At 42.6% G+C, this 125,178-nt stretch overlaps 1 protein-coding gene across 5 annotated transcripts; it reads right to left on the reverse strand.

Annotated features, from left to right (window-relative positions):
- Positions 1-14,871: 14,871 nt before the first annotated feature.
- TGFB2 (transforming growth factor beta 2) lies at positions 14,872-110,261 on the reverse strand. Of its 5 annotated transcripts, none has more exons than XM_006076181.4 (8): positions 108,441-109,425; positions 92,187-92,270; positions 52,896-53,059; positions 27,778-27,910; positions 27,543-27,653; positions 25,739-25,916; positions 23,938-24,091; positions 14,872-19,488 (listed from the first exon to the last, which is right to left on the reverse strand). In XM_006076181.4, exons 1-8 carry the CDS (start codon positions 108,784-108,786, stop codon positions 19,330-19,332), a joined length of 1,329 nt encoding a protein of 442 aa, XP_006076243.1. In that variant the 5' UTR covers positions 108,787-109,425; the 3' UTR covers positions 14,872-19,329. The 5 variants fall into 5 exon arrangements, with proteins under 5 accessions (XP_006076243.1, XP_006076244.1, XP_006076245.1 ...); XM_006076183.4 differs by having other exon boundaries at positions 19,325-19,488; positions 25,739-25,801; positions 108,441-109,440; XM_044943180.2 differs by lacking the exon at positions 14,872-19,488 and adding an exon at positions 21,233-21,504 and having other exon boundaries at positions 108,441-109,454.
- Positions 110,262-125,178: the final 14,917 nt, after the last annotated feature.

Raw genomic sequence — 125,178 nt, forward strand, 5'->3', positions numbered from 1 at the left:
AAAGGAAAGATATATCCATCTGAATGCAGAGTTCCAAAGAATAGCAAGGAGAGAAAAGAAAGCCTTCCTCAGTGATCAATGCAAAGAAATAGAGGAAAACAATAGAAAGGGAAAGACTAAAGATCTCTTCAAGAAAATTAGAGATACCAAGGGAACGTTTCATGCAAAGATGGACATAATAAAGGACAGAAATGGTATGGACCTAACAGAAGCACAAGATATTAAAATAAGGTGGCAAGAATAAACAGAAGAACTGTACGAAAAAGATCTTAATGACCCAGATAACCATGATGGGGTGATCACTCACCTGGAGCCAGACATCTTGGAGTTAGAAGTCAAATTGGCCTCAGGAAGCATCACTATGAACAAAGCTAGTGGAGCTGATGGAAATACAGTTGAGCTATTTCAAATCCTAAAAGATGATGCTGTGAAAGTGCTGCACTCAACATGCCAGCAAATTTGAAAACCTCAGCAGTAGCCACAGGACTGGAAAAGGTCAGTTTTCATTCCACTCCCAAAGAAAGGCAATGGAAAAGACTGTTCAAACTACCGCACAATTGCACTCATCTCACACACTAACAAAGTAATGCTTAAAATTCTCCAAGCTAGGCTTCAACAATATGTGAACTGAGAACTTCCAGATGTTCAAGCTGGATTTAGAAAAGGCAGAGGAACCAGAGATCAAATTGCCAACATCCACTGGATCATAGAAAAAGCAAGAGAATTCCAGAAAAACATCTACTTCTGCTTCATTGACTACACTAAAACCTTTGACTGTGTAGACCACAACAAATTGTGGAAAATTCTTCAAGAGATGGAAATACCAGCCCACCTTACCTGCCTCCTGAGAAATCTGTATGCAGGTCAAGAAGCAACAGTTAGAACCAGACATGGAACAACAAACTGGTTCCAAATTGGGAAAGGATTACATCAAGGCTGTATGTTGTCACTCTGCTTATTTAACTTCTATGCAGAGTACAACATGCGAAATGCCAGACTGGATGAAACACAAGCTAGAATCAAGATTTCCGGGAGAAATATCAATAACCTCAGATATGCAGAGAACACCACACAGAAAAGAAGAAGAAATGAAGAGACACTTGATGAAAGTGAAAGAAGAGAGTGGAAAAATGGGCTTAAAACTCAACATTCAAAAAACTAAGATCTTTGCATCCAGTCCCATCACGTCATGGAAAACAGATGGGGAAACAATGGAAACAGTGACAAACTTTGTTTTCTTAGGCTCCAAAATCACTGCAGATGGTGACTGCAGCCATGAAATTAAGAGATGCTAGCTCCTTGGACGAAAAGCTATGACAAACCTAGACAGCATATTAAAAAGCAGAAACATTATTTTACTGACAAATGTCCATATAGTCAGAGCTATGGTTTTTCCAGTAGTCACACATGAATATGCTAGTTGGACCATTAAAGAAAGCTGAGTGCTGAAGAATTGACGCTTTTGAACTGTGGTGTTGGAGAAGACTCTTGAGAGTCCCTTGGACAACAAGGAGATCATACCAGTCAATCTGAAAAGAAATCAGTCTTGAATATTCATTGGAAGGACTGATGCTGAAGTTCCAATACTCTGGCCACCTGATGCAAAGAACTGTCTCATTGGAAAAGACCCTGATGCAAAAGATTGAAGGTGGGAGGAGAAGGGGACGACAGAGGATGAGATGATTGGATGGCATCACTGAATCAATGCATGTGAGTTTGAGCATGCTCTAGGAGTTGATGATGAACAGGGAAGCCTGGTGTGCTGCATTCCATGGGGTCGCAAAGCGTCAGACACAACTGAGTGACTGAACTAAGGGAACAGATGGAGACAGCTGACTGCTTTTATATTAGCTCTTCCACTTGAGACCTGTGTGACTCCTTTTGTTTTTATTGAAGTTTAGTTGTTATACAATATTATATAATTACTGGTATAAAATATAGTGATTCACAATTTTTAAAGGTTATACTCTATTTATAGTTATAAAATATTGACTATATTCCCCTTGTTGTAAAATATATCCTTGTAGCTTATTTTGTACATAAAAATTTGTACCTATTAATCCCTACCCCTATATTGTCCCACCCCCTTGCATCTCCCCACTGGTAACCAGTAGCCTGTTTTCTGTATCTGTAAGTCTGCCTTATTGGTTATATTCACTAGTTTTTGTATTCTTTAAGATCCCACATACAAGTGATATTGAACAGTGTTTGTCTTTCTCTGTCTGACTTAGTTCACTTGGAATAATTCTTTCCAAGCTCATCCATGTTGCTGCAAATGGCAAAATTTTGTTCATTTTTACGGCTGAGTAGTATTCCATTATCCCTGGAGAAGGGCATGGCAATCCACTCCAGTACTCTTGCCTGGAGAACCCCATGGACAGAGGAGCCTGGCGGGCTATACAGTCCATAGGATCACAAAGAGTCGGACACAACTGAAGCCACTCAGCACAAGTATTCCACTGTATATACATACCACACCTTCTTTATCCATTTATCTGTGGATGGACACTAAGCTTGCTTCCATATATTGGCAATTACAAATAACACTGCTGTGAACATTGGGATGCGTGTATCTTGAAATAGCGTTTTTGTTTTTTTTCAAATATATACCCAGGTTTGGAATTGCTGGGTCATATAGCAACCTATGTGACTTTGGCCGGTCTATTCAACCTCACATCAACCAACTCTCTTTATCTGAAAAATGGGGACTATAATAAAACTGATCTCCAAGATCCTTTTACAAACTAATCTCCAGGAAGGATGTGCCACAGCCAAAAGAAAGATAACAGAGAGGAGCTCCGCAGTAAAGACCAGAGGAGCAGAAGGAGCGGGGAAATTCTACCTGCCATTTAAGCTAAGGAAACTCCTATGCTCGATTATAAAATTTAGCTCTGAGTTCAGTGGCAGCCGAAATAAAAATAAATAATTGATGCACTGTATTTTCTCACAATCTCATTAAAGAAAGTTTCATGTTACACCAAGAAAGACATATTCTAGTAACAGCTGACTCCAAGAGGAACTATTGTATGGTCTTTCCTATATGGGACCATAAAGAACATATTAGGGGCTGGATTTTAAATATTTACCCAAAACACAGGTATTCCTCAGGTAACTGTCGCTCATCTTCTCTGGAGGCTCTCCATGTACATAATCATTTGCTTTTAAAACTCGATAATATTTGAAAAAACAAACATAAGTTACCCCACATATAACAGATTGCTCTTGATTTGGTAGCTTCTATTTGCTTTATCTTAACTCTGTGCGGTTTAATGTGGCATTTCATTTTACAGCTATGGATAATTCCTACTTATACTCTTTTTTGATACAGATGTGAAAGAACAAAATTCAGTCGAGTAAATGTCAAAAATCTTAATTGGCCTTAGTCAGTGATTCATAAATCAGGCATCAGCCAGTTGGGCAACAGATAGAAGCTGCGAAGAGTAATACAATTTGAGAGGGTTTTATAACCAAAGTGAGCAGGAACAAGGAAGTTATTCTGGGAAAAAGCACATTGGCTATTGCAAGGTTCCTTTCCTCTTACTGAGTAAAGGGAAATCTTGGTGCCTTGTCAGGTAAGTGCTAAGCAAGCAAACAATGATAACTTACACTTCCCTTTACTGGGTAAGCTGAGTATAGAAGCTTAGTTAATTTTTGGTTTGCTGCAGGAAAGATTCCATTTTGAGCCCAACATAGAAAATACATGAATTCATTCCCCTTGAGAAGAAAATATGAATTAAAAATTAGTGCCAATATATGCTAATTGGGCTTTCCTGGTGGCTCAGGGGTAAAGAATCCACCTGTAATACAGGAGATGTGGGTTCGATCCCAGGAAGATCCCCTGGAGAAGGACATGGCAACCCACTCCAGTATTCTTGCCTGGAGAATCGCTGTGGACAAAGGAATCTGGCAGGCTACAGTCCATGAGGTTGCAAAGAGTCAGATGCGACTGAGCGACTAAGCGCACAGCACACATTTTCTATGAATTAATACATTCCTATAATTAAAGACAAAGGATAAAAACAAGTCAGTGATCAGAACCAGTCCCCTAGAGCTGTGAATACCTCCAAACACATCCATGGAACAGGCTTCCTTTTTGAATGGTTAGTTTATTTTGCATAAGATCACAGAAACCTCAAGATAACATTTTCTTCATGTGAAAGAAAGAGTTAAGTAAGTGTTGACAAGATTCATATTTGGGAAATGACATCACAACTTTACCAAGAGTGACATTGGTTTGCTTCATCATTTGTGTACATTCCAGTTTTTCTGATGCTGATCAGTGGTCCTGGAGCAGGGAGCAGGGAGATTCTTTTTACACCACCTGCAGCGTACTTCTGTGGGGGTGAGGGCCACATTCAGGATGACTGATGAAATTGAAAGTGACAAAGTTTTAAATGACTCTACTCTTCTGAAACAGTCACCGAGCTTTGTGTGTCTCAGATGGGAAATGTCCAAGTATCACCTACCACGTTAGCATCCCACACACCTAACCTTGGGGATATTTAGGCAGGAGAAATGGTGAAATAGAAGAAAAGTCCAGAATACAAATTGAGGAAGAAATTTCTGCTCTGAGGCTCCATGGTTGACTCCAATTGGTTCCCTTTATTGGTAAAGTTTTTCTTTGTGGGTTTTCTTTCTGGTCTACTGAGGGCTTGACCAATAGCCCGTGGAATGTGTCAGCTCTAATTGCCTGTGTGGATTGGCACAAGTCATGCCTCAAAATTGGAATGTTGTCACATATAACATAGTCCTCCAAAGGGATAAATGTGGCCTGGAAAATGTTTTATCCAAACATTCCTTAAAAGCAATTGTGTTCTGCTATGGCGAGGGGGCGGATGACTTTCAGAGAACCAGCTGAGCCAATTCCCAGGATGCTGAAGTGGTTCAACACGTGTCAGGACGTCGCTACCTCCCCTGGCCCCTAAAATCAGATTTTGTCTTCCTGCCAAGGACACAGACAATGGCCGACTGCACTCTGGAGGTAACCTAGCACTGGTATCAGGGCAGGTTTCCAAGAGAAATGGGTAACTGGAGAGCTGTGAAGACAGATGAGGGATCTACAGACCTGGGCTCACTTTGCAAGTGAATCTCCGAACCGATGAGCTCTTTGCACAAGTCTTGCCTGTTGTGGTAACAGCTATCAAGCCAGCCTCGCTACAACAGGTTTGAGGAAAGCAAGGACACTGTCTTCACAGGGGAGGTTTGCTATGAAGAAAGATGCCATGAGTTAAGGACATACACAATTACAGAGACAAAGAAAGGACACTGAAATTTTGAGCACCTCTATGTGCCAGGTCCTGTGAGTTGGCATTTTTATCATTTTTATCACGGGACTCTAAAGATCAATCAAGCACTCACATCCTTCCTGAAGGGTCCGTTTTCTTTAGAAATAAAGATTTCTGCGGCAACCTGATTCCTGTGAGCCAGTTAAGTAGTAAGTGTTGGGCCACCCAGACAAATCAGCTCTTTGCTCATTCACTCCATTTTCCTCTGCACCTGAGAGGCAGGTGCTAGGGGCGGAAAACTGAAGCTTGAACCAAATACTATAATATAGCTGGGAAAACACTCATTGCATGTGCCACAAGTCCAGATAATGTTCCTCTTGCCTCAGATAACAATCCAGTCCAGACACAATCCTCCTTGAAGCCACATAGGCAGGGAGTTCCCTGATGGAAAAATGGATAAGAATCTGCCTGCCAGTGTGACAGACACAGGTTCAACCCCTAGTCAGGGAAGATTCCACATGTCACTGAACACCCTTGTGCCACATCCACTGAGCCTGTGTGCTGCCACTGCTGAACCCCCCATGCTTAGAGCCTGTGCTCTGCAACAAGAGAAGCCCATGCTGCACAATAAAGAGTAGCCCCCATTCCACACAACTAGAGAAAGCCCGCACAAAGCAGTGAAGATCCAGCACAGCCAAAAATAACATAAAGGCACGTAGGCAGACACCAAACCACTGACACCAAACCCCTGTTGGAAAACTAAACAAAAAAACTAGTTACATTCGGTACATATGATGAATCAATTAGTAGACTGATTTGAATTTTGGAACAATGAATAAATTTTGAATTGCTCTTTTTATCATGAGAGATTGAGTTGATTGTAGACCAACAGCAAAACTGAATTCGGCATCATCTGGGGACATGCAATCAAGGCCTGCCATCAGAGAAGGACTCTCTACCAGAGAAACTCTCAAGAAAGTTCCCATAGAAAAACTCGGGCCCACAGGAAATGTCTAGTTGAGATGATGGATCACAGACCACCCCATTTGCCAAGCTTCCATTTCAAGCTCCGGCAGCCACCATCACGTGAAGAAACAATTCTCCTTTTTGTCCTGGGATACATCTTTTTTGGGAAATGACAAACCAGTCTTCTAAACATTTCATGTTTGATATTTGACATTTTCCCATGAGACCCAACCTCACCACGCAATGGACTGGAGATAAAGATGCTTCTTTTTTTTAGAGACAGGCAATACTGCTTTTGGAGAGCAAGACACGACCACAAGCATGACTTAGCAGAGAACACAGCTGTGGCAATCAGATCCCTGGAGACGTGAGTGGGAGTCTATGAGCACACAACATTATCGATACTCATCTTCTGACTGACAGCTTTTCAAATATTTACAGTGTCTGGAAACTCTCTCATTGAAATGGTCCCATTTTTATGAACATTTTCTCATAAGTTTATATGCATTTGTTTAGGCAATACAGTGGACCAGTGAACCATGCAGGAGTTAGGGGTGTCAATACTCCCCAAACCGAAAATCCACATATAATATAAACAGTTGATATGTATTAATAAAATAAATAACCAACAAGGACCTCCTGTGTAGCACAGGGACCTATATTTAGTATTTTTTAATAGCATATAAAGGAAAAGAATCTGAAAAAGAATATATATATTTGTATACATGTGTATGTATATGTCGGATAAGGCAATGGCACCCCACTCCAGTAATTTTGCCTGGAAAATCCCGTGGATGGAGGAGCCTGGTAGGGTGCAGCCCATGGGGTTGCGAAGAGTCAGACACGACTGAGTAACTTCACTTTCACTTTTCACTTTCATGCATTGGAGAAGGAAATGGCAACCCACTCCAGTGTTCTTGCCTGGAGAATCCCAAGGACGGGGGAGCCTGGTGGGCTGCCATCTCTGGGGTCGCACAGAGTCGGACATGACTGAAGCGACTTAGCAGCAGCAGCAGCAGTATGTATATGTATATCTGAATCACTTTGCTATACACTTGAAACTAACGCAATATTTTAAATCAACTATACCTCAATAAAACAAACAAACAAGACTTTACATTCAACCCTCTCACACCCAAGAATTCAGCCAACTGCAGACTGAATAATACAACAGTATTTATTAGTGAAAAAAATCCATGTATAAATCCTGTTATTCAACGCTCAACTGTGATTAAATGCTAGCATGGGACCGCATAAGATTTCCTTGAAAGATTTTCTTTTTTTTAACTGTACAATTCCCTCTCTATCTCAAAAATAACCTGATTTAGTAGGCTGGGATGTTCAGAGGAATCTCTGGTTTTTAAATTCCTCCATGTGACTGTTTTGTACTCTGGTGTAGGACCATTGAGCATAGACAGAGCACCCATCCTAAGGAATCATGAACTTTTTTCCACTCCACTACTTTTCAAAGTGTCTTATGAAGGAAACGGGGTAACAGAGTTTGGTCTAATTGGCCCAAATTGTTCTCTATTATTGGCACAAATATCTAGCCATTAGCAGATATGTGTATTTGTGTGTGTGTGTGTATGCACGCGCACTCAGTCCCTTCAGTCATGTCCTACCTATTCTTTGTGACCCCATGGACTGTAGCCCACCAGGCTCTTCTGTCCGTGAGATTTCCAAGGCAAGAATACTGGAGTGAGTTGCCATTTCCTACTCCTGGGATCTTCCCAACTCAGGGATCAAGGCCTCATCTCTTAAGTCTCCTGCATTGGCAGGCAGGTTCTTTACTGCTAGCGCTACATGGTACCTACAATAAACCAATTTCCTATGGTCTGATCTAATAATTTTACTAGACTTGTTTTCTGTTGTTTGTTACTCAGAACCTTAATACATTTCTAATGCATTTCACAATGTATTATTATATCCCACTAGTATCATTTCCATGTGTCTGTCATCTCAAAACTGCTGTATTCCCAGTGCCCACAGAGTGCATACCACATCACAGGTGCTCAGTAAATATTGGATAAATTAACTGCTTTTGACTTCCATATTGTACTTTATATATTAATATTTATATACCTAGTTCTTTCAGAAGACTAAAAACTTCGTGGCCAGAGATTGTGGACTTTTTTTATCTCTGAATCTCCAGCAATTTATACAAATCCTGCTAATATTAAAAGTTTCTGGGACTTCCCTGGTAGTCGAGAGGCCAAGACCCCATACTCCCAATGAGGGAAGCCAAGTTTAATCCCTGGTCACTGAAATAGATCCCACACAGCACAACTAAGAATTCATGTGCTGCAACTTAAGATCTGGAATGCCATGACAAAGATTGAAGTTCACGTGTGCCACAACTAAGACCCTGTGCAGCCAAATAAATACATATTTTTTAAAAGTTGCTGAGAGACTAAATTCAAAAAGTTATTTTTTGAGAGAAAAGAGTCCATGCAGATCATCTAATTAAAGTTCCTATTTTACACAGGCTCTTAGTTTAAGGGATAAAAGTCAGGCATCTAACTTCTTAATTACAAAAGCAAAAAAATAGTCACTGTTTCAGTTACCATCACTGTATAACCAATCACCCCAAATTGATGGCTTAAAATGGCAACAATCATTTTGATTATTGCCTTTTGTCAACAACTTCGTACACCCTCCAATAGAATTTTCTATTGTCACCGAATTCGAGTTTGGCTGCTATTCACTTGAAAGTGTTAATTGGAAAGGAAAGGATGCTTTATTCAGGAGGCTGGCAACTTGGGGAGAAGGCAGACTCATGTCCAAAATCGAACTCTGAAGATTATGCACAGCCATGAAAGTTTTTAAAGGGTGAATCATTTGGGGAGGGGGTCAGAGTCTTTGTTTTCTTCCACTGTGTGCAGACTTCTTCCCGATTGGGTGGTAACGAAGCAACAGGGCGGTGCTCCAGGAATTGTGTGCTCAGCCCAAAGCTCCCATCCTCCCCCCAGGTAGGGGCCTTTGTTCCTGCAGAAGAACTAGGTTCCTGTTACATATATCCTCGGAGGAGAAAGCCGGATCCTGCTTTATTGATGCATTACTGTTTCTTAACTGTTCCTCCTTAGTTTCTACATTCCTTCCTTTCCCTGATTAGCAACTCCTCGAATCTGCCTTTTGGAGCTCAGGGAAGGTCAAGGAAGCTTATTTCCTACAAACAAGTGGGGGACACAGAAAGGATTGGTAACCAGGAGGGTCCCAGAGGGTCCTACTCCACTTCACTATTAATAAAGATGTTTCCTGATGCTTGCTTTTTCCGGAGACTTAAGACTTCTGAACACACTGGGGTTGAAATGACATTCCAATACATGCAGTCGTAACTGGAGCTCTGTAATAGACACAGATTAATGAGTAACTTGCTTTAAGAGACTCTTGGGTTGAGGTGAAAGCTTTCAGAGATACTCTCATTTCTGTTGCTGTGTAACTAGTGATTTCGGAAACTCGTTATAGTTATTCACATTGCTGCTGCTACTGCTAAGTCGCTTCAGTCGTGTCCGACTCTGTGCGACTCCATAGATGGCAGCCCACCAGGCTCCCCCGTCCCTGGGATTCTCCAGGCAAGAACACTGGAGTGGGTTGCCATTTCCTTCTCCAATGCATGAAATTGAAAATTAAAAGTGAAGTCGCTCAGTCGTGTCCGACTCGTCGCGACCCCATGGACTGCAGCCTACCAGGCTCCTCCGCCCATGGGATTTTCCAAGCAAGAGTACTGGAGTGGGGTGCCATTGCCTTCTCCAGTTACTCACACTACATTTCTGCAAATATGTTCATCAACATTTACTGTCTTGTGAAATACTTGATAACTACCAAATGTTGCCGAAGTTTTGATCTAGATCAGAGTTTTTCAGTCTCTGCAGTACTGACATTTTTTTGGCTAGAAAATTCTTTATCGAAGGAGACTGTCCTGTGCACTGTGGGATGCTTAGCTGCATGCCTGGCCTCTACCTCCTCTATGCCAATAGCACTTTCTGAGTTCTGACAAACAGAAATGTCTCCAGACTTTGTCAGATGTCCCATGGGGGAAAGGGGAGGAGGGAAAACAGCTCCCAGTTCAGAATAATTGGTTTAGATGGAACAAGTTAGCCATGGGAGATAAATCAAGATACACACACTTAGTAAGTTGCAGTGATGATTTTGTTGATGATGATATTGTTGGCAACAGAATCAATGGTAAGTATAATTGGGCTCATTGTTTCTATCACTCTAAACTGTGAGCTCCTGGGGTGCAGAACTAATTACTGTTCACTGTGGTGGAATAAGCATCTGAAGCCCTCTTTGCTGAGTCTCCACTTGTAGCAGCAACATGCTTCCAGTCTTCCTTCCTCATGAAGAGCGGTTTATCAATTCCTTCATGCTGGGTTATAGCCCAGTCACAACTTGGATCAGCAAACGAGAGGCTTGGCTCTACTGGAGAAAGTATTGGGGAAGAAGGGCTTCTTCCTTCTCCATTTCCTCTAACATCAGCCAAAGAAGTGGCTGCCGATTCTGCTTCCACCAGAGATGGTCAACCAAGCCTCAGCGCCTGCAGCAAGGAACATACAGCAGGAGGGCAGATTACAGCACTCTCTTTAGAGTTTCACTGAAGTGAAATTCACCTCCCTCTACCCAGAGCATCACCTACTGAAGGCTGGGCCTGTTTTCTTCACTTGTGTGAACCTAGAACCTAAAACCTAGAAAAAAATCTAGTATATATGATATGCTCAGTAATTATTTGTTGAATGAATTGTAGTGAAGAGTTGTTTCATGCTCACTGGTGCAATCATAGAAAAACACACAGAGCATCCTACCAAACAGGAGGGGGAGAAAAGGAATTTACAAAGGACTTTGTAGATCATCTAATCCAACCCCTTTTTTTTGAAAAAAGACACTGAAAGTGATATCTCTGCATCCCAGATAGTATGTCGATGGTTGGGTGGGGGGTATAATCCCATCTCATGGTTTTCTTTGATTTATGCCATAAGCTAAGTTGTATAGTGGGCTTCCTTGGTGGGTCAGTTGGTAAAGAATCTGCCTGCATTGCAAGAGATACAGTTTCAATCCCTGGATCAGGAAGATCCCCTGTAAAGAAAATGGCAAACCACATCAGTATTCTTGCCCGGAGAATCCCATGGAAAGAGGAGCCTGGTGGGCTACAGTCCATGGAATCGCAAAAGCTTCGGACATGACTTAGCAATTAAGCCACAGCCACAAGTTGTATAGTAGATGCTGAGGATTAAGATAAATGAGGATGAGTCCAGAATAGGAAATTTAGGATTGGCATGGCTCAGGGTTCTGAGGGAGACTCCTGGGCATGAGATGGGACCATTCCTAACACCTGGCACAGCTGGGCAGAGACTAAGCAAAAAGAATTACTCGTTCCAGTCACATCATATATGCAACTAGCTTCTTTACTTCTCAAGACACCTATTAAAAAACAATGGCACATTAGAACTCCCCCTTTGAATCTTTTGCTTGAGCTTAAGCCCAGAGCTTAAGACTAACTTGTTCTGTATTCCTCACCACATTTGTTTAGCTACTTTGGTGTTATATACAGACACCAATCTCTTGACTCAATGTGCGATGCATGTCAAGTCTGGTGATCATGTAACCCACTCCCTTTCCTGTCCCCTTCCTTGTCTCCCCTCACTCCTCCCCCTTCCATTGTGCCCTGAGTGTTCACTGGTGTCACTATTCCAGATCCCAGATCAAGTGGAAATAAATCAGAATCGATCCTAGTATTCCCAGTGAATTAAAGGTTCTCGCTTAGTCGCAAAAGAATTCGGAAATGAAGTTATAGGTAAGAAGCGGATTTATTTAAGGAGAAACACACGCCACAGACAGAATATGGGCCATCTCAGAAGAAGGGAGAGAGTGAGAGAGTTTAGAAATATGACATGGCTAGTTTTTATGGGCTGGGTAATTTCATAGACTAATGAGTGGGAAGATTATTCCAATTATTTGGGGGAGGAGGCAGAGATTTCTAGGAATTTGGACATCACTCAGTCTTTTAAGGTTAGCCTCGGAACTGTTATGGCCTAATGGGTGCATCATTTAGCATGCTAATGTATTACAATGAGCATATACCCAGGCTCAAGATCTAGTGGAATTTGACTCATTCACCATCTTGACCTATTTTTACGTTGACCTAGTTCACGTTGTGTCTTTGGGCTTTGTCATTCTTTCAAAGAGTGTGCCCTGCCTGCCTCCCTCCTGTTTCACTAGCACCTTTGGTTGGAATTATTTCCTGCACTACACCCCTAAGGATACCAAAATTAATGTTAAAAAAAATCTACCTACCTACCTACCTACCTAGCTAATCTCTTTGAGGAAAATTCTATAGGAATAATTCCTCATGGCTGACTGTAAGAGCCAGCTGTCAAGGGTTTGCCAGACCTCCCTGGGCCTTCTCCAGATCTGCTATGCCACCTTCTCTCCGTGTTTTTCCTTTGTAGGACTCTTAATGTAGCCAGTGGCTTTGGAGGACAACCAAGGTGTGAGCCAGTGGAAGATGTACATGCTTGATGCAAAATGTATTACTTCATGAAATGGACAACCACCGCTTGATTGAAAGCGCTTCTCCATTTTCTGTACTGTTTCACTTAATTTTGCTTCAAATGAAGAAATTAGTGTTACACCCATGCTTGAGGACAAGCCAAACTACATGACTTCACATCAACTTCAGAGCTGGATGGGATTATGTAATATCTTAACTTGTTTGCTCTCAACATCCTGAGAGTCATTATTTTCTATATGAATCAGAATGGAGATTTGGGCCTGAGGAGAGGGTTTCCATCTCTAGGGCTGGCTAGCCCTTTACAATGTCACCTGAGTCGCCCATCTGTGTTCTTCTAGTTGGGTTGGAATCTATAGGAGAGAAAAATCCCACCTTGGGGGAAAAGCCTCAGAAATGGTATTGGGCTTTTTTCTTGCCCACTAATGTCTTGCTTTGCTGTTTAATTATGTCTGTTCTCTTGGGCTGAATGATTTTCCTAGTTTTGATCATACAGTCTCCCTCAGTACATTCTGTTCCTTTTACTAGGTCTCTGCCCAATTACAGGAACACACTCATCTCTTCTCCAAACAGCCATTACTTGCTGAAATAGAGAAACCAACTACAAAGTGTTTCAGAGAAATAAGGACACAAGTACAATCATCCCAATGGGGGAGGGGAGGGGATCAGAGCAATTCTTTCCTTTCAAACAAAGTTAATTGAAATTTGCAATTTCAGGAGAAGTTATTCGTATCCACGATACAACTACCTGATATTTATATGAACTGTATTTCCAATCTCATGAGATTGGAGGTATAAAAATAACATCACTTCTATTCCTCTGATCCAGAATGTTAGAAAAACCACAGTCTTCTCCTGTGTTCAGCACACAAGATGTGATTTAACAGATGATTGAAAAAGAGATGGGATCTAGTTTTTGCTAGAATTACAAGGTGACCATCTGATAGGGACAAAGGCATGTGCTAGCTCGAAGCCCCAAGGCCAGTTTCAGTGAAGCTCTTATAGCTCAAAATGTTCTAGCTTCTCACTTTTATGGGCCTTTTCGAAGGCTCTGACTCTAATTTTGTATTTGTAATTTTTATTTTTTGTAAAACAAAATCCTCCCTTATATAAGCTTCCGGAACACAAAGTCTGGATCCACCCTTCCAAGACCTATTAGTAAAGGTGGTACAGCTTATTCATGGATAGGAAAGCAATGCCTTCTCAGTGACTTGAAGAAGCACAGTATTTGGCTTTCCCAGCCCACTTCAACACAGTAGAAAATGTCATTACAGGTACATTAATGAAGATTTCTATGAACTGAAAATATTTGCTACAATAGTCTATCTACCCTAGAAATAGGTTGTACTGTCTCAGTGGTGCTTTGCTGATATGTAACCATTAATTTTATCTAAAGCTTTGCCAGTAGAACTATTTGTATTTTCATTAATACATCTGTCAATCAGTTCCAACTATTAGGTTGAACCCTAAAGAACTGGCGACATTCAACAAATCACAACCTACAAAAACAGTCTCATAGTGTTTGACTCAGTATTGTTTAATCATAGGTTAATTACAAAAACAAGAACTGGTCATACAGTTTATGGGAATAGCTTAGTCTTTGAACAGAGCTGTTATCCAACTCTACATCATTCTATTCTCTATTCTAATAGAGAGCTGTCTAACAGAGGTAGAAAGAATTTCTGGTTCCACGTGTAAGGAGCTTAGGAATCACCACTCTGTCCTAACAACTAATAAAAAAGCTGAACAGACTGAAAAAAATCAGCAAATCTTCTTGGATACAAAAGAGAGAAGAGGAAACCAGGCAACCCCCCTCCCTCCAAGGATGGAGAGATAGATGGTACCAGATATGGCAGGGGTGTTGGAATTACCAGATTTGTAATTTAAGACAATTATGATTAATATGCCAGGGAAGGCTGGCGTGCTGCAGTCCATGAGGGTGAAAAGAGTCAGACAAAACTTAGAGATTGACAAACAACACTATTCAAAGGGCGCTAATGGATAAAGTAGATGGCATGCAAGAAGAGATGGGCAGAGTAAGCAGAGAGATGGGGACATTCTAAGAATCAAAAAGAAATTCTAGAGAGATAGAACATAGGGTATGAATACAAGTCCCATATGTAAGTTTAAATTTTATAGTAATTGTATTAAAAAAGTAAAAACAAACAGGTGAAATAATTTCAATAATATACTTTATTTAATCCCATATATTCAAAATAGTATTATTTAGACATGTAATCAATATAAAAAAGTAATGAGACATTTTACATTCTTTCTTTTTTGTACTAAGTCTTCAAAGAATGGTTTGTATATTATACCTTGGAATATCTCAGTTCAGATTCACCACATTTCAATAGCTTGAAAGTCACACATGGCTAGTAGCTAGTGTATTGAACAATGAAGTTCTCGACCATCCTCTTGCAAACTGGGTGACCTTGGACATGTCATTTAACCATTCTGAGTCTGCTTACTTCTCTATAAAATGGAATTCTACCAAAAAAACCCTACATCCTAGGGTGATATGTGAGATTAAGTAAGATAATAGAGAACATAGCTGGTGGGTGCTCAACAAACTGAAGTTCTCACAACCATCATCTTAGAAAACTAACCACCTTGACTCTGTTATTTTGAATTCAGTTGGTGGACTGGAAGCAAAGTCTCACTTGAACATTTCCCCACCATCTGAAATAATTTCTGGTCAGTCATGTAGCCAAACAGTTAAGAAACAGAGCGACAGAACATTCTCTGAAATAACTGATGGCCTGATTCATTCATGAGATTAGGGTCTAGAGGTTACACGTTTAGTAACAAAAGGAAGAAATATGGCCCCAGCTTAAAGTCTGAACAGACGTTAAAAAGTTCATTACAACAGGATTGCTGAGCCCAAACCAGCTCGGTTTGAGAAATGTTGTTAAGACTATGATTTACTGACCATCAACTACAGGCCAAACACCAAAGTACTTTTTGTACGTCCATTTACTTAACAATAGTAAGGGCACAGAAACACACATGCAAAGCCCTGTAGAGCAGGTCATCTCATCCTCATTTTAAAGATAAGGAAACAGAGGCTCAGAGTGGCTGACAAATTTGTCCAAGTTGATATAGCTCTTAGGTGACTGTTTTCAGAACCCTATGATACCCTCTTATTCTCACGTGTCAGATAAAGGTGATGTGGGGTGGTACTGGCCTGGTACTGGCCCCCTGCAGAGAAGCACACACATTATTTCAAAGTGAATCACTTCCTCTATGAGTTGACTATAAAAGATGAAACACAAATGGCAGAAAAGGAACCATTTTCTGTTCTACCTATTCGTCTGAATGGATGGTTTGTTTCTAGGTGATGTTTTTAGACAACAGGCACAAACTAGTTCTCTCATGAGTTAAAGCGGGCAATCAGATGGAGCCACAGTGGCTTTTTTTTTTAATTAGTTCTATTTATTAAGAGACTGGCAACTCGCTTGCAAAGTCTGGTCTTGTAGGGAGCAGCCAAGGAAACTTGCGGGAATAAGGGGTTTTTGGTACAGCGGTAGGGGAGAAATAGAGAGGAGTAGCTGCTCTCAACGATCAATCCCGAAGAGCACATGGCTCTTGTTATATCTGGCTGGCTCAGCAACTATCCAAGTTATGGGGCTGCAGGGGATACTGTCTAGACCAGTTCTTTTGGCCCTGGGGTTGGCAGAACATAGGATCAGAAAGCCAAGGCATGGTCCAAACATCTCTCTGCATTTTTTTCTGGTAGACAGTCAAGCTGGATGGAAACTAAATCTTCAACAATTACCAAATAGCAATAAACAAGGGAATAAAAAGACTGCACAGGGCTTTCTTCAGGCTTTGATAGATACATCCTGGCTCTTGAACTATAAAGTATGACATCTCTGGACTGAATCTCTTTGAGGAAAAAAAAAGCATGATCTTAAAGCTGGTATGACTTTTCTAGCTTGAGCTTACGCTCTCTGCTTTAGAAGCGTTTTCTAATCTCCACAATGGACAGGAAAAACACATCGACATATCATTGAAATAATTTATTTACCACTAGAGCACCACAAAAACAGACATACATTGTGTTAAAATACAGCGTAATCAGTCATCAAAATACAAAACAGCTATTCTTATGTTCCATTTAAAAAAAAAATCATGCCAACCATAAAACTGCATTGCTGTTTAACACAGAAAAACTGTAGCCCCATCCCACCCACATACTAACATTTTCCCCATTCCCTCCCACCTCCCTCCCGTCTCATGGCAATATTTACTTATGGGAAATAAAGGCCTTATAGAACCCCCCAAACTAAAAAAAAAAAAAAGATTCAAGATATCTTAAAATAGAGCATTTAAAATATTATCAGTGCATTCATGAGGAAAGACAAAATAATACAAAACAAAAATGTCATTCTATCTGAGAAGAAAATACCTGCAGAAATAAAAGTGATTTACATAGAATGAATAGAAAAGTGGAAAAGGAAAAAAAAAAAAAAAAATCAACACACTCCAATCTGGGATTGGGTTTCACCCAATCCAAAGGTTGTTTGGTATTGTGGCATCCTATCTCTTGCTTTTCCAGTTTTCAGACAAATCCAATTTGTCATTTTAATAATGGCCAGGAAATTCCAAGAAAAGGAAGTATACTATATCAAACAACTTCACTCTGGATTCACACCTCACTGTGCTGCTCTTTAGGTAAAACTGCAAATATTCCATTGTCTTACTATTAATGATTATTCTAAAGCTAAATAAGAGACAACTGACAAGCTGACATATCCTACAAACCCTGACATAAGGTTACCTCCTCTGCAAAAATGTAGCCAATCATGTATTTTGGCAAGGTAAATTCTAGCCTCTGATTTGGTAAGTCTCATTCAGAGGAAAGAAAGGACTTTTCGACCATGGGAGAATTTGCCTTGTGCCTTTGCAACCTTCAAAGAACATCTATAAAAGCTTCATTTCAGTAAAATACACTAAATGACTTGTGCTGACATGGGTTTATTTTTTCTTCCTTAAAAAAACCAACTGAAATGTTAATCTTTCCATTTTTCCCCCAACACTAAAAACTCGATTGAAGAAAAAGCTGTTTCCTGTGATCTGTCTGCTCTTTTTTTTTAATAGCAGAATTCTGTGAAAATACTGATTAAACCAAGTCAGAGACACCTTTCTTAAACCAGTCACTAAGACTCTGAGTTCCAGTCAGATCCTTAAGCCCTTGCTAAATCTAAACATTTCACCTCAATTATCTATGTATCTATAATCCCGAATTTTCCTAAAATAGAAGCTTGTTAATGTCTGAATTGATTAGTAATGATGCTTAGAAAATGAAGAAAAACTATGTCTTTTTATAAAAGAAAAAAAAGGACAAGTGGACTCAGGTAGTTTATGTCATAATAATGGACAATGAAAAAGCACGAGTGGAACAAATACTATCAAACATGTATTTGTAGTGCAAGTCGAAATACAGGGGCTTTATTCAAAAGTTCTGGCCAGCTAAAGGAAACACACAATTCCCAGCGATCATTAGAAAGAGCCCAAATTTAAGTCCAATCTACATCAGAGTTGGCATTACTATAGAACATTAAAAAATATGGTAAAAATTTACACATTACACATAAAGTAGTTAATGTTTTGATTTCATCATTTGCAAAAGAGATCTGCAGTTGTATTTCCAATTATACTGGCTTCTATACCCATCTATTGTAATAATATAGGTATGGTTACATACACCGAAATGAAAGAAAAATCTAGAGCGTAGCTACACAGCAATACTTTAAGGTCTGAAGTTTGACCAGTACGTATCTAAACATCTCAACATCTCACTGGTTGACTAAACTGACAAAGAACCATTTACAATTAAAGAGAACAAAAAAATCTTACAGACTTAATCTGACTGAAAGTTTCCTTTATTAACAGGCTTTTCAGTTTTGAACCTTACAAGAAGCTTCCTTGGGCAGTTGGTACAGAGCATGTATTTGCAGGGTCTTTCTCTTTATGCAGACTCAACTCGGTCATACAATAGATCTCACTCGCATTTTTCATCTTGTTAATATGACCTCTTTTGCTGGCCCGTTTGAGTTCAAGTTCCTTAAGCCATCCATGGGTTTCTGGCAAAGTATTTGGTCTCCACTTTTTTTACACCTGTTTTATTTTCCAAGGGCAATGAAATGTTCATTATATAGTAACACACAATAAATAACTCACTGTTAACTCTAAGAGTAAGAATGGGAAAGATACCTATTGCATAGCAATACAGAAAAATCAAGTGAGGCATGGGATAAGAACATATGTACAGCAACTCCACTGAACGGGATTTTCCTGTTTGTTTTTTTTTCTTTCACATAATTAACACTAACAAATACTTCCAGTGTTTATTTTTTTCTTAAGAAAAAAAAGGTTTTGCTTCTTGTCTCTCTCACTTACAGAGTAGGTAAAATATAAAGCCTTCAACTTTTTTTTTCGTTTCAGATGCCAGTTTTAACAAACAGAACACAAACTTCCGAAGTGTTTGAACTAGTACCGCTTTTTCAAATTTTTTTTAACACTGATGAAGCAAGGCTCTCTTGTGTTTTCTTGTTCCAAACATTGCCTTTGTCACCATCATCACCATCATCATCGTGCGATTATCATCTTGTCACTTTTCCGAGAATCTTAGCTGCATTTGCAAGACTTGACAATCATATTAGAAAGCTGTTCGATCTTGGGTGTTTTGCCAATGTAGTAGAGAATGGTGAGCGGCTCTAAATCTTGGGACACGCAGCAAGGGGAAGCAGACGCTTCTGGATTTATGGTATTATATAAGCTGAGAACCTGAAAGAACGCAGGAGAAGAAAGAAAACATAGGAAAAGCCCAAACAAAATTAAGGGCAATTATTTTTTTAATTTATTTATTTAATTGGAGGATAATTACTTTACATTATTGTGATGGTTTTTGCCATATGATATGAATATGAATTATCAATATGCATTGGCCACAGGTAAACATGTGTCCCCTCCATCCTGACCACTATGGAGAACAGTGTGGAGAGTCCTTAAAAAACTAGGGCGGTTATTTTTAAATAGAACCATCCCACAATGTTATCAGTTCCAGTACCGAGTAGGCAGTTTAAATGATTTGGGGCTTATACTTTACTTATCCTCCAATTATAGTCAAATGGGGAGGTGTCGCCAAGAATCCCTGAGTTTATCATTTTCCTACAGAGTCCTTTTCTCATTCATTGGACAAAATTGCTCATTCAACAGATTTTCCAGTTGTTCCAATGAGTCTTAACTTTGATCATAGATTTGCTGTCTGCACTTCCCAGGCCCTCAGAAAACTAGGTCCAAATACCAAACTTGGCATTTGGTCTTGTAAATCTGCCTGCAATGCAGTTTGATTCCTGGATTGGGAAGATGCCCTGGAGAAGGGATAGGCTACCCACTCCAGTATTCTTGGGCTTCCCTGGTGGCTCAGATGGTAAAAAGTGAAGTGAAGTGAAAGTAGCTCAGTCATGTCTGACTCTTTGCAACTCTATACAGTTCATGGAATTCTCCAGGCCAGAATCTGAGTGGGTAGCCTTTCCCTTCTCCAGTGGATCTTCCCAGTAATCAAACTGGGGCCTCCTGCATTGCAGATGGATTCTTTACCAACTGAGCTATAGAATCCATGCAATGCTGGGAGACTTGGGTTCAATCCCTGGATTGGGAAGATCCCATGGAGGAGAGAATGGCAACCCACTCCAGTATTCTTGCCTGAAGAATCCCCATGGACAAAGGAGCCTAGCATGCTACAGTCCATGGGGTCACAAAGAGACGGACACAACTGAGTGACTAACACAAGCACAGCACTACACTTCTTCATAACCGAAGTTGTTTCATGAGTAGATATTTTCAATTCCCACCCAGACCAAGAGTTCCCTTGAGGTCAGGGACTCTATACACTTCATTTTTCTTTTTTTTAAAACCTTATAGCCCTAGTAAGACTTCTCTGGACAAAATGAGACTCATGTGCTAGGTGAAGAAATGAATACACAAATAAGTAAGAGAATAACTTTTTCTTTATTAAAATTCTTAGCAGAATGTTAATCTATCCTTAGGTAGAGCAAAAGACACCTGTCTGCAGTGTGAAATATTTCTGTGCTAAGCGTCTTCTCAGGCCAATTTAATGTCATCTAAAATTTTCATTTAAAAGAAAAAAAAGCTCAAATTCTTTTCATTTGTCATTGCTTCATAAATACAATCATGTGAAAAAATAAGCAATCTATGTTCTTAATTATCCAGTTGGTCACATTTTGCTTATAACAATGATAATAATAAAAATATAATAATAATAATCAACCCTCCATTTAACTTTTCATGTGGTAAATAGTAGTGGCTAAGTATGGCACCCCACTCCAGTACTCTTGCCTGGAAAATCCCATGGATGGAGGAGCCTGGTAGGCTGCAGGCCATGGGATCGCTAGGAGTTGGACACGACTGAGCGACTTCACATTCACTTTTCACTTTCGTGCATTGGAGAAGGAAATGGCAACCCACTCCAGTGTTCTTGCCTGGAGAATCCCAGGGACGAGGGAGCCTGGTGGGCTGCCATCTATGGGGTCACACAGAGTCGGACACGACTGAAGCGACTTAGCAGCAGCAGCAGCAGCAAGTACAGAATGAAAAGGAAGTTCTACAGTTTGCGCTATACCTTTAACCCTGTCCTTTATCAAAGGAGCATGTGACTTCTACCAGCAGAAGTGTGGCACATCCCCAGTGATGATAAAGAGACCTTTCCAAGGATGCCATTAATGTGTTAGTCAAACAGCAAGTGACCTTTTCCTCGAGATCCACGGCAACATTTTCAGCCTAAGACAGAAAATCTGTTCAGCACACCAACACTGACTACTTTATTAAGCTACCTCTGGCTTTTTGGGTAACTGTCCAAACCACATATTTGTGATCATGACAGTGATTCTTCCTCTCTCCTTGAAAAACAAGCATGGTCTCAGCCTTCACACACTCCCTCTGTGTATCAAGAAGGAGAATTATGTTTCTACTTGGCAACTGGGCCTTCCCACATTACGGCTACTGTTGCCACAGCCCTGCTGAAGCAGCCTGGCCTGAGAGCTCAGACAAAGGGACAGGCAGGAGCAAGCTTCCCTCACATGGCCAAGCACGTGGTCAGTCCTGAGAGCCAAAAATCTCCAAGGGAGTCGGCAAAACAGCTGAAGGAAGGGGGGCCATGTTTGTCAACTGAAAGTTTTGTGGACGTAAGCATTTATCAATAACTAGACTTTATCCTCCACCAACACGTGATTCTTCCACTGAACACAAGAGGCATTTTCTAAGACAGATTGTCCAAAATAATGGATATCCCCCAAACTCTCGAATTCAGCTGAACACATTATGCGATCTTTTTTTGGCAGCGGATTCATTTTCCTACCCTGCAGTGAAAGGCAATTTTTCTAATGCTCCTTTAATAAGAAGATTTACAGAGGCATAACCCCAATGTGTAGCCAAGACAGAGCAAATGAAGGCTGGTTATAAGACCGGGAGTCTTGAGTCCTAAGCTTTGGTTTGTCACCAACTATTTGATCCTGGGTAAGTCATCTACATGATATAGACTCTAATTTTTCTAGAAAAATGAAGGATTTGGACAATATAACCCATTTTTTGTATTATATATTATGATTATTTTGGTTTTTATTGAATATAGTTGATTTAAAATGCTGTGTTAGTTTCAGATATACAGAAAAGTGATTCAATACATATATATGTATTGAGCTGGCCAAAAAAATCACTGGAGTTAAGATGTTATGGAAAAATCTGAACGAACTTTTTGGTCAACCCTATATATAGATAGATAGATAGATACATACATATTCTTTTTCCGATTCTTTTCCCTTATATGTCATTACAAAATACTGAGCACAGTTCTCTGTGCTGTACGGTAGGTCTTTGTTATTTATCTATTTTATGGATAGTACTACAGGGTGGACAAGATAATTTATCAAGTCCTTTCCATCTCTAAAATTCTACATGACAAGGCACCAGAAAAGAAGCATTTGGAAAAATATCATTATTACATAGAAAAAGTCTTGGCTAATCTGGGCTGGGAACTCATGGCATCTACTCTGGGACCGGACTTCTGAATGAGACTTCATTCCTCATCAAAGTAACTTAATAAAATTTTCAGATTCTCATTTACTCTAGGTTATATTCAAAAAGACTTAGAGATACTGATTTTCAAATCATTGTCACATATATCATCTTATGTTCTTCACATCTACTCTTGAGTTGGACATTATTACTTCAAAAAATAATTTTTATTCTTTGTACTGATGAGGAACTGAGGTTCAAAGAAATTAAATGATTTTATAATTGTCATACAGTAGTGAATCAGGTGGCACTAGTGGTAAAGAACCCACCTGCCAACGCAGGAGATGAGACTTAAGAACCATGGGTTTGATCCCTGGGTCAGGAAGACCCCCTGGAGGAGGGCATGGCAACCCACTCCAGTATTCTTGCCTGGAGAATTCTATGGGCAGAGGAGCCTGGAGGGCTACAGTCCATAGGGTCGCACAGAGTCAGACATGACTGAAGCGACTTAGCAAGCAAGCAAGTGAATCACTCAGGCTTCCCTGGTGGCTCAGTGACAAAGAACCCGCCTGCCAATGCAGGAGATGTGGGTTCGATCCCTGATCCAGGAAGATCCCTTGGAGAAGGGAATGGCACCCCACTCCAGTATTCTTGCCTGGGAAATCCCATGGACAGACAGCCTGACTGGCTACAGTCCATGGGGTCGCAGAGAGTCAGACATGACTTAGTGACTCAACAACGACAACACTGAATCACTCCACCAAAGCATCTACAGAAGTCCTCAGTGTTCTTTCTAGTATGATAGACCCTGATTGGGGTGATAACACATCCTTTTTTCAGCTGGAGAACTGGGTCCCTGCACATTTTAACAATATCTGACACTTAGTAAGATATTGATTCCACCTATTTATGCTTACAGCTGTTAAGAACATAAAACAAAGAGAAAATTAAACAAAATTGTCCTCAAGTTGCTTACAGGCTAATTGGAAAGGCCAGACCTACTTGTCTAAACTCATCAGTATTGCTTTCTGAGTTCACCTACAGCCCGAATTTTTTCTCATCATTCAAAAGGGTTTCTCCAGCATCCATTTACGTGTGGTGACGAAAGGGCACGAGGCTATTGAGAATCCATGCAGTAAAACCATCAGCAGTTAGAATTAGCAGCCCAAGAATGAAGAGACAAGTGAAGCCTGTACTTACCCTACTGTGCTGAGTGTCTGAGCTCCACAGATATGGGCATGCTCCAGCACAGAAGTTGGCATTGTACCCTTTAGGCTCATGAATCCATTTCCACCCAAGATCCCTCTTGAAATCAATGTAAAGTGGGCGTAGGCAACAATTATCCTGCACATTTCTGATAAAAGAAAGAGCAATGGAGATTTTAAAGCTGATTTCCATCCCACTCCAGGTCCCTTATTCCAAACCAGAAAAATGACTCATTTGTTTATTCAAGAAATAAATATGAGCACTGGGGTTCCCTGGTGGCTCAATTGGTAAAGAATCCACAGGCAATGGGAGAGACCTGGGTTTGATTCCTGGGTTGAGAAGATCCCCTGGAGAAGGGAACAGCTACCACTCTAGTATTCTGGCCTGGAGAACTCCATGAACAGAGGAGCCTTGCAGGCTACAATCCATGGAGTCACAAACAGTCAGACACAACTGAGTGATTTTCATACATACGTACATGAGCATATACCACAGACAAGGTTTTAATGGTTGTACAGCAATCTCAACAGACTTTCAAAAGGGGGTGTGATGGTGATTTGCTGGATTGCTTTCCCTTGGGAGTTCTATACTCTGACCCTCTTATCTGTGTCCTCAAAAACCAAACCCTTCCCTTGAAGGATGAGACAGAGCAGAAAGGTGGCAGACGAAGACCAAGCCCCTTCCAACCTACAAAGTACAGTTTTGCCATCCAGCCTCTATTGCCTTTTCAAATGCAAATGGATGAAGTACAACAGCTATTTACAGAGAACCATCTCAGGCATTTTCCTTTGAGAAAAAATCCTTTATTTCATTTCCTGGCCCTGGATCTAGGGATAAACCAGAGATCAAGAAACACGGAGTCTTGCTTATTAGTGCAACCACTGGCCCTAGCAAACAAAAAACATCCTTTTCCTTGCACTTTATCAGAGAGGACCTCTCACCACGCCATAGCTCACAACATAAAGAAAGAGCCTTTCTCTTACCAGGCTCACTAAGAAACCACAGGACATTCACACTTTCCCTCCATGAACTCATGTAGGAACAGGAGATAAATTTATGCTACTCCCCCTTCTCTCGTATTCTGTAGCAAAAGACACAACAAATAGAACTTTTCTTCTATCTCTCTCATCATTGTTACTGTCTGTGAAGGAGATCTGACCATGGGTACCCTGCCAGGTTGCGTGGATGATAAAGAACCCACTTGCCAATGCAGAAGATGTAAGAGATGCAGGTTCAGTCCCTAGGCCGGGAAGATCCCCTGGAGGAGGGCACGGCAACCCACTCCAGTATTCTTGCCTGGAGAATCCCATGGACAGAGGAGCCTGGTGGGCTATAGTCCATAAGATCGCACAGAATCGGACACGACTGAGGCAATTTAGCGTACACGCATGCAGGCACACCCTTCAGGGAGAGGAAAGGCTTCTACAGATGGCGAGTCTCCCAGTTAGGGAGCCGCCATCATGCTCCTCAAATAAACCTATCTTTGCTCTGGGGAGTCGAGAGTTCCTTTTCTCCTTCAGCCTCAAAGTGCTTCAGAGAGACTTGGGGTGAGGGGTGGAACTCAAGGGGCTAGTTTTCTCCCTTCATAGTGGGTTCGTTGCTAAAGAACTGATGAAGACAGCATAGAAATAACTTTAAACCTCTGGTGTTACAAAATACGATGGCTCAATTTTTCTATTCCGGCTTTAAGCAACGAGTTACAGTTCAGTCCATTTTCAGTAAAACAAAGGCAAAGGCAGTACAGGAGTTAAACAGAAACACAATTTCTGTTTTGTTTTCTTTTTATTTCCTTTACCTAAAGCAATAGGCTGCATCCAGAGCGCGCTTCTTCCGCCGGTTGGACTGTTGGGACTCAAGTCTGTAGGAGGGCAACAACATTAGCAGGAGATGTGGGCTCTTCCCACTGTTTTTTTTCCTAGTGGACTTTATTGTTTTCTGATCACCACTGGTATAGGTAGAGGTGCCATCAATACCTTGAAAAAATGCATTCGGGTAATAAACATTTAGCTTTACCTTCATCAAGTAGAATCAGCCATACCTTTTTTCCCCCCCTTTGTCTATTGTCACAAACAGCAGTGACGACCACACAGCAGCAGCAGCAGTTGGCTCACTCCCCACAGCAACGGACAGGACGAGTACCGGTGACAAGGAACACGGCTAAATGGGGCTCTTGTCAGAAGGCAGTTCAGTGTCCAAGGCAGGGCGAGTTGCTTATGAAAGTCACTACAGAAGGAGTCTTTGACCTCTAGTCCAAGGGCACTCTTTCTCAGTAGTTCAGTCATCCTCAGCGTAGGCTGTGCTCAAGCCTTCAACAACTGATGACACGGCTATAGAACATGCCTTGTCACCCGCTGGGTTCCTCTCTTCCTAGGACTGGTCAACTCAAAGACTTTCCTCATGAACCTAAACTGAGCCTTACACTAAACTGCAGTGAATGAGGTTCAAGTGAAACAGAAGTCACCCTTACCTAATGCTGTTTGGGGAAGCTGTGAAGAAAGGGCTTTTTCATTGATTTTTATGGCATCCTCAACACTTTCCTGATTCCATCTGAGATGGAGAAACCTGAGCTTCCCAGAGCATGCTCAAGAGACTGCCAGCTTAAGCATTTAATCTCTGTACTTCTCAAGAATCATGACTAGGTTAGAGACTGAAATAAATCTCTAGACTTCTGGGAGGATTTTTCCATGAGCAAGGGCCACTGGAGGCTTCGGCCAAGGGATGGAGGTCCCTGGAGGGGTTAGTTAGGGAAGGGCGATCAGCTCCCTAACCTGGCGGTATGGAGTAAGTGCTACACCTGCAATTGGTCCAGACTCTCTGCTCATCTCTCATCATCCAATGACTTGTTGTCTAGTGGAAGACATGACTTGAACCCTTAGCATCACCTCATCCCCTTCGACTTTTGGCTAATTCACTAAAAGGTGACCAAGACTGGGGGAACAACTAACACTCTGTTCTGTGTTTACAAACTAATTATGAAAGTGTGATAAGGAAGCCACTTGGAATATTGGACATCAGCCAGGAAAGGGGGTGTGTTCTGACACAGATCAGGTTAGTTACAGAGGCTATGGCAGGAGGGGACATCCTTCTGTGAAATCCAGTGGTGGATTCCTGATGTTGGGTTTGGGAGCATTAACAATGGATGTCCTTGAATGCGTGTTATCTTTTTCTTCTATAACATTAGCATTGGAGGAGGAAATGGCAACCCACTCCAGTGTTCTTGCCTGGAGAATCCCAGGGACGGCGGGGCCTGGTGGGCTGCCGTCTATGGGGTCGCACAGAGTCGGACACGACTGAAGCGACTTAGCAGCAGCAGCAGCAGCATTGAGGGAATGCTGGTTTGCTTAAATGAAGAATGAAGGGCTTAACAGGTTCTTTAAGAGTCTGGAAGGCTGGTAAGTCTGTCAATTAGTATTGCCAAGTGATCACCCAGCTTCGAGCAATGTAAATTGGAAACCAATCCCTTTCTGCCTTCATGTATCTTACCCCAGCCATAGCTTTAACCAAACAAATCTCATTTTCACACACAAACTGACCTCATTCCCCCAGATTATCGACAGAGGCCTTCCCTCCCCTACCTCCTTTGCCCAAGTTTCATTTACCTGCAAAGCGTGCTTCTAGTTCTTCACTTTTATTGGGGATGATGTAATTATTCGATGGTACAAAAGTGCAGCAGGGACAGTGTAAACTTATTTTAAATCCCAGGTTCCTGTCTGGAAAACATGAAGTCGAGGAGGTTATTTTTCTGTGCATCAAATACCCATCCATCTGCCAGTGCTTTGCCAATAATTTAGGATCAGTGAACGTCGAAAGAGGAAAACAGAAAGCAGTGGTCACCTTTATGGTGGAGCCATTCGTGAACAGCATCGGTGACGTCGAAGGAGAGCCATTCGCCCTCTGCTCTGGTTTTCACGACTTTGCTGTCAATGTAGCGCTGGGTTGGAGATGTTAAATCTTTGGATTTGAGAATCTAAAGGAGGAAAGGGCAAGAGAAAAGCTCAGCTGGCATACTGACAGCAGGACTAAACCCAAACTATTAACAGTATCCCAATTCACTATCTGAGTCCCGCTCCAGTCTACCCAAATACTGTCATCTCATGGGCATGGCCACATGCATAAAAAAGTAACACCAGGCCATTTGCCATGAAAAATAGAGCTACTAAATCAGCCATGTGTTTTGATAAAGGTGACAGAAACCATAAAGCCAAGTGTCTCAAAGAAAGTGACAGTAATTATTTTCCTCTGCTGACACAAGCTTTGCAAGATTTCGGCCATAAATTCTATGCTATTAAGTTAATGGTTTTGTTGTTCTGCTTCCCGACTGTATTTCGTATGGGGAGCTGGGATGTGGGGAGGGACCAGAGGACTGGTCCAGGTCAGAGGATCCGGGCTCAGCCTTGGAAGGCTCTGAATATAAATCTTCTTCAAATAAAGAGACAAAGGCCCTAATCTTGGTTCCTAAATCCACCGCCATTTTAATAAAATATGGGACATGCCTCAACTTTGGAGGTAAGTCTCTAGCTGGGATTTTTACTCTCCCTGTGACTTGTTATGATTTATAAGGATATTCCACATCCCGCAGACAAAGAACGAATTTGGGCTGGAGCAGTCTGGCACGGTGTGGAGGGAGAGTCTGAAAGGAAATCAGCCTGAACACTAACAATTTAGAAAGATGCATTTATTTCAAATAAGTTAAGAGCAACTGCAGTCTGTTCTTGGGTTTCTATAGGAAGTGAGCATTTTAGGTTGCTTTTTTAAAAAACTTTCTGTCTGTCTTTAAATGATAGTGTTTTATGAACCAGTCAAACCACGACTCTAAGTCTCCAAGAACTATATTAAATCCCTACCCAAACCCATATCCTGCCTTTCCTCAGTACTTACAGGCTCAAGCCCTGTTGCTTTATATTTATTTCCTGAGACTGAGTCTAACCGTGATGTGGTTACTTCATGTATACATGTTTGGTCTCTGCAACAAGTTCATAAACCTTGCCAGGGCTGGGATCAGGTCATCAATTTGATATCATTTCAAAGCACAGCATTTGACTTAATCAATGTCTATTAATAGGACTGCCTGCATATCTAGAAGATTGATTTATCCTCCTTTAAGCCTTGTAAAACAAAAACACATAGTGTTCCTGCAGATTTTACAATGCATTTTCCTTCCATGTGTGCACATCATTGGTTTCAAGCAGTCCAACAACAGACACTTCCTAGGAAATTTAGCATTATAGTAGACTTTTTTTTTTCTGGATTGTTGTTCAGTCACTAAGTTGTGTCCAACTCCCTGCAGTGCCTAGGACTGCACCATGTCAGGCTTCCCTGTCCTTCACTATGTCCCAGAATGTGCTCAAGTTCATGTACATTGAGTCAGTGATGCTATGTAACTATCTGATCTTCTCTTGCCCCCTTCTCTTTTTGCCTTTAACCTTTCCCAGCATCAGGGTCTTTTTCAATGAGTTGGCTCTTCACATCAGGTGGCAAAGTATTAGAGCTTCTTCTGGATTAAGTAAGTACAAAATAGGGAGAAAATCATATAACTGGACTTCGGATGTCCTCATCAATCTTTAGACTAACCTTACCCTACAAGCCTGCCTCTCAAGTGCAACAAACCCCACTAGGTGCAGAGAATCTAGAGGTAATCGTGATCCTACCATACACAAGAGATGCCCTTTGTGAACCAAAGGAAGAAAAGAAACATGATTTAAGGGCTGAGTACATGGGCCCTGAGTTTTGCACACATCATTTCATTTAATTTAATCCTGAAAACATTCCAGTCAGGTAGATGAAGGAAACCGAAACTCAGAGAGGTTGAATAAGTTGCCCAAAGCCTCACAGTGAACAAATGATTCAAAGCAATTCCAAGTTATTTTCCAACTCTGATGCTGGATTCTTGAAGGCCAAAAGAGTTGTGAGAGCCCCCTTGGATCACAACTCACCCTTACCCCTTTCCAGATGACAGAAAATAGTCAATGACAGAGGCAAATATGTCTAATAAGATTATAGTAAATATTGGTAGAAGATGAAAATATACCACATAGGACATATATGTAGTTAGTTAATGCTGACTTACCTATAACTTTCAAGATGCAACTTAACAGTTATATCCTCTGGAAATCAAACCTTGATTTGATTTCCTGCCTTGGAAATACTCCCAGTTGGGGAAATAAGACACTATCTATCCAATTCAGGAAAATCAGTACAATTCACCTAATAGTTGAGAAGACGTTTTCAGGCATTTCCATCTGTCTCATTGACTACAAACTGTAACATTCCCAAAGCTCACCTTTCCAACTTTACATTTCTTCCTCTAGCTGACTTTCTATCATGATGTATTATTTCATAACGCTTTGTGTTCTTGCTTTGTTCCTAATTAACATGTGCATGCTAAGTCAGTTCAATCATGTCTGACTCTTTGTGACCCTATGGATTGTAGCCCACCAGGCTCCTCTGTCCATGGCGTTTTCCAGGCAAGAATACTGGAGTGGGTTGTCGTGCCCTCCTCCAGGGGGTCCTTCTGACCCAGGGACAACCTGTGTCTCTTATGTCTCCTGTACTGCAGGCAGATTCCTTACCACTACTGTTACCTTGCTGTTCTTATTCAGTCGCTCAGTCATGTCTGACTCTTTGCAACTCCACGGACTGCAGCACTCCAGGCTTCCCTGTCCTTCAGCATCTTCTGGAGCTTGCTCAAACTCATGTCTATTGAGTCAGTGATGCCATCCAACCATCTCATCCTCTGTCTTCCCTGTCTCCTCCTGTCTTCAATCTTTCCCAGCATCAGGGTCTTTTCTAATGAGTCGGCTCTTTGCATCTGGTGGCCAAAGTACTGGAGCTTCAGCTTCAGCATCAGTCCTTCTAATGAATATTCAGGACTGATTTCCTTCAGGATTGACTGGTTGGATCTCCTTGCAGACCAAAGGATTCTCAAGAGTCTTCTCAAACACCACAGCTCAAAAGCATCAGTTCTTTGACTCTCAGCCTTCTTTATTGTCCAACTTTCATATCCATACATGACTAGTGGAAAAACCATAGCTTTGACTAGATGGACCTTTGTCAGCAAAGTGATGTCTCTGCTTTTTGATCCACTGTCTATGTTTGTCACAGCTTTTCTTCCAAGGAGCAAGCATCTTTTAATTTCATGGCTGCAGTTACCATCTACAGTAATTTTGGAGCCCAAGAAAATAAAGTCTGTCACTGTTGCCATTGTTTCCCCATCTATTTGCCACAAAGTGATGGGACCAGATGCCATGACCTTAGTTTTCTGAAGGTTGAGTGTTAAGCCAGCTTTTTCCCAGTGCCACCTGGGAAGCTCTAATTAACATAGTGTATATCTTATTCATCTTTATATCCCTAACACTTAGATGCACTGTCTAGAACAAAACATTGCTTCCATTGTTGAATTAATTACATCTGATAAATATATATCTATCATATATCAAACATCTTCAATATGTATCTGTGAGATACATGTATATATCTCATAACTTAAGATATCATATATGTCTGTATACATATATGTGTGTGTGTGTATGTGTATGTGGGCCTACCCTGGTAGCTCAGATGGTAAAGAATCTACCTGCAATGCAAAAGACCCGGGTTGGATCCCTGGGTTGGGAAGATCCCACAGAGAAGGGAATGGCTATCCACGCCAGTATTCTTGCCTGGAGAATTCCATGGACAGAGGAGCCTTGCAGGCTACAATCCATTGGCCACAAACAGTTGGACAGGACTGAGCAACTAACACTTTCACTTTTCACATATGTGTATATATACAAATACACACCATCTCACTAAAAATACAGAATTTAAAAAAAAAATCATGACCACATTGACAACATGGGCAGAAAAAATGCACACTAGCAAATCTAATTAAATTTATCTTATAGAGAAAGTAAATCTAGATTATCTGGCTTTAAAATCAAATCAAGGAGGAGCAAAGAGATTCTGAATTTTTTTTTCTTTTTAAATCTCATTAGAAGATAAGTGCTTCCTCAGCCACAGAACACTGGTACGTTCTGACATCGGACAACCTCATACTCTCACACGGGTGAAAGGTCCTCCATATCTTTTTACTAGTTCAAGAACAGGCCAATTCAAACCACCAAGAAAGACAGCTATTGAGCTACCAAATTCTGAAACAGAGAAGTGACTTCGGTCTTGTGGGTTTGTTGTCTTGAACTTTATGGCCAAGGAGTTCTTAAACCCACTTGTTGCAATTTAACTCCATTCTTTCTTATCCAGTCCTTAGTGGAAACAGGAAACAGCTGCTTTCCATCACTCATAGAATATCCCTCATATTCTTGGAGACTATTATTAAGTCCCCCTCAGCATGCTCAGTCTTCCTCTCTAAGCTAAATAAACCCAATTCCTTTAGCCCATATTTTGAGGGCCAGTTTCCCAAACCTTTAATCACTTGGGTCACCAATAAGGATGGATGATGCTGTATAAAAGTACTCCTCCTACAGCTTGGTGGTTTAATTTCAGAACTGGCTAGAAAACCTTCTAATCACATCCCAAAGTCTCGAATCTTAACTTGAAAGGTATTTTCTAAGAATAGGCACACTCTCCCTGTTCCCTGTTTATCCTCCATTTATCACCCACGCTAAATTAAGCTGTAAGGAAAGAATCAATCCACTGCTTTTATCGAGTAGAATTTTCTTAAATTCCAGAGTTGATAAAAAAATGAGCACCTCGGTCAACTTCCCATTCTATTTAGCCTTTTCTGTCAGCCTTTCTTCTGCTAGTGTCCCAACAAGTGTATTGATATTAACAGTCCTGGATGGCTTTTTTTTCTAGAATCACAATCGTTTCTAAATTCCTTTATACATTTTATCATAACAAAGATAATTTAGTTGAATTGTAAAAACTCTCTTAACTGGCTGCTGTTTTACTGTCCAGATTAATCAGTGTTCTCCATTTTTTCTGTAATAGGTATTGGCTGATGCCCACAGCACACTGGGATTCATTACTGGAAAGATACTCTCTAGTATGTTCCAAGGACTTCTGGTCTTACCAGTTGAGTGCTTAGAGAGTATCAATCGTATATCTTTCTAAGCCTTTTCAATATCAAGTTGAACATGATATTGTAATTATCCAAGTTCTTTAGATGTTCTAGAAACTGATGAAATACAGGACCAAATGTAAAGAAAGCTACGCTTCTGTGAGAACTGAGCTGAATGCCTTAGAAGGTCTTCCCAAAACAAGTTTCTTTAAAAAAATTTTTTTTTGAAAAATAGTTTGGTGAGTCCTCAAAAAGGTAAACATGCAATTACCATATGATCTAGCAATTCTACTACTCCTAGATACATACCCAAAAGAATTCAAAATAGGGACTCAAATAAATACTTGTATACCAATGTTCATAGCAGCATTATTCACAATAGCAAAATGATAAAAACAACCCAAGTGTCTATCAACAGATATACAGATAAAGAAAATGCAGTCTATACATACAATAGAATACTACTCAGCCGTGAAAAGTAATGAAACGATGACATATTAAAACATGGATGAATCTTGAAAATTATGCTAAGTCAAATAAGTCAGACACAAAAGGACAAATATTGTACAATTTCACTTACACAAGATACCTAGAACAGCCAACTTTATGAAGATATAAAGTAGGACAGAGGTAACCAGGGGCTGGGGGTAGCAGGAATGGGAAGTTATTTTTTATGGGCACAGTTTCCATTTAGAATGATGAAAATTTTTCTATAAATGGATAGCAATGATGGTTGGACAACATTGTGGATTTATTTGATGCCACTGAATTGTATACTCTAAAAAATGATTAAAAGTTAAATTCTATGTTATGTGTATTTTACTGTGATAATTTTTTTCCAATTTTAGATGTGGGAGTGACAGCTATCAAATTAAAAAAAAAAAACACAATGTGTTAAAAATCTAGAAGGATCCTGCACTTTGTTCACTTAGCAGATGTCCTGAAATGAGTCTCTCCCTCAAAGAAACTAAAAACTAGAAATCATTGACAATGCACTATGGATGTGGTTTAGGCAAAAGAGAAGACATGGATTGGCAATTTGTTGTCACTGTTCAGTTGCTAAATCATGTCCAACTCTTTGTGACCCTATGGACTGTAGCCCGCCAGGCTCCTCATTCATGGGGTTCTCCAGGGAGGAATATCGGAATGGGTTGCCATTTCCTTCTCCAGAGGATATTCCTGACCCAGGGATCTTATGTCTCTCATGTCTCCTGCACTGGCAGGCAGATTCTTTAATACTAAGCCACCTGGAAGCCCTGGATTGGCAACAGACAGAGCCAGAGTCAAAGAAGAGCCCTTGGTCTTTTACAAAAAACTCAGCATTTAAATTGTGTTAGGGTGTGTGTGTGTTAAACACATATATACACACACATATATACATTTTAAGTTAAAATAAAAGTTTACCTCCTGCCTTCCCCCCAATTTTGTTTTTATAATTTTTTTTCTAAAGTTTTTGCTTTAACTGACTTTTTTCTTTAAATAACAGACCAACAACTGTTGTTGACTAAATTAGAAGAGAGTCTCTAATATATTAAAAATGAGATATAGCTGTCTCTTACTTAGCTACCACCCACAGCGATGCCTGAATGGTACCTTCATTATGTTATTGATACATACACATTATCTGTAATATGTGTAAAATGCCCACTTACTATCTTTGGCAAAGCTCTCAGTTCTTCCCTATATTTCAAAACTCCTTGCACAAAAGGATCCATTCATCTGTCTGACACTGGAAACCAGCCAATCAGGGAGTGGAGAGAGGCAAAAGTCACCAATGTTACCCAATAGTTTAGGAGCAAGGAAAAAAAGAAGAAATAGAACTCTAGATGCAGAATTATAGCCAGAGGAAATCTTAGTCTTAAAGGAAAAATGATGTAAATCAATTCAGGATTTGGCTTAGAACCTGAAGAAGACACCTCTTCCATTCCTATGAAACATTGCAAAGAGTTATAAGAAAGCACTGGGAATTCTATTTTACTTTCCATATTCAGACATCAATAGATCTATAGAAAAACCTAGGGGCCCATTCAATCAGACTTTTAATGGAAAGAGAGATTTAATCATAGGAGAGAAAAACGAAAATGAGGTTATCTAGTGTGGGCCCATCTTGTTCCTTTTTAATTTTTTTTATGTTTCTTTCATTTTTTAATTAATTTTTACAGGAGTATAGTTGCTTTCAATGTTGTGTTAGTTTCTACCACATAATAAAATGAATCAGCTATATGTGTGTGTGGTTATTTTTTGGACTGCCTTCCCATTTTGGTCACCACAGAGCACTGAGTAGGTTTCTGTAAGCTATACGGTAGGTTCTCATTACTTATCTATTTTAAACATAGTATTGTATATATTTCAATCCCAATTTCCCAATCCATTCCACTCTCCTTCCCTCCTTAGTATGAAGAACAGTATGAAGGTTCCTTTAAAAATAGAACTACCATATGACCCAGCAATCCCACTACTGGGCATATATGCAGAGAAAAACATAATTTAAAAATACACACGCACAATATTTACTGCAGCACTGTTTACAGTAGCCAGGCCATGGGAAAAACCTACATGTCCATTGACAGAGGAATGGATAAAGAAGATGTGGTACATACATACAAAGAAATATTACTCAGCCATAAAAAGGAACGAAATTGGTTCATTTGTAGAGACATGGATGGACTTTTTAAATGTCCTTAATGTGCATGCATGCTAAGTTGCTTCAGTCATGTCCGACTCTGTGCGACCCTATGGACAGCCTCCTCTGTCCACGGGATTCTCCAGGCAAGAATACTGGAGTGGGTTGCCATGCCCTCCTCCAAGGGATCTTCCCAACTCAGGGATCAAACCTGCACCTCATGTCTCCTGCATTGGTAAGTAGGTTCTTTACCACTAGTGCCACCTGGGAAGCCTGATTTTTAATGTACTTAAGGTTTAAATGTATGTACTTAAGGTTTAAATGCATTTCAGTGTTTAAAACGTTTGCTGTGGCACGTATTGGCATGCACAGAGTGACGAGGCAATGCCAAATTAAACCTTCATTCCGCTGGCTCCAAGCACCAATCTCTTAGATCTACCTCACCTTGAGTCACTAATCTCTGTGTCATGAAATACAAGCGTCAGAGAGGCACTTAGGGGCCAGCTCTTCAAACCAAAACAATTCATACTCTAACATCTCTGTCTTGATCTGAAGACCTCTCATGACAGTGAACTTGCTACTTGTTGAGGAAGATCATCCCTCTTTTGGCCAACTGGTAGGTTGAAATTTTTCTTCATCTTGAACTTAAAATTTCCATCAACTCATCTTAGTTAATAACAGTACCATTGGTTCATCATCATACAATTATGCTAGTTTTTCAAATATTGAAACATTGTCACATTTCTCAGTCTTCACAGACACCTGTGAAGTGGACATTCTAGCCCTTATCATCTAAATACTACAGCTGGAGGAGAAAAAGCCTGAGGGACTTACGTGGATTGCCAACACCTTGCAGAAAAAGCCTGGAAAAATCTTGCCCTGTTCATACCAGTGGAGGGGGCTTTCCAACACTGTATGTTTTCTGCCCTCTGGAACACGATGTTAAGTTCTCTTTCTTCTCTCTGTCAGCCCCCCATCATAGGAGGGGGCTTTCCTCAACTTCTTCCTTCGAGACAAGGTTTGTGGAGCTCTGCCATCCTTGTCAAACCCCTTTTCAATATCCCTCTGAAAATCAGTTCCTCAACAAACTCCAGGTACGGTCTAGTGCAATATGGCAAATATAGAGAATATGCCAAATGGGGAGGGGGCTGCCTCTTGCTTCCCTTGTTCTGGTCACTATTTCCAATGCCAACTCTTTATTTTTGGCAGCAGCCACATCACACCACTGAATCTAAACTTTTCGTAAAATAAAACCTTTGTTCTTACACAAACCGTTAAGTCAGATTTTCCACCCCAAGTCCTTTCTGGAATGACATTGAATAAAGACAAAGAAATGAAGGAAGGCAGAGAACGAGGTTGGTTTTTCTAGCCAGTGGTTCTCCAACTTCAGCCTGCATTGACACAACTAGAGGGCTTATCAAAACATCTCTAGAGCTTCTGACTTAATAGGGATAAGAGGGGCACAAGAACTCGTATTTCTAACATCTTCCTTGGTAATGCACCAGCTGCTGGTCTCGGGACTACTCAGAGAACTACCGTTCTAGTATATACTGACACAGTTCATTTTTGAATCTAAATGCAAATTAGACATATGTCTCCAGTAACTTTGAAGCTCTTTTTTGACCTGGGTTTTTAACACTTTAGAATTTCTCTGAACCTTAACTTTGCTATTCAGCATCTCAACTATCCTTGCCATGGCTGAGTAATATTCCATTGTATATATCTTGTGTATATTATTGTATATATCATCGTACCACATCTTCTTTATCCATTCATGTATCAATGTTAACTTAGGTTCTTCTGTGTCTTAGCTATTGTAAATTGTGCCACTATGAACATTGAGATGCACGTATCTTTTCCAATTAGAATTTTCTCTGTATATATACCCAAGAGTGGGATTGTAGGATCATATGATAGCTCTATTTTTAGTTTTTTAAGGAGCCTCCATACTGTTCTCTATAGCTGCTGTGCCAATTTACATTCCCAACAGTGTAGGAGGATTCCTTTCTCTCCACACTCTGTCTAACATTTGTTATTTGTAAATTTTTTAATCATGGCCATTCTGATGGCCATCAGTGTTAGGTGATGCCTCACTGTAGTTCTGACTTGCATTTCTCTATTAATAATAATTGGGGATGTTGCACATCTTTTCACGTGCACACAGCTGTCCTCTTAGAAGGATACTGCCCATATAAAATTAGAAGCCTACCCTATTCCGGTATAACCTCATGCTAACTAATTACATCTGCAATGCACCTATTTCCAAATAAGGTCACGTTCTGAAGTGCTGAGGGTCAGGATGCCTACATATCTATTTTGAAGGGATATAATTCAACTTATAACAGTAGATGTTCATACATTACACAGGGTTGGCTATTTTCGGCTGCTCGGTCTGATTAGGAAGTTCTTCAAAGCAAAAAGCACTTTCTTATTCTTCCAAAGAGTATTTTCCACTGCAGTTTACATGGTCCAACTTTAGTAAATTCTTATTGACTAATGGACTTCATTAGAAAGACATATATGATCAAGTGACATATAAGCCCGTGAACAATCAATCTTTTAGAAGTGATAGAAACTACTTTTCAGAATTTCATACATACATATGACACACACTTCACAGAGATTTCATAAATAGACATTTGTATCTATATATCTTTATCTCTATCTAACTATGATGACAAAGAATCACCAGACAATGTAAATAATTTTATACTGCATTTTACCTTACTTAATATATTTCATTGTGGGAATGAAAATGATGACAAAAAGCAAGAGAGCTGAATTTCCATGTAATAGAAAGTGGAGTCTTAGAGCAGAATTGGGTAAAGACTTCTCTTCCATGAGGCATAAACATAACCCCCCAGCCCCGTTTAACTGCAGCCTCCTTGAGCAACGCTGGGTCACCTTGTGGGTATCTAACAAGCTTACATACTGCATGAATCTTTCAAAAAGTGGCCTAACAGACCCAGTTCTTTGCCTCCTTCTCTCATCACCACATCCTGTAATTGCCATGGCTCTCCAGTGACTGTATCCCTCTAGGAGGTTGTAAGGAATTTGTTCTTCATAAGAGCTTCATGAGATCCTGTATAGTAGAAGCCTACAGAATGCACATCAACTTTGAAAGGAAGACTCACCTGATAACACAGTCTCTTTGGAGCTGAGAAATCTACATTATTATGTCTAATATTAACTCTTTCTCTTTACTGACCAAAGTAATGAAATTAAAAGACACTTACTCCTTGGAAGGAAAGTTATGACCAACCTAGATAGCATTTTCAAAAGCAGAGACATTACTTTGCCAACAAAGGTCCGTCTAGTCAAGGCTATGGTTTTTCCAGCGGTCATGTATGGATGTGAGAGTTGGACTGTGAAGAAGGCTGAGCACCGAAGAATTGATGCTTTTGAACTGTGGTGTTGGAGAAGACTCTTGTGAGTCCCTTGGACTGCAAGGAGATGCAACCAGTCCATTCTGAAGGAGATCAGCCCTGGGATTTCTTTGGAAGGAATGATGCTAAAGCTGAAACTCCAGTACTTTGGCCACCTCATGTGAAGAGTTGACTCATTGGAAAAGACTCTGATGCTGGGAGGGATTGGGGGCAGGAGGAGAAGGGGACGACAGAGGATGAGATGACTGGATGGCATCACTGACTCGATGGACGTGAGTCTGAGTGAACTTCGGGAGTTGGTGATGGACAGGGAGGCCTGGCGTGCTGCGATTCATGGGGTCGCGAAGAGTCAGACACAACTGAGCAACTGAACTGAACTGAACTGAATGCACATTGATATGCTACTATGTTATACAGATCCAAGTGCAATTAATAAAGTATGGCATACAGAGGGCTTTAATGACCTTTATGGAAATGATACTTGCAAGCTACATATATACATACACACCACACAAATGTACATCCACACATATATACACACACATACATACACGTACACAATATATTAATATATACACAGATACATGCTTAGTTGTTCATTTTTGTCCGACTCTTTGCAACCCCATGGACTGTAGCTCGCCAGAATCCTCTGTCCATGGGGAGTCTCCAAGCAAGAATACTGGAGTGAGTTGCCATTTCTTTCTCCTGAGGATCTTCCCAACCCAGGGAATGGACTCAGGTCTCCTGCATTACAGGCAGATTCTTTACCATCTGAGCCACCAGGGAAGCCCAAAAATACTGGAGTGGGTAGCCTATCCCTTCTCCAGGGAATCTTCCAGACCCAGGAATCGAACCAGGGTCTCCTGCATTGCAGGCAGATTCTTTACCAGCTGAGTTACCAGGGAAGCCCATACACACACATACATATAAATACACACATACCTATAAATACACACACACACACACACACAGGGAAGCCTCTCCTCTCTGATGGAAGCACCTCATAATTCCCTATTGTTTCCTTCACTTTTTTTCAGTCTCCATACATAGGACTTTGTGCTGACTGCACATCTGTATAAACAAGCAAATGCATCTCTACAGGTCTGGGGGATGAAGGAGTCCTTTGTGTAAATGGAAAGTCTCTGATGTTCTGCAGCTCAACAGCATTCACAAGACCATTGGATGTAAATCACACAACAGAGAAAATGATTCAAGCAGTCACATCCTCACAGGCAAGGAAAGAGGCACATGCCTTCCAACCATCAGTGATGGCATCTGAAGGGAAACAGTCAAGACCATAGTTCTAGTTGGTCCTTGGGGCCAAACCACAGAGCTCAGTACCGAGGGTGCTGATAATGACCAGGTTGCTTCCTACCATGGGGTGAATGAGTCCCGCCAACAAAACTTCAAGCTCTCTGAGGCCATATCTTCATTTCCTCATTCAATTTCCCCTTCCAATCCTGCTGCAACTTGACACGAACACACACATACTTAGGGAACACACTTCCAACCCCCTTCTCCTTCTTCCTGGCTCCCAACAACCCATGTGACCTGTACTATAATTCAAGTCCCAGCTCACATTCAGCTGAGCCCTTTAATTTAGGGGGTGTGACTCTAAAGTAATGAGTCTAAAAAAAACAAAGAGCCTGTCTTTTCTACCGTGTTGATGGGTTACCCAAGAGTATCAATTTCACTAATTTATTATATATATATGTATGTATTTTATCTAGATGGTTATTATTCACTTACCAGAAGTAGCTCTGAATAAGTAACAGAAAATGAGTAGCTATCCATGTTTCTTTCTTCATAAATAGCTACACGGCTATGGTTAAAACAAATCTAGCAGAATTTTCAAATCCAAATAAATGATGTTTCTCAAGAGTCCCCTGATGATGTTACACTCTTACTTCCACAGTGTTCCTTGTACTTAAATCTTATTTTGAAATGTTCCTTCAGTGTATTCAAAGACGTTTGTCGAGGTGCTGTTCTGGGAGTTTACCCCCAGAGGTAAATAAGATGAAGATCATAAATAAGATGAAGAAGAGAAGATCAAGTCTACCACAGGGCATGGGTATGGAGGAGAAACAAACAGTGAAGAATGGGGATGGTACATGTTAGGAAGAGGGACCTTAGACATCACACAGGATGGCCAGGGAGGTCTCTGAGTGAGTGACATTTGAAGAAAAATCTGAAGGAACGATGAGAGAGAGGCTCTGGGAAGCAGTAAAGAGCATTGTGGGTGGAAGGAACAGCAGCTGCAGATGTGAGGAGGAGGTGAGCCCAGGGTGAGGAGCAGCAAAGAGGGAAGGACGAAGAACCCCCTGAGTGGAACCAGTCATGGCTGGGGGACGAGTGAGAAATGGGTAAGGGGCAGCCTCACGAGGCACAAAAAGGCTGTTGGCTCTTACACAGAGTGAGGTAAGAAGCCGTGACAGGGCTCTGTGCAGGAGATTTGGATCTAAGCAAACTCTTGGGAGAAATCAGCCCCACTGCTGTGTTGCAAATGGCCTCGAACAGCGCCAGGGTGCAAACGGCGAGATGAGGCCATTACAAAAGTCCAAGTCCTGGGACCAGTGTAGTAGAGGCAGGGAAGTTAGAAGTGGTTGGATTTTGGATCCATCCTTTAAACACTTTTTAAATCACATAGGAAAATCAACTTAACTATTTTTATTTTTGACTTTCATTAAAACCTTGTTGGCTGAGACACCCCTGGTGGGCCAGTGGTAAAAAAAAAAAACCTGCCTTCCAGCGCAGGGGATGCAGGTTTGATCCCTGGTCAGGGAACTAAGAGTTCACATGCTGCAGAGCAACTAAGTCCATGTGGTACAACCATAGAGCCTATGGACTGCAGCTACTGAGCCCCACGTGCTCCAGATCCCATGCACTGCAACCAGAGAAGCCTGGATGTTGCAGTGAAGACCCAGCACAGCCAAAAACAGAAAGTGTGGAAATACTGAAACAAAACAAATTTCTGAAAAATTAAAAAAAACCTGGCCGTTTTGGCCATTTTCAAGAATCAACAGGATCTTTCAAAAATATAGATTCGTCCCCATTGAAAGAATTCATGGTTCAGTATTTGTAGGTTCTAAACACAGTTCTAAAGCAAAAGTTCCCCCAAATATTCTGATTATTGTTGCTACCAGGAAATAAACATATATCCTTCTTTGGAACAATTTTTGCCCTGGTGGAGTTATAGAAAAATTGGCATACAATTATAAGATGAAAATAAAACTATTGAAGTCAACACAGGAAGCAGGTATCAAGCCTATTTGTGTGGTGGTGAGACAGAGGTACAAAGGCATCCTCACTGGGGTCGGTCATTCTGTAATGGTTTCTTCAAAAAGAAAAGCCAGACACATCACAGAGTCAACTCATCAGAGCTGTGTCAGAGTCCTGATAAAGCAAATATCCAGAACGCTAACACCTCGGCTGTTCCCATAATCCTGCTCTGCTCCGCTGATCCCCGGAAATGGGTCAGAGGAGACCTCGTCCAACCAGAGATGAATGACATCATCCAACCAGAGATGACTGACATCATCGAGGAGTAGTTTTACGATCACAAACCCACTCTAGGGGAAATATAAACAAGTTCTAGATGACAAGCAAAACCCTGATGAAAATAATCCACTCCTGACACAGCCAATGTGCCAGACACTCTACAGAGGTGCTCTCTTCACACCAACTCATTAGACAAGAACTGTATCTCCATCGGATGATGAAAAACTGAGGCTCAGAGAGATAAGTGATTTGTAAGAGCAGAAAACTAATATTAATAAACAAAAAAAGGCAAATGGTGAACCCAGGGCTGACTGGCTGCAATGTTCCTTTTCTTTCCCACCCAGAGCTACTCACCAGCAATTGAATGAGACCACCCACCTGCAGAGTGAGTTGAAAATATTATTTAAGGAAGTCCTGAAGCAAACTCGTGGGACAGCCACTGCACACCTAGGACCCGGAGAACTAGGGTCCAAGGTGAGTGTTCTCATTACTAAGAGATTTTGAAAAGATTGCAAATGTAAGAGATGGTTTCTCATAAAAGTTCAAAATCAGTGCTTTGGGAATAACAATAATACTAACCATTGAGTAGACTCATTGTGCTAGGAATTTCCATGCATTTGCTCATGCCTAACAAAAGCCTGGCCAACTAGGTGTTTTTATTTACTTTTAACAGATAGAGATATCATTTCGGTGCTGTGCCTTTCTCAGATTCCCCAGAGTCACACTTGGAACCCACACTGGCCCAACGCCAAAGCCTGCGATCCTCCTACCAGTAGGATAAAGTAAGCAGCAGCACAGCCTCTGGAGCTAGGCCACCTGGGTTCAAATCCTGGCTCTGTCTCTTCCAAGTTGTGTGGCCTGGACAAGTTGCTCAACTTCTCTGTGCCTCCGTTTCCTCATTTGTAAAACTAAGATAATAATAGGATTATTATAGTGATTAAATGAATCAATCATTATAAAGCACATAAAATAATGCCCTGCACATGGTTAGTAATGCATATGTCAGTGATAATTATCAACATGGTTACTGAGCTGCATTATGCAAAAGAACAGAATTATTAGTTACAATTGCATGATTATTAACATTTTTTTTTAATACAGTGGCGAAGGGTGGCTGTTTGCACCACTTTTGAGGTCCTGTCTGCTCACAGGATTCCTAGACTCTGGGTAACGTCATAACTTAATGCAAATGATAATGATCCAATTTCCTTACGAGGCGAGCATGTCACTCGATCAGTTTGCAAAAACCTGAGGTATTAATAGCCTTGTGCAAACAAAGTGTTTATTATACCTCATGGCTTTTTTTTTTAAGTGGGTTACTATACCGCGTGTGTCTCCAATGTGGCGCCAGAGTTAGGATCAGTATTAAGGGGATTGTATGCTGTAAAATTCTGGACAACAGGAGCACAGTATAACTTTTTTTTCAGTGGCACTTTTTGCAAGTCTAATTTAACAGACAGTCAGTTTTCTTGGCTGACCTCTTTATATTTTATAAACCCTTGGGCAATATGAGAACTGAAAGCTGAACTCTGTGTGTGTGTGTGTGTGTGTGTGTGTGTGTGTGTATGTGAGCGTGTGTGTGTGTGCGGCACGATGGCACATATGTGCGTGTGCACATGCATGGGTTTGGGATCAGGAAAAGGGTGCAGTTTTCATTAACCCCACTGAGTACTCTGGTCCTTGCAATGACAAGAACCTCATCCTTCACTCTGCAGTTTTGTTGTTCAGTCACTCAAGTCGTGTCTGACTTTTTGTGACCCCATGGACTGTAGTGCGCCAGGCTTCCCTGTTCTCCACTATCTCCCCGAGTTTGCTCAAGTTCATGTCCAATTAGTTGGTGATACCATCTAACCATCTCATCCTCCGCTACCCTCTTCTTTTGCCTTCAATCTTTCCCAGCATCAGGGTCTTTTCCAATGAGTCAACTCTTCACATCAGGTGGTCAAATTATTCTAGCTTCAGTTTAGCATCAGTCCTGCGAGTGAATATTCAGGGCTGAATTGCAGCTTTAGAATCCCTTAAAAAGCAAGTGGAGGCCATCTACTTTGAATTTTCACTGTAAAGCCTTAAGGGTGTGCATAGTTTAAAATCTTTCTCAGAGAAGACATATGATGTTTATTTAAAGTGGTGGGTGATTCACTCCTTCCCACTAAAATCTTCGTTTATTTATTTTGCTCCATAACCATCAAGTCATGCTTTCACTTGCAACTCTGAAAAGTCATTTCATGTGTATTGTACAGTTTGAAGCCAGAGATAAATGCATGGGACTTAGATTTAGCCACTGTTTTTGTATAGTCTTGCAAGAGATCTCTAAAGATAAGAAATCATCACATTTGGCAAGCCTGTCTAAACGCAAATCCAACTAGGCATTAAAATCCAAGGATTGGGAATTCCCTGGAGCTCCAGTGGTTAGGATTCTGTGCCTCCACTTCAGGGGGCAAGGGTTCAATCCCTGATTGGGGAACTAAGATCCCACCCATACAGCATAGTCCAAAAAAAATAAAATAAATAAAATAAAATCCAAAGGATTAAAGAAAGGGATGAGGAAAAGCAGAGGGACAGATTGTATTTTACTTCTGTTCATCAAAGTTGTGATAGAGTATCTAGTAGAGGTAGGGGTGGGCGTCTCTGATTAAGGCAAAGGTAACTTCAACTGAAGCTGAATGCTCCATCTCTACAAAAATAAACACTACTACCGCCCTTCTTATGGCCAAGGTCAGGAAATCTGTTTCATTGGAAATTCACTGAGTTCATTTCACTCCAACACATTTATCTTCTACTGATTAACAGAGAACCACCAGCAGACTGTATTCTAGCAAGCTATCTGACAGCAACCTCTGTGGTCTCATGCCAGCCCCATGTGAGAAGATGACATCTCTCCTGATGTTTCATGATGTATCAACCCAGTACATCACACTGCATCAAGGAGTTCTTTTGTTTTTCTTTTAGTGGCCTCAAGCTAATAAATTAACCTAAAAATAATCTGGCAACTGACTTTGATAGGTAATTTTGTAAAAGGCTCTTCCTCTTGGAGGAAGTAAAGACTTAGAAGTCAAAATCTAAGAGATGACAAGGAAGGAAGGGAACTAACATAGATCAACTGCCCACCCTCCATCCAGCAATTATATACATGGTTTTATTTCACCCTTACAATAAACAGCAAGTGAACTGGAATTATTAAGAAAGTTTAGATCACAATACTCACACCACTGAACACTACACCATGTTGTCTCATTAAGGGTGACTAGTGAACTAGTGAATGAAAAAAAAATACTGTGTTTGTAATTCACCAAACCTACTTCTATCTCAAGCAGATGCATTCAGATATTTCTGCTATAAGTATTGCTGGGCTCAAAGAAATATCTTGATTCAGGCAGATGGAGTATTATCTTGGAATTATCTGCCTGTCCACCCAAGGAATCAAACCAAGATGGTAGGATGTTGCCAAATTCTCACAATTCCCTTCTGGAAGGAATGAGTTCTGAGGCATTCCTCTGGATTCTCCAGATTTTGCACTAGAAGTCTCTTGGGTATATTTCAATTAACAGAAAGACGGTACTATTGAAACACCATTTACACATCTGTTCCTCCACCAGACCCTGAGCAACTGCAAGGCACAAGCTGAGTCTAATATATATGGCTAGATTATTTATGTTGTTCAGTCACTAAGTTTGAACTCTGACTCTTTGTAGAGTGTGGACTGCAGCACACCAGGCTTCTTTCTCCTTCACTACCTCTAAAATTTGCCTAAACTCATGTCTATCGAGTCAGTGATGCCATCCAACCATCACACCCTCTGTCATCCCCTTCTCCTGCTCTCAGTCTTTCCCAGCATCAGGGTCTTTTTCCAATGAGTCGGCTCTTCTACATCAGGTAGCCAGAGTATTGGAGCATCAGCTTCAGCATCAGTCCTTTCAATGAATATTCAGGGTTGATTTCCTTTAGAATTGACTGGTTTGATCTCCCTGCAGCCCAAGGGACTCTGAAGAGTCTTCTCCAGCACCATAGTTCAAAAGTACAATTCTTTGGTATTCAGCCTTCTTTATGGTCTAACTCTCACATCCATACATGACTACTGGAAAAACCATAGCTTTGACTATCTGGACCTTTGTCAGCAAAGTGATGTCTCTGCTCTTTAATATGCTGTCTAGGTTTGTCATAGCTCTTCTTCCATATTGCTAGATGACTGGCATCAATTCTGCTACCAATGCTAGGAGGCACTCACTCAGAGTTTTCTGTCTATGACTCTGTACAGTGTGTTGGTGTGGCAGATTAAAGATGGGTGCAACTTCTTTGACACTCTTTCTATCAAGAGATGGGGTCTATTTCCTTTCCCTTTGAATTTCACCTGGGTTGTAGCACATTTGATCAATAGAATAAGGTGAAAGGGAAGTTCTGCTAGGTTTGAACCTTGTCTTTAAGTGGACCGGCAGCTTCTGCCTTGGACACTTGGGCCCCTGAGCCTCAGGTAAAAAATCCTGACTCTTCTTCTGGGAAGACCACATGGGTACATCCTGAAACTACTTAGAGAGGAGTAGGGGCTCAGTCATCCCATTCCAGCTCCAAGCTTAGAAGCAAATTCATCATAGATCGTCCAGTTCAGCCCAGCTCCCACCTGAGCACCATCAAGTGACCCAGGTCAGAGCCACATGGAGCAGAAGAACAGCCCAGTCAAGTCCTGTCCAAGTTTCTGACTCCTAAAAATTGATAAAAAATTGGTATCTGAGGCCATAAAATTTGGGGTAGTCAGTTAAACAGTGACTAATCGAAAAAGTTATAAAGGTACAAATCTTATTATCCTAGAGGTGATAAAGTTTGAAATGAGCAGTAAACAGAGCCACAGACAGAAAAAACAAACTTATGATTACCGAAGGGAAAAGGGAGGGGGATAGGCGTAAATTAAGTTTGAGGATCTACTGTATACCACAGGGAAGTATACTCAATATTTTGTAAAAATCTATAGGGGAAGAGAACTTGACAAAGAATATATATACATATATATGTATATATATATAACTGAATCACTTTGCTATACAACGGAAACTAACACAACATTATAAATCAACTTGACTTCAATTTAAAAAAAAAAAAGGGCAGTAAGTGTGAAAAGGGTATAAGTTGGTGAGAGGAAGCTATAAATAGCTGGAAGGTCCAAGGTCTTTGGAGGTCATCATCCCTAAACACAAGTATTCCTTGGTGGTTTCCTGTGGCCACAAGGTCATACACACCCTTAACTAACTTATTAATTTCTTGATGACTCATTTCTTTGCTTGTAAATTTGAGGACTTAGCTTCCTCCAAGGTGGCAGATTCACTTGCTCGTGTTGGCAATATCCAAATTGAAGAAGATTCCTCTTTCCTATTTTTTCCCCTTCTCATAACTCTGGGCATGATTTTAATCATAAATACAAGTGTGATTTAATCAAATAAAGATGTATTCAATTTTCCAAAAAGGCTGAGAGCTCTACTAAATATTAGTAGGTTCAAAAACATTCCCAGAGCACTGGAGCTTTATCGGAGCACATTTCAATAAAGGCTCCCTTTGGCATAGATCTCTAAAAATACAGTAAGGGTCACTGCTATTTGGAAAAAAATTTCCGTTTTCCTCTTTCCCTTCATATCAGAAGGCTTTATCCCTTTCCTATTCCGTGTGATACTGCTGTCCATCTGGAGTCATATCATGATCACACCAGTATATGCTCTTTGGAGTCCATGAACATAACAGAAGTCAGGGGTAGGAGGAGGACAGGACGGTTTTATGTTACCACCATTCATCACGGCTCTGACAGACTATTCTGTAGAGAGAGGAAGGAGAGAGTCGCCTTGCCAAACTAAACATGATTTCCACAGAAGCTCGGGTGTCTTGACTCCCCCGGGCAGGGAGAAATCAACAGACGCAGAACCCCAGATGAAACTAACTCTGAGCTTGCTCCCAGAAATGCTATCTTAGGTCTTTCCCGCCTGGGATTCTGACTCTAGAAAGAGTAACCATCTACAATATGGGACAGAATGACCCCCAACCTTGGGATATGTTTTAAATCTGTGATGCCCACGGCGAATGACTGCATCTGAATCACAAGGAGAGCTCTTGGAAACCACATCTGTCCACAGGGAAATCTTTTCCTTTCCAGGGACAATCAGAATCTCCAGGAAAGAGGCCATGGTCAGGGCTTGTAGAAGCTCCCCCAGGGCTTTTATAGGTAGGGGAGTATCTCCTACACCCACATGTGAGCGCACATGATCACACACCCACATACTCTTCCCCTGCTTAAAGTCAATGTCCTGAATGATCCTAATAAATCATCCATACAACCATCGAAACACCCTGAAAACCTCTTCCTAGTGATCCTATCTTTTTCCTCTAGGAAGTAGGCTGTCAGCTATGTGTTAAGTAATACAGTAATCAAAGGGCATCTAGAAATTTCAGAGGCTTTGTCCTTCTGAATAGTTGAGCTCTCCGAACAGCTAAAGATCTGTCCATTTAAGTATTTTATTTTTCAAAATAACCTTTAAGCAATTTTGGATATAAAACTCTCTAGCATTTTATGGCATGCGTTCAAGTTATTACCTGAACATAATTTAGCCTCACCTACATAATTCAAGGCTGTTATCATAAGCATCCATTTCTGTCCCCCGACAGAAGGGAGTTTTATACCAGGGAGCTTTACCACTGAAGGCTGCAAAGACTTCCAAATGCACTGAAGACAAGTGGAAAGTTGGAGAAAAACAAGCCAAAATGGGATTTCCAATGAGGCCACAGCAGGTGTCAGAAGGCAGGCAGGGTGCCACAGAGACAAAGACTGGGTTAACTACAAACTGGATAAGGTTTAGGAAAATTATCCATAAGAGACATTGCATTCTGTGACTTGATCTGAAATGGCATCACTGGGGTGCGCTGGCAAACACCACAAGTCTAAAGGTTCACCTCCTCCTGTCAGAGTGTCTTCCTCCAGCACTCCTTCCTATCCAGTGTTTCAAATTTCTTGGTTCCAGAGAGGACCAACGGCTGCCATTCCAGTGATTCAGCTGCATGTGTGCTGTGTCTTCTGTGAAGGTGTTCAGGGATCTCTCTGACTTACTTCTGGACCTTGGCTGTGTTTCAGGAGGTTAGATTGCAGCATAGCTGAGCTCCAGATAGATAAGATGTTAGTCTTCCTTATTTTCCTTAAAAGTACCTCCTTCCCAGATTCCTGCGTTCAGTGACATTGAACAAACCCAAGGTCACAGTCTCCATTCAATGGGCTTCCATCTTGACCTGTATCTTTTCCAATTGTTGTTCAGTCACTAAGTCATCTCTTTGCGACCTCGGGGACTATAGCCTGCCAGACTCCTCTGTCCAGGCAAGAATACTAGAGTGGGTTGCTATTACCTTCTCCAGGGGATCTTCCCAACTCAGGGATTGAACCCGTGTCTCCTGCTTGGCAGGCAGATTCTTTACTGCTGAGCCACCAGGGAAGCCCCATCTTTTCCAATTTGGGGACTTTAATTGGAACAGAGCTTGCTGCTCATGTCATGGGGCGCCCACTGCTGCAGTAACCTCTGGGAATGTACACATCCCTTGAGGACTCATTAAAGTCCTCTAAATTCCAGCCTCCAAGTACAGATCCCCTCCTGGAGATGAGACGGCCTCTGTGAGGAAGACAAACCATCAGTATTCCACTATCAGAGGTCACACCTCAGGGCAAAAAGTCAGGAGCCAAAGAATAATAGTGATTTAGCAGCTTACGTTACAGGCAACAAAACCTAACAAACCTTGCCTTCAATTAACTGAAGTCACATGTCACATAATTAAAACAGGGCCAGAGAGCACAATCCATCTGTACAGGGAGGCATGTAAGAGTGTCTTAATTGAAAAAAGAAGAAAAAGGAGGACAGGGAATCATGTTTTTAATTTTCAAATCATCTTATAGTATCTCTGACTAACTTTGATCAAGCTGCTTTTTCAGAGAACTCAGTCTTTGCTTTCCCTCCAAATATCACTCCACCCTCTGGCCGGCCTAGTTTCTCTTATTTTTCTTCTATTCTGGCTGATTTTGAGGCAAAGAGGTAGGAAAGGATTTGCTACAAACAGCAAATGTGGTGAGGAGTGAGCACTTGGGAGTCAGAGTTAGACTTGTATCCCAGCCCTGCCCCCCTCCCCCAGCTCTGTGATTCTGGCCAAGGGACTTAATTTCTCTGTGACTCAGCACCTTCTTCTGTAAAAATAAGAATACAGGAGTAGAAAGAATATTTTAAAAGGGTGAAGGTGGTCCAAAGGCACAAACTTCCAGTTATAAGATAAGTAAATTCTAGGGATGTAATGTATGACATAGTGACCATAGTTAGCAATACTATATGGAATATTTGAAAGTTGCTACTAGAGTAAATTTTAGCAGTTCTCACCACAAAGAAAAACAGATGTATGAGTGCGTGAAGCAATGGGTGTTAACTGAACTTACTGTGGTGATCATTTTGCAATATATACATATATTAAATCCTTATATTGTACAGCTTGAACTAATACAATGTTATGTGGCTATTATATGTCAATAAATGGGGGGGGAAAAAGATGCCTCATCATGCAAACTTCATAGCAGAGCTGTGAGAACAGAGATAATATTAATAAAGGGCTTAGCAGAGGGTCTGGTACACAGAAAGGTGACTCTGTCTGATGCTTTTAGAACATGCCTTAAAATTCGAAGGTCTCCAAGGAAGGTACCTGAGGATCCATTATAATAAGTAAGAATCACTTTTCATGAACACACATGTAACTAGTATTTGAAAACTCTTAACAGCTTTAACTTCATTCTGAGATTTCATAACCAACATTTATTTGTATGATAATTTCTCCATTTTCCTAATAAATGCAAAGAAAAGTCTTCACCAAATTTCCAAACGTTTACAATCCAGGACAATTAGAGGTTTCCACCTACAGATGTCAATTCTCTCATTCCCTCAGATATGCCCGCTTCTCAGTCATATTGTCTCACATGTTTCCTCCATAACATTAGGTTTCTTGGGTCAGTTCTTGACCTTGTTTATCTCCCTTTACATACCTTCCCTGGAGGGCAACCCTCTCCCTGGGTCTTTCCTCACCCCCTAGCACTGGGCACCATCTCTACAGTATCTTCTACAGGCCCCTTCAAAGGAGACCCTGTTTTTGCACAGGTGACTCCTTCTGTCAAGAATGACCATCCCTCATCCTGCTCTAAGAGATGCTTCTTGAGGCCCCACACAAACATCAAGTCCATAGTGAAATCTTTCCAACTCTGCCCCCTACATACTGTGTTCAAATGACACTATGACATATTCACTATGACCATGTCTGCCTCCCTTACTAGACTCAGGGCTTTTAGAGCAGTGCCTTCATGTGCATCAGAGTCCCTTAAAGATCTTGGGTCATGCTGATACCACATGAGTAATAAGCTGTTAAGAACATCTCTCACCTCTTAGTAACTTGGCATCATCACCATCATCATCACTATCATCATCACCATCATCATCACCATCATCACCACCACTATCATCATCATCACCATCACTCATCACCATCATCACCATCATCATCATCATCACCACCGTCATCACCACCATTATCATCATCATCATTCATCACCATCATCACCACCATTCATCACCATCATCACCACCACCATCATCACCATCATCATCATCACCATCACTCATCACTACCATCACCATCATCACCATCATCATCACCACTATCATCATCATCACCATCACTCATCACCATCATCACCATCGTCATCATCATCACCACCATCATCATCATTCATCACCACCACCATCATCATCATCATCACCATCATCATCACCTTCATCACCACCACCATTATCATCATCATCTTTCGACACTGCTGCCCAGCACCTGTACCCAGGGAGATGAGATGCCAGGGCTGCCTGAAATAATGGAGGGCAGAGGTGAACAGATGATGTGCATTTGGTGGGGGATGGACTGGAAAGCCTGAGTAGAATCAGAGAGGAAGAGGAGGCTGGATGAGGTTAGTGAAGAGACAGGAGGTAGCAAAGACGGGAAGAAAAGAGAGTAAAAGGGATGGAGAGGAGACAACAGGAAGGGAAGAAAAGGAGGAAAAGATGGCCATCAGATGAGAAAAGAAAGGTAGCTGACTTCTCTCCTTGGGGCGGGATTGGTCTTGCACCATCTGACTTTCCAGAGTAGGGGGTGAATTTCAGGATTGGAGCCTTCCAGAGGATGGTCATTCCAACCATTTACGCTCAGAGCTTCCCCCCTTCACATTAAAGGTTCTGCTTTCCTGAGCAACTCAGGAATGAGCTTTCACTGTGAGAGGAATAACAAATGAGGGCCTGTCCCATGATTGTGAGTGTAGAAAATGACGTATCAGCTCAGAAAAATCTCAGTCTGTAGTAAGTCCTTTACCCTAAGACTTAAAACTCATTGTCCATTCAAATAACCCAAACAAAATTACCTGATACAGCTCGATCCGTTGTTCAGGCACTCTGGCTTTTGGGTTCTGTAAACGAAAGACTCTGAACTCGGCCTTCACCAAATTGGAAGCATTCTTCTCCATCGAGGAGACGTCAAATCGGACAATTCTAAAGTACGGTCTGTAGAAAGTGGGCGGGATGGCATCTGTAAAAAGTTAGGGCAATCATTGAAAATGATAAAAATCCATTGTTCTCTCACAAAAGACCCTGCAGCATGAGACAGCCTTAAGAAACCATACGGGAAATATCTATAGAATGATTTCGTTTCCAATGGCCAATTTAATATCATTAACAATTGAACTAGGAAAAAAAAATAAGCATGTGCATTTGGTTAGAGGAGTAGCCGATTAAAAGGGATTAACAAACCACTTCCAATTCCATTTGAGGGCACAAAGTTAACCCTCTTCTTTGAAAGTTGACGGAGTGGTGGAAAATCCTAAATGGTTATGAACTGGAACAAGTTCATGACAGTTGATGCCTGGAGAAAGCTGTCAGGCTTGCATACACTTTAATCAAATGTGCCAAGAAAATAGCTCCTAATGGCAAGCAGTTTGCCCATGTATTTTTTCCCTTGAAATTTTGGCACCCAAACACTCTACTCTCTCCAGGTTCATGGACTGCATCTTTTCTGGCTTCTATAATTTGGTCTTTGACACACAGAGGACCAAATACACCCTCTAGTGAAGTTAGGGTAAGGACTGTTGAATGAAAATACACCCATGGTGGTGATACCAGGTCCAGTCTTAAAATTCTTTATTCGGCATAAATGTTCACTGGTGGGAGGGAATCCTAGCGAATGAAGAGAAAGAATCAACCTCAATGCCTTCTCTTCTGAGCCATGAAAAACACAGATTTGCAGACAGCCCACAACAATTTCAAGTTCATGGGCTGCTAGAATTTTGCTGTTATTTTGAGGTAACCTGTCTTTGCCTTTGGAAATATAACTCAGGGTTAAAACAAAACCAAAGCAAGTCTGAATTCTCTCCCCATACTTCCTATACAACACCCATTTATTAAGTATCTACACTAGGCAGGCTAGCTGTTACAGGTATGTTTCTATAGTATAGGTAGAATAGGTATATTCCTACAATACTCTTTGAAAATCTACTGCAAACTTACTTTCATTATTCTGGAATGTAGCATCCAACTCTGATGGTTCGATGTTGTTCTACCCCCTCCTCAATTATGTCACATCATTACAACATAATCATTCTCAGTTTTTATGGCCCCTTACAAATGTTTTCTTTTTTTTGGGGGGGGGGGGGCGCGTGGAGCTTCCCTGGTGGCCCAGATGGTAAAGAATCTGCCTGCAATGGGGGAGACCCGGGTTCAATCCCTGGATCGGGAAGATCCCCTGGAGGAGGAAATGGCTACCCATTCCAGTATTCTTGCCTGGAGAATTCCATGGATAGAGGAGCCTGGAGGGCTACAGTCCACTTACAAATGTTTTTATTATTTTGCTATTATGCTTGCTTATTTTGTTCTCCCAATGAAATTTTAAGAATCCTGAGGACTGACAGTATTTTTCATATATTTTTCTGCACCTACTAGAACAGAAGTCTGCACACATGAAGTTCACCAAATATCCACTGTTTGCATAGTCGGTCACCAACAGTTTTGAAAGACTTAAGCATCTGGTTATTGGCAAGACTAGCTTCTTATTAAATAAATGTACCATCTTGCTGATCTTAAAATAGAAATAAATACCTTTCATGATTTCCTGGGAAATCCTTGCTCTGGGATGATTACACTGAAAAACCGAATGCTAGGAACACACCAGCATTTCATCATCTGAAGAGCTCTGCACTTTTTCCCCTCACAGAGGCTTTTCTCCATCCTTTCCCCATGTCCCATGACTCTCAGAAAGCAGCTCATGGGGAAGTGATACATTTCAAACCATGCTCTGCTTGATGACTGCTTCACAAAAGACTGTGTGGACTGAAACTTTGTAGATCCAAAGTCTCAGAAACAATCAAACAAACCTCATCTAAGCCATTCGAGTTTCAGAGAAAAGAAGGTATTTGCATAGACACAGGACTGACTCACTGCATCACTACTCTGAAACATTTGCTGGACAGTTTCAGGAAGACAAACATTCACCCAGGCAGAAAGGTCATGGGAGCCCCCAGCACAGCAGTTTGAAAAGATAGCTGTACCGACATTACTTGTCCATGCCCCGTGTAAGATCATTTGTGAGTGAGATACTGAGATGAACCAAAATGTCATTCAGTTACCAGTGAGGGATCCTTCCTAGAATCTGGAGTGATGTTGGCCACAGCCCCCAAATCCAAATTTGCTATAGTTTGGATTTACATTGCTGTAGCATCTGCCTTTGGCAAAAAAGCAATGCCTACTGACATTTTTGGTTGTTTTAAGATTGAAATGTAAAGTGCAGCAGATAGTACCATTAAAAATCCAACCACCTGTGTAAAAAATAAAATAAAGAAATCAACCTTTCTGCTGGAACATGACCAGCCCAGGATGGGACCGGCCCAGAACAGGCTGGTCCCATCCTGACAGCTCAGCTGAAAATAGGCTGGGAATCCAGGCAGAGAGGCCTGGGAGGATGGCTTCACACACACTCCAGGTTGGCCAAAACCTTCCACAGGCCTAGTTTCTACACTTATCTTCTCATGGCCTCCCCATCAGAGAGCAGAAGCTTCAAACATGCTTGGAAAGAGAATCCTGAAAGGGCAAGGCTGCTTCAGTGGGTTTCCTGTCATTAGAAAGAGTAAACAATCTTGCTGGTTTCCCCCTTCCTTTCAGTGGAAACCACCCCCCCACCCCGGGGGCCTACGCTACTTCCACAGACATGCAGCATTCACACCCGGCCGCCCCAATCTTATCCTTCCATCAAGTTTGTAAATAAGCGCTCTTGAGATTTATTTTTATTCTCTTTTGTGTTTATTAAACTTTGAACATTTTTTCTTCCCTTTCTGGTCATCTGCCCGTACACACACTTGCTTTTTACGGCCGCTTCAGACCAGGAGGTCAATTTTGTTTCTCCTTTTTCTAAGCAAATCATCCAATGATCCGGTCCTAGGCTTTCGAGCTTTGAAGGGGTGTTTGCAAATATTTACGGGCGTCGCTGGATAGTTAAGTACGTTGTTCTCTTCTGCTCCCTATAAGCTGGCAATCAGCCCTCCTCCCCTCTGGCCATGATAACTGTGTTAGCTATTTTGACTGCCTGATAATACAAATCCACATATCTGGTGCTTGTTTTATAAGTCGAAGCTGTTCACAGAGGAGGTGAAATGACAGTTGGGCATCCCTTCCCTCCCTGCCAGTGCCTGGGCTTTGGACTCATGACTCCGCGAAGGGACCAGGCCAGCAGGACACAGCAGCCTTTCCCAAACCCCTGCTGCAGCATCCAAGAGCAGGAGCTCACTGGATAAAGACTGGTAACTTCAAGAACTGACTACCACTTCTAAGGGTCGGTTCCAGCTGTCCCCAGCTGTCCTCTGCTATGGGTGACCAGCCCATTGCTTGGCTAAGGTACTTGAGCAACTTCCCAAATACGTCTGCACTGGAGGAAAAAATAAAAGTCACAGCGAATTGCTTAGACCCAGCTCATGATCCTGACCTTACCTCATAGAAGCTCTCAGAGGCAATGTACAAAGAGCTGAACATGGCTCCTCTATACCTAGCCTGGTGCTGGGGCTCCTTTTCTGTGCTCGTATTTAATGGTTTGATCCACCCATCTGGCCTGGGAGGGATGCAGCTTTTTTCTCCACCTTCTGCAAGGACTTGTGTCCCCCTTTGGAATGGGAGCTCTCTCTAAAGGCCTCTGGTATTTCAACTCAGCTTCTACCCCATGGCAAGGTATTCAGTGACTTGGGTTTGACCTTTGCCAACTTGCCCTCGCATATCCTACTTGGCACTCTCCTCTCGATGTCTGACCCACTTTTTTTTGGTTCCGTCAAATGCACTTTCCGCCAGCTCTGTGGATTTCAGACCACCAAACTGGTTCTGCTCCCCTACCGTACCTCCCCTCCCTCCTCACCCACCGCCATCCCATGTGCCTTCCTGTCTTTAAAAGGCTTGCACATAGGAGATTCCAGAATGTCACCCAATGAATGGTGTTCCCCTCACCTCAAATCCTTGCTAAATCCCGCTTAGGGGAATAGACAGAGGGGAAAAAAAAGGAGGAAGTCTAACTACTGATTTCTAAAGTCTAGCACCTTAGAAATAAAGCACACAATATATGTACCGAGTTTGAATAAACCCCAAACCATCCCTGCTCTCCCCACCTTCCAGCCCTTGGAAGAATTGTCTTCCATGAAACCAATCCCTGGTGCCAAAAAGGCTGGGGACCACTGGTGTACAGAATGCCCAGTGGTAGCGTCTGATCACAAGCTACTTTCACGAGTTCTAGGTTGACTTGTCATCGGTTCCAAATAACTAATCAACTCATTGTAAATTGTCTCCTCCCCATGTTAGCACCCCGTGGTCAGCAATCTTCACTTAAGAGTCCTTCGGTTTCCCGTGGCCCAGGGATGGCTTCATGGGCATGTGGTCATGGCAGTTGTACCAGTTCCCAAGCTCAGAAAAGGCTCACAGTGGAATCTGATAGTCTGTGGTCGCCGTCTTGAACCCTTGATCATTTTACCTTTGAATTCAGGCTTCGAATGTGACATCTACTGGGACAACGGGGCTGGAGTAGGGCCATGGAGCCTCACTCCTGAGCTCTGCCACCCTTCCATACTCCTAGCGTCCCAAGAATTGGTGCTGGGCCCGCTGCCCCCTGCCCCCCAGAGAGCTGGTGTCAGGAACCCATACCCGAAACATCTCAGATAGGGTACGGGGGCAGCTGTGTCACCCGAGGCTGGCAATGTAACAGCACAATCAGACGCAACTCAGTGGTAGCAGGGACCGAGTCCTGCCACAGTCCCATATAATTACAGGGTCTGCATGCAGGGGGTCCTTTAAGGCCACCTGAATTTTAACCCCAAATCAAAAAAGTCTTATCTATGTGGCAACAGAGACAGCATTTAGCTTTTCAGAGCCTATTTCTTCATCTATATAACAAGGTAAATAATCCCCTATTTCATATGTACTGACTCAGGTTGTGAGGATCACACAAATGAGCAGAAGGAACATTCGAGAACTGGGTTTAGAACAAATTTCCTCTCAAAAAAGGTCCCTTCCTATCCCCTTTTCCATCCTTCAACAAACGGGCTAAGTGATCCTTGGGCCTTGCTTGAATGTCCCACAAAGAGAGAAAACTTACCACCTAACTGAATTAGAGGAGAAGAAGCAAAGGGTCCTGGGGCAGTTTATCAAGGACTCTGGGTTTTCGGTTCCTGCCCGCTGCAGAGAGGAATGACAGTCAACACTACACTCACAGACTCCCCACCACCAGACTTTAATATTTACCTGTAGTGCTCAACCCTGACCATCAGAAAGGATGACAAGAGAATTCTATCCTCCCACCAAACACCCTCTGCATCAAACAACTCCACCTCCCATGACGGTGCTCAGATTAGAACTGTTTAACAAATAAGTTAGTGAAAAACACAAACCAAAGAAAGGTCTTACAATGTCACCAATATGTGAGGAGCTCTGGCAGAAAGAGGAGATTTGGAGCCTGAAAGAAATACCCAAGGACATCCAGAGTTCAGCCTTTAGGGGGGCAATGCTTCAATCATCTCTATCTGTTGTCTATTCCCCATTGAGCTGCTTACACCACAGAACTAGTGGGAGAAAAGTATGTGACAGATATTGGAATTGTGGGTCAAGTATCCCTGAGTATTTGTTGCATTTATTAAAGCAGTGGTTCTGAAGTGTGGTCTTGGACCAGAGCATCTGCCTCACCTGGAAACTTGGGATAAGTGCAAATTATCCAAGAAAGCCTGATGCACCATCAAAGTTTAAGAACCACTGTGCTAAAAGGTACTAGCTGGAGAGCCCAGTGCTATTTAACAAAGCAAGCAGATTAGCAGAGGCAAAGAAGAAGAAAGAGACCTTAATTTCTAACAACTGCTCTCTTGAAGCTGGCACTCACAGAACCCCCAAGGGAAACTGGCACTGGTCTCAATGTCCTTGGGGAATTTCTAGGATAAGTCAGAGGGCAGTAGTTCAAACTGAAAGGTAAAAGATAGGCATCATACTCAGTCGCTTCAGCCATGTCTGACTCTTTGCGACCCCATGGACTGTATAGCCTGCCAGGCTCCTCTGTCCATGGGATTTTCCAGGCAAGAATACTGGAGTGGATTGCCACTTCCTTCTCCAGGGGATCTTCCTGACACAGGGATTGAACTCATGTCTTTTATGTCTCCTGCATTGGCAGGCAGGTTCTTTACCACTAGTGCCACCCATGAAATTAAAAGACACTTGCTCTTTGGAAGAAAAGTTATGACAAACCTAGATAGCATATTAAAAAACAGAGACATCACTTTGCTGACAAAAGCCCCTGTAGTCAAAACTATGGTTTTTCCAGTAGTCATGTATGGATATGAGAGTTGGACCATAAAGAAGGCTGAGAGCCAAAGAATTGATGCTGTGGTGTTGGAGAAGACTTAGACTGGGGACTCTATCCCAGGTAAAGGAAATCAACCCTGAATATTCATTGGAAGGACTGATACTGAAGCTGAAGCTCCAGTAATCTGGCCACCTGACGAGAAGAGCCAACTCATTGGGAAAGACCCTGATGCTGCGAAAGATTCAAGGCAAAAGGAGGAGCAGCAGCAGAGGATGAGATGGTTGGACAGCGTCACCGACTCAGTGGACATGACTCTGGGCAAGCTCCAGGAGACAGCGGAGGACAGAGGAACCTGGCATGCTGCAATCCACGGGGTCACAAAGAGTCAGACACGACTTAGCGACTGAACAACAACATGGGAATGAAGGATTGTTAGAGGCCCAGAGGTTCTGTTTGTCTTACTCCCCGAAGCACTCACTAGTTACCTGCATTTCATTTTATGTTTTATTAATTTTTATTGGGATATAATTGCTTTACAATGCTGTGTTAGTTTCTGCTGTACAGCCAAGTGAATCAGATATACATATATATACACCTCCTTAGCAGTGGTCTGCTAAGGAGGTGTTTCCATCCCCATTTCACAGATAAATAAATCAAAAGCAAGGAGAGTGAAATAACTTCTGGCTAAGGTCAAGGTAAGGCTGGCCTGTCAATCAAAAGCTCTGGCTTTTCACCACAATATCTTGCCTTCTGCGCAAAGGAGTCCCATGAGTTAAAGACATGAATCCAACCCCAGGCAGAAATACCAACACTCACTGGAGTATTGTTGCAAAAACAGGCACAAGGAAGCAACTCCTGTACAACTGTTTGACTTATTAAAAGCTCCAGAAACTTGAATGCAAAGCCTAGTATTTTCACTGATGGTCCTTAGAAAAATGGCCCTGATACAGTGATGTGTGGTTTGCTCAGTGCAAAAGTTCCCCCATAAAAGACACAGTGCTAAGGTCAGGACGGCCCACGATCTTTTGAACCCCCATAAAGATATGCATGATGCCTCGAGCCTGGGAAGCATCCACTGGCTCCCACCCCCAAGCTCCTCAAGTAAACAGATCAAACTTCTCATCCCTCTTTCCAGAAATGACTATATGTTCCCTGAAGCTCTGCAGTGATCTGCGTGGACTTTCAACAGCGCTTGATGAGGACTCCTCATTCCTGATGTCCCCGGCTTTGAGAGAAGTAGTTTGGGGTTCCTTAGACATCCTCTGGGGTGCAGCAAGACAAGCAACCCACTGCAGGGCCAGAGAGCAAAATGAGCTGCTGTTTGTGTGCACACAGACACGGCCAGCAAGAAACCAAGACAATTGTGTTCGGGGGTTTTCTCCAATTTGTCTTGGCACACAGGAGATGGATTTGATTTCACTACCACAGCCCAAGCACTGCTGACGCTCAAGGCACAGCAATTTAATACAAAATGACTGAGGAGTAAACAGCGCATCACCAGCGGTTGCTGATTTTCTCCCTGGCCATCCCTCCTATTAAGTGTAACCCAGCCCTGGAGCACTTTTGATGGAAACTGGGTGTCTTGGAGAGGCAGATGGTGTCAGACCTGTCATGCTGCTGGAAGTCCGGAGTCTAACTCTGTCAGCATCAGCGTATGTGACTTGGCCCTCATCTAGCTACTATTTGAGACTGTGCACACTGTCAGCAGAACTGTTTGGGCCCCTTCTTACACAGGGCCAAAAAAAGAAAGTAAAAATCACAATGATGCCAGCCCAGGGTGGTTGGTTTTATTGAACTATGACAGATACAGGGTTCCTAGCTTCAACTCGTAAGTTTCCATCACCTTCATAAAACTCCACTTACACGGAGACACCCATTCCATTTCGATTTCTCTACGTTTCTCCTCATGCTCAGGATTGTGTATGGAGAGGACACCTGGATCCACTTGTGCAGGCAGGTGGACCAAGAACGGGACACACTCCTTAGGGATGATGTCACGGTGGGAGGCTCTCCTCCTGGTTGGACTAAGTGATCAGAGTCACTCTTCTCTGCCATTGTCTCACCTTTAAATTCATAAAACTTTTTTTTTCTTTCTCCCTCCTTGTCTTCTCTCCTTCCATTGCTCCACTTTCTCTCTCTCTTCTTATTTCTCTTCAATCTGTGCTTTTTTTTTTCCTTTAAAAAATGGGGGGCAAAGCAGTCATGACTCGATGGACATGAGTTCTAGCAAGCTTCGGGAGATGGTGATGGAGAGGGAAGCCTGGTGTACTGCAGTCCATGGGGTCGCAAAGAGTCGGACACGACTGAGTAAACTGAACTGAACCAAATGGCCTTTAAAGAGGCCAATGCCCTCAAGACATAGCTAGCCACACAGCCATTCTAGAACCCAGGAATGGGCACAATATAGTTAACAAAAAGAAGGCAATTGGCAGCCAGCGGCTAAGACCCTCTGCACTCCCAAATGCAGGGGACCCGGGTCCTACCCCTGGTCAGGGAACTAGATCCCACATGCCGCAACTAAACATCCTGCATGCCGCAATGAAAAACAAAGGTCACACGTGCCACAACTAAGGCTTCGCAGAGCCAAATAAATAAATAAATATTTTTAAAATTTTTGTAAAAAATAAAAGCATTGATTCCACTAACAAAGTAAACTTGGAAATGTAGGATCTCACCCTTAATCTCTTCATGGATGAGAGGCACCTTTTACTTTTAAGCTTCTTTTGCAGATTGAGAAATGAGTAAAATCTTGCCAGAATTACCCAAAACATTGGCAAAATAAAGACAAAAATGTACCCTGTTGGACATTCTGGCTCATCCCTGTAGAGAGCTTTCCTAACCCAGAACAAACAGACATTCCCCTTTTCAGAAACTCTGCACTTTCCCTGGAGCTCTGTGATGATTGGTGTGGAGTGTTTGACATGCTTAATGGGTGTAGTGGCTCTTATTAGCTTGCAAATCTTTCTCTAATCTTCCTAAAATTATAGTGGTGATGCATATAATGGCCATTGCGTGTCTTGTACTGGGAGCTCGTGTCTCTGTGATGTCTGTAAGCCTCTTGCTTGTGGCCTGACTTCTTTGTCAGGCAATCACCTAATTACTTGGAGACACTGTGCTGGTTTGCTGCTCTGCCCTGGAGCTAAGCTAATAAGCAACGGGCACACCCTGCTAGGATTGCAAGCTATTTACCAACTTCACCAAGTGGGACAGGCTATGATTGCTGATGTATTAAATTCATGACTTGGGAGTGAGGACATGGAAGAGGAAGAGATGGTCTGGATTATCTCATTTGAAAAGGAAAGTAAATACAGCTAACGTTGATTCTCCCTGAAACTTCACTGCACTTAGAAATGAGAACACAGAAAGGGCTTGCCTGGCATCTATTATGTGCTCTCTCCATGTTCCTGGGATCTAATTCCCTCTTGCTGCAGTGTCTTGTTCGAGACAAGACAGTATCTTCTAGAACTCCTTCAGTGACAGAGACCTCAAAGCTCAGGCAGATGACCTGCTGCAGTCTGACAGCTCCCGCGGTACAAAGAGTTCTTCCCTGTGCTGGACTGAGATCTGCTTACCTCCAAGGTCTGTCTACTGGGGCTGCACAAGATGATTCACTTCCTTTTCCACTTGACCCGACTCAGAAATTGAGGCCAGATTTCATGTCTCCTTGCCCCCATGTCTGTTCTTTTCTAAGCAAACATTCCTATTTCTTTTTATTATGAGAGCCTTTTACTTCCACGGATGGTCTCCTCTCTGCTCCAATTTTAAAACTGGACCCTTAAATTTGAACATAATTCTCAAGTCAGAATAGAGTAGAATTATCACCTTCCTTATGGTAGAACTTATGCTTTTATTAATGCATCCCAACAGTGAATTATTCTCATTTTCTCTCTCTTTTAACCTTTCTACTCATTTTTTCCTATGTGTTTGGAGTGCATAATAAATTAGAAGTCTTCAGTCTTTTCCACACAACCTATATTTTACAGATGTCATTATCTTATGTTTCATATCCTGAGGCTTTTTTGTGTGCAAATTGTACAGTATGCCCCTATTCAATATGTATTTATTTGATTTAACTACTCATTTCAAATATGCTCAGATGGATGTGAAATCTGATTTGGTGAACCTGTGTATTCATTTTGCAGAGGACAGAGTCTTAAAATCAGAACTATTCTGCTAAATGCCAGTCTTGAATCTTGACTAGAAAGATGGTAGGGAGTAAGAATTGCTTGAAAGGAATTTTTAGTTATCAGATATCTTTATTAGCATTTCAGTAGATGGTCATTCAGTACCTTACAAAGAATACCAGAGTTTCAAAAGATGGAGCTTTCTCTGGGTTGGTAGATGTATTCACTAAGGGCGTGGACTCTTCCCCCATCCTGTTTGTACTGGCAACACAGCTATGGGCAATTAAGATATGGGAACATACAGGAATTATAGGAATCCAGATGAACTGTGGCATGACCGAGTTCTGGAATGGAGCCGCAGGTGTTATGCTTGTTTTAAGAATTCTTATGCATTTGGGCGCTAAGCAGCTTTCGTTCAAGGTCAAGCCACCATTTGCAAGAAGAGAAAACACAGCTTTTAAAGTGAGAATCTCCAAGGCAGAACTAGACCACAGCTAAGTACCTTGAAATGTTTGAGTGTCTTATTTTTATTTAATTATCTGACAGCAAGCCCTGCCATCTAGCTTCAGTCTCATGACTTTGGTGTATAGAGGTATAACATGTACACAGTTTCATATGCTCGTAGGGACACTGGGAAAGAAAACTGGTTAAATAGTAGTAGGCAGGACCTCCACAGAGTGAATCCAATTGGTCCCAAGTCACTTTACACCCCAGCAAAGGAAAAAGGCACTGCCATTTTGAAAATGGAAAGAGAATTCTTTAGGAAAAAAAAAAGTTTCTTCTCTTTGGGGAAGCTTTAGCTCTGTCTTACAGCTCTATTATCTTTCTAAGCCTTCAGAAGCCTTAGTGGTGGACTTCTTGATGGTCCAGTGGCTAAGAATCCACCTGCCAATGCAGGCGCTTGGGTTTGACCCCTGATCCAGGAAGATGCCACATGCCACAGGGCAACTAAGCCTGAGCATCACAACTACTGAAGCTGGTTCACCCTAAAGCCCAGGCTCCACGACAAGAGAAGCTCTTGCACACGACTAGAGAGTAGCCCCTGCTCGCTGCAACTAGAGAAAGCCCACACATAGCAACAAAGATGCAGGGCAGCCAGAAACAAATAAATAATATTTAAAAATAATAAATTTATAAAAAGGAAAGACAAAGTCTTGGTGGTAGGGGTCAAAACTCAGGCACTTTCTGAAGCTCTCCCCACTCTCTTTTCTCAGAGATGGACGTGTAGATGGCACAGACCAACACCTTTGTTTAGTTCTAAGCCAAGGGCTGGCCTACACTTCTTAAAAAAGCATTTACTAACTATCCTTTAAAGAAGAGCTTGTTGAGTAAGCTTCAAAAGCTTTTTGAAAGTCACTCAGTCGTGTCCAGCTATTTGTGACTCCATGGACAGCAACCCAGCAGGCTCCTCTGTCCATGGGATTCTCCAGGCAAGAATACTGGAGTGGGTTGCCATTCCCTTCTCCAGGGGATTTTCCTGACCCAGGAATTGAACCTGGATCTCTAGCATCATAGGCAGACTCTTTACCACCTGAGTCACCAGGGAAGCCCCTTTGAATAAGCCAGTGCTTCTTAAATGTGTTAGAGTGGAAGCAAATAGAACTCCCAGGGCACCATAGTGATGTACACACACATGCATAACCAGAATAAAATAAGCAGCAAACTCATGGAGAGAGATGGAACCTTTCCATAACACCAGCATGGGGTTTACATATGGCAACCCACTCTAGTATTCTTGCCTGGAGAATTGCATGGACAGAAGAGCCTGGTAGGCTACAGTCCACGGGGTCACAAAGAGTCGGACACGACTGAGCGATTTCACTTTTCACTTTTCACTCAAGGATGCCCTAAAATCAAGGGAATAACTTTTACCAGGTTGGGGTGTGTCTATTATGTTCCTGACGATATTCCATTTCTTGTCATATTACATTGGTTTCATTAGACTATTCTTAAAGCCTAGACAACATAGAAGAAAGATTTCTACATGTCAGAAAACTGAGAAAATAGCCAGTTTCATAATCTCACTGGAATAAATTAATTGAGCTTTTTTCTGTACACGGACAGGAAGACCACCAGTAAAGAACGCACACAATACACAACAGAGCATGTGACAGTGTCCTGAGGGCAACTGCTGCCAAAAGAGGTCTAACCCTAGCACTTCTCAATTCCTTTCAGGGACTCTTAGACACCCCAGGAATTCTCCTCGGGGAAAGCAAGTCATGTTGCTGCTTGGCTATAGCACTCGACTGGAGACCCCAAGGGTCAGGAAGAGGTCTGCACACATCTATTTCACCTATAGGAGAGCTCCTTTTTAGAGCTTTGTGACAAGCTGCCCCTTGGACTGACACTGGGAGGTCAGGCCCTCGAAACATTGCCTCTATATTGGAGGGACAAGCCTTCGTAAGTCTCATGAGTACAGGGACTGAAACCTCTCCCTCCCCAATGCCTCCCAGTACATAATAAGTGCTCAATAAATATCACCATGGAGACGAATCCTTTTCTCAGTGATGACGACCAGCGTAAATCACGAGCCTTAACGTCTTCCTGGGATTTTATGCCCTACAATGTGCTTTCACATACATTGTGAGCCTGATAACTCCATAAACTAGGTAGTGTTATCTCCATTCTACTGTTGAGGAAACCATAGTTCAGAGGCCAGACAGTCTCATTTAAATAAGTCTGGGGACCCTTGGTGCTAACCTCTGACACCAGGCTCAGGACCTGCCCCCTCCTGTGAGATATAAATCAGTTGATGGAGCCACACAACCTCTTAGACAATGCATTCTTGAGTGAAGGCTGGGGAGACCAGTTCTGAGGCCTTCATGGTATTCCACCTTGAAGAGATATGGAAACATTAAGATAAACACACCACCTTTTCTACCGGCTCTGATGCTCTCTGGTGAGAACGGTTTTCATTGTTGTTGTGAAGGGCTATTCTAGTGCCAAGGGTACTACATGTCCAGCAGCCTGAGAGGGACAGTGCTTAGAAGGGACCAAGATGGAGAACAGGACTTATGCTCAGGCAGCTACCTTAGGGATCATGACATACAGCGAGTGACCTTCCCTGGAATTAGTACTTTGAGAATGATACTAAAATTCCAGAGGGAAGAAGGGAGCAGTTTCCCCCATGTTTCAGCGGGGGATTAAGATGTCTTTGGGACATCTCTGTCTTCCACAGTGGATGAGGGAGAGACGGGACCACAGGCAACTGCGTGTGTGCATGTGTGCTAAGTTGCTTCAGTCCTGTCAGACTCTGTGCAACCCCATGGACTACAGCCTGCCAGACTCCTCTGTCCATGGGATTCTCCAGGCAAGAATACTGGAGTGGGTTGCCATTTCCTCCTCCAGGGGGTCTTCCTGACCCAGAGATCAAACTTGCATCTTCTATGTCTCTTGCATGGGCAGGTCGGTTCTTTACCACTAGGGCCACCTGAAGCAGTGGTCATAAGACTCAGAGGGACTTCCCGTAGGTCCAGTGATTGGGACTCTGTGTTTCCACCGCAGGAGGGGGCATGGTTTTGATCCCTCATCAGGGAACTAAGGCCCCATAAGTCATATGGCACAGCAAAAAATTAAAATTAAAAAAGCAATATTAAAAAATGAATGAAAGACTCAGTGATGCTTTTTGACCATCAGCCACTATGACAAAATCACTTTTTGGTGTATAGAGTAATTCAACAATTACTCAGACGTTTACTGCATTTGTAAAAATTTTTCTCTGAATGTAGGGGATCAGCTGATCTGTCTTCCCTCAGGATGGCCTCACGTTAAGTCATTCTGCCTTGAACAGGCAATCAGTGCAGCCCAAACACAGACAGACTTATACAAAGACCAGCTAATTGCTTTCTTGAAATCAATTTATCATATATTAATTACTCCTTGTTCATTGCAGGAAGGAAGCCAGGGAGCTCTCAGAGGCAAATATGCCTTCTCTATCTCTTTACTAGGGGCTTACCAGGTGGCACTAGTGGTAAAGAACCCATCTGCCAATGCAGAAGAGGCAAGAGGCTCAGGTTCGATCCCTGAGTTGGGAAGATCCCCTGGAGGAGGGCATGGCAACCCACTCCAGTATTCTTGCCTGGAGAATCCCATGGCAAATGAGCCTGGCGGGCTATAGTCCATGGTATGGCAACACGACTGAGTGACTGAGCATAGCTCTACTATAATTGCACATGTGTCTAATAAGCTCAGGCTCATGAGTCTAACCAGAGCTTCTAATCTCACACAGGACAAACACATCTTGCTCTTGGTGGACCTTCTAGGCTGTGCTGTTTTCCATAAAGGATAACCCTGATGGGAGGAATGCTGCAGTGTGCATAGTGGGTGTACAGACAGACACACGAACTTCATGGCAACGTAAACTATCCCTCAGAAGAATCCTAGAATCCTAAAGGCGTCTTATGAACCTAATATATGGAGAGACAGTCAGCATGGACTCAGTCCTATTTGCCCAGACTGCCATCTGACCAGCTTTCCTCCCAAGTCTAGCGTGAGTGAAGGGAAGTGCAATGCGCAAGCGGCGGAGGTCTTGGACAGTGGCTATTCGAACCGCGGAGGAATTTACAACGCAATGTGGGCGGGGCTCTGCAGACGTCAGCCTGAAGAGGACGCGGCACTGTGACCTCTTGGAAGATCTCTATAGGGATCTTCCTCCTGCTGCTGCTGCTAAGTCTCTTCAGTCATGTCCGACTCTGTGCGACCCCATAGACAGCAGCCCACCAGGTTCCTCCATCCCTGGGATTGTCCAGGGAGGAACACTGGAGTGGGTTGCCATTTCCTTCTCCAGTGCATGAAAGTGAAAAGTGAAAGTGAAGTCGCTCAGTCGTGTCCGACTCTTAGCGACCCCATGGACTGCAGCCCACCAGGCTCCTTCATCCATGGGATTTTCCAGGCAAGAGTACTAGAGTGGGGTGCCATTGCCTGGGCTCAGTTCCCTGGTATCTACAAGAACACTGGGCTGGGACTAGGCTCTAAGGCTGGGAGAGTCACTCCCTACCCATAAGGTCACGGGGATTGGCTGGCCTTTTCTAGCTTGTCAAGACACCGTGGTACAAGGAAAACCCACTTTTCTTCGCAGCCATCCTTTTCTCTCTCTTATCTCCTATCCAGTGAAAAGCCCTGACAATTTTCAAATGAAGAGACAACTCCAAGACACGTCTTGATTTGTCCCCTAGGACCCCAACCTGCGTTTCTAGCTTTGTGGGCATACCGTCATCTCTGCTGCCCCATCCCCTGCCCGCGCTCCCTCACCACAGCTGACTCGGCCCTAAGTGCTAAATGCACCATCTGACTTCTGATCTCCAAACATGCCAAATGCTGACACACCACCACGCCCAAGCCACATGAATCCTTCACCTAGAAACCCTTTACATTTGGCAAATTCTACTCATTCTTTAAGGTCCGGCCCAGTTTGTCCTCTTCTCAGAGGAATTTCTAGCTCTTCCAGAGCAGAAGCAATCTCTCCCTTCTTTGGGTGCAACAACACTCTTGTGTATGACAGTTCTCTCTTTAGATTTTACCTGATAGATGAGTGCAAGGACTCAGATTAATTTCTATGTAATAGTACTCACTCTTGCTTGTAAGAATCGCTCTAAGAGTTAACTAAGGTAATGACTATGAACACAGCCACTGCTCAAGAAATGTAAGTTTATATTATAACTGACCACTGAGAGCAGACAGGAAAGGCAGCATCCAGTCTCTGAGTCTGATGCCAGGAAGACTCCTAAAGAAAAAGTCACATAGGTCAAAACTACAGGAGAATCTGAAACCCTGTGGATGGGAGGTATTTTCTCTGCCTTTAGAGTCAAACAAACAAGCACAGTCCTTGGCTCCATTTCTCCTACTCAGTGGATAACTATTAGTATCAGAACCCTATGAACCCAATCCAATGGACTTATTAGATTTCCTGACCCATAGGATAACTCACATAAAACCAGGTGTAAAAGGAGATTTCTGGTGATTTTACTATTAAAAGTCATTAACGTGCAGTTTACAACATGCTTCCTTGGATATGATCTCATTTTTTACTTCAGTGACATCTCATTTAGATGCTCTCATACAAGAACAGTGCCTGCTATGAGCCAGCATCCACCTCCCGTCATACAAATGAAGAGAGAGTTTAGAGCAGGCAAGTCACTCATGCATGCAGTTAGAGCAGTGGCTGAAAATCACAAACCAAGTCTATCTGGCCCCAGCTCCACACTCTTTCTACTGCTCCATGGCCCTTTCTTCCCAATAAGGGCTCATGCTGAAGTTCTTCAAGGTAGAAAGTTCCAAAAGAACAGCCAAAGCTCAGTAAATGATGAGCCATCTCTAAGTGCTTCAGAACCATCCACAGAAGGAGTCAGAAACTTCTGACTGGGAACAGCCAAAGTCTCAGGACAAGGAGAGATGACAGAAGCAGATGCCCTTTGAAGTGTGACCATCCTGACAACCTGTGACACTGTGCTCAGGCTCATTGGACAGGTCTGGCTTCCAGCCTCTTGAATCTTCTGTTTTCCTCAAAGAGTAAATACGGGGAAGGAAACACAACACTGAGAGTTCAGAGGTTGAGCTTCTGAAAAGCCTCATTTAGGTTTTGAAGGTATGATATGTCTGTGTTATTGCCCCTTCACCTTGGCTCCTTACCTGCCAAGCACATGATGTGTGTGTGAGAGTTTCTAGCTCCTGATTCAATGCTGTCGGTTGTAACTAAGTTGCTGCAACTGAGTGAGGAGACTGGTCTTCATCTTGCCTTGCTGCTGCTGCTAAGTCACTTCAGTCGTGTCCGACTGTGTGTGACCCCATAGACGGCAGCCCACCAGGCTCCCCCGTCCCTGGGATTCTCCAGGCAAGAACACTGGAATGGGTTGCCATTTCCTTCTCCAATGCATGAAAGTGAAAAGTGAAAGTGAAGCCCTTCAGTCGAGTCCGACCCTCAGCGACCCCATGGACTGCAGCCTACCAGGCTCCTCCGTCCACGGGATTTTCCAGGCCAGGAGTACTGGAGTGGGTGCCATTGCCTTCTCCGCATCTTGCCTTGTGGTTGTGTTAAAAAACCTTCAGTAAAAAACTCTCCCATCTGGTTAAAGGGATGAAGGGTTTATGTGAGAGTGAAAGTGTTAGTCGCTCAGTTGTGTCTGACTCTTTTTGACCCCATGGACTGTAGCCTGCCTGGCTCCTCCATCCATGGAATTCTCCAGGGAAGAATACTGGAATGGGTTGCCATTCCCTCCTCCAGAGGATCTTCCCCACCCAGGGATTGAATCCCGGTCTCCTGCATTGGCAGGTGGATTCTTTATCATCTGAGCCATTGGGAAGTCCAATACACAGGGCTACAACTTCTTAGTAAGAACTCCCATTTGCCTCTGAAACTGTGTTGTTTTAGATCTCTCTGTGCCTTTAGATGGAGAAGGCAATGGCACCCCACTCCAGTACTCTTGCCTGGAAAATCCCATGGACAGAGGAGCCTGGTGGGCTGCAGTCCATGGGGTCGATAGGAGTCGGACACGACTGAGCGACTTCACTTTCACTTTTCACTTTCATGCATTGGAGAAGGAAATGGCAACCCACTCCAGTGTTCTTGCCTGGAGAATCCCAGGGACAGGGAGCCTGGTGGGCTGTCATCTTTGGGGTCGCACAGAGTCGGACATGACTGAAGCGACTTAGCAGTGCCTTTAGAGCTTGTGACCACTTTACAGGGCTCTGGTCAGGCTCAAATATGATGATGTATATGAAAGGGTTTTGTTAAATGCAAACTAATCCATAAGTGCAAGGTGGTATGACTGTATTTATGCTTATTCTTTGTTAATGGCTTTTTTATACTGAAGTGTAATTGACTTACAATATTATTAGTTTCAGGTGTACAATGGTGATTCAGTATTTTTACACATTGAAAAATGATCACCATGATAAGTCTTACTACCACCTGTCACCACACAGTTATTATAGTATAATTGACTCTATTCCCTATGCTGTAAATTATATCCAAGACTTATTTATTTTATAATAACTGGTAGTTGTTACCTCTTGGTCTCCCTCACCTATTTTACTTATCTTTCCACCCCCTCTCCTCTGGCAACCACCTGTCTGTTCTCTGAATCTATGAGTCAGTTTCTGTTTTGTTATTTGTTCACTTGTTTTGTGTTTTAGATACCATGTATAAGTGAGACCATATGGTATTTGTCTTTCTCTGACTTATTTCACTTAGCATAATACTTTCTAGGTCCATTCATGTTGTCACAAATGGCAAGATTTTCTTCTTTTTATGGCTGAGTAATGAGCGCCGAAGAACTGATGCTTCTGAACTGTGGTGTTGGACAAGACTCTTGAGAGTCCCTTGGACTGCAAGGAGATCCAACCAGTCCATTCTGAAGGAGATCAGCCCTGGGATTTCTTTGGAAAGAATAATGCTAAAGCTGAAACTCCAGTACTTTGGCCACCTCATGCAAAGAGTTGACTCATTGGAAAAGACTCTGATGCTGGGAGGGATTGGGGGCAAGAGGAGAAGGGGACGACAGAGGATGAGATGGCTGGATGGCCTCACCGACTTGATGGACGTGAGTCTCAGTGAACTCCGGGAGTTGGTGATGGACAGGGAGGCCTGGCGTGCTGCGATTCATGGGGTCGCAAAGAGTCGGATACGACTGAGAGAATGAACTGAACTGAACTGAATATTCCACTGCATGCACACCACATCTTCTTTATCTATTCATCTATCCATGGACATTTAGGTAGCTTCCTTGTCTTAGCTATTGTGAATAATGTTGCTAAGAACATGCAGGGCACATATATCTTTTCAAATGAGAATTTTCATTTTCTTTAGATAAGTACCCAGAAGTGAAACTGCTGAATCTGTTTTGAAATTTTGTAGGAATCTCCATACTGTTTTCTGCAGGAGCTGCACCACTTTACATTCCGTCAGCGCACGGGAGTTCCCTTTCCTCCATGTCCTCCCCAGCACTCATTTTTTGCTCTCTGTTTGGTGACAGCCTTTCTGACACCGTCACTGAAGAAGAATGTACCCACCACACCTCCTCAGAGGCCACTGAGATAACAAGCAATTGCTTACACAAGCTGATCTATCCCCCAGAATCAACTTTTTAGGTACATATCCCACTCTTCAGATAAGGAAACCGAGGCTCAGAGCGGGTAACCAGAAAGCACTGGTAAGTGGATTATCAAACCCAATCCTGACTCCAACCTCACCACAGAGAAGGATCCTTCAGGTTACAATGCACAGAACCCAAGCCCTCTCAGGGGGTCTGTGAGACCATAGCATCATCAGTCCTAAGAATGATACCTGCCTGGGGCCCCGAAGCAGCTGTAGCCAAATCTCATCTGTTTCCTTGGCTTCCCTGAAGCCCCTCAGGTCATCCTCCAAGTTGCCTTTTAACCAAAAGATTTGAGTTTTGCCTTCTGTTCCTTTTTAGCCAGACCCTAGGGATGTGAAGGACTGTCATAGTCCCTGAGCTTAAGGATGAATGAGGTGAAGCAAATGCACAGTAGGTACACTGCCTCTAAATCTGCCTTTAATATATAAGTTACCGATAATAAAAGCAGCAGATCAGATTCCTACCTGCATTCTCTCCTTTAAACGTCACAAAAACCCGACAAGGTAGACACTCTTTTTGTTCCCATTTTGCAGATGAGGACACTAAGGTTCAGTAGGATTCCATAATTTATCTAGGGTAGGACTGATGCTGAAGCTGAAGCTCCAATACTTTGGCCACCTGATTTGAAGAACTGACTCATCGGAAAAGACCCTGATGCTCGGGGAAAGATTGAGAGGAAGAGGAGGAAAAGGTGACAGAGGATGAGATGGTTTGATTACATCACTGACTCAATAAACATGAGTTTGAGGAAACTGAGGGAGAGAGTGAAAGACAGGGAAGCTTGGCATGCTGCAGTTCACACATGACTCAGTGACCGAACAACAATATAGCCAGTAAGTGGTACGACTTTTAGGACTTCATTTCATAAAATGAGAGAGATCCATTTACACACAATCTTGTTTATAACACACAGAGTATTTAACACACCTGCTTTTCTCAGCTTGGCAAACAGACCACATACCCACTGATGCTTTCTCCACCTCAAGTTATTCTGATTCTATTCCAACAAACAGAGCAATTTTAATTGTCTAGATGAAAAAGGTTATAACTTCTAACCCTACAAAATAATAAATGACAATCCACAGTCACCAAAAAATAAGACACACACCCAGTGCACTCAAAACACTTCTGCTACAAAATTCCTTTTTTCATTTTTTAAAAATGAATCAAGATGTTTTGGATGAGGGATGGGGCACCCCATGAATTACTTTATACCATTCAAATTAATCTTAAATAAATTTTCCCTTTATCTCATCTCTACAGATGAGAAAAAGATGTCACACCACCATAAAATTGCCACGCATGACAAACTCTGTGAGGCAGAAATGAAGGGGGGAGGGAAGGCATTCTTGTGTTATTTCACAATTTCTGGGAGGCTCCAGAACGTGGTACTCTCTGGTCGGTGTGTGTTTACGCTCTACCTTTTAAGGTGGGGAAATCCAAAGGCAACAGTTTTTCCTTGAAAATGTGTTTCATGGAAAGTTCTTCAGAAGCTTGTGGTTAATTCTGTTGCAGCTTCTAACTCCTTGAAACCTGACTCATAGAACGTATCACCAAATCTGGCATGTAGCTGTGTTAAAATTCTTCAGCAAAAATCTTCCAGATATTATGGTCAAAGGGATAAACAGTTTATGTAAGGGCTGCCACTTCTTACTGCCTGTGCAGCCAAGAGGAGCCCGTGTAACAACGAAGGCCTGTGACTCCCTCCCCTATGTCACCTGCTTCCCCATCAAACATAAAAGGGACCTCTGAAGGTTACACGAGTAACATCACTGCATTTCCAAATGTTCCTGTGCTTTACCCAATGGAGATTCATATGGACAATAGATGAAACATTTTCTTTAAAGGCACACACTTTGCTGTCTTGCAGTTTTGACCTGCCTAAAACATCACTTACAAATCCCAGGGGGATTCTAATTAACAAAGCAGCAGTGGGCTATCCTGTCTAAAAGGGAGTGTGTCTGTGCTTCTAGGGTTCCCACTGAGCCTCTGTTTAGAGCATAAATCCAGCTCCACTGCTCTTCTGTAATATCCCAGGGCAGCATCCACAATTCCAAGGCTCTGTCAGTATTTCCTGACTGGGAACTGTCTTTCCTTTTGCTTTCTATTCTTCCTTGAAACCTTTCCTAACCATCTAGTGTTTAATTCAAAACCCCAATTATTTCCAAGAAGACTCTGAAAATAATGTACACAGTAGACTTGTGTCACGTGACAACCTCCTAGTCTCCATAGATATTAATTTTCAAAAACTGAGATGAAGGGGATTTCCCTGGTGGCCCAGTGGCTAAGACTCTGTGCTCCCAGTGCAGGGGGTCCAGGTTCTATCCCTGGTCAGGGACTTAGATCCCACATGCCACAATGAAGGCCTGACGCAGCAAAATAAACAAAAATAAATATTTTTTAATAACTGAGATGAGGTATCAAAAGAGAAAAAGCACCTCATAGCTCCATGTACCACCAGAGCTTGAAAAGGAAAGCCCATTAAAGATCTGTGCTTCTAAGAAAACTAGAGACAGTATATGATGATGATGTGACCATTATGTTGGGAGCAGGAGTCGGTGACTTTCATCCTCCTCTTTCTAACCCTGACTCCTTTCCCTAAACACTGGCTGTTTCACCAAAGGCAAGTTACTCTTCTCTCCTCTGCTTCAAGATTTTGTTGAAGGCATCCCTTTCTGCACACGTAAGACCTGTGCATTTCACCATATGCAAACAGTCCATTAAGAATGAGGAGTTAAGAATGCAAACATTTCACCATATGCAAACTTCCATTAAGAATGAAGAGTGCTCACTTTGGCAGCACATATACGAACGTGGGAACAACACAGAGAAGATTTGCATGGTCTCGTTGTGAATGCAAATTCACAAAGCGTTCCATATTTGGGGTTGGCGGGGAGTTGAGTTGGGAGTTTGGGATTAGCAGATGCAAACTATTATATGTAGACTGGATAAACAACAAGATCCTACTGTATAGCACGGGGAACTATATTCAATATCCTGTAATAAACTATAATGGAAAAGAATATTAAAAAGAATATATATACATATATAAAACTGAATCACTTTGCTGTATACCAGAGACTAACACAACATTGTAAATCAACCTAAAAAAAAAAAAACTATTAATAAAAAAAAAGAATGGGGAAAAAAGAAATTAGCAGGATGACAATGCATATAAATAATTTAAAAATAATATCCCTATGAAATGTCCCACAAAAGAAATACTAGTCCCAGGAAGTTGTACAGAAGAATCTCCCTAGACTTTTAGGAAATACATCATTCTAAACCATGCAGACTATCCAAAAGAAAGTATTGGAGAAATATCGCAACTCACTCAGGCAGGCAGTATAAACTTGATGACAAAACCGTATCAGAAAAGGGAATGTAGAGACCAAATTCACTCATGAAACAAAATCCAGTCCACAAAATAGTAGCATAACCAAGGTCTGTTGTATTTATGACCCCCTCCACCACTACCACCAAACTTTGAAATGATGGAACATCATCCTTTGGATTCAGTTCCTATGACAAGTGTCCAGTACAGGACACAGTGGCACATGAAGGTAGTAAAGAAAAACTCTGAATTTGCACAGAGAAAGAAACCTGTCTACCAACTTCAGTGTTCAAGCAAAACCAAGTGCTTAAGACCAGTCCCTTTATCAGTCTCGCCAGAGCCGGCACTGCGGGGAGTCAGGGGCCCTGCTCCAGTGTGGATGGGAATCTTGGAGCAACTTTTGTCTATGCTGGGGGTGACTTCTTCCACTGACGACACTCACCGAAGAGCTTCATTTCACACCTTTGCTTTTATAATTTTCCATCTTCGGCTAAAAATACAGCTTTTTGGGTGAGATTCAACCAAAGCATCGCCCTCCCCACCTCCCCCACCCCCAAAGCAAAGGGAGCAGTAGCGAATAAGGGCTCTTGAAAGGGGCCCCCAGGCAAACTAGCTCTTCTGTTTATATTTCCAGCCTCATTGGAAGACAGCCCTGAGTACTTCGGGTGGGGGCGGGGGGCTGCTGCCAATGCTCTGGCTTCATTTTCAGTCAAACACTCCTACGCCAAAAAAATAGAAAAAAAAAAAAAAAACCAGCTATGGTGAGGGTGCCGATGGCAGCCCCCATCCAGGAAGGGCAGAAAGAACTAGAGACCGGTTTCACCATCTCCTTTTGCTGACCTTGGGGATCTTGTCTCTATTTACTCATCTGATGAAGTGATGATGAAAGTAAAATATGGTTCGTTACACATGTGCTGTTCTGGCAACTGCTGATCTCTTTGATTTGAAAATCATTCTCCTCTCCTCCAGCCTATGAGTGCCTCACTGTTTGTGCAGGGACACACGTGCGCACCACACACATACACACACATGCGTGCGCACACACACACACACACACACTCTTAATCACATTGTCTCATTTACTAGCTCTGTTTATTAACACACAGGGTTCAGTACAGGCTGTCTGAAATGGCCTCCAGCCCCTTCTCAGAACTGAGGAACATCACAGAGAGCTGTGCTTGTCCCGAGTTTTAGGATGGGGTTTTGTTTGTAAGCTTGGCACTGCCAGCTGATGAAGGAAGACAGTGCTATAACACAAGATTTAAGGTCTGGAACTCAGCAGACCCCAATTCTGCTTTGGCTTTGTCACTTAAAAAAGCTGGCTTTGGGCACCTGTCTTCACCTTTCTAGGTCTCAGTTTCCTCACCTGTAGAAAGCGAGGAACACCTACCTGGCAGGGAGGCTGGGAAGGTCAGAGGAAGTGAGACTCAAAAGAGGCTACAGGGAATGAGTCAGCCCCACTTGGCCACCTTCACCTCCTTTCTCCAAATCAGTTTTACTAAAGTCAAAATAAAGACAGACTTGGGAAGAGAACTAAATATGTGAGCTTGGGCAATCCTCTTATGTCTCTAAACTGCATTGAAAGTAAAAGTCGCTCAGTCATGTCCAACTCTGTGTGACCCCGTGGACTATACAGTCCACGGAATTCTTCAAGCCAGAATACTGGAGTGAGTAGCCTTTCCCTTCTCCAAGGGATTTTCCCAACCCAAGGATCGAACCCACAGGTCTCCCACATTGCCGGCAGATTCTTTACCAGCTGAGCCACCAGGGAAGCCCAAGAATACTGGAGTGGGTAGCCTATCCCTTCTCCAGCAGATCTTCCCGACCCAGGAATCGAACTGGGGTCTCCTGCATTGCAGGCAGATTCTTTACCAACTGAGCTATCAGGGAAGCCCTGAACTGCATTAATCCCATCTATAAAACAGGGACAAGACAGCATCTATCACCTAGAGATGTGAAGATAAAATAGGATTGTGAAAGCAAAAGCACTCTGTCCTATGAGTTTGCTGGGCACCCCAACCACGTAAGGTCTGTTATTTTTTCCTAGATTCCTGGTTGCCAGGAAAAAGGCTTGTTTCTGGCAGATCTGCGCTCACCTCCCCAGCTCCCTGCTCATTCGGGGATGCCTCTGCACACGGAGCTCCCTTCCCAGCAGCCAGGCCCGCCCCCACTCTGGGCAGCTCTGCTCTTCATCTCCAGATGAAGCGAAAATCTGGTAAATATTACACTTACAAGGTAACAGGTCTGGAATGCTCGGCATCCCAGCGGAGCACAGTTGCTTCTTGGCATCCAGACACATATAGGCTGCAGCCCAGGGCCAACTACATTTGGCTGCTTTGTGTAATTCAAATAAAGATATTAAAAATCCTCCAACTCTATCAACATCTGTACTGTTTGCTAATCAGAGGGGTGAGTTTTAAAAAGTCATCTGGAGAGAACTTGGCATGTTGACTGTTCTTTTCAGTTTCATCCCAAAGGAGCGCTGCGTGGGTGGATATTCACCACATAGGTTTCTCATATATAAGTGATTTCTATATTTTAAGCCAGGTGGAGTCTGCTTTCAGACCTCACTGCCTTTCCCCAAACAGATAGTTTTCTGGAGCAGTTTTCATTTCAGAGTTTGTGCCCTTAATGATGACACAGCATTGCCACTTCTGTGTCACATGATCAGCTCAAGGGTCAATTAATGGGAGTATGATGATAATGGCAGATATGAGCAGGGTGGGGGGGGGTCCTGTTTCTTCCCCTTATTAGCTACGGATCTGGGGAGTGATTTCATCTATCTCTGTGCTTTGGTTTCCTCCCATGTGAAATGGAGAAAATAATAATATCTACCTAGTATTGCCAGGATCAAATGAGTCAGTATCTCTAAAGTGCTTAGGAAGGTCCCTAGGGTAGAAGCACTACATGGGTATAAGTAATAAATGTTATTATTATAAATATTGTTCTTTTTGTTGTTATTGTTTATTTTGGACCAAATACTAAGTGTGAATAAAAGAAACTAGATACAGATTCTTAGCAAAGGGTGACTGGTTCCCCCATAAATAAAAGAAGTTAAGTGTAATTAGGCATCTTTAGGTCCACCTTTCTCTCCATTAACTAGCAGCAAGTAGAAAAAAGTGGTAAAATTGGATTCTAACACAGCCAGTGACTTAAACCTTGGGCTTCACTGATTTGATCAGGACTGAACTTCCCTCAGTTAAGAGCACAGAAAAAGGACACCGTTTTCCATTGGCTTCATCTTACTTTCCGAATAGCCAACCTCAGCAATTTTAAAGAAAACCGCCTCCCAAATGGCAACCTTGAGAAAAACTATCAAGGCGGGAACTAAGAAAGGTACACCACTGTCCTAAGAATAAAGGAAATAGAGCATACTCTTCTCTCAGTCTGCTCTGACAGTTAAAGGTAATCGTGAAGCCTGACAGCCCCTGTGGGTAATGGAAGGTCTGGGATTTCCAGGATGACAGCTCAAGGCTGCTGGCAGACACCCTTCTGGCTTCACTGGCCTGGGAAGGTGCTGCCCCATGAGGAATGGCCAAGTCCAGGCAGCGAGCAAGTGAAGGCTGCCTCGGTCCTTTGCACACCTGTCTCCCACCCTCCCTTCCTCTCCTCCCCTCTGGTCTCCCAGTGCATTCACAACCCCTCCCGCTGCTTGAGTTCCCTACTGTGTAAGAACAAGAAGGAAAAAGCAGTACAAGACACATAAGGAATGAAAACGAAGCTGAGGGCTAGTGGGGACCTCAAGATTCCCATGACAAAGGATGCAACAGGAAGCCAGTTGTACTGGTAGAGAGAGGGCAAGATTGTTTACTTGGTAAGGTTTGCTGGGACCTCAGGCCACATCCTCCAGAGACATCTATCCTGTGTCCCTGTGATGCCGAGGCCACAGACACCCCAGGCCAGGACAGGACGGGGCTTCCCAGGGGTCAGGAGTGGGGCATGCGAGACAACACAGGAGCAGGCAAACCAGCACAAGACGGGGACTTTCTGTTCTTTGTATTCGAAGAAGGCTGTCTCTCTCGATACAGAGTCTACGACCGGCGAGGAGCAATAAATTGAATGAATCACAGTGCTGACTGGGGGTGGGGCTGCTGGGGAGGGATGTCCTTGTGGTTAACCACATTTTACTGGGTTTTTTATTGATTGCAGTTGTATTGAAAGAGACATGACTCAGACATACCGTATCTGAAGCCACGTAAAGCAGTGGGTTCTAATGGAATTTCAATGTATGGAAACGTCAAGAACTGTACTCTGAGATGGGAAAAGCTTTGCTATCAACACAGCCATCATTTGCTTCTGTCCTTTAACAGCTGAAGGAGACACTGATTTTCCTATTTTCCTTTCCATATGGAGGTTGTGGCTATTCACCGCTTAGGTACACATAGCAATCTGCATATGATACGGATCAAATTTTTTTTTAAAGTTGTTTTCATTACTCAATCATTCTGTCTTTGTGTTACCATTGGCCTTGGCTTGTAAATATCATTCAGCAACTTTTGAATGGTTCTGCTGCTTTGTGTGGGGTGGTGGGTATATCAACTTGTTTTCACCAATACGTTATAAGCTACTTGGGGGCAGCCATAATAGAAGAATAACAATAAAAAGAATAAGAAGAACACTGACAAAAGCAGTATCACATGTTCTGAGGCGCAGCCCCTCTGTCATGTACCCACCATGATAACTGCATTTTGGTGTGAGCTAAGAAACTGAAGCTTAAAGAAGGAGCGCGCCCAACCATTGTTCTATCAAAAGGAATCTGCTGTCTCCACTTAGACCTGTGTCGTGTGATCGCAGTGCATTCCCCTGGGCTATCTGTGTTGCCTCCTCTGGGGGGGTCCACCCCGACTCTCCCCATTTTTATCCACCCGTGTGAGTCAGGCAGCAAGCCCTGGAGGCAGTACATGCTCAGTGAATATTTACTGAATTAAATTGAATCAAATGGTATTTTCCACATTGCTGCTTTCAGGGACAGCCCAGGAAGAGATTAAAGTAAAATAACACACACAAAAAATGTTGTTTAGACTGAAAACAAAAGTATGATCAGGAGCCTATGTGGCTCCTGATAATATTTCTAATATTTGATATTTCAAAATATCTAATATTTTTATATTTCTGATATTTCTAATATTTTTCTCATTTCATAGTAGCCTAATTTGGCAAACAAAAGTGAACGGGAACATATGTCAAAGGTTAATATGTATATAAGTGTGCATGTATATCATGTATAATATTGTGCATATATAATGGAAACCTGCAAAATGCTTAGAAATAAAGTGAAATAACAAGGGAGAGAGACGTACCACTTAGTTGCAGGAATAGTTACTAACAAAGAGAGTTCTTTTAGGCCGGTTCTGAGAATTTTGAGCCCTTCTGATAAAACCGAGAATATCATTCTGCCTTATTTACCTCTACCAATATTTAAATGATATCTCCAATATTATTTTTGTCTAACAGAAATTGGAACTATTTTCAACTTTTTCCTAGGCTTAAAAAATATCTATGACTTGCTTTTCTTAACATATGACTTGATATTAAAAATATGGGCTGGAATTTCTGGTTTTCTTAGAGGTCTCAGAATACCAAAAAACAGGAAAAGTTGTCTTTACTGATCACCTTAATGAATGAATAAATGAATAAAAAATATATTCACTCCCTACCACATGCAAGGCATTTTTATGTGCTAATCTCTCTCTCTTTTTAAGTAGCATTTAAAAGAGTATTTTTTAAAATTAATTTTCATTTTACAGAAGAGAAAAATGAGGTTCAGAGAGGGTAAGTGACTTGCCTAATATTTCACAGTCAAGACTTTTACCCAGGATTCTCCTTTATGCAAAGTTTATGTTTTCTTTCTATTATATCACAGACTGTGTCACACTCGAGAGTCATCTTTGGCTCATGTGTGAGTCACTTTCTTGGCTTATCAACAGTAGGCTGGGATCAGAAAACCAAAGGTTGACATCCTCATAGAGTTGAAAGGAAGGGACCACCGTCTGTTATAACAAAGCAAAAGAAACAGAGAGGCCCATTATATGAACTCGTCTGTCTAGACAGATGACTAAACAGGGGTCCCTCCAGGGTTAGACTTGAATTTCCTCTGTTCAGCCTGTTGGATAGTTAGCAATAAAAAAAAAAAAAAAAAAAAAAAAAATTGCTCAAAGGCTGTGGTACTAATCCAAGCCCTCCTACACTACCCAGAGAGTAGTTTAAAAGTCATTTCTGTGCAGCCTGCATGTGTTAAAGTTTCAAGCAGAAATTAGATTGAGAGGCAAAGAGCCCTAAAAATACTTGTGCCGTCTGGCTGAGGGCCCAACTGCCCCTTTATAACTCCAGGGACAGCACTTTGAACCCACAGCGGGAGCGGGGACTAATCCAGGTGTTCCCGTGGGACCATCCACAACAAGAATGCATCAGCATTGGGCTTGGCTTTCCTATGGGCTGGCAAGTAACTTGCCTCTTTCTCTCTCCATGCTCCAGGGGACTCTGAATTTTACCCAACCTATAAAATGAAAAATACTACTGAGACTGAAGAAAAAGGCAGTGTCCTTTCATCCAGGCTGAGAGATACAAACAGAGGTCAGAGATAATAAGATTGTTTTAACCCTATTAATATTGCTGTGCTTAGTGTACAAAAAGTTACCCCAGGAAGGAATTAGGAGTTGGCTAATTGATCAAGTGGCCCCATGGAAAAACTGGGAGCAGACCAGTGGACTAAGACTTTACTCATTTCCCAAGAAATCCTTAGCAATATGCTATTTCTATTATGGTCCATATTTGCAAAGTTCATCCACTCCCTCACTTAACAAATATTTACTGGATGCCTCAATCTGCAACATTCTTTCACATGTCTGGGTATATATAGGGTGGCCAAGAGCTGGAGATGGAATTTCCAGGGCCTTGGTCTGGTACCATTCTGAACTTTTAATAGGCATTAAAGGATTAATGGAGTAGTTTAAGAACTCAGATTTACTAGCCTGAAAAAAAAAACAAAACACAAACAGTTGTTCTTATATAAGGAGAAAAAAATGAAAACCTCCAGGATTTTACCTTGCACACTCCAGTAATTACCCAGTGTGGACAAGAGAATCACTTAAGGATATACCATACAGTGTACAAGTTTGGATAAGAAGCAACCATTGTCGTTCCTCAAATGTGGGCAGGAGGTTTTACCTCCTCAGACAGGAGGTAAAGATGAGCTAAACTCAGAAGCCACTGCCTAATTCCAACACCATCATGCAAGTCATTGGGTTCTGCTGCTCACTCTGAATTTCCATAGGTTTGGGGGAGACAAATACTGGCTTCAAAAGAAAATAAGAAAGTCATCCAAAGATATCTTTTTTTCCTTCCTTTTTCAGAAAAGAATGATCTCCCTTAAATATAGTTATGTATTATTTTCACTCAGTGAATTCTCCTTTCTTGACATCTCATCCCTTCACCTCAAATATTCTTGTTCATATTTAAGTTCATCATCTTAGGGGAGTGATTGGGTTGGATGAACTTTGGAACCAGAAAGACCAAGTTCAAGTTCTGGCTCTACCACTTGTTATCTGTGTGACTGTGGGGAAATTATATGATGTCTGTAAGCCTCGGTTTCCTCATCTATAAAACTGAAAATAACAGTAGTGTTTATCCTATGATGTGCTGTGCTGTGCTAAGTCGCTCAGTCATGTCTGACTCTTTGTGATTCCATGGACTGTAGCCCACCAGGCTCCTCTGTCCCAGGGATTCTCCAGGCAAGAATACTGGAGTGGGTTGCCATGCCCTCCTCTAAGGGATCTTCCCAAGTCATGGATCGAACCCAGGTCTTCTGCATTGCAGGGAGAGTTTTTACCATCTGAGCCACCAGGGAAGCCCAAGAATACTGGAGTGGGTAGCCTATCTATTTTCCAGGGGAACTTCTTGACCAGGAATTGAACTGGGGTCTCCTGCATTACAGGCAGATTCTTTACAAGATGAGCTACCAGGGAAGCCCTGTTTATCCTATAGGGCTAATATTAAGATTAGCGCAGTGCCTAATGTAAGTATGCAATAACTAACAGTGATCAATATCATTATTATTCATTTTCTTATTACTAAAGCCAGGATCCAGCCTCTTCATTTATTAACACCCCACCTAGATCTTTGCCTTTTTTTTCATGCAGAAATTCATGCAGAAACTCATAACAGGACATGAATAGCTAGACAAAAATCACAGTAGCAAATGTTACGTAAACTCCCAAAACAGAGATTCTCAAATCTGGCTGCACATCAGAATGCCCTAGGAAGCTTTTTAAAACTAAAGATGCCAGCTCCCAGCCCAGACCAATCAAATCAGAATTTCTGGAGGTGGACCCCAGTCTGAGTTTATGATTTTTATATTATACACAGTGAAGTTGAGAATCTCAGTAGCAGAGCACCCAAGTAGAGACCACAGCCCTGAGGGTCAGCGCTTCCAGTAAAGGATCTGAGTGCTCTGCTATCTGAAGTCCAAGTCCAAGTTTTTGTCATGGTACCAGCTTACCTGTGGGTGAGCTGGTCCTGACACTTCCCCTGTTGAGTTTCTGAAAACCAGTCAGCTCTCTCCCTAACAATAACACTTGAGTAAACCATCCCTGAAGCCACAGTGGCCACAGTACCACAGGGAGCTGCCCTCCCGCTCTCCTGAATACACACAATGGACGAGATAAGTAGCAGCCTTGGGAAAACAAGCAACGCAGAGCAGAAAAACAGAGAAGCAACCCCTGCGGTGGATGTGAACAGAAACGAATCAGCTCCACTTCAGAGCAAAGATACAGTCCAACTGAAGATTAGAAAAATATGGTCTGACCGTTTAGATTTCACAAGGATCCAAAACCAATTTAGAGTCCAGTTGGTGGACAAAGTTCACATTCAGCAAAACAGCTCCAGCAGTTGCATCATCCACACAACAGGGCAATTCAGAAATACAGATGTCCAGCCATGTGCAAAACAATGCTTTCATTTTTTTCTGCTCTTTCCCACTGCTGACCCCAAGAGCAGGATGGAGATGCTCAGCATCTGCTGCTACTAAGAATAGGCTGCCGAGATGATGGGGAACTTGCAAGCAGGGAGTTACCCAGCATGCTCAGGGGCATTCAGAGCAGATGGATGGCTGCCCCTGGGTTGAGAGGGGCACAGGAGATGCCCCATGCCAGGTGGGGTCATTCTGCAGTGTTCTCACTGGACACAGCAGGAGGGAGCCTGAAACTAACCCATTGACCTCATTGGTCACTGTCAGGAGACTAAGGCTCAGGTTAGATAGAATTTGAAGGAGCCACATGGTACTCAATGTTTAACTCATTCAATTGGCATGGAACTCATACAAAAGAGATAAGAAATAGGAGAGTCATGGTACCTCTAGCTACAGCTAAGCATCTTCAGACTTACAGTCTCATAGAAACTTAACCTGGATTGTGAAGAACATTTACCAGATACTGCTGGGCATGTCAGGAACATACTGGCAACCTGAGACCCTAAGGCGAAGAGATGTGAGTACATGTTTTGGAGGTAAGCCTGAGTTTCCCTGACACACATAAATTTCACATAACATATCAGGACTTGCTTTCTAAACCTAGTACTACCAACTATGCCTCTGACACCACACAAACTTGTTTTGGTTGGAGGAATAAGTTGTATATAAAAACAAAGGGGACTTCCCTGGCGGTCGGTCCAGTGGTTAAGACTTTGCCTTCCAATGCAGGGATATGGGTTCCATCCGTGGTCAGGGAGTTAAGATCCCACATGCCCCATAGCCAAAAAACCAAAACATAAAGCAGAAGCAATATTGTAACAAATTCAACAAAGACTTTAAAAATAATAATAAAATAAAAGTGGAGCAGAAGGAAATTGATGTCTGTCTTATAAAGCCAACTGACTAAGTATTCAGCAAATATCCATTATAAAGCTCCTCATAATTCCATGGACAAAGCAAAAGTGTGGATCCAACCATGCCACACCAACAACATAGAAAGTTTTTAACATGGGTGAAATCCTTCTCTTTTCCCCAATTCCACCACTTACACTATGGTAGACTATACCATTTGGTCAAACTCTTCTCTTCTAGACCCACTGCCAAACAGATCCTTTTCTTGTGCCCCTTCTTGCCCTACTGAAGTCATGTTTGGCCACTGGAATGTAGTTGTGGATAACTGTACATCTCCTGTGGTCCAGCCAGGAGGTCAGCATGCCCGGGTTAGACGCTGCTCCCTCAGCTGGGTCCCACAACAAAAGATGTCATAGAATCCATAGACTATAAGTGAGGGATCAACCTTTGTGATGTGCCCTTAAGAAGAAGGGGAAAGAAGCTCTAATGACTTTGAGTTGTCTAATGGATTTTGTACACCATGGGTCCATTATGTCTTCTGAATAACAGATACCTGATATAACGATCTTGCCCTGTTCTCCAGCCTCACTATTTCATAGTGGGTCTCCTGTAGGTACACGTTCAATTTTTCAAAGACTACAGTAAGTGCTTCTGCTGTTTCATGATTCATCAAGACAGTAGTCATGCGAGCTCAAAGAGGGAGAAAACATGAAAGGGCAAATCTTCCCCTTACTGAAAGCTGAAGACTTCCTAGTGCTACTGATTGCCAAACTATCCTCCCAAAGGCCATCTTTTGAAGCAGCAAATACCAGCTGCCCCTGAGAAGGCTTCCTTGACCTGTCTAGAGCAAGTTCATCAATTCTTCTGACCTCTCAGACCCTTACTTATAATCAACCACGTGGTGTTAGCGTCTCAGTTTGGTTGGGCTGGTTTGGTTGGCCTGAGCTCCTCACTAAGGCAAAGGCTCCTCAAGTCAGGATCTGTGTTCTATTACTCCATCCACCAGCAGAGCTCACACAGCACCTGAATGCATAGACCCGATTGACATGTCTTATAGAGATGGATGAAGGAATCGAACCGACATCCCAGTGTAAAGTCTTGCTGCTCAAAACTTAAAAATTGGAACACAAACTCTGGTCCAACAGAAATGCTTTTTGACTGATAAGAGACATAGTTTTACACATTCCCTGGCTTATGACCTCATTTCAAAGTTTAGGCAAACGTACAAGGCACAGCTGGACAGATCCAAAGAGCCTTCCAAGTCTGACTTTCCACTTTCTACAAGAAGAGACAGCTTGTCATCCTCGGAGGCCAACCGTGGTCACCTATGAGTGTAGAGTCTTGTGTTCCTGGTCATGAACCAAGGGTGGCCGTGACTAAGCGGTCCAGTAAGTGCCGCCTCCAGCAGCTGCCATTCCACACTTGTCAGCACAAGATGGGAGGCCCAAGAGGTTATTTGCATACACAGAAGGTGCAAAGGTAGCTTCTTTCCAGAAAGGAAGGGGGTGGGTTGCCAGTAATTCAGGAGTGTCCATTTAAAACAAACAACAAAAAAAACATATTCTATATACAGAACCCACTTGTGACCTGCCTATCAAATTATCTGTTAAAGAAAGAACTCAGCACAAGGAAGGTCTTGTTGAAGTTCCTAGTTGTTGGAACATCCTTCTGCTGAGTGCCTGCCCAGTGCATTGCCAAGACCAGCTCACTGGGCTTCCAGCGCCTGCCTTGGTCACTGTCCTCAATTTTGCTGCAGAACCCCTTGGCTAAAACCACCCTTCTTCCCATTTGATTCAGAGGAAAAACCACAGACTTGGCAATGGCCTCCAAGTCCCCACCTGACCCATGTGTCATTATCTCTCTAATCTCATCTCTTAGGATACGTCTGATCAAATTGCAACTCACCTCCCCACTCCCCAACGTTGCTCTGATTTTCTGTCCTATCACATTGATCACATTCTACCATTCTCATCTTTTTAATTAATTGTCTATCCTCTTTCTCCAAAATGTGAAGCTCCCCAAGGGCAAAGTTTTCTGTTTTATTCACTGGATGGCATCGCTAGTGCCTAGATGGATGCCCAGTGCATTGCGACAATGAACACTGTGCAGTGAACGACTATCGTAAGAATGTCTCGTGTTTACCTTCGTCTTCCTATGATCTTTGCATGCATTAGACATCTGTCTTACAACTAGATCTATATTTGTCGTGCACGTAGAGACCTTTTTAATGGAAGGCTTGCTGGGAAGTAGAATGAATACGACTAGTCATTCTTTTCCTGCTTCAATAGAAAAATGCTTATTCCCATTGTTTAAATCTGCAAAGTGATGAGAGTTCTTATGATATTAAGACTTTAAACTTCCTGTTTTCCAGTGGTTATTAAGCCTGACCAGTATAATCCTAGGGCAGTTATAAAGTGACCACTGTACTCAGTGCCTCTTCCTCTGGTGTTAGTTCACTGTTATATTTACTCTTCACCACATAGCAAAGAACTTAGCTCTCAAACTGGTAGAAATAACAGAGAAATCACTTGGGGCACAAAGACAATTCCTGGGCATGTTTATTTAAGAAAATGCTTTTTTTTGGTTCAGTGATACACAGCATGTAGAAGAACTGGCTATTTCTCTATCTTGATCATCAAAAACACTACAGTAGTTATAGAATAGCCATATTGTGTGGTTGGATTCAAAATACTGGATGGTTCTAAAACAACATCAAAATCACAGGAGAAAATACCAAAGTCATTTATTATTAACTTTTTCTGTTTAATATCTGGGTCAGATTTTCACCTGCTCGAATACCTTTGGTTGAAAAAAAAAAAAAAAACCAAAACACTATTTGGAAAGAGAAAACTTCAGTTACTTGGAACTGAGTTGGGCTGAGTGAGTAGAGTTTACATTCCATTGTTGGCGAGATCCTTACCCCGTGGAATGTCTCAGAACAGATTTCAGGCCATGAAGAGGTCAGCGGTGCTTTGACCAAACACTACCTCAGCGAACTAAACATTATACATCGGCTACGGCATTATAAATTGTACATCGCTTGCACATTATACATTTGTTTTGAAACTGCGCTGCCCAATCCAGCGTGCGTAACCTCCCAACGAGGCATCCACCCACCGCCATGTGGTCATCTGCCTGCATATTCACAGCCCCTCTGTGGTGAGTGGTAAGCAGGGGTGATGTGTGATCAGCGTGATTAACCACAGACCTAACTCGATCATTGTATGCACTGAGGGACATGGAGAGCACAGGGTGAAAACGTGGTCACGCTATGGATTCAGGGTCTCACACTTGTGGGACCAGCTGATCAAACAGAGGCCCTGCTAGATCTGAATCCTTCAGGCTGAAGGACTTGGAGTAACAGACCGGCAGATTAAGAGCCTCCACTGCATCAGGTTAGTGGGGACCGGCGCACCTGCGCTGCCTTTTAAAGGTACAGACTCCTTGGGTTCCACCCGCCCCAGGGACTCTGACTCAAGACAGGCCCGGGAATCGGCTTTTGATGACCCTTTGGAACGTACCAAAAAATGCAGGCCACACTCTGAGAAGCCCATCTTTAAATCTGAACCAAGCTAACGCAAGGCATCACGCTCAGTAAATACTTAAAGAACAAACAAAGCTGGATTTGCCTTCATGACTCTTAACCCATTCCTTCCTGGAGAGACCATCTGGACTGCTTATCTCCTGGACTCATCTATCTTAGAAGAAAAACCTTCAGGCAGGCTAAGCTCATCTCAACCTACATTTTGGAGGAGAGTGAACTTAAAGGGCGGGAGGGGGTGGAGTGGAAATGATGTAGCGGCCACACAGGCTACGAGGGGCAAGGACGATGTCTTCCTCCAGGGGATTTGATGTAAAACTGAGGAGGCATCAGTGCTGCCAGTCCAAGCATGGGTTCAGGACACGTGGTGATAACTACACCCAGGTTAGAGAGGGAGGGAGGAAAACCAGAGGCGCCACGGGTCCCCCCACCCCTCGGCTCCCTGCGGCCACTCCCAACATCTCCTTGGAATGGAGAGGCGGTTCACACAAGGTGACAGGGATGACCCTCGAGCTGCTTGGCACCAGCCAGCCTCCACTTAACGAGTGTTCAGAATCACAGTCAGCATGGAGAAATTCACCCTGACCCTGGACGCCTGCCCCCTGGCATCGGCTCACTTACATTTTTACTCAATTACTATTTCTAAGAACAGAGACCAAAAAAAAAAAAAAATTGCAGAGCCCCACTGCTCAGCAGTCTTGCATGGAAGGTCTGGAAGGGTCTGCAGGCTTGACTCCCAGGCGGGAAGCTGGGTGGGGCAGGAGGGCCTCCCACTGAACAGGGATCTCTTCCCCAGCCTCACCCTCTGAGACACTCCTGATTTTCCCAGACTCAGGAGAGGCAGGGTGGGCTTCCAATGTTTTTCCACCAAAGAAAGGGGGAAGCTTGCAGCCATTAAATGACCGAAAATAACCCCAAGGGAGAAGGCGTGTCTGAGGCCAAGTGGAAGGGTAGACCTCTCCACTTGTTTACTATGAGGAAAAGATGAAAAGGAGATTAATCCAAAGTGGTAGGTAAGAGAATTATAAAAACTAATGGGATGGGATTCCCAGGGGAAACAAAAGAAAAGCAAAAAAAAAAAAAAGAAGTTTGGGGTCTCTGTGGTGTGGTGGAGGGCACGAGGGCCAGATCTGACTTCAGGATTTGCTTCTACTCCCTTTGCTAGTTTGATGACTGAGGACAAGGTATTCACCTCTCCAAGCCAGAGTTCCCTGAAAAATGGGGATTTCATCCCACCCTCGCCAACCAACCAACATGGGAAGAATAAGGATGACAGGCATTCAGTACCCGGGACATGGGGGCGGGGTGGGGGGGACAGAAATTCAACACATTTTCCTTCTCTCATCCCTTTCCCTTGTCTTTTCCAGCAAGCTGGCGAAACAAACAAACAAACAAAAATCAGACAATTAACTCCTTGGTTTAGACAGTACAATAAAATACTAATTTAGAGATGGAAAACCAAATACAATCTGCCTTACAAACGGGAACTTAAAAAGCATGGATGAAGCCATTCACTCTTTTTATTCACATGGCAGCTTCTAGCCATTCTGAGGCTTTCTGTACTCAAACAAATATATATTCTCAATGGAATCAGTTTTGTTTTTGAGGAAAGCCCAGCTTAGGTCACTGTAAATAGACTATTTCATTTCTTGATTCCTTGATTCCTAAGGAGCAAGGTTAGTAGCTCAGTTGGTAAAGAATCTGCCTGCAGTACAGGAGATCCAGGTTTGACCCCTGGGTCGGGAAGACCCTCTGGAGAAGGAAATGGCAACCCACTCCAGTATTCTTGCCTGGGAAATCCCATGGACAGAGGAGCTTGATGGGCTGCAGTTCATGGGGTCGCAAAAAATCGGGCATGACTGAGTGACTAACACTTTCACAATTAGAATTGGTAAAGTGCACAGCAGGATAATCAGACATCTATTGGGGAAATAAAAACATTTCTCCTGTCCTTATTTGGGATCTCCACCTGAATTCAGAATCCATATAATTCATGCTTCCTCAGGGCCTCAAAAGTGTAGAGGGAACCAATGTCAGGACGGTAAGTCCATTTCCTCCCTTCCTGAGCATGGATCAGGGTACCACCTGGGCCAGACTGTTTCAGTGTCACGATCACCTAAGACCTGTTCTTTGCTGTGGTCTCATGGCTCAGCAGATGATAAAAGATGGCACTCAATAAAAGCTGGCTGATTTATTAATGTTCCAAATCAGAAAGTGGTGAGCCCTCCAGCTTTGGTGACCCCCCCACCCCACCCCAGCCTATCACACAGGGTTAGGCTCTGAGGGGCCTGCACTTGTCCTGAGGGTCAGGGCACAGTGGTAAGCTCTCAGGTTCAGCCAACTGAAGCCTTGACCATGATCACCCCATTCTCTCATGCAACCCATATGAAGGCCACAAACAACCCATGAATGACTGTATGAAGGCCACAATGATCAGCATACATTTCCCAATGTCCTCCCTGTAGAACTTCAAAGGAGAGAAAGATCTCCTTCTTCCCTTTCAGTTCAGTACCAGAAACATTCATTGAGCCATTGCTGTGTGTCAGAAATAAGAACACAGGTTCAAATAAGAGACCAAAAAAAAGGAACCCTTGACATTCTGACCATACAATCCCCCCCACAGAGTATCCTCCCAGGGAGTCAAGAGATCAATCTATCAAGTCACTTGGGAAGCCCTAGATCACACATCTCATAGACCCACAATCCATCCTTCCCCGTATTAGAATCAAGTCATCATATCACTTCAAAGCATTCATGAGTTTTTCTGATAGACACTCTGACTACAAGATTGGGGGCACCTGTGTGACTGTCCAGCTACGAGGCTGCACTTCAGAATTCTCTTTTGCCTCTGACAAGTCCCCCCCCACCCAGGAGACAAACACTAAAGATGGACCGGCTACCACTACGTCAAATGAGGTATATAAAGCAGACGAGTGTACTCACCAAGGTACCCACAGAAAACCTGGGACTGTCTGGAGCACAAGCTGCCCACTGAGCCAGAGGGTGTTGTAACAACTGGGCAGACAGCTAGGAGTTTTAAAAAGCACAGTCATTAGCTATTTTACTGAGGAGATGCCTATACAGAGCTATACAAAGATTCAACGCAGAAGAGGGACTCAATGCATGTATTTATCATTCCCCCAGAAACAGAAGGGCCCCGCTACTCAGGGCCAGGGGACTATGGGGTAAGCAAGTCTGGGGGATTGTGGATTCTCACCCCAGATCTTTTGGCATACCTTAACCAGCAATCAGGCTCCTGAATTTAGCGTTCCCCTTAACACATTCTAGTGTTAAAATAACAATGTACAATTTATATACTGAAACAGTCACATAAATACCTTGACTTATATTAAAGATGAATAGGAAAGGCCCTGACCTTTTGAACAAAAGACAGACTCCCTCTTAAGAGTAAAACTCTGACTTTCATTTGGTTGGCCTCGATTTCAGTTTTCTTAAAACCACCTGTTACCATTTCTAACACATGAAAACTCCTATATCAGTGATCAAAAATTCAAGTATATACTGGTTTAGGGCTGCTTAGTGACAATTTAAAAACCTAGGCCTCCTTGGAATGGATTACACGCATCTTCCATGATACTTTTTGACATCCTGAAATTCTGAACTCTGCCTTCTTTAAAGATCTTGTATGCATACTAAATGTCAGATTTTTGCATGAGATGATGTGGATGGACACCCCTGCTCTGTCATCAGTCTCCTGGAATCTTTGAACAAATGCCTCGATGCACCTAAGCTTCTGTTGCTATAAAATGAAACTGACATCATGCTATTCCTGAGGATTTATGAAAGATTGAAATGAGATATTTAAAAGAAACTGACAAATAAAAGGTGCTTGGGGATACAATAATACCAGTTATCTAACTTATTTGATAGGTGAATCCCCGATGGCCTTCCAGGTCTGCATGAACAGACTTCCTTCCCAGCTCCTTATACCAATTTAAAATCCATGCAACTTCCATTCACCTAGGGCATGTCTTCTAAAAGTAGCATGATCACTATTCATACCTGACTTGAAGATTTCTTTGGACAAAACACACAGGTCTTATGGACTTCCCCCTCCCCTCTCTCTCTCTCTTTTTTTTTTTTTGCCAGATTTTTGTTTCTCTCTCAATTCTAAAGCAGATAAGGAAAACTTTTTTCCATGCCCTATAACTTACCACCTCCAACATTCAGCCCCCTAACGAGATCCCAGGGACACATTTTCACACTTGTGGGGATTATACCTTCCAGTCAAAACCCTCTTTAATTGAGATGTGGGAGATGCCCGGCCTGGATGGCTCGGAAGACGAAGGCCCAACACCCAGGCCTCGGTAACATGTTGCTCTCACGTCGCCACCATACACTGCTACCAGCTGACATCTGCTCACACACGTTCTCACCCACAAGCAACCACGGTGTTTATTTTCAGAGCCTCCCCGAGAGAAAATTCCCTCCCATCACCCGTCAGCAAAGATAGGAAGCTACAGACAGGGTAGAAACTGTGTCACAAGATCAGCAAGGCACACGATGCCTTCTCATTCAGATCTGACCTCTAAAAAGAGATGCTGAAAGCTCTCTGCGATAAAAATCTCAAGGAACAGAACCAGAGACAGGCAGGGCATGCAGAGCGTGGCTGGGTCAGCAGCACGTTCTCTTCACACGAGGGCCCTGTGCATTTCTGGGGGGATTTCACTCCTTTTCCTGGGAAATAGCACCTTCTTCAGGCCAGTGGCTGTGTGGTGCTCCAGAGGGATACTGATTCTGTTAATGGAATCCAGATCCCTGAACTCAGCCCTGATCACCCGGGTCAAAGGAAGTCTATGAGAGAACAGGGCAAGCTAACTGTTGTCATCTGTCATTTCCAACAAGCTGTCCTCAAGTAGGCACCTTTGGTTTACTCTCCCTCTGTTATCAAGCTACAGCATTAAAATCCTTTCTTTCCTCCCCTCCCCTATTTGTTTTGTTTATTTTGTTTTGTTTTTAAGCAGGGCCCAAGAACAGGGTGAGCTTCACTGGTGGCTCAGTTGTTAAAGAATCTGCCTGCAATGCAAGAGTCACGGGTTCCATCCCTGGGTTGGGAAGATGCCCCTGGAAAAGGAAATGGCAACCCACTCCAGTATACTTGCCTGAAAAAAATCCCATGGACAGAGGAGCCTGGCAGGCTACAGACTATGGGGTTGCAAAGAGTCGGACACGACTGAGCGACTAAACCACCGCCATAAAGAACAGGGTGCTCTGGTGCTGATCCAGGGCCTTGAAGTTAAGACCATGAATCAGATGGAGATATAAGTGATGCAAATAAGGGTGATTTATGCCAAAGAAAGTAACTGTTAGTTTTAAAAAAAAATCAATTTTCAAGATCTGTGTTTGAAGTCACACTAAATACAGGTAAACTTTTTCTATTAATAAGGTTTGGGGTCTGTGTGAAATGCTTTTTAAAATGTGAAACCCTAGGGAAAATCTGAGACATGAATAGTCTTAGAGATACAATCATTTTTAGAAGTCCCTGGGTATACTCATGGATAATGGGGGAGCATGGCTCAGGTAAGTCAGAAGATAAAAACAGTCCTGGAATTAAAATTTTGCGTGAGTAATTTACAAAATAACTAAAAGACAATGAAGCTAACTATAAAAGTGCTAGGACTCCTTTTTGCCTGTGATGACATAACTAAGAAATAAAGCAGTCAAACCTAAACACACAGTTTCCAGAGTGTGCTTCTGAGCTGCCTACTTGGATCTCACCTCGAAATGAAAGAATAATCATCTTGGTAACTCCCTGATGGTCCAGTGGTAAGGACAATGCCCCCTCACTGCTGAGGACCCTGGTTAGATCCCTGGTGGGGAACTAAAATCCCTCAAGCCACAAGACATGGCCAAGAAAAAAAATAAATAATAAAACTATTAAATAATAATTTGGATGGAGGGTAGGAGACAAAGTTCCAGGAATCCAGACCCAGCACTCCAGGTGATCCTTTTGCTTGCAAGAATTCCAGAAACACGAGTATAGCCTTTGTGATCTAGAGGTTAGAAAGGCCTTTTACAAATAGCTCATTTGTCCTCAAAACAACCCAATCAGGTGGATCACAATCCTCTCATAAGGGTTGTCTCTTCTGGGTAGTTAGTCTTTTTATGTAGCGTGAAAGTGTCTCTTAGCCAGAGAGAAAGACATTCTTGCTGCAATGACTTCTCAAGCAGAATTAAAGGTCACTGAAAATGGGCTTCCCAAGTGGTGCTAGTGGTTAAGAACCCGCCTGCCATTGCAAGAGACGCAAGAGACTCAGGTTCCATCCCTGGGTCAGGAAGGCCCCCTAGAAGAGGGCATGGCAACCGACTGTAGTGTTCTTGCCTGGAGAATCCCACAGGCAGAGGAGCCTGGCGGGCTCCATAGGGTCACAAAGAGTCGGACACGTCTGAGTGACTTAGCAGGAGCAGCAAAAATGCTGCAGTCAACTCCACATCAAATTAGTCCCTGCCTCAACCCCTCCCCAGCCTCCACACAAACATCCTCCACACAGACATCTCTCTCACAATGACAACGGTTCCAGAAGTGGGCGCCGTTCTCTCTCCCAGCACCAGATGACAGGGAGTTTCTACTCCTCTCAGAGGATTCCCAACCAAGGTTTCTTACAAACTGCTGATCCCCAGCGTCTAACGACTCAGGGTCAGTTTGGCTCAAGACTCTCTTTCTAGAATCCGGGTACAACTGCCAAAGAATTAATGAAACTAGACCTGACCCTATACACATAGTTTCATTGTTGACGGTGATGCTTTCTGACAGCGGAATTCTTCTGAAATATATCTTGCTTCAAGACAAACCAGCGGCTGCCACCTCATTCCACGGAGGTGTAAAGCACAGTAGGTGAAATAGTGGCCATTCAGGACTGAGTTCACACATAGGAACAGCAAACTCTACTAACACACTTAACAACCTAAAGCTTGAGTGAGAACCGCTGTCTGAGAACCTTAGGTGATAGCCATCATTCTCCTTTGGTTCTGCCCAGCTATTTCTGGGTAAAAGCTCTGTTTCTCTCTCCTTAACTTCCGGAGCCAGATGCTAAGATGCAAGCTTGGATGTGGAAACCCTTCTTCCAGAAAGCCCTGACAGACTTCCAAGCAGCCAATTCCTTTACCAAATCATCCATCTTCTGTAAAGACATGTCCTCAGTCTGTGATTTTCTTTTTTTTTTTTCCTCCTTCTAAAGTCAAATCAGAGTTAAGTCAGCCACCTATTTTTCTTTCTTTTTTTGGCCTTTCTCAGCTAGCAACTTAATGATAGGAGTTTATTATAAGGAAAGAATCACTTCAATGGCATAGTCATTAAGTTGTCAAAACAGAAGTGAAAACGAGATGAAGCCAATGGATAGGGAAATGTGCTGTGTGCTCAGTCACTAAGTCGTGTCTGACTCTTTGCAACTCCATGGGCTGTAGCCTGCAAGACTCTGTCCATGGGATTATCCAGGCAAGAACACTGGAGTGGGTTGCCATTTTCTTCTCCAAGGGATCATCTAACCCAGGGATTGAACCTAGGTTTCCTGCACTGGCAGGCAGATTGTTTTTTTTACCACTGAGCCACCTGGGGAGCCCAGATAGGGAAATAAATAATCCTATAAGAAGAACCGCCCCCCCCCACCACCAATGGAAGGAATAATAAAGTTACTGCTACATATGATCTAGAGAGAATAACCTTAGTTGAATTTGGTCTAAGAAGTATTGAATTCCCAATACAGAAATGACTCCAAAACTTAGGTTATAGTTCTTAGAAAATTCCCATTTATGTGCAATAATATATTTTAGTGACCTTAAAATGCATGAAAAACTACTGTGTCCTCGTTTAGGCAGTTATTCCTCTGAGATCAATGTGTCTCTTAAAACCAAACTCTGCCTTCTCATTCACATGCTGGAGTAACAAACAAGGGCTGTGACAAGAGCCTGAAGTTATGAATGAGCAGTTATTTGTGAACATACTTGTCACGACAGATGTGGAATCTGTCAGTGCGGTGTGGGTTAGATAGGGAAAGCCAAATGAACTGAGCCAAGGTCAGAGTCACAACATTTTTCTTTTTCCTCCTTGAGACTGGAAAGATGCTACAGTGCTTCCTGAAACTAACATCTCCAAAAAAGCAGCCCCCGAGTGTTACTAGGGCTCATGGTTGCCTCGTGACCCTCCTTTCCAAAACACCATGTCTCTTCCTCAGGAACGTCCTGCTTCCTAATGACCCATGTGGAGGCTGCGAGGAAGGCCTGAAGGAAGAGCCACACTCTCTCTGTGGACAGAGATGCGTGCCACATGCCAGTGTGAGAGCAAACAGCTGCCTGAGGAGGCTGGAAATGCATCCGAACTATTTCCAGAAGGTCTGGGCTTTGCAACATTCAGAAAGCATTTTCCATTTGCTTTAAGTTCCTCAAGTTGTTGTGATTAAAGGGGACATCTAAGCCCCACATTTCTGGCTTATCAGGCAGAACCAAGTCCAAAGGCTCATTTCTGAGAAGGAGGGGATGGGGTTGGTCCACAGAGAAGAGCTTGTGGGCACCAGAAGGCATTCCCCTCCTTCTAACAGCTCCTGCTGCTCTGCTTAGTTGCTCAGTCGTGTCCACCTCTGTGTGACCCTATGGACTGTAGCCCACCAGGCTCCTCTGTCCATGGAATTCTCCAGGCAAGAATACTGGAGTGGGTTGACATGCCCTCCTCCAGGGGACCTTCCCAACCCAGGGATCTTCCCAACCCAGGGTCTCCTGCATTGCAGGCAGATTCTTTACCACTGAGTCACAGGGAAGCCCCCTAACAGATCCTAAGCCCAGTAAACTTGGTTCCCTTGGGACAGCGGCGTCCTCTCACACCAATGAAGTGGTTTTACTCGGTTGCTCCAGGAAAGCCAGGATGCTGCATCACTCAGAGAGCATCTTACTCTATTGACAGCTGCTCCTGCCCGAGTGTGGCCTGTCCTCTCGGACAACACCTCCTCAGTTTTCATTTCCTCCTCAAACCCTTTGCAGCAACTTCTCACCACCCTCTCCCCTTCTTCCCACACGTCCTCCTCTGGGAGACTTCTACCCTGTAATGGCATTTTATTGCTGAAGTCTGTTGCTAAATGAATTAGCAAAAACCGACTTCCCCAGCAGTCGGTGGTTAAGACTTTGCCTTCTAACGCACAGGTTGTGGGTTAGGTCCCTGTTCAAAGAGCTAAGATCTCACATGCCTCGTGGCCAAAAATCCAGAATTTAGGGGAAAAAAAAGAAGTAATACTGTAACCAATTCAATAAAACCTTTAAAAATGGTCTGCATTTTTTTTAAAAAGTCTTTAAAAATGTTAGAAAATAATAATTAATAAATAAATAAATTGCCTGGCAGTGAAGAAACCGCTGTGGCTGGTTCCTGATCATGAACGTGAGATGAGGTCCAAACATCCTGGCTACCTTCTCAACATAGCCTCTCACCAGGGGAGGCAATGAGACAAGGGACCTGGGAGAAGGGGCCGAGCGTGGCCCAGAGACAAGTTGCCCAGAAGCCCCTTCAGCATGTCAGCCTTTTATGAACAACATCCTCCCTCATCCAACCCCAACCTTTGTTGGATTTCAGCCTTTAGGGCCCAGAAAGATAAAGAGGCGAGTATTATGTAACTCATATGCATATTCAGAGAGATCAGTTAAAATCATTTCAAAAAAAATTCCCCTAGAAATGTACAGGCCCTTGCAACACCCTGAGATGTCAATAAATAAATAAATAAATAAACCCTGATATTAATGCACTGAGCATGCCTAGCAAGACACTCCAGCTGGGAGGAATCCAGGATGCAGATCTCCTGTGCCAGAGGTGGCTATTGCCAGTCAGAGGCTCTGAAAGTTTACTAAATAGAAACGTTTCCTGAGGGCAGATATCATGCCCCCTCTTAATTTTATTTTCAATGTGTTTCTAGGACAGAGCGCTCTGCTATATACACATGGACTGCTACTCTTGCAATCCACAAACATGACTTCCCTGATGCTAGGTGTTTTTCATATTTTAATACCTCTAAAATCCCAATGCACTCTTAGAAACAATGGCATGTTACAATTAATGAGAGCTCTAAGTGGCATATGAAATTACAGACTGTCGCTTCAGGCGTGTCTGACTCTGTGACCCCAAGGACTGTAGCCTGCCAGGCTCCTCTGTCCATGGGATTTTCAAGAATACTGGAGTGGGTTGCCATTTCCTACTCCAGGGGATCTTCTCAACCCAGGGATCCATATGAAATTATGGTGCATTGTGAAATCAGTGGTGTTTGAGATTCAATGCATAATAACTGCCTGCAAAGCAAGCCTATTAAGTGCCAGAAGTAGCTACACTGGGAATTTCTTTGCACATCATCACCCATCCTCCACGATCCTAGGGGGCAGGGCACATCTTCATCATGACAAGTGAACAAACTGAGATCAACTTAAGTGCCAGGGCTGTAGACCCGCCACCAAGCTACGGATGGCAGAGCCAAGATCTGAATTCAGCAGTGTGTGTTAAGTCGCTTCAGTTTTATCAGACTCTTTGCGCCCCCATGGACTGTAGGCTGCCAGGCTCCTCTGTCCATGGAATTCTTCAGGCAAGAATACTGGAGTAGGTTGCCATTTCCTCCTCCAGGGGATCTTCCCGACCCAGGGATCAAACCCAAGTCCACGTCTCCTGCACTGGCAGACAGGTTCTTTACCACTAGAGCCACCTGGGAAACCCCTCAGCAGGAAGCAACGGAAATGTCCCTGAGGCAGTTTGAATAACTTGCACTGAGACAGCCAGGTGGCTCACCCAGACAAGACCACGTTTTAACAACTTCCATCGGCCTAGAGTAGGGCTGCTTGTCTTTGAAGCTCCCTTTTCCCTTTCCACCTCTGAGACTGTTCTGGTGCAATTCCCTTTTACTTATTCTCTTTCTTTTACTTATTGGGTCTGTCTGGCTCTCAAGCCTGTGCTCATTAGACAACACCATCCTGCCTTACCCAATCCATTTTCAAGAGACAAGATGAATCTCCTATCAATCACATTTAGAAAAGTTTTGCAAAGAAAATGATGGCAGTTCAAGATGAAGACCAGGAGACTAGAAAGATCACAAGATTTGTATCAACTACCTGCAGAGATAAAAGCAGAATATGTTAAAGACAAGAAAAAAGACCCAGGGCTGTAGAAAAGGATTCAAAAATATAGTGCCTTCTGGAGGGGAAGAATGCAGAGCTTCTAGGAATAGAATTCCTGACAGGAGAGGAAAGTCACCACCCTTTCAGGGATGTTCTACGTCAGTTTTCAAGAGGGCAGGAAAAGTCATGCTCTCTGTTTCCTGATCTCTATTTAGGGCTTCTATTACTTATGCCTGACTTCCCTGGCGGCTCAGATGGTAAAGCGTCTGTCTACAATGCAGGAGACCTGAGTTCAATCCCTGGGTTAGGAAAATCCCCTGGAGAAGGAAATGGCAATCCACTCCAAGACTATTGCCTGGAAAATCCCATGGACAGAGGAGCCTGGTAGGCTACAGTCCATGGGGTCGCAAAGAGTCAGACACAACTGAGCAACTTCACTCGCTATTACTTATACCTAAAAGCCTGACTTTCAATAAGACATCGCTGATAGAAATAGTTATAGCCATGTCCTCAGATGTTGCAGGGAAAATACTCGTACGGACTATACAGGGTTACTTGTGAGAATGAAGTAAGTGCACACATATGAAATATTTAAAACTATGCTTGGCACATAGTGTGTACCCGCTGAGGATTAGCTTTCATCATCATCATTATCACCAGCATTTTCATTCTTATCTGCAAAATTGGAAACAGGAACTGGGTGGTTCTGAAAGGCCTGGTATTGCCTTTAGCATAGGAACAAGATCCATCAGGCATGGTTTCCCTGATAACAGAGGTAAGATTTCCATCTGTCCACATCTCCTGGTCTTTCAACTATGCTTTCAACTCATAGATCTTTCTTCTGGTGACTTAGTCTTATTCTCTAAAGGGAAACCCTCATTCATTTATTAAATATTGGTTGAGCAAAAACAATAAGCTGTAAGAACATAGCTAAGTCCAAGTGGGTTCTTGTTCTGAGGTAGGTCACCAACCAATGAAGACAGGTCAGGACACAGCTAGATTTTACCTACAGCAAAAGAAAAGAGGCTGAGACAGAGATGAGTATCAGTACTGTGAGAGTGCAGACAGAGGAAGAGCTAATTAAATATGACGAGGACCATCAAAGAAGGTTTCATAAGGAGATGGCACTCACTTAACCTCAAAGGATTCTTAAAGGTGTTAAAAGATGGCTCTCTAAGTGGAAGAAACAGCATAAACAAAGGCCTAACGGCAGGAAAATAAATGGCCCCTTTGGGTAAAGGCAAAGAGAGTGATCTGGCTGGAGTGTAGTTATCATGGGAGGATTTAGTTGGGGGTGGGATGCTGAGCAAGGAGGAGGGACCAGACCCTGAAAGGTCTTGGATGTTATCTAAGATATCTGAGATCTTATCTACAAAGCCAAAATTCTCAAGGCCTTCCTATATTAGGATTAGACAGTGATGGGCCTGCTAGATTACCAGCCCTGCCAGTCTCTGTTCCCACCCTCTTAGATGCCAAAAATCACCTAAGGACCTATCCGAGTGAGCCATGGAAACAGATCCTCTGAGGGAAAGTTACAAAGAAATGAATGAGATGGAGGTCCTGAGACATCCTGGGCTGGTGGGAGTGGTCCCCAGAGCGTTACTTTTAATCACATCAGAACACCTCTAAAATATCTTTTTAATATCTCATAACCAGTGGCATGTTATAGTCAATTGTCAGTGATGTTTCTTTCTTCAGGGCACATAAAAAAAGGGTTCACTTTAAAATCAATGGTCTTTGGGAATCAGTGATTAATAGGTACCCTGCAAGGAAGGTCCACTAAGTGCCAGAGGTAGGGTTTGGGACTTCTTTACACAGGTCATGGTCAGTCTTTTGCAACCCTAGGAAGCCGGCATCTTATTCATCTTTACAAATGAAGAAACATAGGCATGAGTCAACGAAGTTCCCCACCCTACACACAGGTATTCCAGAAGAGAGAACAGGAAGGCAATCTAGAGCCTGTGGGGAAGAGGTCAATGGGGAGAGTTTATGAAGAGTTGAGGCCACCAAGCCCATCTGGCAGTAAGGTGGTGGTCACAGCACAGAACTGTTCTAACCTACCGGAGGTTAGAAAAGAAACAAAACCGGTGACAACCACCGAAACCGACTTGTGGTTGCAGCGTGACTCGAATTTCTCTCAAACACAGGATGGAAGCAAGCTCTGCAGTCTAAACAAACCCATCAAAGAGTCCCTAGCATGTGATTAAAGTGAAACTACCTGGAAGACACTGAATTCCTAGGTCAACAACTATCCTTGTTTAAAGAATAGTAAAAGACAAAGCACACCATATGGTTTCAAAATGACAGTGGAAACTTTTGTTTATCTAGGCCAGAGGCACGTTTCATCAAGCTATTCAGCATGGGCAGAGTAGACCCACCCTTCGGCAGACAGGGAGAATGAGCACATTTGGGAAACCCACACCCTCTCTCCAGGGTCCCTCAGGACCGGAGGTGCTGCAAGAGGAGGGCTGAGCAGGACCGGAAGTGCTCCATGAGGAGGGCTGAGGGAGCTGCAGCCAGAGCTCTTCCCCGCCCTGCTCACCTTAATACTGGGCTTCCCAGGGGGCGCTAGTGGCCAAGAATCCCCTGCCAATGCAGGAGACATATAAGATGAAGGTTCGATTCCGGGGTCCAGAAGATTCCCCTGGAGAAGGCAATGGCAACCCACTCCAGTATTCTTGCCTGGGAAACGCTATGGACAGAAGAACCTGGAGGGCTACAATCCATGGGGTTATAAAGGGTCAGACACGTGCGCGCGCGCATACACACACTCACCCACACCCCTTAATACTGAACTTGTAAAGGGGTGGGTGGGACCAGGGAGGGAGAAGGATCCCCCAGTCCCACCTTGGTGGTCGGCTTGCACATCTCCCTCAGAGGCAGTCTCCTCCACTCTTCTTCCCTAACCTTCGAAAAATGCAGCCTGAAATGTGTTGTAATCTCTGGGCAAAGGCCTAGCAGTCGGTGACCTCCTCTGTTCTAACCCAGATTTGATATGGGATCAACAGTGAGTCATTAGCCCTTTTTTCACATCTCAGTTTCCTCTAGGAAACAGAATCTGTCATTCTTTCATATCTTTTTATATGAAAGAGGCTGTGCCTGGGTTACATCAACTTTTCACTAGGGAGAAGACAGCATTCAAAAAGTGCAGTTCCTTGAGTAGACCCCAGGGGTCGCTGTGGAGACACAGGCGGCTCCCGGAGCCTCTGCCAGGTCAGCGGGTCCCCACCTACTCTTCAAGCTTGACAAAGCCCAGCCTCCATCCGGTTGGTAGGGACTCCTCAGAAGAGGAGAGCGGCCTCCCTTGGCAACAAAGACGCCCAACTGCTTCAGTTATAACCAGTATATTTCTTTGAGGGTTTTTCCCAGACTTTGAAAAGTAAAAGAAAAGAGGAAACCCTGGAAGAGAAGAACGTGGCCTAAGTTAAATGTGACCACAATTAGGCACTCGAGTTAGTACAAGCAATGATGCAATTCAGTACAAGTGGGAGAATTAAAACTTGGTCTGCTGTGTATTAATAACTCAGTCATTGGGGAAGTCTAGGGAAGAGGTTCAAGTCTGTCTTTGATCTCTGTGTCTCTTTTTCACGCATCCACACACACAGAATCTTCAAAAATGAAATCCCTATCACTTGGCTGTACACCTGAAACTAACACAATATTATAAATCAACTATAGTTCAATAAAAAGAAAAATAATCCCTGACTGTCCAGCAAAAATACTACTATATTCTAGCAATTGCTAGTATTTTCCTTCATTGGTTGACAGTTCAGCCATGTACTGGAGAAGGAAATGGTAACCCACTCCAGTATTCTTGCCTGGAGAATCCCATGGACAGAGGAGCCTGGTGGGCTACAGTCCATGGGGTCGCAAGAGTCAGACACGACTTAGTGACTAAACCACCACCACCAGCAATATATACACAGAAAAGATATACCCATGAATAGAGTGTTAAGTTGCACCCCTGCCCCAAACCATAGTGCTACTACTGTGTCCATTCTATGTTCCATGATTTCACTTGGCAATTTACAGGGGAAATAGAAAACGAGATTGCCTGGTATTAAATGTTTAGCATTTATGTGAGTCAATTACAAAAGAAACCTCATCATGATATCTCCTGCTGTACAGTTGAGTTTATCTAATTCAATATGACAGAATAAACCAACATGATTATTGACTTTCTTCCATTGTGTAGCTTGGAGATTCCACTCTTCCTGAACATGAGCTGCTTATTTTCCTTGCAAGGAAAATCCAAGATAATCCCACACTTCTTTTTTCTCTGTCCCGACTAACATCATACTGTTGCTGACTGAAGTTACAGATGGGTGGGGTGGCGCTACTGCTCAGGCTAAATGAATGGCAAGTTTTGATGCCTCTCATTGAAGCCCTTTAAGACCATCATAATATACTATATATCATACAAAAGAGTGAAATTCATGTTCCAACTTACTTAAGAAAACTTACTGATTATCTGTCTATTCCATGTTAATGTCCTTTTGAGCCTAAAGATGTTTTGTTTTTAGGTTATTACTTTGGAGGTGGTGCTACTGCAGAACTTAGCAATCCCAAATAAATTCCAGGGTTACCAGGCTTCTCCACATGGGAATTTCATAATTTTTTTTATTTAAGGGGGTTGGGAGTGGGAAGAGGACCTGTCCTGTGCATTCTAGAGTGGTTAAGAGCAATCCCTGGCCTCTCCATCCCCAGTCATGACATCCAAAAATGTCTCCAGACATTGCCAAACATTCCCTGAGGGTGGGAATAGCAAGAGCGGTAACATCACCACAATAAGAACCATGACACCTGCCTGAAATTTGTTACATGGGAAAGAGAGGAGAAAGAAAGAAAAAAAAAGTTTTGTCTCATCCTTTTTCCTTTTTTGACTGTCCAAGTGTCTACATATTTCAATTGTTAATCATTTGGATTCTTACTCCATTAAGTGGAATTACTCTTTCTAAATTTCTAAAGCCTATCTAGTACAGTGTCTTTGGAATAGATGTGCCTTGAGGTTCCAGTGGATTGTCAAAGGATGAGAAGTCTGCTAATTCCCACTGGGAAAAGTGTGGGTAAACCTAAAACTCCACTTTGAGCCTTAAACTAACAGCATGTGAAAAGATCAATACGAATAAATTCAAAACTAATCAGACCCCTTCTTCCAATGTTGACACAGTATTATTTATAACCCATACATACCTTCTTGACTAAAATTCATCCTAGGAGATTGGCACCTGGCCAGTTCTATTCATATTTACTGTATTTATATAGTACACTGGTCCAAGGATAATATTTAAGACAAAATATGCTTCAAGGCATATACAATATCTCTTATATTTTTACTTTTAAAACTCCACATTGTTAAAAATATTCGTCTGAACTGTATAAAATGTCCTGCAAAGGACTATCAAGAATCTGTAATGATATATAGCTCATTGAGTATAATTAGAGCATATTTGTAATATTTGAGTTGAAGTCACTCCCTGAACTCTAATAAGTTGGTGGTAAAAAATGAACCAGTGATCTTTCCCATGCCTCCATCCCTGGGGCTCGTGACCCTCCTCGGATTTCCTTTGAGAAATGACAGGCACACTCCCTCCCCACAGCAGCTTCAGAGAGGACCAAGTTAAAAGTTGGGTGGAACGGTCCTAAAGAGGGAGACTTGGTATATAAGCTAATGCTGTCCTTTCAATTTGCCCTTTAAAAAATATGGAGTGATTTTTTTTTCTTTTCTTCCTTTTTTTTTTTTTTGGAAGGGTTCTCTATATTCCAGTATAACTAGAAAGTGCTGGAAAATCAGTTAACCTACTTTCTATAAAATTATCCACAGTCTTAGCACAGTAGTATCAAATCTGCTATTAATAAGACTTTCTGCTCCTAAACTTCCTTTCAGACTTTAAGAAGCCTGCATTCTTTGTAGGAAAACTGATAGTGTATATTTTATCCTGTGCTGATCAGAGGTTTTCCATTTCTTTGTAGCTGGGAGTGGAAACAGAAGGGAATCCACACACCCATCTTTAATGCCAACCTCTGAAATCCTAATAATCTGAGAATTTTCCCAGTTTGGTGATGATTATGATCCCGGGTGGGATCATCTCAATTCTTCAGATTGAAGAGGGTTTGAAAGAATGAACCCTCTTGGGTAACTTGCTCTCTCCACACCTATATCAGGAAAAGATCAGACCTCCTCTGTGTTATGAAAATACCAGCAGTTCATTAAAGCTGTTGCAGGTAAACACTGAAGGGTTGGCTTGTTCTGATTCTACATAACTGCCTGCCTGCCCAAATTCCAGTAGAACGTCGCACGTGCTAGAGAAAGCAAACTGACTCAACTCCCTGTTGGATCTCAAAGATGTTGGACTAAATTACAATGAACTTTCTTTCCTAATATCCCCAGGGCTCCACCCCAAGTAGAAAGCTTTCCTTCCTCCCACCCCCCCTTACCCACCTCCCCCCGCCCCGCATCACGAAGATGGAGGGTATATTATCACCACTGTGGTGAATGGGGCCATAATTACAATAATAAAATCGACCCCCCTTGCCAGGATCTCCTATCTCAGCTCTGCTCTTAGACAAGAGATGATCCTGCAGCAAAACAGAGGTCGCCAGGAAGACTGGGGTTGTATACGTCAGCGATATTCTGAGACCATCAGATACAAGACACGGCAAGTCCCGGAACTACGACTTGTCAAACTAAATATAAATATTCAAAAAGAAAAGCACCTCTCTGCAATTAGAACCTCTAGGATAAAATTACCAAGATGGCCATATTATCTCTGTAGGCAAGACACAGAGACTTTGTGAAGGCAGCCAGAGAGTATATAGGGCATGAAAAGGGGCGGAGAGAAATGGGCAACCAATGAAAAGTGTATTTTCTTGGGATTTGGAATACGCAAAAGTTGGAGCTTTTTTCTTTCTTTCTTTCTTTTTCTTCTTCCTGGTATTTAACCCTCTCAGGTATCAATATATGCTTCTTCTTTGCTTTTTCTTTTTTTATTTTAAGAACTTGGAAATCATTCTAAGCTAACTGCCCTTTTCCCTTCCCCCCAAGGAACTCCAACAATAAATCATTTCACTTCCATGGCTACTGTATGCCAGCTGGTTTTGAGGACACTGCCCTCAGAGAAGCCAGTTTAAAAAAAAAAAAAAAAATCGGCTGTCTTCTACGCTGAGATTCAGGAATGCAACGAAGTGACTGCAGGAAGCCTATGAAAGGGCAGGGAACACCGGGCTCCTGAGTGAGAAAGATAAACGATAAACGCCTAAGAAAAAGGATTTGCTACACCGGCGATTTTAAGAAGGCAGGTTTGAGAGGATTCTGGAAAAAAAAAAAAAAAAAAATGAAGAAAAAACTCTTTTAAACGTAGCCAGAAACGAAACTGTCCTCTCTACCATTCCAGGTGAAATCAAAAGGGGACGTGGTTACAAGATCTCGCCTTGGCGGGGACGGGGAGATGTAAACACCCCGTCGAGGTCAGAGATTCACGAATTGAGGGGCTGGAGGTAGGTTTTTGGAGGGGTCGCCAGATCGGGTTTCGTCTTGGCGATGCTGACGTTTTTCGGGGAGTTAGAGACAATAGGGAAGGCTTGCAGAATCAGCTGATAGGTCGGCACGGAATGGGGCGCCTTCCGGTGAGGCTCGTTTTGAGCCACTTTTTTTTTTTTTTTTTTTTTAACCCTTCGTGCCCCAGTTCGGCGGGCTCCAGGCCAATCGGAGCAAAGAAAACAAACCCACCGAGGTTTCCCGGTTTAACTCGGCCCCGGGGAGTGCCTGGAGTTTGACAGAGGAGGGCTGACTCCTAGCCGGTGGCCGAGTCGAGAATTCCAGGGAAGAGGGAAAAAAAGAGAGAGAGAATAACGCCTTATAAAGGACGGGGGCGTTGTGGGGGAGAGGAAGAAATGGAGAAAATAAAGTCGCAATTCCACGTTTTAAAGCCTAATGTTCTCAAGCACACAACTGGCAAGGAGGTGGGTGGGACGGAGGACCGGAGAAGGGGAAGGAGCGAGCCGGGGACCCCAGAGGGCAGGGCTATCCCTGGAGTGGCTGCGGTTCTGGAAGCCTCGGGCAGCGCTAAGCCCCGGGGAATGGAAGCGAAGAGCGGTACTTACTTTCCGAGGGTAAGAAGGACGGCATGTCTATTTTGTAAACCTCCTTGGCGTAGTATTCCTCGTCGCTCCGCTCGCGCTCGCAGGCGGCCGCCCTCCGGCTCGCCTTCTCCTGGAGCAAGTCCCTGGTGCTGTTGTAGATGGAGATCACCTCCGGGGGGACCTCCTCGGGTTCGGGGTAGTCTTCTGGGGGGCTGGTGAGCTTCAGCTTGCTCAGGATCTGCCCGCGGATCGCCTCGATCCTCTTGCGCATGAACTGGTCCATGTCGAGCGTGCTGCAGGTAGACAGGCTGAGCGCGACCGTGACCAGATGCAGGAGCAGAAACGCGCTCAGCACACAGTAGTGCATTTTTTTAAAGGTGGAAAAAAAAATTTTTTTTTCTTTTAAGTAAAAAGTAAGGAAAAAAAAAAAAAAAAACCCTAGCAACTCTCAAAGTACAGATCAGGTAGTTTTTTTTAATGCGAAACTTTTGCAAACAATCGAGAGTCAATGTCCGAGAGAAAAAGGTATCTTGCTTGAATTCCTTTCAAAAGAAAAGGCAACGTCGTTCCCCAAGTGGAAATATTAATACACGACGGGCAGGGGGAACCTGCACTTGAGGGAGTCGGCAAAAGTTTTCTTGGAGCGACGAGATGGAGGGGAGGGGGGGCGGAAAAAAGAGACGAGTGGCTATTAGGCAGAAATAAATTTAGCAGGAGGAAACGGAGTTCAGTGTGTCAGTTTCGGGTGCGGAGTGGCGAATCTGAACTCGGCTCCTCCGGCCAAAAGGGAAGAGATGAAAAGGTCCCGGGGCTGGCAGCAGGCGCGCCGGCGGGAGGGGCGCGGGCCGCGCTGTCAGGGGGGCGGCCGAGGCCGGCCGGCTCCAATTTATATATTTCAAGAAGGAGCGGCGCGGCGCGGCCCTGCCTTCCACTGCAGCGCTGAGAGCAGGAGCGGCAGCAGCTCCGGAGCGGAGGAGCGCACACGTGTGTGAGTGTATGTGTGAGTGTGCGTGTGTGTGTGGTGTGAGTGTGGGCGCGCGCGCGCCCGGGTGCGCGCGCTGGGGGCGAGCCCGGCCCGCGGCGGGGAGGCGGGAGAGCTTCGCTCGGCGCCCGGGACTCGGCCGGGTCCGGCGCGGGCCGCAGAGGCCGCGCAGGGAGGCGGCGAGGATCCTGCTCCCGGAGCTGCGCGCGGGGGCCGACACCCCGGCCGGCGCGCCGACCCGCCCGCTCACTCCACGTTGCCGCCGCTGGCGAACGCGTCCGGCCTCCAGCTCCCTCCTTCTGCTCCTCCTTCTGCTCTCGCTCCAAACGCCAACCCGGCAACAGGCGAGCGGCGGCCGCCGCCGTGGCTCTCGCCGCCGGCGGACCGCAGCGGCAGCCCTGCGACGCGCCGGCGGGGGAGTTTTATTCCTAGCGGGGTGGCGAAGGGGTTCCCTCGGACTCCCACCCCGACCCACCCTCGCCTGGTTTCTCTCCCACGTGGGCTTTTCTCGCTTAGGGCAGCAGGCACTTGGCAGCCCGCAGAAGGTCCTCTCCTGCTTTCTCCTTTCTGCAGCCGGACAGCCCCCTCGGTTTGCTCCCGAATGGCTCCCTAGACCGTTATCCTAGCTCTCCATCCCTCTCCCAGGGCCTCCTTCACTTGCGCTCTCTCCCTTCCCGGTGTGTCGCTTCCTTTCTACCTCTCTTTCTCTCGGTCCTTCTATATCTCTCTGGCTGACCTCTCTCTCTCTCTCTCTCCCTGTCTCTGTCTCTCTCTTCGGGAGCTTCTGGAGCTCCCCTCAGAGCGAACCTTCTGCTGGCAGCAGATAACATCACGATCCTGCCAGGGAGGAGAGATTTATAAGTTCTCCCCGAACCACGTGTTTGCCTTCAACAAAGTGACGTGCTAGGATTACAGTCAGGAGTCCTCTCGTTTACTTAGACCACGAGCTCTCCCTGAACCGTTGAGGGGGTGTGGAAATGAGGGTGGCTGAGAGGCAGGGAGAGAGGAGGTGCAGTGTGCGCCCTGACAGAAGTGATTTATGGTATTTACTTTATATAGTCATTTTGGACCCGTCTGGTGAAGGACAGGCGACCAAGCCTCCCATTTTTACTTCATGTGGCTTGCTCACGGCTTCCCATATGGGCTCACTTGCTCTACTCTTCCCATATTGTTCACACATACACACACACACACACACCCGCACACTTAGGCAAATGAGCATCAAACAGTTGACTCTGGGCCAGGCCAGCCCCTGAGATAGGTCATCCAAGCTCCACTTTCTTTGCTGTTGTTCACTCACTAAGTCATGTTCTACTCTTTGCGACCCCGTGGACTGCAGCTGCCAGGCTTCCCTGTCCTTCTCTATCTCCCGGAGTTTGCCCAAATTCATGTGCACTGAGTCGGTGGTGCTATCTAATTTCTCATCCTCTGCCGCCTTATTCCCCTTTTGCCTTGTCTTTCCCAGCACCAGGGTCTTTTAGTGGAGTCATTTTCTGAGATTCCACAGCACCTGCGCTGGTACCTCTGTCCTAAAGCTTATTATGGTTTGTTGTTCACAGCCTGGTTCTGCACTTGAAACAGAACTTTATCTTGTGCACCCAGAGAATGAATTGCATTTATTTTGCTGTTTGAATGAATGGATATCCTCTTAATTTGCTGCCGAAGGCTTTCTCTTCACCTTCTTCCCCAGCTAGACCTGAGTGACCAACTTCATTTTTTCCACAGCATATATCCAGGAAGCTGGGATTTTAAGTGTTAGATGTCTGCTGTTATACACTACTCATAACTTGACATTTTCTATTTCAACCTAGTCCAAATGAGATGAATAAAAATAATGCTTGCCCCTGTTCACTTTTCCCTTTTTCTTTTCTTTTACCTTTACTCAAAAAACATTTTCATCATGACTGTAGCCATACCAAATAGACAGATGATTTAAACTGCAAACTGTTGAGTTTTCCCCCAGACTCAAGGCCACTATATCATTCTGTAGTTTAGATGTTCCTTTTATTACAGAAAGGTCACAAGGAACTTTCTCTAACTTTTGGAATTTAAACTTTCCATGTGTATGGGGTCTATATCATTAGTAAGTAGAGAGTTAAAATAGCTGTAGTAACAGTAGCAGACCATTTTACACTTAGTAACGTGCTGTGCTGTGCTGAGTCACTCAGTCATGTCCGACTCTTTGCGACCCCATGGACTACAGCTCTCCAGGCTCCTCTGTCCATGGGATTCTCCAGGCAAGAATACTGGAGTGGGTTGTCATGCCCTCCTCCAAGGGATCTTCCGTACCCAGGGATTGAACACAGGTCTCCTGCATTGCAGGTGGATTCTTTACTGTCTGATCCACTAGGGAAGCCGGTAGATCCCTAGATGTACATGTTCATTTAATCTTCACAAAGTATTTTTATTATCATCTCTATTTTGCAGATGAAGAGACTGTGGTACAGAGAGGCTAAGTACCTTATTCAAGTAAGAAGCAGAACTGGATTTTGTGAACAGAATCCATTTCCACGTTCTCACCCACTATGTATTTCTAAGAAGCACTGGTTCCAGAACATGTCTGATAAACAAGGATTCTGTGGTGAAGTGAAGTTTAGGAGATACTGGGTACTGTTGCCCTCTCAAGGGTTCATATTTCCCACCATGTTAAAGGCTGAGACTCTTCTGAACTCCTGTGGACATGGGATTTTTCCCTATTCAAACACATTGGAAAACTCTAACATAAAGGAATGGTTCCAGCCCACTCTGAATAATTCTGAAAATTACGTATAAATCGACATAGGTGTGTTCTTTTCTTTAGGTCAGCTGCAAATTGAAGCAGCTTGAAAGGAGTTAGGACAACCAGCTATAATTCCAATAGGCAAAGCAAATTAGAGGCCCTACCATGGGGCTAGCAGTTTCATCAAGTTGTCATCCCTTTGAGTTAAGTTTGTGAACTGCTCTAATCTAGCTAGACACAAATGAGGAAAACTGAATATCCTTACACTGGAGGCAATGACAGAACATAAAGCAGGAGGGACTGAGTGAAGATGTGGCTTTGGAAGGCGCTGGTTACCTCAGGCACCGTACTCTGCCAAGGACATAGGTTCAGCCTCCCCTCAAATTAGGGAGACTACTTCCGAGATACAAAGGCAAACGCACCTGAGGTTAAGTGGATTCAGATTCCAGTGTGGATAAAGCAGCAAAAGTCCATCTCCATCACTGCTAGGAAAACAAGCTAAGCCATAAATCCTTCTGACAACCCCCTTCCCAACATAAACACACACACTTTTGTCCATAATATTTAGTTTGTTGAACACATATTGCTTACTTTACAACTCCTTAGACTCCTGGCCTATTCATAAGAGGCTACTTTTAGTACTTCCACAGCCTAAGAAGGGAGGACAGTGGAGGGGTTCGTCACTGTAGTGTGACTGAGCCGTGTCTTGAGTGTAGCAGGAGGAGCCCCTTTCTATCACTCAGGTGAGCAATCCCTTGAAGATGCAACAGGTAAGACTTCAAGAGCTGTCTCCCCAGTTTGCCATAGCCATATGGGTATTTAACCTCCACAGACCATCCTGATTCCCTCAAGGAGGCAGGTGAGCACTGTGGTTAAAAAAAAAAAAAACAAACAACAAAAAACAAGGTAGGTTCCAGATTCAAGTTTTCTTGGATCCAAATATCTGTCACTTTCTGGCTTTATGATCCTGGACAAGTTACTCAGACACCTTGTGTTAGTTTCTTCATCTATGAAGTGGGGATAACACACAGCTACCAAGAATATAAGATGATTGTGAATTACACAAGGTACGAAGAGAGCTTCTAACACAACGTGGCACTTAATGCGTGTTCATTAAATGTTAGCGGCCATTTTTGTATCCTCTTTCAGCTTCAATTTGTCAGATCTTTCCCCAATATAAATTGGATGAAAAACCCAGGGAAGATGCTGATAAGAATTTGCTTCATGGTAATGCTTCCATGCAGTTTCTATAAGCACATGCTCACTGTTATTTTAAATGTTATGATATTTTGCCCCTACTAGTTACAGGAAGAAAGGATAAGAAAATACACTTTTTCTATGGTGAATAGAACACTTAGTGATTACCAAAATCCAATTAAGTCCAAATCCCAGTTTCAGTTCTTATTATTTAACACCCTAAAATAGAATTCTTTGTTTTCCAGATCAGAGCAGTAGAGGGTACAGCTGTTTCAACTGCTAGCCCTTCTTTGCTCATTAATGGGTCTATTCATTTAACTTATGTGCAGTTCCTACAAGATCCTAAACAAATGCTTGATGTCAAAACAATTACTCACCCCTACAGAGGAGTTTTTCCCCTAAGGATCACAGACAAAAGTTTATAACCTAGTAGGTCCTTCCTAAGTCTGGTGGAAGAATAACTTCATTTGTAACAATTCTGAAAGCTTCCCCAAGGGTTTCAAGACTTAAAAACCAGGAGGTACAGAAAAGAAATATATGGAGCAAATGTAATTGATTATATTTTACTCTCAATAGTTACACTTGATAAATAAAAAATAACTCTTTAATGTGAAGACATACCAAAAGCCTTTTTAAGTTCTAACTTATATCTCTGGTTTTGTCTTGTTTACTTGCTAAGTTGTGTCAGAGTGCAGAATCTGACTCTACTGACCCCAAGTACTGTAGCCTCCCAGGCGTCCTCTGTCCAGGGGATTTCCCAGGCAAGAATATTGGAATGGTTTGCCATTATGTTTGGTAACACGATTCAAAAACAATTTTTTGGTCCATACCATGTTTCGTCTCATGTTCTGTATACATGTCTATGCAAGTTTCTGCTCTCAAAATAATGAAATGATATATTTTTTTTCCCCCATGAAAAATCATCCAATTATCATTTCCATTCTGTATCTACAGGTTTATCTTAAGAAAGAAGTGATGGAAGGATGAAGGAGGAACACTGGTAGGGAGGAGAAGAGCTGAAAGAGAAGATCAGAGGTGGTAAAAGATAAAGGGGTGAACTCAGGAGACAGGGACAAGGGAAAGCAGAGCGTATTAGTAGGTTGTGAGGTTTCAAAGAGATAAACTCCTCACACTCTGATGATGTACTGTGGGAACACTGGTCTTAACACCTTGGAACTGTGACTAGTTGATGGCTTTGCGGCCCTTCCATCTCTACATTTTCTTCAGTTCCATGAGATTTCCAACAAGGGGGGCAAACCTCCAGAGGCCTGTATCCTGTCAATGCCAGGGCTTACAGAAATCAGCCAGACTCTGGTTACTCTGGTTCTTACCCCGGGTGCAATTCAGCCACTCAAATAGCACTTGGTGACAGATATCAATGAATAGCATTGAGTGATAGATACAAATACGTGAACATTATGGGGACAGTGCTCATATAGTAAAATATGGATATGTGCTTGATGAAACACTAATGCTGATCAAAAGAAGCCAGCAGCAGAGTTTTCCTTCATTTTTAGGGCAGGGTTTGACACTTGCCTTTACTGAATCTCCGCTCCTACTTCACTAACTGCACTAGGTCAGCAGTCCCCAGACTCTTCACAAAGCAAGAGACTGGAATTAGGCTGCTGGGGGAAAAGGGTGACAGAGTCATATGAACAAAGTAAAAATGTAAGAATGAGGAAGGAAGAGAAAAGGCAAAGGATAAGAGAAAAACAATGATATTCTCATAATTAAAATGAGTAGGACAACATAAAGTGGAATTTTTATCATTTAACATATATAGTCTTTAAATCAATGTGTCATCCTTTCAGGGGGCTTCATAGATTGTGGAAAAGTTTCAATGTGCAAATTTCCATGGGCAAAGGTACTAACCATATTTCAAAAGCCTTACCTTTCTGCTGCTTCAATTATCCTGCAATTAAAAAAATGAAAATAAAACAAGAACCAACAGGCAGTAGCAATTGCACGTCAACAGAAAACCTGGCTGTAGGTTTTTTTAAACATTAGAAGGAAGAACTAGCAAAGGACTATCAAACCAGTCCTTTAAAAAGCAGTGTAAATATATTTTAATAAATATTGTAAAAAGCAAAGCCACATGGTAGTAATGGTTTGTAAAAATGGAGACTAAGGGCCACAAACTTTTCCTGATGTTTGTTTCAAGTCTCAGAAAAGGTTAGTCCTTACATCGAGGGCAACAGTATAATTCATCACACAAACCCAAAAACCTTCAAGAGTGAAGAGGATGCTTTTCATCAACACATTGGACAACAGGAGGAAACCAGGACTGTCCCAGGCTGTCACCCTAAAATGAAGCTACCTTCAAATCTGAACCTGTAACAATGCTTCAGTTAAATTTTCACCTTTTCTCGAGTGATATATCAGTATTATGCATATTTTCAAGCCTTTTTTTTCTTTGCTTATGCTACTGATTCTAATAATCACTATGAGAGCTATAATTTGAAAATGCGGAATTGTATGATTGTAGCGTTTATATAAACATGCATCACCCCCAAGATGAAGCCCCTGAAAGGTGCCTGGTCAAGATTCTTTGGAACTCAATGAAAGCCCATCTGCCACACGGACAGGAAGAAGAGGATGAAGATGAAAATGACTGGAGATTAGCAAGTGTCTCTTGTATTCTGGGTACAGCCAAACTCATTTTTAAACTTTGGAAAGTGAACAACAGAGAAAGAATCTGCAAGGTAAAAATAAAGTGTCCTCTCCCCATTTTAGTGTACAGAAAAAAAGAACAGAATGTTTGTGTCATTTGCCGCTTCCAGGTCATGTCATACTGACTTTTTACATGTTGATCTTTCCAGTTTAGTAAACAGTAAAGGCTGCAACAAAACCAGGGACACCTGGGAGCTGCACCTACATTTCTGGTTTCTTTTTAGATTGTTTCAGCTGTATCTATGTGTCTTTCCAAGAACAAAGGCAGATCTTTACAGTTCCTATCAAATGGCAAGCTGTTTATCAAAGACCAAAGAAATAAATCCAGAAAAGAGTGCATGCTAGGAGGCAGAGAGACTTCAGCAATACATAAAAATGATTTTAGTTACCTAGTTATTAGATATAACAAGTTTTTGTTTTTTAAGAAGTCTTTGTTAATTAAGTTTCTTACAGTCACTAAACTACATATTGTTATAAGATCAATCTAGTTATGTAACCAGTTATAACAATTAAATGGAATCAACACTCCTGTTATTGGGGGGAAAAAAGAAAAAAAAGCAGTTAATTCAATGAGAGCCTAACTCATGCCACCTAGAGGAGAAAAGTGGTATGTCTCACAACTTTCTATTTGTGGAGAAAACTGACATGCTCGATTTCCCTGGGTATTTTCATCACGGCCTATTAAACAATCATACAGTGTCATTGGGCTATAATTTAAAAAGAAAACTGCAATTAAGCTTCACCTCAAGAATATTTTCCATTGACTTCTTTTCTAGAGGAAAAATTATAAAGTTTTAGTTACCTGTTATCTCCTACCCAATAATATTCTAAACTAAAATCTACTCTGAAAGCACAGTTTGAATATCTAAATTCTTAATAGCAAAAATGTCAGCCCTTACGCTTTCATAAACCATCTAATGTTATGAAGTATAACAAACAGAGTTATGGGCAATATATCATATTTTAGTATAAAAGGAGCTACAGACCAGGGAACTAATCCACTCCAATAGTTAAGGTGGTTCCATTTCTGCAGCATCCAGATAATCAGATAGTAAGGCTTTAGTTGTCAGACATACTCAAATAAGATCTATAATAAATTCTCCAATAGTATGTTGCATAAACAAACTGACCGTAGCAACCAAAATAAAGCCTATCTTTAAATTGCTTAACGCCCAGGAAAATGCCTTTTGAAATGTGCTGTCCACCCCTACCTTCCACTAGCCATAGGTTCATGTCATGAGTATATGAGATTAAAAAATGTACTACGCTTTTTTCCCCAGGAACAAAGTACAAATTTCTAGAATCTCATTTTCTCTAAGACATTAATATCATCTAAAATGTGAGTAAACCACTGTTGTGTTTAAAGGCGTCTATGACTGGAACTTGTATTAGTCTATGACGGATTGTATTAGTTGGCTCTGTATCCTGGGGCAAGTTATTTAAGCTACTGCCTGTTTCCTTAACTGTATGTTGGGGATAACAGCACCTCCTTTACAAGGTTATAGGAAGACAGATCGGATGAGTTAAGGGTATTAGAAAATGTTAGATAGTATCTGGAACATGGTAATTACTGTATAAAGATTTGCTATTATCACTTTTTCTGATCCAACTCATATTTGAAAGGTTGCATCTCTCCAGTGGTAAAGAATCTGCCTGCCAAGCAGGAGACGCAGGTTTGATCCCTGGATCGGGAAGATCCCCCGGAGGAGGAAATGGCAACCCGCTCAGTATTCTTGCCTGGGAAATCCCATGGACAGAGGAGCCTGGAGCAGGTTAGTCCATGGGGAGGCAAAGAGTCAGACACGACTTAGCAACGAAAACAACTGTCAACCCTTAGCATGTTGTATTAAGACAGTATTTAGAGTTTGGGTTCTGGAACAGCTGAAGTGGGTGGGCAGTAAATATGTCTTAGGCTCTCATTTAAACGTCAGAATTTTGGTACTCAGTATGAGACGTCTTTTCAGACAGTCAAAAGTTATTTTCTTAAAAAGAGAATGCATTATGTTCTTCTATTCATCTAATGAATTTCTGGCATTTGAAAAATGGACTTAAGCTAGCCATAATGCTTGTAATCTTACATTTTTGGTCTACATGCATTCTTGACATGTGATTTCACCAGTCTTCACAGCCTTCATGTTAAACGGTAGCACACACGTGGAAGTTACCATAGTTGATAGACATCTGTATGTGTCCTCCTTTCACTGAACTTGTCTATAATCTGTTGCTGTTAAAAATAATGCTATTATATTGTTCACACAGCATTTTCTATAATTGAGATCTTTTCCTGTGGAGGGTTTTTAGAAGCAGAATTACTGGGTGTTCACAAGTACATACTATCTGCAAGGCTTTAAACTTTTATGGGGGGAACTCGTTATCGAGAAGAAGAACACTTACCATTACATAGATTAAAAATGAATACCGTATCTACATGTACTGCACCTAGTTCTCCAACCACGTAATACTGTTTCTTCAGACTCTCCCTACTTGAGCAGGCACTGTGCTAGGCAGCCGCTGTGCGTGCATTATTCCAGTCCCTCCAGTGTAAACAAATGGATCCCTGTGCCTGTGCCACATGTGTGCTGTGCTTATTTGCTCAGTTGTGTCTGACTCTTTGTGACCCCATGGACTGTAGCCCACCCAGATCCTCTGTCCATGGGGATTCTCCAGGAAAGACTACTAGAGTGGGTTGCCATCCCCTCCTCCAGGGGATCTTCTCAATCCAGGCACTGAACCCAGGTCTCCAGCATTGTAGGTGGATTCTTTACCGTCTGAGCCACCAGGGAAGCCTGAGCTACAAAATAGCCTCAAAAAGTTTTGACATCTTTGCAAGGTCACATGGCTTAGTGAGTCCAAACTGAACTCTGAACTTAGTTTTGATTTCTTTTGTCATTTTTAACAATGAATACTGGCATTTCTAAAAATATTCCATGTAAAAATAGCTTCATTCATCATTAAAAAGCGTATTTGGAGTCCTCATGAAGGCCAAAATACGGCAGTTCTGTCATGCAATAGATATTCCTACCATTTCTACCATTTGTAAAGAAGGATAATGTCACCTTGAACCTTCTGGACTCGGGAGCTTATTTACAATACACTTAAGAGAGCCCAGTGTTATAATACAAAGACAAATATTATGCACAAACAGCCCTGATGTTATGCTTGGTACTACTCAGTATTTCAGGGTAACTGCTGTGTCTGGCTGCCTGGCTGATGTTTTGAGAGCTGATGTCAACCCATTGTTTATGTCCATCCCAGGGGAGGGGATCCATTTTTACCTAAGACTGAAGCTGGTTCTATGAGTGTGCAGAGGCAACTGTCTAGTAGCTCTGGGGTGAATCAACAGCTGCGAGGCCACCCACGCAAAGGACACACTCTCAGCTGTCTCTCCATTCAGAGCCCCAGTTGGTCCTGACCCCATACAAATTTGGTGTTCCTGCTTTGATGTTTATGAACCGATTGCATTAAAGATGCAGGATAATGATTCAGGGGTTAGAGAAACTGTTATTTATACAAATGTGGTTAACACCTCATCATTTTAAACTGGCTGTGCTAATAATGCTCAAGGTGCACTTTGTTTTCTGTTGTTTTTTTCTGTTTTTTGTTTTTGCCCCAATCTGCAAGCTACATTTGTTCGGGCAGGATGTCGAGTGTGCGCTGGCACAGATCAGAGCTGCCGGACACTGCAGGAGCCCTGCCACGGAAGGCACTTCCTCCGGAGACCCCCAAACTAAGAAGGCTCCTGACCAAAGTCCCCAGTGCTGGAATTCACTGGCTTAGATGGTACCCGCTACCCACTGCTCCTGCAGTTCTCAGTATGTCCTTTTTTGCGTATCACACACCTAACACCTATTCTTTCAGCATACAGCCACGAGTCTTAAAGTTCAGTGTGTTCATTCTGAAAGCCACAGGTGGTAATACTAAAAGCTCAAATACTGTTTGTTACACACAGTGGCCTAACATGTAAGGATAATAGTTACACCTCAGGAAGTAATTACAAAGCAACTTAACACATCTCTTTAAAAAATACAAGTAGTGAAAAAGACATCAACCATAATTTAGTCAATAAAATCACACCAGTATTTGTATGTACATAGATTGTATCTATCAAAGTTTATGGGAGAATTCGAGGTAGACTGATGATTCCAAAATTGGCTGATGTTTTATTAGACTAAATATATGCTCTGGAACTTTAATCTGTTCACAGATAGACATATTACCTCTAGCCACATGCAGCTTTTAAATAAAGAGATGCTCAACAGCCACTTAGAATCCCATATTGGGCAATGGAGATACACTCCCATCATCACACAAAGTGCTACTGGGCAGTACTGATGTAGGGACTACGATTGTAAGAAATTAAACCCACTTCTTTAGCATATACTCTTGTTCAACGACTCAATGAAAACCAAACAGCATTAACAGAAATGCATACTCCTGCTACAGTGGGGTGTGGGGAGTGAGTGAGGTGAGCAATGTTGGGCCAGATATTGTTAACAAAACATACTTTGTAACTCTGTCTCTGAGTACAACTCATCTGAGTACAGAAGATTCTTCACACGCCTCCATAAAAAGCCCGAAGTCATAACTCCCTGGAAGGATGCTCACTAGACCAGATGGAAGAATAGTGTGTGGCTCCAAGCTAGAAAACATCCTTTAGAGGACCTAAAATTGTTTAAGAATTGCTGGAAGACCTCTTTTCAATCTAGAGTTCTGATTAATTCATTACAACTCTTAGGACTTGCCACCAGTCATTATTCTAAACATCTTGTCACCTATCTCAGACACGGTTTTACTTCCCAATGTGTTCAAGGATTCTCATGACTTATTTTTGAAGCATCAGTTTTTATAGATGATGGGTGTGTGCACTGTCGTGTCTAACTCTTTGTGACCCCCACAGCCTGTAGCCCACCAGGCTCCTCTCATCCATGGAATTCTTCAGCTAAGAATACTGGAGTTGCCATTTCCTCCACCAGGGGAACTTACCAACCCAGGGAATCGAACCCACATTTCTTGCGTCTCCTGCATCGGCAGGTGAATTCTTCACCACTAGCACCACCTGGAAAGCCCCTCATGACTGACATTTTTAGTCAAGTTTCAGAAAAGCACACCCAAAGGAAAAATTCACTAGGGGGCCTAACTTTACTGAAGTAGTTAAGATTCATCTATCCAGCTGGCCCAAAATCATAGATTCCTTTCTGTAGGCAAGGATGCATCCTCTATCCTATTTCCAAAATTTGTTCTAACTGCCAATTCACCTCAAACAGTCTTCATACTGTTTCTGCAGAGCTTAACAGACTCTCTACCTATCACTGATGCACAGAGCGGAGATAAACACTAGTCCCATTGATCTTAACAGATGAATTTAAGGAAAGAGCAGTTATGAACTCTGCTTCCCTCAACTGAAAATTGTTTCCAAGTAAAAATGAACTTAACATCAATAGTGTACTGACAAATTAATCTATTTACAGATCTAATCTATTTAGTACAGACAAGCTTCGTTATTCCAGGACTCTCTGTTTCTGTACAGTTATTGTACAATTCTATTGTAATAGACTTTTAATGTGCAATTTAATCTGAATCTTTAATCTGTGCAACATCCACTATAATCTTTAAAAGGTTATTTTTTTAACAAGTATTTTTTAAGTCATGGTAGGTAACTGATTTATTTCAAGTTATCACTGGTAATCCAAACTGCCGCAAGATTCAAATCACACGATGGGCACTTACTGCAGGAAGTCAACTTTAGAAAGGAAGAGGAGGTTCGATTTTTTTTTACAGGAGTAAAATTATTCCTTATTTTGCATAAACAGTATCATCACTCAAATACTTCTAGCACAGTTCTTGGAACAGGTACTCAATTAATGCCAGATAAACTTAACTTTCTAATTCTATTGAAATTTAAATATTAGGAAATTTAAGTTAAGAAGAACAAGGGCAGCTAAAGTTATTTCATGTCTATGTACAAATGTACTGTTTGCTATTTTATACATTGCTATGGACTGGAGCATTTTCCAATTCCTATGTTGAAGCTCTCTATTCCTGATATGACAATATCGGAGGTGGAGTCCTTTAGAAGGGAACTAACTGGGTCATGAGGGAGGTGCCCTTGTAAGAAACACTGAGAAAGACAATCTCTCTCCCTCAGGTAAAGACACAGCAAGAGGTCAGCTGTTGACAAACCAGGAGGAGGGTGCTCATCAGACATCAGATCTGCCAGCACCTTGATCCTGGACTTTCCAACCTCCAGAACCACAAGAAATAACTGTTTGTTGTTTTTGCCACCCAGTCAATGGTATCTGGTATAGCAGCCTGGACTAAGACACACACTCCATCCCCCCCAACACACAAAAACACTTCCTTAAGAAATTACAAATGTCAAAAAATACTTACTGATTTCTTCAAATGTTTGTTTTAAAAGTGAGATTCATGTGGCACGAATGTATTAATAATAATATACTAAGCATACTAATGGTCCTCTGTGGGCATTTAAAAAGACTGAAAAAATAAAACTCCCATCCCATTTCACTTATGACTCCTTCAACACATATATTCATAACAATCTGTAACAAAAATAAGTATATAGAGAGATAGAGGAAAATATATATAGAAAGAGGAAAAAAATTATGCAGAAGACGCCAAAGTGTCAACTTATTTGAGCTCCTTTTATCTCTTTTAAAGAAATATTTAAGTCTTATGAAGTCTTCTGCAGGCATTTCCTTAGGCCTTATTACTCCTTTCACCCCTCGGCAACATCATTTGTCTTCAGCTTGTCCATGCTCCGCTCACACGTCAACCTCAGGACTTCTCTGCTGTTGTATGTTTGACAGGGGCATCTTTGGGTGTCTATAAACTGTAATTAGATGGCCTCATGGTTCAGTACTTCACGGCCCTCAAGACCACCATGGGTGGCTACAGACTAGGTTAGTTGGTAGCCACTGAATATTAAGTACGTTCATATGTGCAAAAACACAGTGACTGAAAAGTCCTAAGAGGTTTTCCACAATTTAAACATTCCCTTCACCCACTTATTATAAAAGAAGGATTGGACTTTCTTCTGCAACTTCCTGCAGAGCCATTTCAGGGTGTTAAGTACTGACAGTGAGCCTTCAGACTAGTCCATCCAACGTGTTTCCCAGATATATTTTTTTAATGAGTAGAGTAATACCTGATCTAGCAGAAGTCTAAGTAACTTAAAAAATTCAGTATTTTAAAGCACTAAACTACTGTAATAATTCCAAGTTACTGTCAGTCTATAACTTCATGAGATTGCAAAGCCTAAAAACAAAAAAACAAATAATTCTAAATTATGCTAATACTGAGAATATTCTCCCTAGCTATCTGAACATCCAGATAAGGGAATATGAAAATACCTAGTAATTGGTTTCTTGCTTACTATTTTCCATTGTGCTTTCTAAACAAAAATAAAATCTATTTATTACTATTACCCTAAACAGTTAACCAAAACATATACCCAAATATTGTTATATTTTAGGTGTCAGAAGAATTTAAATGTGGTAGGGTAAAATATTTAGAGTAGAGTTGAGAGATTACTTAAAACATTCACCTAAAGATACACACTTAGTTTCTAAAATAATATGCTAATCCTCAGATTCATGTATGGTGGTATTTTGCTCAATTATTTGATAGTCAATATGCAGAAATACTAATACACAAAAAAATTCCATCTTTTATGATAAAAATTATTTCACATAATTTAAATATGCTTTATAGCCTTTTAGCATAAGTGATACATTTTTTTCCTTACAACAGCACTTCAATTTTATTTTGGAGTAAAATAACTTCTGAGAGAAGAAAATTCTCTTATTATCAGTTTGAAGTTAAACCAAGGACTATACAAAAACAACTTTTTTTTTAACTAAATGAGAAGTTATTTACCCATTTCTATCACCTGATGTTAGTACAGGAGAATTTTTGCAAAGCTTTAATGATTCAGAAACAGATTAATAGCACAAAAACAAAAACAAAAAATTAAAATCTTTGATTCTGAAAAGGTAAATTTTTAGGTGCTGCAAATTTCTCAAAATTATCTACTTATTAGGTTGCACTGAAATATTTATGTGTGTTAAGTTATATTGAGATATTTAGATGCTCGTGTTACTACTGAGGAATATCTGTTCACATTTATTTATATTACATTGACAAAATAGCAGTCGTATAATTCAAGAAAACACTAAATTTCAAAAGTTTGGATAAATATAAAAATGCATTTTGAGCTCTGCTGGTTTAAGCATTTGATATCTTAGATGTATACCTTCCTTTTAGGATAACAAATACCAGGCCATGGACTAATTTGACTCTGGTTACATAATACTTGTAACACTCAAATGGGTTTGCAAATATAAACATCTCTGCTCTAGCATAGTTCTGAGGGGAGGATTATCCTTCCATATATAACACACACAAACAAGTGCAACTGGGTAGTAGGAGGCAACTATTTTTATTATGGAAAGATGGCGAAAGAGATGAACTCTTTTATAAAAAAGAACAGATCACTTTTATTAAATAATTTCCCTACAAACTTTGCAGCTTAGGCCCAGTGTCACAGAAATTTTAGAATGGTATTTAAATAGTCCTGCTTTCTTATCTCTTTCTGTTTAACATCTAGACTTTAAAAGTCACCCAATTTAGTAATCTTTAAGGCAACTATAAAGAATCAAGCCTCAACTCAGATGCAGCTTTCTGATGCAGACTATCTGTTGCCTGGGCTTCCCTGCTAGCTCAGTGGTAAAGAACCTGCCTGCAAGTCAGGAGCCGCAGGAGATGTGGGTTCGATCCCTGGGTGGGAAAGATGCCCTGGAGGAGGGCATGGCAACCCACTCCAGTATTCTTGCCTGCAGAATGCCATGCACAGAGGAACACGGTGGGCTACAGTCCATAGGGTTGCAAAGAGTCAGACACGACTGAAGTGACTAAGCACACACCTACGCATCTATTGCCTACCATTTCACTGGTCAGTCCGTCCATAAAAGAGTATTTAAGCTAACTCAAATATAGGGGGAAAAAACTCAAAAATAGGGAAAATAAGAGAAACTAGAACATGTCAAATATACTTCCTAAGAAATTATGCCTCACTGTGTAAGTTAAATATGAGAATTTCCACCTCAGTAAATCTCTCATACAAAAATAAACAACATTTAAAATAAATCTAAGTCATTATTTATATACCTTAC

This window comes from Bubalus bubalis, chromosome 5, assembly GCF_019923935.1.
Source record: "Bubalus bubalis isolate 160015118507 breed Murrah chromosome 5, NDDB_SH_1, whole genome shotgun sequence".
Classification (NCBI taxonomy): domain Eukaryota; kingdom Metazoa; phylum Chordata; class Mammalia; order Artiodactyla; family Bovidae; genus Bubalus; species Bubalus bubalis.

Excerpts from the sequence above, each read along its gene's own strand:
- TGFB2 (XM_006076181.4), bottom strand. The coding sequence starts at position 108,786 with ATGCACTACTGTGTGCTGAGCGCGTTTCTGCTCCTGCATCTGGTCACG. Across the intron at positions 27,911-52,895 it reads AACGGATCGAGCTGTATCAG|ATTCTCAAATCCAAAGATTT; the intron begins GTAATTTTGTTT and ends TTCCTCCTTTAG. Across the intron at positions 19,489-23,937 it reads CAGACACTCAGCACAGTAGG|GTTCTCAGCTTATATAATAC; the intron begins GTAAGTACAGGC and ends GCGTTCTTTCAG.